At 43.5% G+C, this 124,539-nt stretch overlaps 1 protein-coding gene, 1 long non-coding RNA gene and 1 pseudogene across 5 annotated transcripts; 1 reads left to right on the top strand and 2 right to left on the bottom strand.

The window, feature by feature from the left end:
• The first annotated feature begins 11,915 nt into the window (after nt 1-11,915).
• LOC150014414 (small ribosomal subunit protein eS17 pseudogene) lies at nt 11,916-12,373 on the top strand (annotated as a pseudogene).
• Nucleotides 12,374-24,462: 12,089 nt separating this feature from the next.
• Nucleotides 24,463-72,656, bottom strand: LOC150014413 (uncharacterized). Of its 2 annotated transcripts, XR_016509929.1 has the most exons (7): nt 72,572-72,656; nt 70,607-70,678; nt 52,887-53,011; nt 42,727-42,819; nt 30,614-30,703; nt 30,173-30,231; nt 24,463-24,807 (listed from the first exon to the last, which is right to left on the bottom strand). It is a non-coding gene; the product is annotated as an uncharacterized LOC150014413 (long non-coding RNA). The 2 variants fall into 2 exon arrangements; XR_016509930.1 differs by lacking the exons at nt 52,887-53,011; nt 70,607-70,678; nt 72,572-72,656 and adding an exon at nt 48,734-49,473.
• A 15,061-nt stretch (nt 72,657-87,717) lies between these two features.
• RPS6KA1 (ribosomal protein S6 kinase A1) lies at nt 87,718-123,022 on the bottom strand. 3 transcript variants are annotated; one of them, XM_090268860.1, is made up of 22 exons: nt 122,793-123,022; nt 116,547-116,591; nt 107,635-107,751; nt 107,298-107,379; nt 104,998-105,078; nt 104,752-104,831; nt 103,039-103,145; nt 102,267-102,304; nt 101,785-101,927; nt 101,311-101,381; nt 100,944-101,032; nt 99,911-99,975; nt 99,561-99,663; nt 97,981-98,111; nt 96,547-96,672; nt 96,241-96,330; nt 95,731-95,889; nt 90,599-90,760; nt 90,332-90,408; nt 89,934-90,051; nt 89,046-89,183; nt 87,718-88,677 (listed from the first exon to the last, which is right to left on the bottom strand). In XM_090268860.1, exons 1-22 carry the CDS (start codon nt 122,853-122,855, stop codon nt 88,555-88,557), a joined length of 2,208 nt encoding a protein of 735 aa, XP_090124986.1. In that variant the 5' UTR covers nt 122,856-123,022; the 3' UTR covers nt 87,718-88,554. The 3 variants fall into 3 exon arrangements, with proteins under 3 accessions (XP_090124986.1, XP_090124987.1, XP_090124984.1); XM_090268861.1 differs by lacking the exons at nt 116,547-116,591; nt 122,793-123,022 and adding an exon at nt 110,479-110,591; XM_090268858.1 differs by lacking the exons at nt 116,547-116,591; nt 122,793-123,022 and adding an exon at nt 108,587-108,876.
• Between the last annotated feature and the right edge of the window lie 1,517 nt (nt 123,023-124,539).

Genomic DNA, 124,539 nt, shown 5'->3' with positions numbered 1-124,539 from the left:
GGTGGAGGCTCCGCTCCCCAGGGCCTGGCCCCGCTGTGACTCTCCGCTTTCTGCTGCCGGAGAAAGGAGGAGGGAGGGAGGGAGGGAAGGAGGGAGGGAGGGAGGCGAGGGGGAGGGGGCGGGGAGGGAGCGGGGGGAGGGGGACCCGGGACGGGCGGGCTGGAGGGCGCGCGGCTGCAGCCCGGGCGCCGAGAGGCAGAGTTGAAGTGCGAGCCGGGCGCCCTGCCTCCCCTCCCCGGCCGCGATGCTGGCCGAGGCTGCTGCGCAGCAGCGGGCGGGCGAGAGAGCGGGCGGGCGGCTGGACTGAGCGGCTAGAGCGCCCCACTCTCCTCCGAGTCCCCCTCACTCCGACACGAGGCTCTGCACTGCCATTTTACCCAGCGCCGTCGCGGCCGCCTGGCAAACCCGGAACGGAGCGCGGAGCGGGCGCAGGCCGTGGAACGGACTCGCTCCCTTCCCCTCACAAAGGAGGAGGGGAGAGAACCAGCCTTGGTGGCGGCAGGCCCTCTGCCGCTTTCGCTCGGCAGCCCCGGCGCCGAAGGCTTCGGGGAAAACCTGGCCCGGAGCTCGTGCCTCTTCGGAGCCTGTGCCGCCTCCCTCCTGGCGTTCCGATCCGGGTCGGTCCCCTCCAGGCCGCAGTGAGGGGAGCGGACGGCATGAACTTCACTCGCGGCTGCAGAATTGGCCTGATCCCGAGACCGCGGCCGTCTCGGCCCAGGCCTGACGCCCTGGCAGCGGGCCTGGTCTCTTAGCTGCTACTTAGCACCTCTACAGCACTTTTCTTCTTCAAAGCCTTTTACAAACCCACCCTAAAGACCCAGCTGAGAGAGGGGAGGGTGGGGTCGCCTTAATTTTTAACCCCCCCTTTACAAGCCAAGCCGAAAGAATGACAGATCATTGTTCAGGCTTACCGTTGTTCCCTCTCCCTGCCTTCAGTAGCCAGTCCTCACAAGGCTGTAGGGGCATGAGATCAGATTATCCCCATTTTACAGAATTGAAAGAGGAGAGGGGACTGTCCTTTTGCTTAAAGTTACAGAGCAGAGGACGGTGGCTTTAAAGCTGTCCCTGTCTACCTAGCCTTAAAAAAAGTGGTCAAGTTGTATCATATACAACAATGGGATCAGAATGGGTTTGAGGTCAAAGTTGATCATCTCTACCTGAGTTAAACAGTCACTGAAGCTACTCTTGGGGCATATGATAGCCTTCTAGCAGGATAACCCAAGACTCATCTTTGTGGCCTAAGAGAACTTAGCCCACAGTGACCAATAACCCCAGTCTCCAAAGACAGTACCTATAAGACTGTAAACAGACCACAGATGGGGCTCCAAGGACTGGAGGAACCACTGCAGAAAAGGGAAACCATATTCTCCTTAAAAAGAGAAAAGGGGCAGTCTAACAGTTCACTTAGAAAATAATGCAACTCAAAGTTTTCTATCTGCATTGAAAAGATTCTTCAAAGTTTTACTATTACATTCCAAGAGATACAAATTGAGCTGGAAGCTTACACAGAAAACTCCAGATCTATAGGCCCCACCAAATCCCAGAGCAGCCTTTTCTTTCCCTGGCAGAGTTGGAATGTTCTGACATGACAGTCTACAAAAGCCAAAGGGAATATTTCAGCTTCTCACCAGGCCCAAGGCTGCCTTAGGAGAAAGAAGCCCAGGCCTTGGTAGTCACTAAGCACCAGGGTCTCTTCTGGCCACAAATTTTTATAAATGGAGACTTCTTGGCCACAGAACCATTATCTTAGAACTTCCAAATTCTACAGGCCCCTGGAGTTATGACTGTGCTACTTGGTCACTGTGAATAAAAAATCTGAACTCATTCTTACACCCCGAAAATTTAAGAGCATCTTATATTAAGAAAGCAAAACTTACTGTTAATCTAGAAGTGTTTTTTTCCCCTAAGCCAAGAACCAAATCAGCCTACCAGGACCTGACTGACTGGAATGGGCCAGTGGCCTCTTTTCACGCACAGTCCTCCAGGGTAACAACTCTCCTGGTGCATTAGGTCCTAGAAACCAAATTATAGGCTGCCTCATAAATGGTGCTTGGCTATTTAATCAACTGCCTCTGAGCTGGCAAACAGTCCTGAGTCCTGCACACAAATGAGGAATTTTTTACATGCAATTACCCTGCTATTTTCCTCAGAGCTGGAGAGTAAAGGGAAACCTGGAGCCCATGAAAATCTGGAAGCCAGAATGGATTTGTCTCCAGAGGAAGCCCTCATCCCTTTTCTTCAATGGCTGTGAAATTCGGCAAGTGCCAAAATCCTTTTCCTACCAGTGGACAAGTTGTTCAGAAAACAGCCACCATTTTTATCTAGCAATAAAGTGCACAAAAAAAAATCTGTCCACCCGGCTTGGAGGGCGTAATATGGGATTTCTTTTTTCCCAGTATTTCTTTTCTAAATCTCAAAACCTTTAGGGTCCTCTTCCACCCCTACCTTCAGAGCCCCACACCACTATCCCAGGGACTGCCGAGTTGAAGGAAACTTTCCTAGAAACTGGCCCACCAGCTTTCCCTAGGGGCAATGGCAGCGGGAAAGGGGGAGGGGCGGAGCGGGGCACGTGGCTGGCCAGAGCTGCAAGCCCGGGTTTGGGGCTGTGGGTCTTTCCCCTCGGTGGAGTTTTCATCCCCCTGGCCCCTGCCTTTTAACCCCACACCCAGGCAGCTCAGGAATCCCGGTGCAGATTAGAGAACTAGGACTAGGACAGCGCGTACCCTCACGAAAGCGCCTCTGCCACCGACAGCCTGATGGCAAATATGGACTGAATCGTTGACATGGAAACCGGACTAAAGTCTTGCTTGCTCCCTCACTAGAGAGTTCTTATCACCATCCCCGTCCGCAGGGCATTTGGCAAACGTGGACTGGATTTCCGGCCCGGAGGATCAGCGGAATTTCTGCGCTCAGCATTAACTCCCGTGGCTGCGGCAGTCAAGGAAGGGGGCAGGGCTGCCAGGACAAACCGACTGAAAATGGCAGAAAATGTGCTCTCGTTTCATCCGGCTTCACAGTGTGCATGAATTGGGCCCAAGAACAAGGGAACAACCTATTAAAATCCACGCGGTCAACTGCAAAATGTGGAACCAAGGCCTGGAGAATTTGGCAAGAGAGGGAAACGTTTGCAGGGAGGACAGCCCTTCCTCTCTCGCAATGTGTTTTCCCTAAGCAGCAGAAATATAAAACTCAACAAACAAAAGATTGGGTTTGGCTGGCTCCTTCGTTTCCCCGCTCCTTTTGGGGCAAGAAGTTTTAAGCCCAGGGACCCAGTCAGGATTTGCCTCGATTCTAAACAAAGGAGCAGAGACTATGTGGAGCGTCGGGCTGTGGCCCCCACACGTGTCCCCACCTCGGCAAAGCAGCAAACACCCAGCGGAGCTCCCTCCAGTGAGAACTGGAGCTGCGAGTTTGAGCAAAAGGGCAACTATGTCAGTTGACGGAAACCAGAAGCCGAGTTCAAAGCCTGGCGTGGATTTCCGTCTGGAGCTGTCTGTTTCTTAAAGTTTGCAACTCCGTGTTCGGAAACAGCCCCAGCGGAGGCTTGGGAGCGGTGTGAAAGTCTAGCACTATCATCTGACAGCGAGCTGCAGAACTTTGGGCTGCACATTAAGCGAGGAAAGTGGATTGAAGTGAGAGTCTAGGCAATTCATTATATTACCGGCTCCCAGACGGAAGCTGTAAGATACGAACTGGATTACCACGGAGAAAACTGGAATGCAGTCTGAATGAAGCTCCACAGCTCCTCGCGTTAAAAGTGTGCCTGCCCAGCACCTAGAATCCCAAAAGAGTAACTCCAGAAGCATCAAGCTTAATGGGCGCTCAACAACCGCTTGTCTAGAAGATGCTTTGTTCACTCATCTCAAAGTTTTAAACAATTTGAAAGAATTTACATTTCAGAATAATAAGTAACACATTTTGAGAAAAAAGTTAATTTCTGAATGATGTTTTTTTTCATGAGTAGCTCTGCAAAAACACCCTTAGACATTTAAATCAACTTTCTTTTTCTTTTGTACCAATATAAAATAAGAATTACTCTCACCATCACCTCCCCCAAAAGCTAAAATCAAAAATTAAATAAAGATCCCAGGCTGATCTGGTTTGTGGTGAGTTTCAAATATAACAAACACACAGGTTCAATTTAACACAAGGAAAAAGGTACCAACTCTCTTATACTCAAATTTGTATATTTTTCTTATCTACCAATATCATTGGTGAGCTTCCTGGCAGAGTAAAACTACTAATAATATTTTAAAGCTAAATAAACCTAGACTGGAGCTGTATAAAATGACTGAGTAGATCAGAAATTTGAACGTTTCTGCTGAGCCTCATTGACGATTTATATTCACCAACCTATACAAAAAATAATATATGAAAAACCTACTTGCAAAGCTTGAAATCCACTCTATAGTCCATCAAAAGAGAAACTTAACACTTTTGTATTTGGTACTTATTACACTAAAATGTTTTTAGATTTGGAGAGCTTTATATTGCCAAGGAAAGATAAAGCCACCATTTTTTTCTTAAGATTTTATTTATTTTTAGAGAGAGAGGAAGAGAGGGAGAAAGAGAGGAAAAGAAACATCAATGTGTGGTTGCCTCTCACACACCCCCAACTGGGGACCTGGCCCACAACCCAGGCATGTGCCCTGACTGGGTATTGAACTGGTGACCCTTTGGTTCACAGGCTGGGGCTCAATCCACTGAGCCACACCAGCCAGGGCAAAGCCACGAATCTTAATACTGAAGGCTGTTGCTCAAAAACAGAAAAGTCTGTTATCTTTGACTTCACATATTAAACCAATGTAGGCTGCTTTTGTTTTGCTTTATTCTTTAAAATCGCTCTAGAAAAAATTTCACACATGTAAAATGATTGTAAGAAACATTTTTTGAAGTTGAGGGGTAGAGAAGAAAATCAGAGGAAAATCAAACATTCTAATGGGTATTTCTTTCAACCCTGATTGCATAAAGCTCTCTTACTGCCATTTTACTGAGATAGGAAAAAGAATCAGGAGTGCGTAAATTTCTCATAGCAACTCTGGAATGGATCTGGAATGGAGTCTTTTGCTCCAACACAAGTTCTATAGAAGAGAATTGGAAAGAGAAGGAAAAACAGTGGGAGCACTGGCAAAATGGAAGGAGGTGGTCATGCAATCCTGTGAAACAGGATATTGCCTGTTCTCTGCAAACACAGCCACTTCAAGAGAATACTCCAACATCATCATCCCAGGCTTTTTATGTAAGAATCAAAGAAAATCCAAAGAAACCTATTAGGCATAGGACAGGAAGTAAATGGTCCCTAAGGGAAAGCATTCTGACTGGCTTTAATAGAGTTTAAACCTACCTATCCCTACAGAAAATAATTTCTTCCAAAGATAAAAGAAAATTAGACCAAATTAAAAGGTGATCTGTGGGATATAGTAGTAGTGGTGGTGTGGCATTCCAGTGAAATGTAGAATTTACCAATGACACCAAAAGCTGCCAGGAAAAATTACAGTGGATTTTGGCACTTTTCCAAATTATTACTTTCTGCTCTGAAATTTAACAACATTGAAATGGAATTCAGAAGCCACCAGGCCTATTGGGTGCGGAACAGCAGGTTTGTTCTTACTGGGCTATCCCTCCAATAAGACTACTGGAGGTCTGTGTACAAGTGTTGTTCTTCCAGTCTTTCTGTGGAGGAAAAGAACAGGAGACAAAGGGGAAATAACCCACACACTTCCTCGAGTCTATACAACAGGCCTTTTAAAAACAGTGCTGCAACACACACACACTCTCCTCTCCTTTAATAGAGTCCATCCAATCTACAAACTACACTAAAACAAGAGTACATAGTGCCATACAACATTAGGCATTATTTTTACCCTAAACACCAAGGCCAGGATATAGATTACACATTTTTTAATGTGAAATCCCATTTGACCTCAGAATAAAGTCTAAGCTCATTTAAGTATTTTTTTCCCAATCACAGCTACCTAAAAATATGGACACAGCCCTGGCTGGTGTGGCTCAGTGGATTGAGCGCTGGCCTACAAACCAAAGGGTCGCCTGTTTGATTCCCAGTCAGGGCCCATGCCTAGGTTTCCAGCCAGATCCCCAGTTGGGGGCGTGCAAGAGGCAACCAAACACTGATGTTTCTATCCCTCTTTCTCCTTCCCTTCCCCTCTCTCTAAAAATAAATAAATAAAATCTTTAAAATAAAAGTAACAATAATAAAGATTTTTAAAAAACAGGGACACACTGTCCAGCAAAAACTGGTTTAAGGATGATTTTTTCCCCCCTTATGCCCAACTAAAGTTGAAAGTCCAGAGTATTCTAGAAAGAAGAATTTTAGTTGATTCCACACTTACTCTCTCTTTTTGTATGACTTAACAGCCAGTGTTTCAAAGATGGAATCATAGGTGAGTTCAGGTACTACATGGCTTTTCAAAAAGAAAGTATTCTCTAGGAAAAAGCTTAGAGGTAAGGAGTTTGTAACCTAATTGGCTACTGAAGATTTTTATTTTTATTTCTTTTTAAGATTTTATTTATTTATTTTTAGAGATAGGGGAAGGGAGGGAGAAAGAGAGGGAGAGAAACATCAATGTGTGGTTGCCACCTGGGGACCTGGCCCGCAACACTGGCATGTGCTCTGACTGGGAATCTAACAAGGCAACCCTTTGGTTTGTAGGCTGGCACTCAATCCACTGAGCCACATCAGCCAGGGATGAAGATTTTTAGTAATCCATCATTGGCACAATTTGTAACTGATTATGGAGAGGTTAGACAGAAACCATTTTATAAGCTTAACCAAATACTGCAGACCCAGGGCACATAGTCTCTACCTTAATACTTACCTTTCATGATGAAGCAACCATACCTGCCCTTCCTCAGCAATCATTGAGTTGCATGTGCTGTTCTGATCCAATTTTCACCAAAATGGATCTTCTATTAAGGTTTAGAAATCTTGTGAGCCTGCTATTCTTTCAACTAGAAATTAATAGTATGACTATTGCTAATAATAAGATCATTCCAAAGCCATATTTATAAACTTCATTAAGTACCTTGTTCCTTGCTTTAACTATCTCCTAGAATATTTATTAATGCTATCCTTGGTAGTAGACATTTCTAAAGTCCCAAAGTAAAATTCACAGGACAGCCTTGCAATAGTAATAGCACTAGGACTAAATGCAATAGAAAAACAGGAGCAGTCATGTTGAGCCATAAGCATTCACTGACATCACCTTTTGACTGTGAGTGATTCACATCCTTAGTAATCTGCTAATTGAAGATTAATTAATTTAGTAAGTTCTTCACCACTGCACACACTATGCTGTCTGACCTAGGCTCTGCCTTGCCTCTACCACTAACTCACACACACGTACACACACACCTCTGACATCATGTTTTGGTGTCTGATGCTAAAATATGAGGTATATTTAACAGGAATAAGAGGAGAAACATTTTTTAAACAACTAAAACTGTGGAGGAAACTTGGATAATAAGGGATATTTGTTTTCTTTTTTTCAACTTATTCACTTTTTATTGAATTTATTGGGGTGATATTGATTATTAAAATTATATCAGTTTCAGGGGTATAATTCTATAACACATCATCTTTATATTGTATTGTGTATTCATCAACTCAAGTCAAGTTTCCTTCCACCACCATTTATCCCCACTTTATCTTCTTCTACCCCCCCCACTTCCCTTTCCCTCTGTTTTCTATTTTATTTAAGATTTTTACTTCTGTACTTTCAACTCCAGAAAAACACACACACATGCCCTACGTATAAATTTATATAGATATATAGCTTTTTTTAAGGGATCACAAAGGCTGGCCAGGATTAGCATTATATCAAACATATTTTACACTACCATTTTCCAGATTGATGAAACAGAACAAAAACACGGAGAAGGAGTTTACAGGAATGGCGTTCTACAAAGACATAAAAACTCTGTTAGAGGTGTTCTTCTTGCAGGTGAGTGGGGGTGGGGAAAAATGAAAGGGAAGAAAAGAGTTAAAGGAGTATGACCTTCCTAATATTCAAGGCAAAGATTCTACACTTTGACAAGATGGGTGGGTGGGTGTGGGTGTTCAGGGTGGTATGGCCACATGTAAAGAGCCTACACTTTGAAAGCTGTCTCAGCATTTGAAGCAAATGCCCAGACTTTCATTTAAGTCAAATTTCCAAATGGCTGTATTTATTTATAAACTATAATGATCAAGATTTCACATAGACTTACAAAATCTAGTCATATGGATTATATATGCTCAGAAGCATCAAAAGTAGAGGTTCCCATGAGCCAAATAACTATTTCTTTACTGCGATGCTTTGAACCAGTCTAGAATTTCCCACTTTTTGATTTGGAATGTCAATCCTCTCATCCAGTTTCCGATAAATGGGAGGTTACCCTGCTGTGATGTACAACACTCTATATACACTATGTTGGTGCCTCCCATGAAGTATGTTGTAGGCTGACGTCTACCTAAGAGGAAAGACATACCTCCCAAATAGTATAGGCCTTTTTCATTCAAAATATATAAATTCCTAGCACTCAGGTCAATGTTCCTTATTTTCCAAGAAAGCTGATGAACGGAGAAAAGCAAAACAAGGAAAAATTTAAGACATGACAATTCCAATTCAGTGAGACCTTAAAGACATTTTGGCGAATACAAAGAAAATGGATGTTAAAAGTACTTTGAGATCACTGGCCCAATTATCTCTTTTTATTGTATGTTTATTTGGTTTTTTTTACTGACCTAATCATCAAATGTATTATTATTAATATTACTAATGCTCTTATATTCAGGTTATATTTTATTTATTTTTTCCTTCCTAGAGAAGAAAAGAATTAAAATAACTTCTCTCCGCCTGCTCCTCCCTCTTCTCTCTTTCTGTCTCAGTGTCACATAGGCTCTCACTGGGTAACATGTACTTGGACTAAATGGCACAACAATGTCTATAAGGTATAATTTAGGCCACACTGGCTGCTCCCAAAGCTCATGCTCCTGGGCATAACAGCACTCACGCCAGAGATTCCTGCATAGATTGGAACTCAGTGCTCCTAAGGCAGCTACGTAGAATTGTGAGTTATTTGTTCTACCTATTTGGCCAACTCTGGAGTTAGAATGCTCTTTGGTCTTTATAACAAGAAAAACAATTGTCCACCAAAATGAATGGCTAAGATGCACAAAATCAAATAATGTCCTTAACTAGACAGATGATAAAGGAAAGAACAAGCCCAACTTAGAGTCCATTTAATTGCACCACTCCCACAGAATTATGGTGCTAGATGAGGAAACAGAATACAGCTTTCTAACCTTTTGATCTTTGCCAATGAAGATCAGAATTGATCTTTAGATCAGTGTTGGGGGGTTTCAAAATTAGTGACCTGGGAAGTCCCCGACCAACAGCTAGCACTTCCTCACTCCATGGACCTGTGGCTGTCCCTTTCAAGGAGCTGGTGCCTCCAGTCAGCCTTTTTGAGCACCTCATGCAGCAGTGACACAAAGCAGAATTGTTAACAGAAGAAATCCTAAATATTCAAAGCTGCAGTGAACAGGCAGAATCCCTTTTCTTTTTCAAATTTGAAATTTTGAGTTCAACAGAATTCTCTATAAAACAGATTTTTTAAAATGGCATCTTCTAAAGGTTTTTTTATTAAGGTGTTTATAAAAGTTAGAATGTTTAGCTTAAAGATGATAGTGTTCAGCTTTAAGAAGAAAAACTTTGAAGTCTCCATACTGTTTAGGCCTTCATATAGGTAATGCTGAGTACGCAGTGATAAAAAGGTGTTGGCAAGAGGTTAAATTTATAAAAATGTAAAAAAAAAAAAAAAAAAAGAATGATTTTTTTAACAAAAAGAAACAAATTTCACTAACACTGTATGCCAGGAACTTGCCAGTGACGGTTAGTATTTGCCACATTTTCTTCCAGAAACCAGGAAAACTAAGGAGAGAAAATCATCCTAAAAGTAAAAAATATATAAAAACAAAAAGAAACAAACACATTGGTCAGCTTCTTGCATCTCTGTAACATTCAGAGAATAGCCCAAGTGTAATAGGGGAACAAGGCACCTGGTGCTCACCTATTGCTGCAGTCCATGGACTGCCAGGTCGAGTTTCCCCAGAAGGAAGAAACAGCAGTCCTCACTCTAGCCTAAGCTGTGTGCCTGTGATATCATGTAGTTTGCAGCAGGAATTCCTCTTCCACAGGGAGCTATTGAGGAGCAGCTCCATTCCAAAACCGGGTGTTTCAAATTGCTTCACTCCGTAGGCTTCCCAGACATACAGGCATTAGGAGAATTTGCCTGCTGTACCTGTAAAGGAAAAGGAAAATAGCAGAGTTCCTAAAACAAAATTAAGTAACTCAGTTGGAAAAAACTTTTTTTTAATTTTTAAATTTATTGTTTTGAGAGAGAGACACACACACAGAGGGAGAAAGACATCCATTTGTTGTTCCACTTATTTATTCATTCATTGGTTGCTTCTCGTATGTGCCCTGACCAAGCAAACCTGCAACCTTGTGAATCAGGACATTACTCTAACTAACTGAGCTACCTGTCTAAGATAGAAAATTTTCTTTTTATTTATTTACTTATTTTTAGAGAAAGGGTAGAGGAGGGAGAAAGAGAGGGAGAGAAACATCGATTGGTTGCCCCTGGCACACCACAACTGGGGACCTGGAATGCAACCCAGGCATGTACCCTGACTGGGAATCGAACTCGGCAACCTTTCGGTCCACAGGATGGCGCTCAATCCACTGAGCCACATCAGCTAGGGCTGAAAAAATTCTTAACAAAAATAAAAATTCACCCTGGCTGGTGTGGCTCAGTGGATTGAGTGTCGGCCTATGAACCAAAAGGGCACTGGTTCGATTCTCAGTCAGGACACATGCCTGGGTTGCAAATCTGGTCCTCAGTTGGGGGCATGCAAGAGGTAGGCAATTGATCAATGTTTTTCTTGTACAACAATGTTTCTCTCCCTCTCTTTCTCCCTCCCTTCTTCTTTCTCTAAAGATAAATAAATAAAATCTTTTAAAAAAAAAGGAAAATGGGCTAGATCTTATCTTACACAAATTTGACAACAATAATAGTAATTATCTCATGAGTGACTATTATATGTGTGTCATATAGTCTCTAGCACTTATAAAAAACCCACTGAGTATTATTATGTCCATTCTATAGATGGAGAAACTGAAGCTCAGATGAATGAATTAATCCAAGGCCATGACAATGGTAAATGATAGAGCCATGACAATGGTAAATGATAGAGCCAGGATTCAAACCCAGCTCTTACAAATTCCAAATCTTAAGCTTTTCAAGAAAATGAATAATAAATCCCATAATGTTAGTAATGTACTTTTCCAAGATACCAATATTAACTGTTATTAGCAAGTCTGAGAAAAATAAAAATATGTAGTTAGTATTTTAACTTCAGTACAGAGCTGACACAATACTGATCCGAAAGAAGAAATATAATTTTATTGGGTCTCTTAAAGCTTCTCTGGTCAAAGTGTGATTTCAGGAGTAGAAGCTTCAGGATCACTTAGGAACTTCTTAGAAATGCACAATCTCAGGCATTTTTAGTAACAGCTTTATTGATATATAATTACAATTTATTATTAAAGTGCACAATTCAATGGTTTTTAGTTTACTCAGAGTTGTGCGACTATCACCACAATCAATTTTAGAACATTTCATCACCCCCAAAAGAAACCCCATACCCTTTAGCAGTCACCGCCCCGCCCTCCCCAATTCTCCCCAGCCCCAAGCCGTAGGCAACCACTAATCTACTTTCTGTCTCTACAGATATGCCTATCCCGTACATTTCATATAAATGAAACTATACAATACATGGTATTTTGTGGTTGGCTTCTTTCACTTAGTATGTTTCAAGATTCCTGTAGCTCTTTCACCAGGGAACCGCCGACATGAGCCGTGTTTGCACCAAGACCGTGAAGAAGGCGGCCCGGGTCATCATTTAGAAGTACTACACGCGCCTGGGCAATGACTTCCACACCAACAAACGCCTGTGCGAGGAGATCGCCATTATCCCCAGCAAGAAGCTCCGAAACAAGATAGCGGGCTATGTCACGCATCTGATGAACCGGATTCAGAGAGGCCCCGTGAGAGGCATCTCCATCAAGCTGCAGGAAGAGGAGAGAGAGAGGAGAGATAATTACGTGCAGGAGGTCTCAGCTCTGGATCAGCGGATCATTGAAGTTGATCCTGACACTAAGGAGATGCTGAAGCTCTTGCACTTTGGCAGTCTGTCCAACCTGCAGGTCACTCAGCCTACGGTTGGGATGAATTTCAAAACACCACGTAGAGCTGTTTGAATCCTTCTGTTGTGCTGTAATATTATCAATAAACCATCGACGGCCAAAAAAAAAAAAAAAGGTTCATCTATATTGTTCATCAATTCATCTTAATCCTTCCTTATAAGTGGCTATTATTCTTTCAACAGATGTATGGGTGCCAGGCAATATGACCCCATCACCCACTCCTCTCTGTGGAGCTCCAGAGTGCCACCATTCCCCTAGAAGAAGACTTTCTCCTCCCATTACTAACTACCCTAAAAAGGACTTCTTTAACAGAGTTCCCTTTTTCCATCTTCTCCCTGGAATTTAGCAGCTTAAGTATAGCTGGCCCTTGGCCAAGTTTCTCTGCACAACACCTGCAGGCACTACCAGTGCTGCCACCTTATGCCCATTTCTTGAAGTAGTGGACACTGGGTCAGACACTGTCTTCCCACATAAGAGCCCTGCTCTTTGCCATTTCCACAGCAATCTAAGTTGTGACTCATGACAGTGTGACCAGGAGAGGTCGAGGGTGTGCTGTGTGGGAGAGCATGCCTGGCACTTCCAAACAACCAAGAGGCAGAGAAAGAAGCAAGTGCAAATGCTTGAAGCTAGCGTGATTTTGTAGTTTTCTTCCTGAGTCTTTTGGCTGTTTCTTCAGCTTCCATTTCTCTTCCTCTCCTCATTCAGTTTCATTTCCCTATGTTATTCTTCACAGAATAGGGAACCTCAACTTCTCTCTCCCTGTTCATTTCTACCTGGATTGTTTGCTCTTGCCACTCCCAGTAGCACAACAATTGTGTACCTAGACATTTGAGTATGCTAAGTTACTTCTATGAAAAAGAGAGTCAGTGTAAACATTCTTCCCTGCTGAACAACAAAACAAGGAAAAATTTTCTGTGCTCCAAAATCAGGATGCCTTCGTCAATAAATGAAGCTATCCAAAGCCAAAATTTTCTTATGCAACATAAATTGTTAGCCACCCCCTGCCCCCCAAAAAACTAGCATAGTAACAAAAGCACGTTCCCTAAATGCTCATGCCTGGATATGGAACCTTGCCTGAGATTGTTGTACATTACCTGGTACTCCCTGAGTAGCCCGGATATCCTCAGGTCATGCCTTTATTTCTGGGAAAGGTTTTCCAAATTAAGGTTTCAGATGCCTCAACCTCTCGCTGCTACTCTACCGTATTCATTCAAGCAATGTTTGGAGAGTATTACATGCCAGCCCTGTGCTGTACATAAGGCAGACAAGGTTCCAGTTCTCATGGGTGGGGGAGAATATGTAACAGTAGACAGTCACTGTAATAGACTGCCATGTACAGTAGTTGGCTAATTCCCTCAGTGTGTCTTTTTCTTAAGTATTTTTATTGATCATGTTGTTACAGTAGTCCCAATTTATTGTCCCTTTGCTCCCCTCTTCCCAGTATCCCCCTTCCCTCCAGCAATCCCACACCCCTTAGTTCATGTCCATAGGTCATGCATGTAAGTTCTTTCGCTTCACCCTTTCCTATATTATTCTTAATTTCCCCCTATTTTGTACCAACCAATTATGCTTCTTAGTCCCTACCCCATTTCCCCATTTTTCCCCTTCCCCCTCCCAGCTGATAACCCTCCAAATGATCTCCATACCTATGATTCTGTTCCTATTCTGGTTTGCTTAACTGGATTTTGTTATTTTTTAGGTTCAGTTGTTGATAATTGTGAGTTTATTGTCATTTAATGTTCATAGTGTTGACCTTCTTTTTCTTAAATAAGTCCCTTTAACATTTCATATAATAATGGCTTGGTGATGATGAACTCCTTTAGCTTTACCTTGTCTGTGAAGCACTTTATCTGCCCTTCCATTCTAAATGATAGCTTTGCTGGATAGAGAAGACTTGGTTGTAGGTCCTTGCTTTTTATCACATTGAATGCTTCTTGCCAGTCCCTTCTTGACTGCAAAGTTTCTTTTGAGAAGTCAGCTGATAGTTTTATAGGCACCCCTTTGTGAGTAACTCTCTGTTTTTCTCTTGCTGCTTTTAAGATTCTCTCTTTATCTTTCATCTTTGGCATTTTAATTATGATGCCTCTTGGTGTGGTCCTCTTTGGGTTTAGCTTCTTTGGGACTCTGTATGCTTCCTGGACTTGTATGTCTATTTCCTTTGCCAAATTTGGGAAGTTTTCCTTCATTATTTTTTCACACAAGCTTTCAATTTCTTGCTCTTCCTCTTCTCCTTCTGGCACCCCTATGATTTGGATGTTGGCATGTTTAAAGTTGTCCCAGAAGTTCCTAAGCCTCTCCTCATTTCTTTCAATTCTTGTTTCCTCATTTTGTACTGTTTTTTTCTTCCTTATATTCCAAATCATTGATTTGAACTCCGGTTTCCTTCTCTTCATCACTGGTTTTGTGTGGATTTTCCTTCGTTTCATTTACCATAGCCTTCACCTTTTCCCTTACGTGTTTGCCATACTTAAGCATATCTGTCAAGTATGCGAGCATCTTTATCACCAGTGTTTTGAACTCTATGTTTGTTAGGTTGGCTATCTCCTCACTGCTTAGTTCTCCCACTGGAACCTTGATTTGTCCCCTCTTTTGGGCCATACTTCCCTGTCTCCTCATCTTGACAGGCTCCTGTGTTTGTTTGCCTCTGTATCTTAGGTAGAGCTATTGCACCTGTTACATTGTAACGGGCAGAGCCTTAGGTATTTGTCAGTACAGGGCAACTGGTTTTACCACGTTGTGGCACTGCGGGGGGAGGGGAGGGGTTGATACGGAACAATGCCGCTTGCTCAGCACTCGCCCCTTTTCCAAGCACTTCTCCCACTTTCGTATGGGGCTGGCGCCTCTATAGCTGTTGCCCCAGCTGTTGTTTCTAGAGTGGGTGGGTCTGCAGACGTTCTAGGACCATGGAGGCCCTTTAAACAAGTGGACTCTGCTGAGAGACTGGCAGTTTCTGCCTCCGCCTCAACCCCCACTGGTTTGCACAGTCAGAAGCAATGAGGCTTTATTGTCCCTGGCGCTGGAACCATGAGCTGTGGGGTCTGGTCTGGTGCTGGGAGTGCTCCTCAGGTGTCCCTCTCTACTTTTTTAAATTTTTGACTGCGCTTTCTGCCAGCATGCTGCTGCTGCCGCTGCTGCCGCTGCTGCCACACTGCGTCCTCTCTGCCCCTCCTACCTGTCTGGATGAGTATTTCTTCTTTATATCTTTGTTTGTTGGACTTCCATGCAGCTCAGTTTTCTGGAACTTCTGGTTGTCTCTAGTTTTGAGATAGTTGTGTTCCTTCTTAGTTGTGGAGGGAAACACAGTGTGTCTGTCTAGGCCTCCACCTTGGCCGGAAGTCCCCCCTCAGTGTGTATTGATGAGTCTTGTTCTTCCTGAATGAGACAGGCAAAAAGTACTTTGATTTTTTATTTTATTTTATTTTTTAAGAGAGGGAGAGAAACGATGTGTGGTTGCCTCTCTCATGACCTCAACCAGGGACCTGGCCTGCAACCCAGGCATGTGCCCTGACTGGGAATCAAATCAGTGACCCTTTGGTTCGCAGGCCAGCACTCAATCCACTGAGCCACACCAGCAAGGGCAGACCTTGCTGTTTTAGACAGCAAGGAAAAAAAAGCAGATGGACTTGTGCAGCCCTGGCTGGTAGCCTTGCAGATCTTCTGCTTTCAACTTTTGGCCCTGGAATAACTCCCTGAGAACTGTAGACGTATCACAAAGGCTGAGAACCATAGCATTAATGGACTTTATGACATTATCAAATTCTTAAACAAAGCTTGTATGTATTAGGCATTGCTTAGAAATTGTTCTTATATATAATCTTTGTTAAGTTGTATAGTTTTATATTATTTAGCAGTATAAATAATTTACATTGTGGGTTTGTTTGTATGACCATCTTTTGAGCCTTGGGACCTCAGAACAAGGTGTTACATAACTTTCCTACTTTCTACTCTTTTTGTCTTTCACAGAGCTAGGCATACCAAGGGGAGCCTGTTAAACTTTTACAGTTAGTCAGCTTGTAGAGGAATACATTATTTATTCTCTAGCTTGGGGGTCAAAGCGATCAACCAGATCTAAAGACATATTTGGAAAAACTGTCAATGTAAACAGGTTTGTATTGATGTTTACTCTGACTTTGCTATTACAATTTAGAAAAGCTTCATTTATCTAACACCTTTGGACAATATGAGATATTTGACTTAAACTTCTAAATATTGAAACTAACCCCTTTAAATACAAAAGGTTTAAATAAAATAGACCCCTGCCTTTTTGAAAAGTATAGCAAATATAATTTAACCTGTAATTTTCTTGGCATTCATAACTAGAGTGCAAAGTAATGGATCTTTGGGGAATATTAAAATATAATATGCTCTTTGCTCTACCTAAAATGATCCATGCTGGTGTGTTTTTGTGTTCTTTTATGTCCTTCTAATAATTTTCTGTTCTTCCCCTTCTTTTGTTAAGTTATTAGATAGTACCTCTTGCTACTTCCTATGTGCCTGGCTTTGGCAGTTCTCTTTCTAATCTGTGTCCTAGGAAACCAGATAGTGAAGTTTATTAGCATTGTGTGTAAAGTAAGAACAAATAATTTTTGAATATGAGAGTCTTTCCTGGAAGTGAGTAGTATTGACTTTTTAAAAAATATTTTTTTAATTTATTTTTAGAGAGAGGGAAAGGGAGGGTGAGAAACATCCATGTGCAAGAAAGATTGATTGCCTCTTGCACATCCCCAACTGGGGACCTGGCCTGGCCCACAGCCCAGTCATGTACCCTGATGAGAACCGAACCAGTAGACCCTCTGGTTCTTAGGCCGGCACTCAATCCACTGAGCCACACCAGCCAGGGTTAGTGTTGACTTTTCAAAAGCAGTTCCATGTTCCTTTTCACTTGCTTCAGTTTTCTCAATTCCCCTACAGATGCCCTAGATTGTCGGGTAAATTACCTTCTGTAGGAAACTGAGATATCCTAATACTTTTCTGCTAACACAATTTAACCTAGTGTCTTCTGATTTCTGATTTCAAACCACTAGTCCTTGCAATGTGGGCATAAAAATATATATAAATAACTTAGAAACCTGGTAAGATTTAAAGATCTTCTAGATTTGGAAGCTAATAAGCTAATAGACATTAAGTGTCTTAACCAGGGACAAAGGAATAGTAAGTATAAAAGCTAAGATACAAATTCAGCCCTGAATCAAAAATCTTTATTCTCTTTTCTTTTTTTAAATTAGAAAACAGAAATGTATTTCTCAAATAATAATCTAGAAGATTACAGAGAGCAAACAGCTCTGCTCCATCCGATCAATCAGGGACTTAGGTTACTCTCATATTGTTGATTTGCTCTCCTTAAGGATTTCACCTCCATTGCATGGTGAAAGCTCCGTCTCCGAGACATCTGGTCCAGCTTGCTCTGGAGCCGCGGCGGCTAGACAAAAGAGTAGACAAGGAACCCTTCAAGTGCCTGTGTGTTGACCAAAAGGAGGATTAGGGGATCTGGGAGCCCCAGATGAATAAAGAGGGTTAAGGGCTGGGGATGCCCATCTCTCTGTCTCTACCAACCTTTGTCTCTCAGGCACCCAAACCTAGAAAGCTACTCTCCTTTCTATTAAATCAAGTTACCTTCCTTATATTTTGCTAAGAGGTAACAAGAGGGCATTCAGCATGTATTTTGGTAATGTGGCCAAACTGGTAATAAATGTTAACCAACCAGCTGTGTCTGTAATCAGCAATTGTTATTAAGTATAAAGTAAAAGTGGTTCTTCCCAGCTGCCAGAATCTCCCGCTGAGGGAGGGAGTTTGGGAGTGACTTGGACCAGTCCAGCTGGTTTGGCCCAGATTGGCCAAATGGTATAAAGGCCAGGATTGGGTTGCATAAAAGCAGATCTAAAGCCACATAATTAATGAAAGCCAAATGGCCATCAGGGATATGAACACCTCCATCCAGAGTGCAAAGGCAATTACTGGCTTGTAGAATATAGAATTGAGACTTTGCTGAGAATAATTAAAGGAGTACTTTAACAAGAAGAAATCTTAGGCAATTTCCTAAAACACCTGTGATTGCAAGATATATAAAGGGATCTACCTGGCTAAAAAGGGAAAGTGTCTTCTGTGAAGATATATGAGATAACTTGACTCATAGGAGCCATTCACAAGTTCTGTCAGCCAGTGGCATAGTCCCCTAATAAGTAAATGACAGTGAGAATTGTGCTTTTCTGAGTTCTCTTTTAATATTTAATGTCTATAGCAAATTTTTTAAGTCCTTACTTTTTTAGTTTTTCTTCCTTCAGTGTGACAAACACCAATTCTGATTTGCCTCAATTAATTCATGTTCTTTGTTCCATTTTCTGCTTCTGCTTTAGGTTAGTTTTAAGCTATAATTAATACATATTAAATATGTAATATTATATACAGTATCTATCTATAGGTAGGGCTGCCAGGAACAAAGTCCAGAAGACCGCCCGCCACTGTGCCAACACCTATTGGCTAAACCTGTGCAGAAGCATTCAGGAAGCCGCCGATATAGGCAACGCACGAGGAATGTATGAGGGTATCAAGAAGGCAACAGGCCCAATCCCCTCCAAGATCGCCCCCCTTAAGTCCAAGACAGGTGAGGTCATCACTGACCAGGAACAGCAAATGCGGCGGTGGACCGAGCACTACCTCGAGCTGTACGCGACGAAGAACACCGTAACAGACACTGCTCTTAACGCCATCCCAGACCTACCAGTCATGGAGGAGCTAGACACCCCACCTACTGCGGCAGAGCTCGGCAAAGCCATCGACCGCCTCGCTTGCGGGAAAGCACCAGGAAGCGACGGAATCCCTCCAGAAATCCTAAAGAGTGGGAAACCAGTCCTGCTACAGCCGCTCCACCATCTACTCTGTCTCTGCTGGAAGGAGGGTTACATCCCCCAGGATATGAGAGACGCCAACATTATCACCATGTACAAGAACAAAGGAGACCGCAGCGACTGCAACAACTACCGGGGCATCTCTCTCCTCAGCGTCGTCGGCAAAGTATTCGCCCGGGTCGCTCTTGCCCACCTGCAGACCCTTGCTTCCCGCGTCTACCCAGAGTCCCAGTGTGACTTCAGAGCTGGCCGATCAACAGTGGACATGATCTTCTCCCTACGCCAGCTGCAGGAGAAGTGTTACGAGCAGCATAAACCACTCTACCTCGCCTTTATCGACCTCACGAAGGCGTTTGATCTGGTCAGTCGAAGCGGACTCTTCAGCTTGCTACGGAAGATTGGCTGTCCACCACATCTGCTTGCTGTGGTCATGTCCTTTCACGACAACATGCACAGCACGGTGTCCTACAACGGCGCAACCTCTGAGGCCTTCCCAGTCAGCAGCGGAGTAAAGCAGGGCTGCGTCCTCGCGCCTACGCTGTTCGGAATCTTCTTCTCCATGCTCCTCCAATACGCCTTTAAGGACTGCAGCGAGGGTGTCTTCATTCACACCAGATCCGATGGCAAGCTCTACAACCTGGCCCGTCTACGAGCCAAGACCAAAGTCAAAGAGGTGCTCATCCGTGAGATGCTCTTCGCCGACGACGCAGCTTTGACATCACACTCCGAAGAGGGACTCCAGCAGCTAGTCACTTGCCTTTCCCACGCATGCAAGGAGTTCGGACTAGCCATCAGCCTGACGAAGACGAATGTTATGGCTCAAGGCACGGGGACTCCCCCATGCATCACCATCGACGGATACACCCTGGAGGTTGTCAACGACTTCACTTACCTCGGGTCCACCATCTCGAGCTCTCTGTCAGTCGACTTGGAGGTCAACCGGAGAATCGCCAGGGCAGCCACAGTTATGGCCAGACTGAACCGGCGAGCGTGGAACAATTCCAGCCTCACTGAGAAAACCAGACTGCGCATCTACCAAGCCTGCGTACTCAGCACTCTCCTCTATGGCAGCGAGATGTGGACCACCTACGCAAGGCACGAAAGGAAACTCAACAGCTTCCACATGAGGTGCCTGCGACGCGTCCTGCATGTCACCTGGCAGGATAAGGTCCCCAACACCGAGGTGCTGAAGCGAGCCAATATGAGCAGTTTGCATGCAGTTCTTAGCGAGAGACGCCTCAGGTGGCTCGGCCATGTCAAAAGAATGGATGCAGGCCGTATCCCCAAAGACCTCCTCTACGGCGAGCTAGCAGAAGGCAAGAGGATGACAGGGCGCCCAAAACTGCGGTTCAAAGACATCTGCAAAAAGGACATGACACAATGCTCCATCAATCTCAACACATGGGAAGTTCAAGCAGACGACCGCCTAGCCTGGAGGCTCTCGGTCAGGCAAGGTACGTCACGCGCAGAGGCTGCGAGCAACGAGGAGGCGGTCCAGAAAAGATCGAGGCAGAAGCAGCGTCAACAGCAGCAACAACAGCCATCTGCCTTCACCTGTAACAAGTGTGGCAGGGATTGTCACTCCCGAGTCGGACTGCACAGCCATTCTCGGCGGTGCAGATAGACTCTCAAGAAGCTACGCCATCGTCTCTCGAGACGGACGGCTGCCGACGACGACGACGACGACGACTACGACTGTATTAGAGTTTCTGCTCAAACTGCTTCTACGCAGTGAGCTATCTTATTCCATGATTCTCTGGCCAACTCCATCATTGGGTTTCTTTCTTTTTTTTTCGTGACTTTTTAAAAAATTGAATTCATTGGGTGACATTGGTTAATAAAAATTATATATGTTTCAGAGGTACAATTCTATACTACATCATCTGTATATTATATTGTGTTCATGACTTAATTTTAATTCATATTTTTCAGATTTACAGTTTTGTTTGTTAGTTGACCTTCTGTGCATGTATTACCTTTTTACCTAGAAGATGTGAAACATCTCATCTTCCTTGCGGTAAAACAAGGTTGGGATTCTAGGGGTTCTCCTTTCTTCAGACTCTCTACCACATTAAAGTTGGGGGCAAAACTCACTTGTAGTCAAAACTCAGTTTAACAGTTAAGAAAGGTCAACAATTCACCATTCAAGCTTTGCTTTGGATCTTTGTGTGAAGAGGAGAAGGAAGTAAGGATATGGGCCATGAGCTAAGACACCATCTTGATGTTATGTCTTAGGTTTTCCTATGACTTTCTTGTCCCTTTAGTTCCTATAGTTTTAAGCTGCAGTGATTGAGAATGGAGTTAACCTAGTGTAGTTTTGCTACAATAAAGGCTCCTCACCAATGTTGTATGACATGTCCCTTCATACCTTATCTCACGCTGTTACCTTCAGCAGAAGTACTTCTATGGCTCTCCCCAAGCCTCATGTCAAATATCACCTCTTTGGGAAGCAGTCTTTAATTCCTTTAACTTGGGGTTAGCAAACATTTTCTGTAAATAAGCAGATAGCCCTGGCGGGGTAACTCAGTTGGTTAGAGCATTGTCCTGGCACACCAACGTTGTGATTTGATCCCTGGTCATACAAGAAGCAACCAATGAATGCATTAATAAATGGAACAACAAATCAATCCCTCTCTCTCTCTCTCTCTCTCTCTCTCTCTCTCATTAATTTATTTTAAAAAGAAAAACAGGTTTATCTCTCCACACCATGCCCCTCTCCTTTCTTAGAGAGTGAATAAAATCTTTACTCCCTACAAAAAAAAAAAAAAAAAAAAAGTAAATATTTTAGGCTTTACAGGCCGGGAGCAATGGGAGAGCTACATAAGGTCTATGTCCCAATGATTCAGTTCTGTTGCACTGCAAAAGCAACCATAGACAACAGATAAATGGGAGTGGCTGCAGTGCAGCAAAACTTCATTTACAAAAATAGGCAGAAGACTAGATTTGCCACATGATCTTCAGTTTGTTAACTCCTTCTCTACTTAGATACTTCTGCATTGTTCATGCCTCCATAATTATATTTGTAATGTAAGTTTGCTTCTATCAGAACATGAGCACCTTGAGGGCAAGTATTCTGTCTTTACACCTTTCTGAACTAAACAAAACTGAACTCCTAATGATTATAGGTACTCTATAAACATTTCTGGGAGAAACTGGGGAAGAAAGATAGGAAGAGATGGTGTTCCTAATTAAACAGGAAGCTGGACCATGTAAATCCCCTACTAATATGCAATTGAATATGACCTTCGCTTAGTAACATGAACAGATGCTGTTTATAAATGGTGGCATTTAGCCCTGGCAGAGTGACTCAGTTGATTGGAGTGTCATCCCCATGCACCAAAAAGGTTACAGTTCAATCCGTGGTCAGGGCACATACCTAGGTGTGGGTTTGGTCCCCAGGCGGGGTGCACTTACTGCAGGCAACCAATCGATTTCTCTCTCTCTCTCTCCCTTCGGCTCTCTCTAAAATCAATAAATATATCCTTGAATAAGGATAAAAATAATAATAAAATTGTTGCACTGGGCTCTTCTGAACGGTTTCATTTCAGCAAGCTTGTTTGGAGATTCATATATGTGGTAGCCAGCCTCCAAGGCCCTCAGTGACCTTTACCTCCTGGTATTCCATGTACCCTCCCATGCTGAATAGGCACACTAGAATACTGTGGAAATAAAGATATATGACTTCTGAGGTAAGTCATAAAAGACATGTGGCTTCTGCTTTGCTACCTCTTGGATCACCCTCTGTGAAGGAAACTAGCTGCTATGTCTTGAAGACAAGCAACCCAATGGAATGGTTCATGGGGCAAAGAACTGATGCCTTCTGCCAATAGCCATAAGAGCAAGCCATCCTGGAATTGGATCATCCTTCCTCAGTTAAATTGTTGGCTGGCAATTTTATACAAAAGCTGGCTACTTTTTCACAATTAATATGAAAATGAAACAATCTAAATAAACTTCAATATACTTTATTTATACGTAATGTATTGAAATGAAACTTTGTACATATCTTCTATATAATTTTAATAACTTTTTTTTTGTTTGATAAACTGTATAGCAGTTTATCGTGCTTGAAAACACAAGTTTATTCATGACCAGTCAACAATGTGTTAAGGCTCAGAGGTGCAGTCCTGTCTGACATTTTGGCTATAAACTCATGAGACACTCTGAGCCACACAACTTAGACACTCCTGAACTCCTGACCCATAGAAACTATATGAGATAATAAATGTTTATTATTGTCTTAAGTTGCTAATTTTGGAAATTATTTGTTGTATAGCAATAAATAACATACAATATGCTAAGTGTCTTTCCTTCTTTCCTATAGTCTTTAAGAATACCTTGTTATTCTTAGCATTTAAAATATCTAATTCTATATTTGTTTAATGCCTGTATATCCTTTACTAGGACAGAGATGATGTCTAATTTTTCATCAAGCACAACTTCCAGAATTCAAAATATTTTTTTAGTAACAAACAAACAAAAGAATCTTAAACCCAAATGTGAATTGCTCCCAACCTTTTGTATTCCTAAAATATATTACAATGGTATGCTTCCCAAAATCATTCTTCACATAGGATTAAAACATTTATGTTCCTCTGTTGTAGCATTATCATGCCAAGTAATAGTTGGCAGTCTGTGAGCTCCATGAGGGCAAGGACCTTAGCATCACACTTGTATTTCCAGCATTTTCAAATGCCCACTACAAAGATATTCAATAAATGCTACTGAATGATAAATTAAGAGATGTAATCAATCAATTTGCAGTATGACAAAATGGACTTCCCGTGATACTATTCAAGACTTGAAGTTATGCCACTTCACTCACTATTGCAGTTTTGGGGATTCTTTGATTTGTTTTGGTATCAGTTATACTGAATTAAAAATAAAGCCCTCTGGCCCTGCCGGGGTAGCTCAGCTGATTAGAGCGTTGTCCCAACATGCCAAGGTTGCAGGTTTGATTTCCAGTCAGGGCACATACAAGAATCAAGGAATGAATGTTTAATAAATGGAACAACAAATGGATGTTTTTTTATCTCTCTCTCTCTCTTTCTTCCTCTCTCTCTCTCAAATCAATAAATTTTAAAAAGTAGCCTTGACTGGTGTGGCTCAGTTGCTGGGGTGATGTCCCACAAAGCAAAAGGTTGCTGGTTTGATCCCTGAACATGCCTGGGTTGCAGATTTGGTGTTTCTCTCTTACATCAATGTTTCTCTTCCTCTCTTTCTCCCTCCCTTCCCCTCTCTCTAAAAATAAATAAATAAATAAATAAATCCCTCTATTAAAGCTTCTTGACCAAACCAAGTTTAAATAACAGGTTCTACTGAGAGACTCAGTAAATCAGAAGAAGGATAGTAGTATTTTCTAGTATAAATGCTGTTCCAGTTTGGCAGGTGGAGCACAGAAAATACACATTCTGTAAGATATGTAGATCCATAGACTAATCTATCCCTGTTTATGCTACACCAGAAAATTCAAGTATACTAGGTACAGATTCTACAATTAGAAGGGCTCCCTTGAGAAGTGATGCCATTCAAAATATTAGAGCCCTGGCTGGTATGGCTCAGTTGGTTGGACTGTTGTCCACTAGACTGAAAAGTTGCAGGTGTGGTTCCCAGTCTGGATGCATACCCAGGTTGCAGGTTCCATCCCCAGGAGCACATATGAGAAGGCAACCCATCAATGTTCCTTTCTCTCTCTAAAAGCAATAAAAAAAAAAAAGTCCTTGGATGAAGAGAAAACAATAATAATAATAATATTTTTTAAAATATTAGAAAATCCAAGTAATAACAGGATTTGAATGATTTATGATACTGGAATATTTAAACCCAGAGTAAAATTCCTCAAGACTGTATAGTATTTACAATAATACTCATAAATGGTCCTGGGTATAAATACCATTATTGTGGTATCAAAAAGTCAACAAATACTTTTAAAATTAATTTTTACTTTATGTTACTGTGAAAATTTACAAGATAACTGTTAAAGTCAATCTCAATGGAAATAGTACATTTAAAGTATCATGTTATACTATTGCAGAACATATCAAACATGACCTGTCCTGACTTCAATTGACCAAAGCTGCTGATACAAAGTATATAATAAGTATATACTCTAAAATTAGCAAGAGTATCAGTTGACTTAGAGGTGACTGAGAGCTGACTCAGTTACATTTTTATTGTTACTTACAATTCGTAATGCAGTGGCTACTAGTATAATTTATATTATCAAAATAATTAGGTCATATCTTTCCCTGGTGGTCTCTCTGACTATTGATGACCTGTTCATATCATATACAAAGAATTGCCATAAAGCAATATCAAAAACAAATCTATCTAAAATTGCCAAACTACAATGATCAGCATAAAACACAGATCCTGGTTAAGAAACAAATATAATATTTAAGCTGACTCTTTGAAAATACTCCCATATTAAAACATTTTTGTTTAGATCATATCTAGCCAAAAAAAAAAAAAAAAGAGGCGGGGGGGAGCACAGTAATACCATCAGTGGACCACAAGGCTTTGAAGAAGTTCTAACAAAGTCAGAGGAGCCACCAATATATACATGATGTTTGAGTGGAAAATTCAGGCACAGTGCTCTAGGACTGGGCTCTGTTCACATGAAGTCGATATAAACAGCATCTCAGCTCCAATTGTGGCTTGCTCATCAAGAGTCTTTCATTGCAATGGTCATTAGGAAAGGAGCTCTGTTTACTGCTAAAGGCAACAAAGCTGGTAGTTAACAGTTCCTATACCTATGAAATAACCATGAGACTTGAATTCTACCCTTCACAGAAGTAGCCAACTTCATTACACCCCAACTTAATATATCCAATTGTATTATATATTCTCAAGCTACATTGGTAATCATTCATTCAACATATATATTTTAAAGGTCTGTGTTTTACCTGACACTATTTTAAGTGTTAAGGATACAGAGGTGAATAAAGTGAACAAAAGTCTCTAACCTTAAACACTTACATTTTAGTGGTGAGAGACAGACACTAAAATAATAAAATGTAAGTGAAATATATATAACTAAAACATAAATGAACTATATGTCAGATGCAGGAAAAGGAGAAAGAGAAAGCCAGGGTTAAGCAAGGTTGCAACTTTAAATAGGACAGTGACAAAATACCTCGGTAAGAAATGAAAATCTGAGCAAAAACCAGAAGAAAATGAGGGAGTATATTAACCAGTTCAGGCTGCCATAAGAAAATACCATAGACTGGGTCGTTTAAACAACAGATATTTATTTTCTCATAGTGCTAGAGACTAGAAATCTGAGATCAGGCTGTCAGCAAGCTCGGGTTCTAATGAGAACTCTCTTTCTGGCCTGTAGACCATAACCTTGTTGTGTGTTCACATGGCTTTTACTTGATGTATGAATAGAGAGAGAGATCTCCCCAATCTCTTCTTTTTTTCTTTTTTGTTTTTAAATTTATTTCAGAGAGAGAGGAAGGAAGAGGTAGAGAGAGTGAAACATCAATTTGTTGTCCCACTTATTTATGCATTCATTGGTTGCTTCTTGTATGTGCCCTGACGGGAGATAGAACCCACAACTTTGGTATATCGGGACAATGCTCTAACCAACTGAGTTACCTACCCAGCGAGGGTCCCCCAATTTCTTCTTATGTAGTCACTAATTCTATTATATCAAGGCCCCATCCTTATAACGCCACTCAACCTTAATTACCTTCATAAAAGCCCTGTGTCCAAATTGTTACATTGGGGTTTCAAACATGTAAATTTGAAAGAGGGGACACAATTCAGTCTATAGCAGGGAGTGAGTTATGTAGATATCTAGGGAAAGAACATTTTATTTATTTATTTTCTTTTGTAAAGATTTTATTTAGCCCTGGCTGGCGTAGTGCAGTGGATCGAGTGCCAGCCTACTAGCAGAAAGGTCACTGGTTCAATTACCAGTCAGGGCACATGTTTGGGTTGCAGGCAAGGTCACCAGTTGGGGGCGTGTGAGAGGCAACCAGTCATGTCTCTCACACACTGATGTTTCTCTCCCTTTCTTCCTCTCTTCCCTCTCTCTCTAAAAGTAAACAAGTAAAACATTTACTTTTAGAGAGAGGGAAAAGAGAGGGAGAGAGAGAAATATCAATGCAAGAGAAACACCAAATCCACAACCCAGGCGTGTGCCCTGACCGGGAACTGAACTGACCTTTTGCTTTGCAGGACAACAGTCAACCAACTGGGCCACACTGATCAGGGCTAGGGAAAGAATATTTTAGGCAGAGTTTGGGCCAAAAAGATAAGTTAGAGAGTTGCCAGAATATAATATCTAAAGCCATTTGGCTGGATAAAATCACCAATGGAGTGAATGTAGAGCAGAGAAAAAAATCCAAGGTCTAAATCCTGGTGTACTCCAAGGAGGAGGAAGCAGGAAAAGAAACTGAGGAGTAGCCAAGCCAGTGAATGAGTTACAAGGAAACCAGGAGAGTGTAGTGTCCTGGAAGCCTAGTGAATAAAGCATAGCATTTTGAGAAGGAGGGAGCGAGAGTTCTGTCAAATAAGAATGAAGGCTGAGCCTTGACCATTGGATAAACAACGTGGAGATCACTGGTGACCTTAGCAAGAGCAATTTTAGTGGAGTGGGAAGGGCAAAGCCTGGCTGGAGTATGTTCAGAACAGACTGAAAGGAGAAGAATTCAAAACATTGAGTAGACAAGCAACAACAGCAAAATAAACAAATTGGACTATATAAAAATTAAAAACGTTTTGCTGTAAATGATACCATCCAGAAAGTAAAAAGACAACCTACAATAGGGAATAAAATATTTACAAATCTGATAAGGAATTGGTATTCAGAAACATATTTTTAAAACTTACATTTTTCAACAGTAAAAAATAACTCAATTTTTTCAAATGGGCAAAGGACTTGAATAGATATTTCTCAGAAGATATGTAAATGGCCGATAAGTGCATGAAAAGATGCCCAACATCATTAGCCATTAGAGAAATATAAATCAAAACCACAATGAGAAATCACATCTACTAGAATGGCCTATAATCAAAAAGACAGATAATAAATAGAGTTGGTGAAGATGGAGATAAATTGGATTGGAATCCTTATATATTGCTGATGGGTAGATAAAATGGTACAGAATTTTGGAAAACAGTTTAACAGTTTCTCAAAAAAGTTAAACATAACATTTTTCTATTAGATCAGCGACTCCTCCATGACCTAGCAATTCCACTTCTAGGTGTATGAGTATATCCAAGATAAATAAAAATTTATGTCCATATAGAAACTTGTATGCAAAAAAGGTGTACATGAATGTTCACAGCAAGCAGCATTTTTTAAAGTATATTTATTGATATGCTGTTACAGTAATTCCAATTGTTTTCCCCTTTGCTCCCCTCTGCCCAGTACCCCCCTTCCCTCCAGCAATCCCACCCCCCTTAGTTCATGTCCATGGGTCGTGCATATAAGTTCTTTGGCTTCACCCTTTCCTATATTATTCTTAATATCCCCCTGTCTATTTTGTACCAACTGATTTTGCTTCTTAGTCCCTGCACCATTTCCCCATTTTTCCCCCTTCCCCCTCCCAGCTGATAACCCTCCAAATGATCCCCATGGCAGCATTTTTTATAAGAGCTAAAAAAAATGGGAACAATCCAAATGTTCATCAACTGATGAATGGATAAATAAAAGCAGTATATTCAAACAACAGAATAATTATTCAGTAATAGAAGAAATCAGGTACAGATATATGCTACAACATGGATGCACTTGAAAACATTATGCTAATTGACAGCATCCAGTCACTAAAGACCATGTATTGTATGATTTCATTATATTAAAAGTCCGGAATTGGCCAAAGCATAAAGACAAAAAGATTAGTGATTGTGTAGTGTTCTATAGAATGGGGAGTGATTAACGGGCAGGGGGTTTCATTTGGGGATGATGAAAATATTCTAAAATTGATTGTGATAGTAGTTGCACAACTCTGTGAATATATTTGAATTACTAAATTGTACACTTTAAATGAATGGATTTTATGGTATGTGAATTATATCCCAATGAAGGCTTTTTTAAAAATTGCATAGTGATGACATAAGGAACAGAGAAATAAAATTCTACTAGATACTTAACATTACCATTTGGAATTCAATTCTAAGTGTATCTGATTCCAAAGCCTCTGTGTTCTTAACCATTCTGCTATATTGCCTCCTTGGGATTATTTCCTTAGGTTAGATTCCCAGAAGTAAAATTAATTACTGAGACAAAGGATATGAAAATTTTACTGGAAGGGCTGAAGGAGTCTATACAGCCATCTAGGCTTCCCAGGTACATGGCGCCTTTTTAGGCAAAATAAACTGTTCTTTTCTGCTCAAGTGCTATGACTCATAACAACTTGTTTTGAATGAAACAAATCCTGCTATCGTAGCAGATTAACCAGCAGCTAAGAACGGGCTAAAGGTAACTAGGTACAGGCTAGCCAACCATTACTAGGGCAGTAGTGGTAGCTTAGTGTTCAAAAACAGCACTTAATAACAAGTAATGACAAATCAACCCAATCAAATTTCTTTACAGATATATAAATGCCACATGAACAAAGAGAAGGCAAGTTATTCAAGCCAAAATGGTTGAGTTTTAAGCAGCTGTGTGGTAAGTACAGAAAGCAAATTATTTGTGGAGAAGCTTTCGATTGTCATCTAAAGAGTGAACCCAACACCTCTTGAAGACAAGGTCACCCCACTAGGAACACATGCATAGCACATTGAAGCCAAGGCATTTATACTAATCTAATCATAATAAGCATTCTCCAAAGATAAAGGAGTTTTCAAAGGGAAATCAAATCATTCCATCAGATGGAATCACTGTATCAATAAAAACTTTAAATAAATTATCTTTTGTTCCAAGGTGGGGGTGGGAAGAGGAAGATAAATAGAAGTTAGAACATCTAATCTAATAAGGACTCCAAATCTTTTAAATCTTCATTTTTCCTCAAACCTTACCAACCCCCTCCTGCCCTGAACTCAGCCAATGAATTTGCCTTTCATGTCACTGGGAAAATACAGGTAATCAGATAGAAATTTTCTCACCCTCTCACCACCACATCCACCAACATCTGCATCAGCACCCATATTCTCTGTTTTCTTTCCTGTGACAAAGGGAAAAGTGTCCTTATTTCTATTAAAGGTCAATCATCTCTTTAGGCTCTGTAACACATCCTCTCCTAGCCCAGTTATGGACTTTGCTCCTGAAATTTTCCCTAATCTTTCTGAATCATCAATTCCTCCCTTTCTGTTGAAAACATGCAAGCATGCTCTAGTACCTCCTTCTTCATATTAAAAAAACTTTTCTGGGGTATTTTAAAAAATACTTTAGAGTGGCAAAGGTTGTAAAAGTATGACACAAAACTCACATAAATTCAACTATGTTTTAAAAAATTCTGCAAAGCCCTGACTGATGTGGCTTAGTTGGTTGGGCATTGTCCCACAAAGTAAAAGGTCACTGGGTTGATTCCCAGTCAGAGCACATACCTGGGTTATGGTTTCGGTGCCTTGTTGGGGCATGTACGAGTGGCAACTGATCAATGTTTCTCACATTGATGTTTCTCTCCCTCTCTTCCCCTTTTTATGAAAATAAATGAATATAATCTTTAAAAAATAAAATTAATTAAAATTCTGCAGAAAAAAAATCACTATAAACAAAGTGAAAAGACATGTTTGCAACTCATATCACAGAGAGAGGGCTAACTTTCCTGATATGTTAAGAGCTCCTAAAACTCAATAAAAAGATCAATACTCATTAGAAAAATGAGCAAAAGATGGGAAGAGACAATTGAAAGAAAAAATAAATACAAATAGCTTATAAACTTTTGAGAATATATTCAACCTCACTCAAAATTTTAAAAATGCAGAATAAAAGAGATCACTTTGGTGCAACACCAAAAGATCATTTTTCACTTACTAGATTGGCAAAGATAAAAATTTGATAACAAACTGTATGGGGAAATAGGCCTTCTCATCATTGCTGGTAGGACATACTGGTACAAATTATAGAAGCATTTCGGCACCACATCTATCAAACTTACAAATGTACTTACCCTTTGATTCAGCAATATTCTAATTAATTTTATCCTACAGATATATTGTCACACATGTGAAAAGACCTATGTACAAAATTATTCATTGCAGCTTTATAATAGCAAAAGATTGAAAACCACTTAAATATTTACTAGGGAATTGAATAAATAAATTAGGGTATAACAACACCATGAAACCATGAATAAAGAAGCAGAAGATCTTTTTGTATACCTACATGGAACAATTTCCAAGACATGATGATACAAAGGGCAGAAACAGAGTATACAGTGAGTTGCCACTTGTACATTTGTTTAAAAGAAGGGGGACTGGCCAGGTACTCAAATGTTTCTCTCTCTCAGAATATATTAAAAATAAAATAAAGAGATGAAAGGTGGAAGAATAACATAAATATTGGCTTGTATATACAGAGAATATTTCCAGAATGATTGATGAGATACTGGGAACATTGAAACGAGGGAGGAAAACACTGATTGGGAGAAAGACGTGGAAGTGAGATTTTCACTGTATACCCATTTGTACCTTTAAAACTTTGTACCATGTAATATAATGTATTTAAAAATTGGTTTTTATTAAAAATATTTTTAAAGTTTCCTTCCCAGCTATCATTCTATTTATTTACAAAACTATTCAAAGGGTATGTCTCTATGTGTTGTCTCTACTTTATCATCTCTATTCTCTCTTCAACCCATTCAGATCTTTTTGTCTCCACCATTCTACTGAAACTGCCTTGTCCAGGTCATTATAACCTTCGTCTTGCCAAACCCAATAGCCTTATCTCTACCTTTATCTTAGCCTCTCAGCAATATTCAACACTTTTTTAAAGTATATTTTATTGATTATGCTGTTACAGTTGTCCCAATTTTTCCCCCTTGGTCCCCCTCCCTCCGGTACCTCCTTCCCTCCAGAAACACCCCCCCACACACACACACACTTAGTTCATGTCCATGGGTCATGAATGTAAGTTCTTTGGCTTCTCCCTTTCCTATACTATTCTTTCTAAAAATATTTTTTAATTTATTGTTTGAGAGAGGAAAAGAGGGAGAAAGAAAGGAAGAGAAACATCGATGTTTGATAGATACATCAATAAGTTGCCTGTTGCAGGCCCCCAAGTGGGGACCTGGCCCACAACCTAGGCATGAGTTCTGACTGGGAATTGAACCAGTGACCCTTTGGTTCACAGGTCAGCGCTCACTCCACTGAGCCACACCAACCAGGGCCCTATTTGTACTTCTTCGTCGTCGGCAGCCGTCCGTCTCGAGAGACGATGGTGTAGCTTCTTAAGAGTCTATCTGCACCGCCGAGAATGGCTGTGCAGTCCGACTCGGGAGTGACACAGTATCTGTCTCCTCCCGTGTTGAATCGACATCACCCACTCCCCCACATCCCCTTTCCGGCTGGCAACCATTAAAATGCTCTCTGTATCCATGAATCTGTTTCTGTTCTTACTTTCTTAGTTTGTTTTTTAGATTCAATTGTTGATAGATGTGTATTTTTTGCCATTTTATTGTTCACAATTTTGATCTTTTTCTTAAATAAGTCTCTTTAACACTTCGTATAATAATGGTTTGGTAATGATGAACTCTTTTAGTTTTTGTTTTTTTTTTTTTCTGTCTGGGAAGCTCTTTACGTGTCCCTCAATTCTAGGTGATAGCTTTGCTGGGTAGAGCAATCTTGGTTATAGGCCCCTGCTTTTCATGGCTTTGAATATTTCTTGCCAATCCCTTCTGGCCTGAAAAGTTTCTTTAGAGAAATCAGCTGACAGTCTTATGGGAACTCCTCTGTAGGTAACTAACTTCTTTTCTCTTGCTGCTTTTAAGATTCTCTCTTTATCTTTAACCTTTGGCATTTTGATTATGATGCGTCTTGGAGTGGGCTTCTTTTGTATCCATCTTGTTTGGGACTCTCTGTGTTTCTTGGACTTAACATGTCTATGTCCTTCACCAAATTAGGGAAGTTTTCTTTCATTATTTTTTCAAATAGATTTCCAATTTCTTGCTCTTTCTCTTCTCCTTCTAGCACCCCTATGATGTGAATGTTGGACCTCTTGAAATTGTCCCAGAGGTTGCCTATATTATCTTAATTTGTTTGGATTCTTTTTTTCTTCATGTTTTTCTAACTGATTGTTCTTTTCTTCTTTATGTTCCAAATTATTGATTTGATTCTTGGCTTCATCCACTCTAGTGTTGTTTCCCTGAAAACTGTTATTTCAATTAGTGCATCCTTCATTTCTGACTGGATCCTTTTTGTGCTGCTGATATTCTAAGTTCCTTAAGCATCCTTATAACCAGCGTTTTGAACTCTGCATCTAATAGATTGCTTATCTCCATTTCGTTTAGCTCTTTTTCTGGAGTTTTGATCTGTTTGCTCATTTGGGTCATGTTTCTTTATCTCCTCATGTTGGCAGCCTCCCCGTGTTTGTTTCTATGTATTAGGTAGAGCTACTTTGACTCTGTGTCTTGGTAGTGTGGCTTAATGTAGTAGGTGTTCTGTAGAGTCTGGTGGCACAGCCTCTCCTATCACCCAAGCTGGGCACTCAAGGTGTGCTTTCCATGTGGGCTGAGTATACCCTCCTCCTGTAGTTGAGCCTTGGTTGCTATTGGCAATTCAATGGGAGGGATTTACCCAGGCCAGTCAGCTGCAAGGATTGGCTGTGACCACATATCACTAACCTCTGCCCTCTGTGGAGGATCAGCTGTGCAGGGGCAGGGTGGTGGTGCTTTGATGTGGTCTATAGCTGTCCACTGGGTACAGCGGCTCTGGGATTTCCTGGGTGGTGCAGGCCAAGGTTAGCCCCTACCTGTGTTTTCCTGGGGCACGCTATCTGAGCTATAAAGCAATCTGAGATGGCTGCTACTTGTGCTGGGCTTGGAAATTCCCAGGCAAAGCCAAGCTGTGAATCTAAGCTGGCTGCTGCTAGTGCCAGCCCTGGGGCTCACTCAGGCCAGCTGTTGATTGTTTGAGATGATTTAGGAAGTTGTTAAGCATGAGCCAAGATCAGCCATTCATATGGAAAAGCAGCTTGGGAGGGCCTAGTATCTGGGAATGTCCAAGGTGGGTCAAAGAGTGTTAGCCATGTTGATGGAGTCTCAGATATGGCACTAGCTTGTGAGCTCAATCTGGATGGATGTGGTTTCTTTATTTTATTTTATTTATTTATTTACTTATTTAGATTTATTGTTTTTCCATTACAGTTGTCCCACTTTTTCCCCCATTGCTTCCCCACCCACAGCCTACCCCTTCTCCCACAGTCAATCCTCACCTCGTTGTACATGTCATCCATGGGTTATTTATACTAGTTCCTTTACTAAACCCTTTCCCTACTTACCTGCCTTCTCTCCCTCCTCCCCTCCCCGCTGGTACCTTTTAGTCTGTTCCTTGTTTACATGCCTCTGGTTCAATTTTGCTCGTTCGTTTGTGCTTTTCATTAGATGGATGTGGTTTCTTTAATTCTGTTCTGGCTGATGGTTGTTCTATATTTTAGTTATAATTTTGATGTGGTTGTGCAAAGAGGCGAGCCATGTCTGCCTATTTCACCATCTTGACCAGAAGTCTATTATTTATGATTTAATATTTCCACCTCCTGAAATATACCATGAGCTTCTCAAAAGCAGTACCCATGTCTTAGTTATTTTTGTATTCTGTTATAATACAATGCTTGGTACATTATATTTTTAATTAATGTTTGTTAAATGAGTAAATTATTAGAGGAATTAATGAGTGAATCATGACTTAGTTTGCTAATAGCACCAATATATAGTGCCTCTGTTCATTTCCTTGTAGTTCTTTGCTGGAGAGGCCACATCTTTACAGAATTTTATTTAGTAGTTAGGTTTTCTGTTCAACATCCTATTTTTTTGTAAACTGATTCCTCTACCTCTCATCACACTAAATTCATCTGATAATGGTAGTGGGCCCTTGACAGCCATTTTCTGAAACTTTTGAATATCAAAAGACACCATAGACTAAATTAAATGGAAGAAAAAGCACTTGTAGACAAAGGGCTACTACTTTTAATGTAAAAGAAGCTTATATAACTTAATAACAAATTAATAAACAACCCAGCTAGGGGAAAATTGGGCAAAGGATAAGGGCAGGCAATTTATAAATGGTGAAATACAAATGTCCAACAAAAAAACAAACAAAACAAAACAGAGAGCAATGGGGGAGGGGGGAATGGGACAACTGTAATAGAACAACAATTAAAAGAAAAAAAGAAAAACAAAACAAAACAAAAAAACAAACAAACAAGGTGCTCAACTTCATTAGTAGTCAAGTATATATAGAGTTCTTTTAATTGTGATAAAATATATATAACATAAATTTTATCACTTTAACCACTTTTAAGTGTACAGTTCAATGGCATTAAGTACAGGTACATTGACATTGTGTAACCACCACCACTATCCACCTCCAGAACTATGTCATCATCCCAAATTGAAACTCTGAACCCATGAAGCAGCAACTCCCCATCCCCTCTACCCTCAGCCCTTGGTAGCCACTGTTGTACCATCTGCTCATGAATTTGACTATTCTAGGTACCTCATATCAGTGGAATCATATATTTGTGTTTTGCATCTGTCTTATGTTTCATAATTTTTAAAAAAATTGATATTAGGGAGAGAGAGGAGAGGGGAGAGAGACAGAGACAGAGAGAGATCAGTTTGCTGTTCCACCCATTTATGCATTCATTGGCTGATTCTTGTATGTACCCTGACCCAGGATCCAATCTAGAACATTGGCTATTGGGACAATGCTCTATAACCAATTGAGCTTCCCAGCCAGGGCAGCATAATGTTTTCAAGGTTCATCATGTTGTAGCATGTGTCAGTACTTTACGCCTTTATTTATTTATTTATTTACTTACTTACTTATTTTCAGAGAGGGGGGAGTGAGGGAGAAAGAGATTGAGAGAAACATTGATCAGCTGCCTCTCATGAAGGCACCCTGACTTGGGACTGAACCCACAACCCAGGCATGTGCCTTGACCAGAAATCAAACCATTGATCTTTCACTTTGTGGGAAAATGCCCAACCAATTGAGAGACACAGGTCAAGGCAGTACCTCACTCCTTCTTAAGGATGAATAATATTCCATTGCATGTATATACTACTACAGATTGTTTATTTATTCATCTGTCAGTGGACACTTGGGTGCTTCCATTTTGGGGCTATTGTGAGTGTTGCTGCTATGAACCCTGCTTACAATTCTTTTGTATAACAAAAGTGCAATTGCTGAGTCACATAGTAATTCTATGTATAATTTTTTGAGGAATGACTATACTGTTTTCTAAAATATTGCACCATTTTACATTCCCACCAACAATATATGAGGGTTCCAGTTTTTCCAAGTCTCACCAACACTTGTTAATCTCTGTCTTTTTATTATAGCCATTCTAGTGGATGTGAATTGATATCTCATTGTGATTTTGGTTTGTGTCTTCCTGCTGAAGAGTGATGTTGAACATTATTCATGTTCTTATTGGCCATTTTTATATTTTCTTTGGAGAAATTCTATTCAAGCCCTTTGCCCACTTTTATTTTTTAACTTTTTAAAGATTTTATTTATTTATTTTTAGAGAGAGAGAAAGGGAAGGAAAAAGAGAGGGAGAGAAACATCAATGTGTGGTTGCCTCTCACCAGCATGTGCCCTGACTAGGAATCAAACAAGTGACCCTTTGGTTCGCAGTCCGGCACTCAGTCCATTGAGCCACACTAGCCAGGGCCCTTTGCTCATTTTTAAATAGGTTGTTTCTTTTTTTTGTTTTGCCCTTGTTGAGTTGTAGGCATTCTTTATGAATTCTGGATATTAATCTCTTTTCTTTTAATTTTTATTTATTGATTTTAGAGAGAGAAAGGGAAAGAGACAGTCAAAGGAACACCACTTGTTTCACTTATTTATGCATTCCTTGGTTGATTCTTCTATGTCCCTTGACCAGGGATCGAACCTGCATATTTGGCATATGAGGATGACACTCTAACTAACTGAGCTACCTGGCCAGGACTGGATATTAATCTCTTATCAGATATATGATTTGAAAAATATTTTCTCCCATCTGTGGGTTGCCTTTTTATGCTGTTGATAGTATCCTTTGATGCACAAAAGTTTTTAATTTTGATGAAGTTCAATTTATCTATTTTTTCTTTTGTTGCCTGTGCTTTTGGTGTCATATCTATGAAATCATTGTTAAATCCAATGTCATGAACTTTTTCCACTATTATTTTCTTCTAAGAGCTTTATAGTTTTAGTTCTAACATTCGGGTCTTTAATCCATTTTGAGTTAGTTTCTGTAGATGGTAGGAGGTAAGAGACTTTGCATGTGGATATGCAGTTTCTCCAATACTATTTGTTGAAAAGAATATCCTTTCCTATTGAAATGGTTTTTGATATGCTTGCTGAAAATCATTTGACTACATATGCAAGGGTTTATTTCTAAATTTCTCTTTTATTCTATTGGTCATGCCCATTTTTATGCAAAATAGACTTTTTAAGATGCCATTTTTAACTCTCCAGATTGACAATATATCAAAACATCAATGACATTTAATAATGGAAACAATGTGGGGAGATGAGAACTCTCACACATTGGTAGGGGAAATAAGAATTGCTCCGAACTTTTTGGCAAGTAATGTGGTAGTACCTTTCACAATTTAAGACATCATTTTAATGTAGCATATGGGCTCTTTTCTATATAAATAAAAATACTAGTGCATAAGCATACATATACAAAGATGTTTATTGTGTCATCATTTGTAGTGGAAAGAGGATGAACTAAAAAATAGTTAGGTAGCTACTCTCTCTGCATTTTTCTCTCCCTGAAGATACATGCTCTCTCATCTCTGCTTCTGTCTTTATTTCTTTCTGGACTTGCAGAAAGATTAACAATGTCACCAGATTTGAGTCTAACTTACCTTACAAATTTCAGTGTTCACCACTGTCTCAGTCTAGAGTTTTCATTTCATTCATTTACAAATTGCTATATTGGTTTTGTTTTATGTCACTTTTTATAGTTTCTAGTTCTCTGTCAAAGTTTTCAAGTTTAAGAAGGAAATATGTGTGTGTATTTTAGATATATACACATATCCACACACACATATATAGTATATAAGGCAAATTATTAATGTTAACAATTGATAAATTTAGATAAAGTGTATATGGCATGATTGTTACTATTTCTTTCCAACTTTAGGTAGAATTAAAATTTGTAAAAAAACTAAAAGTTTTGAAAAAAGAATAAAAGAGTACTTTTCTAGCTTAAAAACATATTTACTGTCCAACTGAGGCTGTCAGTTATTAGAAGCAGGACAGTTGTTTCAGAAAGCTTCGTGGAAGTCCCAAACCAAAACCAGCAGGATCTGCTGCCTTATCTCTGACTCAGCCTTCAAGATGGAAGGGCTATGAAGAGTATCTAATGCTTCTGAGTGGCAGAGTTAAGCAGACTCTGTATTTTATGTAGAAATTGGGGTAGCAAGGAGGTGGTAGACTGGCCAGTTTAAATAAAGCCAGTAAAAAACTTAGAAGATAATTTCTGATTATTTCCTATTTCAGGTTCATGATCATTTGCATCACCAATAATTCCATATGCACATATACTGTATGTGCCTCCATAGCCCACCTTTATGGAGCTAAGTACAGAGACTAAGTTGAATGGTGCTAACATGATTAAAGCCCTCTGGAAACACAAACCCAAAGTAATTGTGTGTAGAAGTAATATAACTATTATAAGCAGTAATCAGACAAAACAAGTTCAGAACTCCAGTTAAATTCTTTGCTCTCAAAGTTGAAAATTAAGTGAAAACAAATTTTACAAGGAAATCAGGAAAATAAATACTGTGAAAGTGAGGAAATATGAACTAACAAGATTAATTCTGTAATTATATATGACCAAATGGTATTTGTTCATGTGACAAATCACAAACCAAACCGAAAGTGAAGAATAGCCCTGGCCAGGTAGTTCAGTTGATTAGAGCATCATACCCATATGCCAAGGTTGTAGGTTCAATCCCTGGTGAGGGCAATTATAGGAATCAACCAATAAATGCACAAGTAAGTGGAACAATAGCCCTGACCCGGTGGCTCAGTTGATTGGGTGTTTTACTGTTACCTAACAGCAAGTTGGGCTCCTGCTGTCTGCTGCCTCTCTCCAGGCAAAATTCCAGAGGCAAAGGTTTGGTGATAAAGGAAAGGGGTCTTTATTCAAAAGCTTCACAATGTTGGAATAATAGCTTTCCATACGAATTAGTCACTTAGGCCTATCAATTCAGGCTAAACTCTTTAACTCTAGTTACAGCTTTAATCACTTAAGCCTATTAATCAAGGCTAAACCCTTACACCTGGATTCTCCTATCATTCCCCCTGTTAGTTTTTAGTTATCTTATTTCTATATGATTGGTTTATAAACTAAAACAACATAAGATACAAAAGTTACGCAATTTTGGAATAATGGCAAGCTTCTGCCTCAGAGCTCATTCCCTCTAAAATACCCAAAGAATAAACCTGCCACCCTCTGCTAGGCCAGCCTGATCCTAGGTTGTACCTGGAGTTCCTTCTCATCCAAAATACCACCTGTTGGGAAACGCAGGCAGCACGATCATCCAGGCATCCTCAAAGAAGAGCCTGAGAGCCAGAGAGCCAGCCCTCTTTTTATTTCCATGTGCTCTGGAGGCTTTCAGCTTCTCAGCCAATCCCGTCCTAGACTGCTCACCATTTGTTGCCTCAGAAAACTACTCCTAAGGCGCCTCTCTACTTCTCTCCAGTGATCTGATCAGATCTCTCTGTATCAATACCACGAAGTAAAGGATCGCTGTTTTGATTCCTGGTCAGGGCAGCCTGGGTTGCTCAGAGTGCATATGAGATGTTTCTCTCCCTTTCTTTCTCCCTCCCCTCCCCTCTCTCTAAAAACAAATAAATAAAATCTTTTAAAAAAATAAGTGGAATAACAAATCAATATTTCTTTCTCACAATCAACAATTTTTTTTCTTTTTTGACTATAATTTAGACATTTTAGTTGCAAAGATGTTAATCTGCACTCATATGCATTGCTAATTTAAAAAGAGAATTAAGTAACTGTCTTTCCAGATCTTTATGGTAAAAATATAATCAATTCTTTCAATTTAATTTTCCATTCATTCATTCAAATATATTTTAAGCACCTGCTATGTGTAAGGCACTGGGAATGGAGAGAAGGGATTTGAAAATACAGAGATGAGAATGAGCCCCTAATTTCAAGGTGTACAAGTATTTTATATTTTTTTAATTGACATAATTTACATACCACACATTTTACTTTTAAAGTGTACAATTCAATTGTTTGAGTATATTCACAAAGTTGTGCAAGCATCACCACCACTAATTCTAGAACATTTTCATCATCTCCCCAAAGAAACCTTGTAGCTATTAGCAACCATGCCCCATTTCCCCTATCCCCCTAGCCCCTGGTGACCACTAATCTACTTTCTGTCTCTATGGATTTGCCTACTCTAGACTTTTCATATACATGGAATCATACAATATGTAGTCTTCTGTGATTGGATTCTTACAGTTAGCATAATGTTTTCAAGTTGTAGCAAATAACTGTACTTTATTACTTTTTATTTCTGAATAATATTTCATTATATTGATATACCACATTTTGTTTATCCACCATCAGTTCACAGACACTTGGATTATTTCCATGTTTTGGCTATTATGAATATTGATGTGACAAACATTTGTGTAAACAAAGTTAATTAACACAGAATGACTAATTAATGTACTAATTATGTATTAATTGATGTATCAATGTATTAATTAATACAGAAGTAATAGAATGGTTAGCATCATGTAGTAGATTTTTATTGGTTTTGGCTGCTCAGCATCTATTCATCCTTCTTCTTAGTAACAATACTCATATTCTCTTATATGTAATCACATAAGGAAGCTTCCAAGAAAGCTGACTTCACACCAAAATCTAGGGTAGACCCTAATTGGCTTAAGACCAGCACATCAGCCCTGGCTGGGTAACACAGTTGGTTAGAGTGTTGTCCTGATACATCAAGGTTGCATGTTTGATCACCTGTCAGGACACGTACAAGAATCAACTAATAAATGCATAAATAAGTGGAACAACATTTCTTCTCTCTCTCTCTCTCTCTCTCTCTCTCTCTCTCTCTCTCTCTCTCATCAATTTAAACTTAAAAAGATCAGCACATCCTACCTCCATGGACATTGACTGGTTTAATGATGGGCAAGTGACCTTAATTCAGAGGCCAATGAGATTATTACCTTTGCTGGGGCTTCTGAGAAACACGTCTCCTTGCTATTCTAAAGTAACTTCTTTGAGAGATGGTCTCCTTACTAGAGATGAGGGAAGCACATGTAGCTTTCCTATAAACTGTTACAGTTATCCTGAGATGAAAGAGCAAACTGTACAAAATCAAATATTTTAGAAGAAGAAACCAGCTCTTTGGTAACATCACTGAGCCTCAATACTGAAGACAAAACTTCATCTATGTTTTCAGTTGATGACTGAAATTGTTTAAACCAGTTTGAGGTTAAGTTTTTTGTTGCTTACTATCAAAAGAATACATCATAATGGTAACAAACACTATTTTTATAGTATTTTATAATATAACTCTGAGTTATGTGAATTGAGTGGTGGACACATTGTACACTGTCTGTGGAAATCATGCAAGGTTTCATGTAGAAAGTAACATTTGAACTACAACTTGTAATTTAGAAAGTATTTACTAAATACACTGGGCTAAACAAAATTAAGCAGATTTATTGGTGTTCTCGAGAGACTTTAATATTCACTCATAATATATTCATAACATGAATTATGAATATACCCAAGAGAGAAATATAATATACAGTACTTACCAAATGTGTTTCACCTTGAACACCTAGTAATATCTTAAGGAATCCAACTGGCTTCTGAAACACTAGTATATACAGTGTTAATGGATGGCTAGAAAAGAATAAGATCAACCTGGCCAACTTAGAAAATTTGTATGAAGACAAATTTTAAGCAACTGGTAAACCCTGAACAAGTAGAATAGATCTAGGTAGCTTCCTGACTAAGTCAAGTTTATCTGCTAAGTTCTTTAGTCAAGAAGAAGTCTAAAAGGGTAATCATTCTGGTGAATCACTCTTTAAACTTTATCAGTAAGTTCTGTCCCCTGCCTCTGCCTCCCTGCTGCAACCCCGAGTCCTGGAGCAAATTCAACAAGTAAAATAGAATAACTATCAGTAAAATAAGTTAAAGTGAAAAAATTTAAAACGTATTGCCTGCTGTATTTGTAGAAAATACCTGCAGAATAGAGGCATGAGTAATGAGCAACTGCTTCCTTTATATTTGATAAGGTAGCTGGTACGGCATTGATCACATCTCAGCTTCATATAATTGTGAATGTACCCTAAAATAAATACCACGTCTTTTCAGCTCTAGCTATCTAATAGGAACAATTGATAGCTGGGGGAAACTGCACATTTATAGTTGATAAAATTAGAGAATTAAGGCTTGTTACCTTATTAAGATTGAACCAGTAAGTCTCTTAACACCCATTTACAATAATTGATAGTAACTCATTTATTCCAGATGAAGAGGTCTTTCTCTTCTACGTTTCTCCAAATCAGGTCTATGAATAACACGGTGATTAAAGCTTGAAAAGGAGAAGAAACCAGAGATCACATACATATCCATCTTTTATTTTCTAAACATAATTATACAACTTTGCCATAAATTGCTTTCAACAAAAAGCAATAGTTTACACCTAAGAAGATGGTTGAGGAGATGAAAATGGGCGTTAGTTTGGGGTGGGAGTGGGAAATTAACTAATGAAAGAAACTCAATTACTATTTCTAGCAAAGTTACATTGCAGAAGGAAGAAAACACACACACTGGCCTTTTCTCTTTAAAAGTAAAGCCTCCTCCATTGATTCACATCCAGCAGCCGGTGCTTATCCAAACTCCAGGCTGAGGTAGCACCTTGCATAGAGCACAGCTACGGACATAAGGCCAATTTGTCCAAAAGCAGGAAAAGCACGCAAAACCAAATTCCTGGGCTGCAAAGATGAAAATGTTGACAAAATAATGGGTTTAGAGGGAACCTTTTATCAACAGTTAAGTCTTTAAAGGGAGGGAAAACCTGAGATGCTCCTCAAGGTCCCAGATTGGTCCACCATTCATTCCCAAGTTTTGCTATTTAGTGGCTGAGTATCTAGCTGAACTATGAAGTAGAAGATAGCAATTACCTCTGCTCTGTCCTTTACAAATAGTTACAATATTCTTAGGACCCAAAGACGTGTTCATTACCCTAAAATCTTTCACTTCCCCCATGCTAAATTCTTATCTTTTTCTTTTTAATTTTAAAAATTGATTTTAGACAGAGAGAGGGAGAGGGAAAAAGGGAGAGAGGAAGGGGAAAGGGGGGAAGAGCGGGGCGGGAGTTGGGGGGAGATATTTGTTGTTCTAATTATTCATGCATTCATTGGTTGCTTGTATGTGCCCTGACCAGGCATCGAATCACAAGCCTGGCCTTTTGGAAGGATGCTCTACCCAAATGAGCTACCTGGCCAGGGCTTTAAATATCTTTTTCTTGATATTTTACTCAGCTTCCCTGAACATGATTCCTAAAGGTCTTTTCAAATAAACAATTCAGTATTTTAGGAATAAAGATATGGCATATTGAGGGCAAAGGAAGTGGAAAGCGGGACATCTGTAATAATACTAACAATAAAAAAAAGGATATGGCATATTTTCAACAGAGTCAACAGGCAATTCAAGACTCCACTCTTTGAGGCTTAATAAAAGATCACTCATACACTAAAACAAACAAACAAACAAAAAAAACTCTAGTTCCTTTCAGTTGTTTCCATTGGGCTATGGAAATTTTTATTGTAAACACAAATATTATCAACCACTATTTTTTAAGTTGCTTTCAAAATATTCTGTAAGTATAAAACAATGTACAACAAGTATACAAATATACAAGGCTATCTTTCATTATCTTAAAATAAAATCATCCCAGCTACTCCCCCATTGTATCACCGCAGGAAGTAAAAATAGGGAATACAATTGTTTCTTCATGTTTTACCGATGGCATAGATGAAAAGAAATAGAATGTACAAATGAAGGCTTCTCTTGAGTAGAAAAAAAGAAAAAAAAATGAGGAAATAGGAAAGATACAGGTGGCTGAGTGAGAAGAAGTAAGAGCTAAAAAAGATAGGGGGAGAAAAGACAGACTGACAGATAGACCCAAGTCCTTACAATCAGACTGTTGAAAAATATAAGGTCCAGAAATGTGGGTGCTGAAATAGAAAGACCACTGTACTAAGAATCAGGATAATTGCATTCTTTTTTTAAAAAAGATTTTATTTATTTATTTTTTTAGAGAGTAGAGGGAGGGAGAAAGAGAGGGAGAGAAAGATACATTGACTGGTTGTCTCTTGCATGCCCCCCCCCTGAGGATCTGGCCCACAACTCAGGCATGTGCTCTAACTGGGAATCGAACCGGCGACCTCTGGGTTCGTAGGCCAGTGCTTGATACACTGAACCACACCAGCCAGGGGTGGATAATTGTCTTCTTGCCACACCTCTGAGATATCAGCTGTATGATGCTAGTCTCTATTTTCTCATCGGAAGTATAAGGAAATTGAACAAACTGTCTCTGATATTCCATTTCTAACTTCCTATGAATAGCTGAAAGGCTCCCAGGCGTTGGAAACTAATATAAGCCAACATGGAAATTTGGAGGACTCTGAAGCCTAGAAATAATCTCAAAAATTGTGTCAGGACAAAAGAACAGCCAGGATAGGAAAAGAAACTGAGAAGTTGAAGAGTCAAAAGCAGATACCATATGAACTATCTCCATTTTTCTACCATTGGTATAAGAATATGCTAATAATATGCTTGCTTCTATTAGGTTGAGCCACATGAAATTGTTGAAATTCAATTGTTACAAAAAATTACAATTTAATATGGTTCAATTAATATTTTCCATTATCTCATTTTAACATAAGGCATCCTCACACTGATAACAATTACCTGATTTACATAGAAAATTATAGATTTAATTTTATTTTTGTAAAGCTGATAGATTACTCAGTAACTAGTAAAACTATTAAATGGTCTCACCATCTATTATTGCAGTTAACCTCCGAATTTTAAGACTATGATTCTGAGATGCTGTGTTCCCTTATTTTAATTATATTATGCCTTCATTTTCCATCAGTTAAGGAACTGAGTTATAGAATCACAGAAATGAAAATGTAAAATTTTCTTCAGATAATATTGAAGAGACCTTGAAATGGAGTGGCCTATGGAAAGAAGTTTAAACAATAATAAATCATTACTCGTCTTGACGAGGTAGCACAGTTCGAAGGAGCATGGTCCCAATACACCAAGGCTGCGGGTTCAGTCCCTGGCCAGGGCACATATAAGAGTCAACGAATGAATGCATAAATAAGTGGAACCACAAATCTCTCTCACTGAGTCACTCTCTCTCCCTCCCTCTATTTCTAAAATCAATCAATAAAAAAAAAAATTTAAAATAATACACCATTACTCTGGGAGAGGTGATACAAATAATATTGTACCATATAAAAGAAGCCAAGGCTGGCAATAAGAAAAATGTTGAACCTCTAAGAGTAAAGGGATATCCCAACCTGATCCTTGCCTAATCATGAAGGAACTGAAAGAAGTGTTCAGTTGTTACTCTCGTTCTCTAGTAGAAGGAACTAGCTCTAAGGAACCAAGAAAACAAAAAGAGAAGTAAAAAGGGGTGGCTCAGCCTTTGCCATTCAAACACAAACACCAATGGATTCAGTTGAGGACCCATATCTGGAGATCTGAGTTTTGGCAGTAACTCTGTCTCTAACTTGTGTGACTTTGAACAAGTCTTCACCTTCCAAAACCTAAATTTAGATTTCAAACTTACAGAAAAATTTCAAGAACAATAGAAGGAACTCCCCTAAGTCCTTTTTCTGAATTCAAAATTATTTACACTTTTCTCCCTTTGCTTTATTATTTCCTTTTTACATGTTTATAAATACATGCATTTTTTTCTGAACCATTTGAGACTTGAAGACATCATATACTCTTTTTAAAATATATATATTTATTGATTCCAGAGAGAGAGGGTGGGGGGAAAGGAGAGAGAGAGAGAGAGAAACATCAATGTCAGAGAAATATCAATTGGTTGCCTCTCACACATGACCCATCCGGGACTGAACCTGCAACCTAGGCATGTGACCTGACTGGGAGTAAAACTCATGACCTTTCTATGCAAAAGATGATACTTCAACCAACTGAGCCACACCAACTGGGCTCATAAAGCTATTCTCTTATGTAACCACTTCATAGATATAAAAAATAGGACATTTAACACTGATACAACACTATTATGTAACTCACAGGCCATATTAAATTTTGTCAATTGTTTTAAAAGCACTATTTAGGGCTATTTTTTTTTCTGGTCCAGTATCAAATCTAAGGTCACATACTGCATTTAGTTGTCTTGTCCTTTTTGTCTCTTTTAATCTGCATCAGTTCCTCAGCCTCTTTTTGTTTCCTGACTGACATTTTTGAAGAGTATAGGGCAGTTATTTTGTAAAATAGCCCTCTGTTTGGGTTTGCTGGACATTTCTTCATAATTAAATTTAGTTTGTGCATTTTGGGCAGGATTGCCACTGAAGAGATGTTCTGTCCCCAGTGCTTTTTATTGAGGCACATAAAGTTGGTCTGTCCCAGTATCAGTGATGACTTGGTTAAAGTGGTGATTAACGAGGTTCCTCAACTATTTTTCCTTTGTAACTATTAAGCAATTTATGCAGAGACATTTCACCATGTAAATATCCTCCTGTTCATGAAACTTTCTTTCACCCACCAGTTTTAGCATTCACAAATGAGGGTTTTTTTAAATTGAATTTATTGGGGTAACATTGGTTAATAAAATTATATAGGTTTAGGGTGTACAATTCTATAACACATTATCTGTATATCGTATTGTGTGTTCACCACACCAGGTCAAGTCTTCCTCCATCACCATTTATCCCCCCATATCCTCTTCTACCTCGCCTCACCACAAATGAGTTTCTTACTCTATCATCACATCTATATTTATTAGTTATCATCCTATTAAAAGGAAAAGCTTTCACTTTTCCAACACTTGTATGATTCATCTACTTATTTATATCAGTGTATACTCATGGATTCTTATTTTATTCAATGGTTTATAACCCATTACTAATAGTATTTATTTTGATTAAAGCAGAGGTTCTTAATCCTTTTTTGTACCATGGTTCTGTTTAGCAGTATCGAGAAACCTATAGACCTCTTCTCAGAATAACGTTTTTAAATGCACAAAATAATTACGAGGCTATTACATAGGTTTATAAAGGAAATCTATTATACCAGAAGTTCCCAAAGTATTAAAAATTTATGACACAGTAATAAATGTGTTTACCAACACATTAAATAACAAGATCTAGAAATGAGTGCAAACTACATATCTCAATGCATCTGCAATAACTGCAATGTGATATGAAATTATCTGTGATTTCTACCTGACAGTTACAAGTAAGGTACTACTAACACTGCTGTGCTTTTGTTACTAGCATTTATATTAAAAGGAAAAGCTAAATTTCAATTATGAATTAGTGAAAATAAAGATGTAATTTCCCTCATCTACATTCATGGGTGCAGTGAATTATATTCTGGATGCCAGGTATGCCCCTACCCTCTCTAAGGCCCTACCTTAAGATTACATAATTTTCAAGCCCAAAATTTCAGTCCTTCAGTATAAAAGTTCTCTCATCAACATATAAAAACTAAATAAGACTAAAAAGGACACAGATTTGAGTAAAAGAAGAAACTACTTTAAGATTCCAGGGTCCCATAGCACTAAGGGAAATATGTAGCCCCATGAAGAATGGCCTAGAGTTGTTGTGGGTCCAGGAAGACCCAAGGTAGAGAAACCGAAGTCCAAATAAAAGGAATGACTTACCCAGGATCTGACAAAGAAGGGAGACAGAGGCAGTGGCCAGAAAAGTCATTTTAAGAAGGCTAGGTGATGAAAAGACTTAATGAGTATCTATTCAAACTGTCGATTCTAAAATGACTGAAGAAATAGAAGCCTTATGAGTTTCAGGTTGGGTACAAGACCAAGACCACCAATAAGGCTCTATTTAAGCTATTGACACAGAGATTGAAAATAAAGGGGAAAACAAGGGCTGAATTCCATTATAATGAAGCTGATGAGTTGTGTCAGTTTTTCCAGTTTTTACTACAATGTTGTTTTCCCTTAAGAAATCAGATAGCGCCACTGTTCTCCCAGTTCAGTGATAATAAACCATAGCTTCTTGACTATAATGTCTATGGGGCACTGTTGCAGGTCATGAATATGAATACATTCACATAGAAAAGTTCTGAAAATTACCCCTAGTTGTAATAATACATTTTCTCATGTAATTTTTTCATTTTACTTAAGAAAGACCACATTCTTGGGGTTCTTACAATTTAACTTCTGAATTTTAATGTCAGAAATAAAATAGAATTGAGCTGGAAAATCTACTTACATTATTTTATAGCACCAACTCCATGAGAGGCTTCAGTTTGCAGTCCAGGATTACATTGGTTGAAGTTGCAGTGAACTCTCCAAGTAGAAGCAAGAGCTCAGCAAAAACAGAGTAGCTGAATGAAGCTAAAGCTTTATGAAATCACTGTAGAAGGGTAAGTCTGGATAATCAAGTTCAAATGCAATGCTTTCTAAATTGGTCAAAGAATATTTAGATTTTAGTTACATGTTTAATCTCCTCACTGTAAGTGATTTTTCTTTGCAGGTGGGTGGTTAACAGTTCTGGGTCTAACCTAAACCAAAGGGTTCTCCCTTCCTACTACTTTAGGAAGTTGGAATTCTGCAGCCAACTAGATTTTACTTTTCTACCACTGGTCTTCCTTAAAACGCCTTCTTAAATCTATGTATGAAGGCAAGTGCTTAAATGCAAGACTATTTTATCCTTCCTGAAATAAAAGCTATGTTTGTGAACACTCATGCAAAGTTAAACAGTAGATAATTCCTAAGGCTTTCCCATTTTTCTTCAGTATTTAAAATCTGAAGACCTGGACATCCTTACACTTAAAGTTCTTTCTCCTGCTATTCCTACAATCTTATTTTTCAATATTAGACTGTATCATTATTTATATTGCCATTAAATCACTGCCTGTTTCTGCTCTTTTCTGTTGAGAGGCTTAACTATTAATTGCTCCTGTCTTTTGATCTACATGTTCAGAACCTGAGAACTATACATGAACAAGGAGGAAAGTTTTTGGAAACCTTAAATAATATACAACTTAAAGTATTTTTAAAATGAAATAATCTGGAAAATAATGAATGTTTACTGACCTGAGCCTGTGGTGGAGAGTTTTATCTACACTACTAGGTTATTTCTTAAAAATAGCTGTCTTGTCCAACTATATAGTCCACAAAAGAGGTAACACAGTGCTACGCACACAGAAGTCATTCATTTACTGAACAAACGTTCAGAAAGTGTTAGCACACAACCCTCTCAGTCTGTTTAACAAAAAAACCCAAAAACCTGTCTTGTAACAAACCTGGACTGGCTCTTCAGACTATCTATTCTTAGAAGATACCAGTCCAGTAAATAATTTAGAAATACTTGCAACGGAGGGAAGTCATGATAAAACTGTCATTTAAAACAAAACAAAACTTGCTCTGGTCAGGTAGCTCAGTTGGTTAGTGTCATCTTGATATGTCAAGTCAGTGGGTTTGATCCGTGGTCAAGGCACAGACAAAAAGCAGCCAAAGAAAGCATAAATAAGTGGAGTAACAAATCAATGTGTTTTTCTCTCTCCCTTCCTCCCTCTCTCTAAAATCAGTAAATATTTTTTAAAGGTAAAAAACAAAACAGATCTATATTTACGATGCTTGAGACTCTAGACATTTGAATCTGAAATAATGACTTTTAGATGTACATAAAATTACACAAATCTTCAGTTTCCTTTAATTCCCAAGTGAAGATTCAAAGTTTGTGGTAAGTAAAAAGTTCGGAGGTAGTGCTTTAAGATTCTGTATGACTTCTCTTGCAAGCCTCTCATGGACTCAAGCCAACTTTAAGCAGAGTTAAGCCTAGAGAAGAATTGACTTCGGGAGTTGGACGGGTGGGGTTCATGATAATAAAAATAACCATGCATCTTAACAACAAAGTTATCTTTTAAAATAAAATTTTTTTTTACATCGAGGACACAAATTCTGTCAAAATGTTTTCAAAACTGAAAGAATGACCTCGAACAAGAAAAGAAATAAGCAAAGTACGAGATCTGAAACATTACACATCATGTTAAAAAGTGACTTTACATTGAACAAATCACCTGCATTACCTCTAAAACCCTGCTAAGATCTCCAATTGGCCCTTCTTCTAACCTAATAATCTCTACGTAGTCTATTTGGAGTAAACTGTCTCTGAGGCTTTTGCTGACTGGACTGGTGTGGTTTGGCTTGAAGGATTGAGGCTTCCAATAGAAAGATTTGGGGACTGGCTCTGCAAGGGTGCTTAAATTGCAGGAGGTCGAGGATTAACCTTCCCAGTGATGGGGAGCTCGAAATTGGGAACAACCTGAGGAACCATTAGAGTCAACATGTTATAACTCTGGACCTTAACTTCCCCATCTGTAAAACGGAGCAGGTGATGGCTACTCGGAAGGAGGACGAATACAGGATTACAACCTGCGACCCCGCCAATTCGAAAGCAGCCATCTAGCTAGGGCATGTAGGAGGCGGCGCTAAGCGGAGCGAGAACTGAGCAATTTGCAGGAAGTGCTTTAGGGTTGGGAGGGGAGATAGAGGGCGGAGGCGGGAATGTGAAAGCCGAGCCCTAGCTGTGGAGTTTGTACCGAAGCTCCTGAGAGGCGGGGCGAAGCTGGGGTGAAGGGGTTAGTCAGTAGACGGGCAAGACGGGGTACCTCCCCCGAAAAGAGAGGACTGGAAGCGGGGGAGGAGCGGGGTTGGCGGCACAGAAACTTGCGAGGAGTGGGGGAAAGGGAACGCGCTCAGGAAAGGGGCGGGAAGCTCGCCCACCGCACGCATGCGCGCTCCCAGCTTCTGCAGCTCACAGGCCTGGGCTCCTGACCGCGCACCCAACGCCGACGGTGCGGACGTTAGAGGAGGAGGAGCCAGGCAGCCCCTCCCCACCCCGTTGGGACCTAAGTGCCACCGCGCGTCCCTAGCGGTTGCGGGTCGCCACTTGTTTCTCCAGTGCTGACTTAGGAAGCGGGGAACGGGAACAAGTTTTTCCCCCTCGCTGTTTTCGTTCCCTTCCCCCACGAAGAATGGGGTGGGAGGTCCTGGGCGTGTCAGGGAGAGTCCGCTCCGGGTTTTCCCGCCCACTTTAACTCTGTGAGCACTTCGACCGCGCGGCGCTTCACCGGGCGCGCCCGAGCCCTCCGCCGGAACTCGTTCCGCCCCCGCCACACATTTTTCCCTAGGAATGGGAAGCGGGAGTTTAGACCTCTTTCCCTGATTTCTTCAGGCCAGGCTGCCCCTCCCTGTCTTTTCGGGATTCCAACCTCGACAACTCTTGGCAACTAGAATTATCTAATAAGGTCACGCTGAGGGACTACTTGATGTCTCCGTGCGCTCGGTGGTGCGACGCTCTCTAAGCTCTTCCTGGAAACTCCCGCCTCGGGGAGCCAGGACAGCCCGGCCGGGGGGAGGGTAGCGAAGGGGACGCACACGCCCCTTGGTCCCGGGGGAAGGCTCTGCGCCCCCACCCTTCTCCCGGTGGGGAGGGGAGAGAAGGCGTGAGAGAAGGAGGGGAGGGAACAGTCTCGGAAACGGGAGAGGCGGCTTCCCGCCCCACCCCCCGCTTGGAGAACAACGGGTTCCCGCTGCTGCCCCCTGCCGCTCACAGCGCCGGGTACCCCCGCGCCCCAGCCAGGCCACGAGTGGGGCGTCAGGGGTGCCACAGCCGCTGGGGCCGTGGGAACCGGAGCCGAAACTTTTAAGGACTGACCGGCTTTCTGTCAGAAAACTTCCGCTTACGTTAGAGAAGCCCGTTGGGCCAACTTGGTCCCAACCAGAGTTGACTGCATTTCATTAAAACCTGGTATCTCCCTTCTTTCAAATAACGGGGAGTAAACTTGCGGGAAGTAGTCGCTTGATAAAAACCCAGAGTAATGCCACGTTGTACCGCCCTGATTCAAAGGAAATTAAAATACTGATTGTGAGGAATTTTAAAGGGCTGCTAATAGAAGGAGCTCGGGTTTCTGAAGTTAAGGCTTTTTTTCCTCCCCTATGTATACAGATTTAAGTCATGAGGGTTCATTACAGAAGTACATCTGCTAGTAAGCTAACGAGTTTGCGGCTTAAAAAAAACAACTGAACTTTTGAAAAGATAGGCGTTTGTTTCGGAATCCAACAGGAAAAAAACCAATACGAAAGAGTCTGAAAAAGTTCAATTAGAATAGCAGTCACATTTCAACATTTCCCAGATTTTGCAATATTAAACTGTGAGAGCTCGTGCCAAATTTTAAGACAAGAATTCTTACTGCCAAAATTACAAATTTCTCAAAATGAGGGGTGTTCAACGAAATTGCCGCCAGACCCCATAAACAGGCACTAACATCACTGCCAGATTTACACCTTATTATCTCCCTCGCAGCCTTATTTGATTCACTGCCGGAGCCTTTTTCGGGGACTAAACGATCACACACCTTCCATGCCTCAGGTCGTCCACCGCCTCTTCACCAAGCGCCCTCTATTCCAGCCTTGACAGTCGATCTCTTCCTAAAACGCAGCCCAATCAGTAAGGTCTTTTTCACCCCAGCTTCTATAGGGACTAAGAAATGAAGATGAAAACAAATTTATCAAAATTACAAGAATATTTTTCCTTTGAAGAAAAATTTAGGCCAAGAAACCAAATTTGTTGTTTAATTCGAGCCTCCTACAGGGATTTAGCATAGTGGATTGAATGTAATTAAACCAGCTTAATAATTTTCTTTGTTCTGGGCTCTTTGCATTTATTTAATGTGTTTTAACATGATTTGACACAACCTAATTTCTTCTGTTAGTGTAGAGCCTACACTGTAGACCATGCAACATAACCAAACATAAGTTTCTATGGAATCTTTGACATTTTGTGGAATTCTGTACTAAACTGCTCTATGACCAAGACTAAAAAAGTGGTTTTGTGCCCTGGCTGGGCTGGTCAGTTGGTTGAAGCATCACCCGAAGGTGCCAAGGTTGCCGATTCCATCCCTGGTCAGAGCATATATACAAGAATCAATGACTACATAAGTGGAACAACAAATTGATATCTCTCTCTCCCCACACTTCTTTCTCTTAAAGTCAATCAATAAAAAAATTTTTTAAGTGGGTTATGGAAGAAATCACTTTTCATTTTTTTTAAATACAGAGATTTTCAAAGATTGGCCATTGTAGACCACTTAATTCTTTTGGTAAGATCTGTAACTCCACAGCCCTCCCTAGGAGTCACATTTACTCATTTTTGTCTGGAAACTTTTTTTTCAATAGCGAGAAAAAGATCTCTTCCCCGATAGATTCTAATCTAACCTTTACTCTCCCTCTTAAGTAACAATTTTACCAAGCTTCTCACCAGCCCCAGATTGATGGGCATTCATTCACAAATGACTTGAGCTTCCTGAATGTTTGCTTCCTTATAAAGCCAAGACCTCAATACAGTGGCTCAATGAATTGAGGCTTGTAAAGATGCAGGCAGAAAACCTAAATTCCTGGGAGAAATAATCTATCTATAAATTCTCTTCCAACATTCAGGAATAATAATATCTATCCTTTACTGTGTTTGAGCCAGGCACTATTCTAAGTTCTTGTTATGAATAAACTCACGACAGGCCTAAAATGTGGGTACAATTGTTGCCATTATTTTACAGATAAGCAGCACAAGATAACTCAGGCTGGAACCTACAGAACTGGGATTTTGAACCCAGGCTGCTTCCATTATGCTTCTTATGATCCAAAGCTGGTTATCAGCTTAACTATCATAGAGTGAAGAGTCACCATTAATTCACCACCTTTTACATTTAGGATAACCTCTATATGACTAAGTCCTGTGCCATGTTTTTTCCTCTGGAACTCCAGTAAAGTGAAATTTGTTGAGATTTGCTTAGGAAAAGCATTCCCAAATCAGATTACTTTCTTGGAAGCCAGCCTCAAACTGTCAGCATATGCATTGTAAATGCTAACCAGGACAGACACATCCAGCCTCACCACATTCAGAACATGCCTACCTCACATTATGAAGAAGCAAGATGGTTAAAATGATTTGCATTCTCTGATATTGAACTAGGTAGAAACCAGGAGTTAAAGTGGGAAGAAATAAGGTGATGGAAGCCAAGAGAAAATAAATGTAACATATGTGCACATAGACAGTACTACTATGCAAAAAGAAGAAGAAGAAAAAAAGACAAGGTCATGCAGAAAAGCATTTGGGCTTGTTATGACAGAACTAGAAAAGGAACATACATGAACATGAAAACCAAGTACATGGCAAGGGGAGGTGGTGGGGAATCAGGTTGGTTCCCCGCCTCCCCCATATAGAGCATTAGATAAATTAAATACCAATTTAGGCCGGATTAATAGAAATACAGCATCTGGAACAAAGAAGGAAAGAGGTCCACTTCATTCAGTTAAATCACATACAAGTAACATGTTCACTTTTAGAGGGATGTCCTTAAGAACAACCAACTAAGACCATGAGGAAACTTGAAACTCTGGCTTATAAGAAAGAATTAAAGAAGTTATGAGTGATCGAAGGGCCATCCTGAAATATCTGAAGGGCTATTGTGTAAAAATATAATTAGATTTGTCCTGAGGGGCTGATGGTGAGGAGTTTCAGAGATGTACATTTTAACTTAGAATATGGAAGAAGTCATGTGGATATGAAATATGTCTTAAACATTACAAGCTCCACACCTATTGCTAGAAGCATTCAAAATGCACATGGTGGATGGACTAAAGTTTAAGGTACCTATCACCCTTGTTCTGTCATTCACTTGGACACTGTAAAAAGGGGGGAAAATATAACCTCCCACATTAGGTTGTTGAAAAGCACTTTCTACTCACTAAAAGTCAGGTGATAATAACATTCTGAAGTTCTAAGATTTGGTATTTCTAAATTTATGAGGGGAGCAATTATTTGAATCTTATGTTTATAGATAACTGTTTTAGCATTATCAGTATTATCCTGAATGGTGGTTTGGGTATCACTTGGCACCCTTAGGATATCCTAGTGTAACTAAAGCTTATTTAGTAGTGTCCAGAGAGCAATATTGTAAATTCTATACCAGTAGGATGTTTTTTAGGGTATATTTTATTGATCATGCTGTTACAGTTGTCCCAATTTCTTTTCCCTTTGTTCCCCTCGGCACAGCACCCCCCTCTCCCTCAAGCAATCCCATCCCTCTTAGTTCATGTCCATGGGTTGTGCATATAAGTTCTTTGGCTTCACCCTTTCCTGTACTGTTCTTAACATCCCCATCTATTCTGCACCCTCCTAGTAGATTTTAAAAATTGAATTGTACCACCGTATTGCAATTCCAAAGACAAACAACATGGTAAGATAATGTGGGGTGACTATAGAAAGGGTGAAGAAAATAAACTTAATAAAATCTGGCAGACTGAGAGAACTCAAGCAGTACAGCTTTGTGTTGAAGTTTGAAAAACAATAGCAGCCTTATATTTCACATACGATATTCAGATGAGATAGCTCATCTTAAGCAGAGGTTGTCATGAAGCCCATGGAATCAACTGGGTAAAGCTCGGTATAAAGACAAAGACAAGCCAACTGGTGAGATAGCTAACTGCTCACCCTAGGAAACTAGTTCTGTAAAGATTTTGGTATTTCATAGAGATAAGGCTGACCTCAGCAACATCTTTAAACAAAACTGTAAAAAGGACAGTAAAATTGTCTTAACAACCTTGCTTGGTTCTTTCAACCCAAAAGGGAAAATGGAGAGAAGGCAGCATGGTTATAAAATAGAACAAATCTGGGACTAGAATCTCAGCTCTGCCTCTTCTAACCAAAGTTTTCTCATCTGTGGAATGGAAACGATAACATCAATCTCATAGCATTGTTGTGAGGATTATATGATATATTACATGTAAAATATACTTAGGACAGTGCCTAATATCAGAATTAAGTTTTTTATTGGGGAAGGGGGAAGAAAGTGTGGCCATATTAGTATTTGTAATATAGATTCTGCTATATATAGTGACATTATGTAAAGGGAATGGAGAGCCATGAGTATCACACAACCCTCCTATCTTTGGTCACTAAAGAGCTTAAAGCTTAGCACTTCCATGACTTATAAGAGAAAGCCAGTTGAAATGGAATTGCAAGTGTCCTTGCTCCAAATGTAAGGTAAATTTCCCTTCTCTCTCCTTTGGTCCTGTTTTTCCCTTCATGCTTTAATCATTTTGACACCAAGCTGTACAAAACTAATTTAAAATTAACATGTCTGACACTTGGTAGCTAGCAGAACCTGATTCTGAACCCTGCCCCCTCTCCAGGGCAGCTAAAAGTCTTCTTTGATTGGCTATTGGTCCTGCAGCAGCTGATGAAGGGCCCAGGAAAATACATCCAACAATTAATTTGCTAATTTAGTTTTCTGTTTAATTTGAAACCAGAAAATCCTCAATCACCCAGGAGCTTGGCTTCCTGGCTCACACATTGGTTTCTTAAAACTTCTTGTTCAGTAGTGAGCAAAGAAACAGAAGAGAGAGAAAGCCTACCTACCTATCTATCCTCAAAATGGTTTTTTATATGATCACAAATAACAAGGTCTTCTTTAAAAAGATTTTATTTACTTATTTTTAGAGAGAAGAAAGTGGAGGAGAGGAACATTGATTGGTTGTCTCTCGCATGAGCCCTAAGTGGGGACCAGGCCCACAACCCAAGCATGTGCCCTGACAGGGAATTGAACCAGTGACCTTCGCTCTGCACTTTGCAGGTTGACGCCTAACCAACTGAACCACGCCAGCAAGGGCCACAAGTTTTTTTTACTAGGAAAATTTGGAGCAACACGTTTATACTCTATGTAGGTAAACTGGTTCCTGAGTTATGAGGAATTTATAGGCCAATATGTGTTCAGGATTTAGAAAACTACCTTAGGGTAACAGACAGAGCTATATGAGTTTCTAGCATTAGAAGTAAGCATTGCTCTAAATTGTGAAGCAGCTTTCAGGTTCCCTGGGAACTTTTCTGCTGATTTCAAAAGGAAGAGGCAAAGAGAATTTGTATCAGAAATGGAAAAGATTTGTATTAAGAGAGCTGGATGTAAAGAACACAGGTATCTTCCCAGAGTTCCCTCTGCTAGTTTTCCCTTGCTGGAAAGAATCTCCGAATTAAGAGGAGGAAGGGGGTAGGCTTAACCTTCAAGTGTGCACCAGAACCCATACCTTTCTGCCTGACTCCCAAGACCATGTATAATCTGGCCCAACCCTACCTATCAATCCCTAATTCTTATATTTCATCAAAGCGTACAAGTGAGTATATTCTTTTTTATTTTTTAAGATTTTATTTATTTATTTTTAGAGAGAAAGGAAGGAAGGGAGAGAGGGAGAGAAACATCAATATAAGAAAGAAGCATTGATTGGTTGCTTCTCCTACACACCAGCGGGGTACCAAACCCACAACCCAGGCATGTGCCCTGATCTGGGATTATATCAGCGACCTTTGGCTTCACGGGATGATGCTCAACCAATTGAGCCACACCAGCCAGGGCCAGGTCCTTGTTTTAAAACACAGACTATCAGGTTATACCCTCCCTGAGACTCTGTTTTGTTAGATCTAAGATGGGGCACAGGGAGCTATATTTTTTTGCTTCAGGTGTAGTCAGTTCCCTGACAAAAGTTGGAGAATCACTGCTCATAGCTCCTGGCATAAGAGTCACTCAACTTGAGTGTAAACATTTGGGTATAAACTACAATATATTTTACATGATGACCTAATCAATGGGCACTCCCACTGCCAAATCTACACCTCAGGGCACATATTGGGAGGCAGAGAGCATGGCTTACTTTCTGTGATACCAGTTTGGAATGTTAGGAATCCAGATCTCTTCCTCCTTAAGATCTCTTTGAAATTATAAGTGCAGAGATCAGTTAATAGAATTGATGGAACTGTAGCTTGTTAGAAACACAGATCTTCCTCGATCAGTTGCAATCCGTAGTATTTGTGGAGTGTTATTTAAGGGCAAAGGGAATTTGGTGTGTGAAAAAGCTAGTCATATTCTCCCTCAGGCACAACTATAAAATTAGTAAAATGTGTCTTCCTGCCCAGTCCTTACCCCTTACCCTAAATCCAACTCAAGTGTTAAATGGTGAAGGACTAAGCTGTGATCTCTTTCTGGGGTACTTGTGTTTCAGAGGGAATCCTCTGGAAATGAGAGGAGAGAATTAGTTTAATGACTCCCAACCTTTCTTGACAGGCAACTGCCAAAGCCCAAGATTTGGGATAGCATTCTCTTAAGGAAATGACCTCCTGGGTATCCCTCTGCTTCTTCCTGTACTCTACTATCCTCAATAAACAGTGGTGATAACAGTTTCCAACCATTATCTCAGAGTTGAGAGAATAGGACCTTTTCAGTTTAAATGTGGACATGTTGGTCTGCTTCCCTGGTGTAAGAAGAAACATCTGGGTACCGAGAGTCCCATCACTGTTTTGTTGAAATGCCATATTCTAGATTTTTCATATTCTTATACTATTCAACTTAAAGAAAAAACCCATGACATTTAAAAAATTTGTTTCACAGATATTTACCGGGTGTCTATTATGTCCCAAGTACTGTTTTATTTCTAGAGATACAACAATGAACAGATAAAATTCATGGAGGTTACATTTTAGTGGTTCCAGATATAAACAAACTAAATAATTACATATTAAATAAGAAATGCTTTGGAGAAAATAATAAGCATAAAATAGAAATGAGAAATGTTGGGAAACGTTTAAACTGGATGGGTTCTGACTGGTGTGGATAGGTTGGGTGTCATCTTGCAAAAAGAAAAGTGGCTGGTTCAATTCCCAGTCAGGGAGCATGCCTGGGTTGCAGGTTCTGCCCAGTCAGGGGTGAGTGAACAGATAGATGTTTCTGTCTCGAATTGATGCTTCTCTCCCTCTTTTTCTCCCTCCCTTCCCTTCTCTGTAAAGATAAATAAATAAGATCTTTTTTAAAAATGTGAAAAAACTGAATAGGCAGGGAAGCTCTCAGTAAGAAGGTATCACTAGAGTAAAGACCTGAAGGAGTGAGGAAACAAGTCATGTAGGTAGGTACCTGAGAAAAGGAAATTTCTGATAATCTCTCAGATAATTGGTTAAGAGTTAGAACTTGCAAATTTTAACCTAACTCTAGTGTCTTTGCTAAATGCTCAATAACCTCCCCTTTGAAAGTTACTCAGTCCTGAAAATGATAGTTTTATAAAGCTTAGTTGAAAATTTTGTATCAAAAAGTACATTTTATTTATTTTTTCCTGAAAGCCAAATAGTACTAACGTAGTTACTTAGAGGTATGGAAGTCTACCCCCAAAACAAACAGAATTTCTTTCTATTTTCAGCTAAAAGATTCTCATTTATTTTAATTAATAACTTTAACTAATTTGTATTCACAGAAATAGACACTGGATTTTATTTTGTTTTATTTTTAATTAATTTTATTTGGGTGACATTGGTCAATAAGGTTATATAGGTTTCAAGTGTACATTTCTATGATACATGATCTGCATATTGCATTGTGTGCCTACCACCCAAAGTCAAATCATCCTCTGTCACCATATATTTGGCCCCATGGATTTTAAATGAATTATTTGTTTTTAAAAAAGAAAAAAATAGTTTCTTTCATTTGGTTCTCAAAACAAACTGGTACTATGCTCACTTTACACATAAGGCTAAAGCTCAGGAGATTAAGTGACTTGCTGTAGGTCACACAGGTAATAAGTCATTGAGCCAGCATTGAAACTCAGGTCTCTTGAATCTAAATCCCATTTCTTCCCTCTATTAGCACTGCTATTTCAATTCCCAAATTAGGAAAACAGCTCCACCACAGTATTTACTTACAGAATTTAAGCAACCTCTAGATGCCCTGTGAAACCACATCTGTCATATAGAAGAGAAATATCAAGAGTATATTGTAAAAGCTAGTGGTGAAGTTAAACTTATAATTGAAAGGACAGGCAGCTGGCACTAGTTCCTAAAGCCTGAGTCTTGAAGGCTAGAAGTCTAAATTATGCAGAAATATTATACCTTTCTACCACTGGGCGCTGGTACAAGGAATGCTTTCCACCTTGGGCAGAGTAGAAGCTGAGAAGCAGCACAATGTTCTATTAAGTACTAAAATTTATCAATACATACCCTAGTTCAGGCAAAAGAAGATATAGATAAAGAAGTGGTTATATTTCTGGAATTTGTTTCTTTTTCTATTTCCAGTAGCACTCTAGTCAGGACCCTTGTTACTTACTCCTCGTGTTTCTGTAAAAGCCTACTATCTGCTTCTCCCACCTCTGTTTCTCCCCTTCCCTGACCTCTTTCCCAAACCAAATTAACCTTCCTGAAGTGCTGTCACTGCTTTACATAAAAACCTTTAATGACCCAAAAATATAGTTCATTTCAAGAAAATATGATTCAGTCTAACATGCAAAACCTTATCTAATACAACTTACTAAAACCGCCACCAGATGCCATAGAAAATCTGAACTGTCCTGTATCTATTAAATAAATTGAGTTTGTTATAAACAATCCCTAAAGAAAGCTCTAGGCCAAAATGGTTTCAATGGTAAGTTCTTTTAAGGAAAAGTAACACCAATCTTACACAAATTCTTTCAGAAAATAGAGAGGGAACATTTCCAACTCTTTAGACCTTAGGTAACCAACCTGACCTTTGTCGCTTCTGCCCCAACCACCAAAAACTATGGGTGTTTCCTAAATATTCCACACATATCATGGTACCTGCCATTGCTGACACTTTTTCCCTTTCTTGGAATGCCCTCCCTTTGCCTCTGCAAGTAATTTAGGTAGATAAGGGTGAGGATTCTTAAATACATTGAAGCTTAGGTCTTATTTTTTTGTTTTCTGCCTCTAAAAGCAAGTACAGGTTTGACAAGTGAACACAAAAAAAACCAGAACAAATCAGTGTTAGTACTATACATAAAGTCCCACATAGTGTACACGAAAGAAGAGTCAAGGGCTTTTCTGATTCAACAGAAAGAAGTGTTTCCCCTTAGCAATGAAATGCAATAGAACTGCGCAAAATGTAGAGAAAAGAAGATTTAAAAAGAAAAAGAAAGAATAACAGCAAAATACTGTTAAGAACCTTACAGATCACCCAACCTTTCAACAAATATTTGAGAGCCGACTATGAGCCAGGCACTGTGTCAGGCATTTCATATACACTTTGGTGGTCCCTGCCTTCATGAAACTTACAGTCCAGTGGAGGAGACAGACAATAAATGCGTAAACAGAATTATAAATTGTGATAGATTTTTCTGAATGAAAAGAACAAACCCTGAAAGAGAAAGAATAATGGTGGGAAACAATTTCAAAACATATGGTCAGGAAAGGCTACTCTGAGAAAATAAAGTTTCTTGCAGTATGAGAAGGTACCAGCCACTGGTATCCAAATTCAACGGACACATTAAGTGTCTCTGTACCAAGTACTCTTCTAAGCATTTTCACGTCCCATTTAATTCTGACCATAGACCTGTGAGAGTGGTATTAATTAATATCCTCATTATCACTTTCTTACTGATGAAGAAACTAATGCTCAGAGAGCTTCAGTGACTTGCCCAAGATTACACAACCCTGAAGCTATGCATTTGAGATATAGTTTGACCTCTGATTCGGGGCCTCTGTTCATTTCACTACATTATCTAATAGATGCCCAGATCCAAACGTCCACAATATCCTTGACTCCTCTCTATTTCTCATTTACCCTCCTCCATGCCCAGCAGCAAGTTCTGGGACCTTTACCTTCAGGATTTAACCACTGTCACCACCTCTACGGCTGCCACCCCGACCTAAGCTACCATTGTTTCTTCATAAATTCCTGCAATTGCCCCCTAACTAGTCTCCCTGCTTTTGTCCTTGTACTTCTATCTTCTGTTTTCCACACATCAGCCAGAATAAACCTTTTAAAACATAAATCATAACATAAAACACGTCATTCCTCCAGTGGCTTCCCATCTCACTCAGAATCAAAGCTTACAATGCCTTACAAGGCTGTATAAAGCCTGCCCCCTGCACTCGCACTTCCCTGACCTATCTCTTACATCTCTCTTTCTCGGCTCACTCTATTCAACTACACTGGTCTTCTTCAACAAGTAAACTTCTGTCTCAGGGCTTTTGCATTTGCTATATCCTGTATCTGGAATGTTCCTCTCCATCATATTTGTATGGCTTGCTCCCTAGCTTCTTTGATCTCAGCTCGGGGAGTCCTTTGACCACCTTTCACAAACTGAAAAACTCTGTTCCAACCATAATTCCTATCTCCCTTAACGATGCTCTCTGATTCTCCATAACCCTTACTACCATTTGGTATTCCATATGCTTACTTATATGTTTATTTTTGCTCCCCCCATCCTTTAAAAATGTAAATTCCAAGAGGACAGGAACTTTATTTTATTTTCTGTTCTTAGGATACAGTTTTCAGCTCCTAGAACACTGACTGGCACATAGTAACTATTCAATGAATAGAGGCAGGTGACTAAAGAACAGACCCTATTTTTTCAATGACTGAATGAACAGAAAGACAAAGTCATTCTGAGGATGGGAAAGTACTGAATAAAATAGGAAGTGGTATAGATGTTTACTTCTTCCAGTTGGTTCTTTGGTTTCTAAGCCTGAGAACCAGTTAGGCCACTAACTACATAACTGGAAACTCAATCTTGCTCTCCTTGTCTTCTCCAGTTTACTGACAAAGCCAATAAGGACCCCTTCTCTTTTCTAAGGCACCCTTGCATGCATTTGGCTTTTTAGAGTTTTTATTCTGGGCAGTGGGAGAGATGGTTGGTACCCTATCTGTGGTTGGGATTCTATACAGTGCAAGTCATTCATTCAATTAAATCAAGCAGTATTGAATTCTTAATTGACACAAATGAGACAGACAGACAGCTGGAGGAGTGGGGGAGGAACAGGGAGCAGGTGCTCTGCATAATGGAGAAAAAAGGGGGCAGAATATAAATTCAAAGTGATGTTGTAGAAGCTCACTGGTGAGTCCAGATCTTGTGCCACATAAAAGGTAAATTTTGCCACAACTTACTTTACATACAGCAGAAAGGACGCAGTGGTGTCTTTGCCAACTGTAAGGCAACAGGTTCCAAATATTTGTGCCATTTTTTTCTGGCCTGATGGCCAAGACTGCTTCTTTTCAGGTACTGTCATTACTGAAAATCACTCTTAGTAAAGCCAGGTTTTTGTTGTTGTTTTTAAGATAACCTTATGAGATAATGTTGGAATAAAAAAACTACTTTTTAAATTCCTTTTCTAAAAAAAGGGGGGGGGGGAATGTTCCTCAACACATGAGTAGGAAAGGAAAGGAATGAAACGGAAAGGAAAAGAAAGAAAAGGAAAGGATGTTTCCGTATCTTCAAATGTCAGTTATAAGGGTATTCCTGCAGAAAAGGCAGGTCCCTTGACAACTCTGGAATTGCCTCTGAGAATGTTGGGGGGCATTTTTCTTCTCAGTCCCTTCTTGGTCAGAGCTTTGACTTCCCAGCCCAGACAATTCTTCTCTGTCTTGGGAATTGGTCCCATAATTAGCAGTGTCTCCTGCCTGGAACACAGACAAGTAAATGTTCAAACCTGGCAGCTGATCCTGGGAAGGAGAGCTGATTAAATCTTTCCTGTTGAGAGGCACCTCTTTGATTTGAATATGACACCTACATCCTCTGCCTCAGGTTTGTCTGAGAGAAGCAGTTCCACCCATACCTTCATAAACGGAGATCCTAATATTTAAAGACTCATTTAATCTTAAAAGGAGCCCACTGGTTTCCTAAGTGACGTGACTTAGGAAAGAGCATAGGCTTTCCCTTCCTCCCTCCTGGAATCCTCTCCACTAAACACCATCCTGTATTTGGTATGATGATGGCTCCTGCTACACAGGTATCATCAAATGTCAGGGGCCCTGAGGAATAAAAGGAATTCAGAACACCACTAAATACACACAGTATTAACTACAAATGAAAGAGTGAAAGAGTGGGCAAACTATTTAGAAGTTTTAAAAAGACAACCTAGAATCATCAAACTCCAAAGTGAATACTCTTGGTGATATTACAATCTAGGAAAGCTTTAATGTGTTCAGGAGAGACAATATCCATTTTCTTCTGACATCAAGGCAAGCCTTTTAAGTTTATACAGATTTATTTTGGTCAGTGCAATAAAAAAGCCAGGTTGTAGGATTATGTCTAACAAAATAAAGCCACTGAAAGCTTAAAGTTGTCCCTCTGAAAGCCTTCTTTTAAAGCAGTTTGCTGCTCCACAGCTCCAGTCACCCCGCAACACTTGCATTTAGGCAGGTTGGCTATGAACAAAGCAAATTTGCTTCACACACAACAGCCCTAAACCTACACTGTCAGGACAAAAGTTTTTCTTAGCAATGTTTTCTACATGGGTCTGGTTAAGGGCCATTCATTTATCTCCAACCTCTTTCTCCTGGGAGACAAAGGCACCTTTGGGCTGCAGTGACACGGGAGAGTTAGAATCAGATTTGTTATCGACATTGCAGCCTTCAATTTCAGTAAGAGGCTAAATCTGTCTATTCCAGCTACAGGAAGGTAGTCTTTATAACCCCTGGAGCACTCGGCCAATTATGCACCTGCAAATATACCATACAGGACATTTCAGGTTCCTAAGCACTTTGAAAACTGATACTTAAACAGTCTCAAGGGATCCTATCACCCACCTCGAATAATAGCTGCTTTGGAATCTGTTGTTGGCACCAGGAAAAGAAAGAATCCTCTGAAGTCATTCTAAAGCCATTTTTATTGTGCATTTTCAAACAAAGGACCTCACCAAAAGAACTTCTGTTTCAAAATCAGGGTAGAAAGTCAAACTCATCTCATCTAAGAGTCAATTACCCTGGCAATTTTGTGAAGGGATGGGAAATGAGTGCTAGGGGAGAGGGTTGTGGGGAGGGGGTGGGATTGGCTTTTAAAATCCCCTGGGTGAGAAGGGTGTTCCCACTGACTCTAAACTCTAACAATTAAAACAGAAGGGCCTCTGTGACTTTCTGGCTATAAACTTTTTATGATTATTAACTGGGGAAATCTAGAATATGTGGAATTTTAACAATCAGCTTTCAACCTCCATTTGCTTCTTTCTGAGAAAATTGTTTTGCACAGACGTAATAACTAAAGCTCAGAATCTATGTTGGCTACCGTCGTATTCCTTGCTGAAAATCTACTGCCTTACATATTTTACTTTCAATGAAGAGGTGGATACCCTGCATACTGTTTATCTCAAGAAAGAAATACATGTGGGAAAAGAAGCAATTTCATTTCATTGCAATTAAATTATGTCATGACCACGTGTTGTGAGATTATCCTGCCATCTGCTGTTCAAAAGAGAAACAACAGCAGAACAGCAGAGAAATGGGATGACTGAGGTAAGAGTTTTGGTACAGTTAAAATCTTCCTTCTTTTAAGGGTACCACTCTCTATTTTTAGTATTGTGAGGGAGAAAGAATGTGATTAACAGAAAGAGTTGGTGATGGCCCTGACCAGTGTGTCTCGGTTGGGTGTTGTCCTGCAAAGCCAAAGGTTGTGTTGGTTTGATTCCCGGTTAGGGCACATGCCTGGGTTGTGGGTTCAGTCCCTGGTTGGGGTGTTTAGAAGAGGCAACTGATCGATGTTTCTCTCTCAGATCTACGATTCTCTCTCTGTCTTTCTTCCTCCATTCTCCTCTCTCTAAAAACAAATAAAGTCTTAAAAAAAGAGGTTCTGAAAAAATGTGGGTATAATCCTTTTTGAAAACACTTGACAATATTGTGTCAAGAGTGGTAGAATGTTCTTTGCTTTGGCCTAGTCACTCTATTTAACCATTTAACAAATGGTTAAAACTTGGTGAAATATTCTGAAGCTATTTAAAAATATTAAAAATGTGAGATTACATTATGGAGTATGTATTTTATAATGCAACATAAAAATAAAACAGATTAAAAGAGCAGACTAAAACCTAAGCATAGAAAATAAATATTTTTTAGGAAAAAAGAAACACATACCAAAATACTTTTTCCTAATTTTTTAGTGTTTTCCAAATTGTCTTTAATGACACATTAATTTATGCAATAGAGGAAAACTCATTTCCCCTAAAAGATACCTGGGTTCTAATTTCATATTTTATTAAACTACATCAAAGAAACAAATCCCACGTGACTATGGGCAACAAACTTTGCCTCTCTGTGACTCAAGCCTTTCATCTGTCAGTTGCTTCCCTCTCTCCCAGGGTTGTTCTAGGATCAACCCAATAAGGGCTATGAAAGTACTGTACCTCGAAGAGTGTTATATTCAATATGATTCATTATTAATAATTAATTTTGTCTACAGTTTCTCTTATATCCCTGGTTTCCTTCCTGAGATCAATTCCTCACCCTTAGCAAAATAATAATGTCTTATCTTGGTTAAAAAGCACCACTCTCCATGCAGGAATCTAAATTGTGTGGGTGCCTTCCTTGAACTCTTGATTTGGCCACTTTAATTGTCTCCCCTCTGATCTCCCTGTCTGGTTTCTCTTCCTCCACTGCGTTGCCTGCCTAGTGATCATTCTAAAATGTGAAGTTGGTCAAGCCATTCCCCAGCTCAGAATCCTTCAATGGCTGCCACTGCCTTCTGGGATTAAGCTCAAACTCCTGGGCCTGGTATTCAAGGCCTCTGTGTTGAACTTCTAAGTCTCTTGATATATCAGGCTGTTTCATACCTCTTTGATTTTGTTTGTGCTAGTCCCTCTGCCAGGAATGCCCTTTTTGGCTGTCTGCCTGACAAACCCTTCCCCATCTTTTAGGCATCAGCTCCACCTAAAACCTTTCCTGACACCCTGCCCTGTACCACTGGCTCCCTTTCCCCACCGTATTTTAATAACATCACTTATACAGAGTCGGGTAATTTTCTATTTCCTTATGACTCCCCTACTAGATTGAAAGCTTCTTAATAATGTACAAATCCTGTATTAAGGCATATATATATATATAATCTTCCAGCAATTAGTACTGTGTCTGGTTTATAGTAGAAGTTCAGTAGATGCTTGTTGAATTAAAAAAAAAAAAAAAAAGAATTCACCTAATATTTTAAGTTCCGGAAGGCTTTCATTATATTGTTTCACTTGATCCTAGTAACTAGCAAAGCAAGGATTTGAGCCCTGTTTTTCTAAAAGAAGGAAAAAACCCAAATCCTGTAGCAGATACTATTCTTGCTCAATCCATATCCTCTCAGATCTCTTACTAGTTTCTCCCACCCTTCCCTTGGCTGCTGCTCACGTTGGCTTCCAATAACCACTGTCTGAGGCTGCTCTGAGAAGGATGTTCCTCAGGCTACTAGAATGACTTTGATCCTTTCTTCCCTCTTCCCTCATTTCCAGCAAATGACTATTTGGATGTGGGAGTTAGAAAGTCCAGTTTACTTGTCTCCAATGGAATTTATACTCCTCAGTTCCCTGAGGAATTAAGCTACCCTCACTGGGACTGCCTGAAGTCTCATTTTGCTTGACTTCTTCCCCTGAGCTGCTTCCCCTATGCCCTTACTGACTTCTTAGAGCACTTCCTTAATCTCTTACCCAGGAATCTTTGTTTTGGAGTCTTCTTCTGAGGTTTCCTAGGCACCCACTAAGCATGTCCTTAATTCCTACTATATGTTAGAACCCATTAGGGAAACAAACGTACACACACACACACACACACACACACACACACACACATAAGAACCTGTTAGGTGCTTTTACTAAAGCTAGTTTATTTACCTCTCACAGATGCTCTATAAGTAAAGTATATATATTCAAATTCTACTACACCTGAATAAACAGGCTCAGAGAGTCTGGGTAATTTATCCAAGGCCACACAGCAGTTGGAAGAATCAACAATTTGAATCTAGTCATTTTTCTCCAAGGTATATCCTTCCCACTATGTCTTGATGACTCTTCTAACTCTAAATTCAGTGTTTTTCTCTTTGTGAAGACTGTATGAGAGGCTGGTCAAGGTAAAAATCATTTGGTAGGAACTCTTATTTTTGATGTTTATCTTCATATCTGGTTAACTCATTTGCCAGTTTGTAAACTTTTAGTAATGTCAGATTGAATGGCATAAGCAGGTAAGGGACAAAAAGACCTTTATCACAATAGGCTCTTTTTTATTTTTCTCTTCTACTACAGGATTTCCCTAGTTTAGCCATAAATCACTCTAATGACATGAACTTTGGCAAGTTTCCTAGCCTCTCTGTGCCTCAATTTTCTTATCTTTTAAAAAACATTTATTTGTTTGCTTATTTATTTATTTATTTATTTTTAGAGAGAGGGGAAAGGAGAAAGAGAGGGAAAGAAACATCACTGTGTGGTTGTCTCTCACTTGCACCCCCAACTGGGGACCTGACGTGCAACCTAGTTATGTGCCCTGACTGGGAATCGAACCAGCAACACTTGGCTCGCAGGCCGACACTCAATCCACTGAGCCACACCAGCCAGGGTTAATTTTCTTATCTTTAAAGTGGAAAAATAAGATAATAAGAACACCTACCTTGTAAGATAGGTTAATAAAAAACACTTAGAATAGTGTGCACTAAATAAATGTTGGCTATTATTATTATTTTTGCTACTTATTAAACATGTTATTCTCCAAAAGGCTGTTTGTTAGTCCTTTTGTTCATATGTGCACTATAGTGCTCAATCACAGAGACTCAGGATGAACAAAACACTTAACACTGAGCTACTCACATAAGCCCTGGATGTAACATACTAAGAAAGAGCTGGTTGCTCAGATATTACTATTGTTATTTTCAAGAAGATAGATAAAAAAAAAACACTACTGAATTGCTTTCACAGTCCACAAGAGCACATTCCTATTCCCTTTTGTGGTAACTCCTAAAATTACTATTACCACTTAAATAAATCACAGCTCTTATAAGACTGAGTTTGGAAGAGTTCTTAGAGATTGCTGAAAGGCCACATTTAGTTCAAAGGTTACTAAGCTGAAGCCCCAAAACCTCTACATGTCCGAGAAGGTGTTAAGGAATATTTCAAAATTTGAAGAATTCTAGCTAAGAATTGTTCAATTACCTGTGACAGAGAAAAAAATGTTTTCAAGCATATTAACCCTTTTAATCCTCATAACAATCCTTTGAGGTAGGTACCACCACATCATCATTTCCATTACAGATGGAGAAGTTGATTCACAGAGATGCTGAAGAATTTGCCTAAGGAAGCAAATAGCAGATAGGGGTTTGAACCCAGGCAGTTGGCTCCAGGGCCTGTATACTCAATTGCCCTGCTGTACACTTGCAGTAATACTAGCTCTATTTCCTCAGCACCTTCTAAGTGCCAGACCCCAAGCTCAGTTCACACCACACATCCTTACAACTGAGCTGCATTTTGCAGATGAAAAAGCTCAGACTCAAGGGGGCACAAGAAGTTTTTGTGGGTGAAGGATATATTTATTATCTATTTGTGAAGATAGCTTCACTGGTGTACACAAATGTCAAAACTCATCAAATTGTAGCCTGTGCATTTTAGTGAATATCAGTCTTATTTCAATCAAGCTCTTTTATTTATTTTTTATAGTTTATTTTTATTGTACTTTTTTTCTGTTACCATTCATCCCCCTTATACCCCTTTCCACCTCCACCCTGCTCCCTGCCTTGCAATCACCACACTGTTGTCCATGTCCACGTGATCTCAATAACACTCCTTTTAACAACAGCATGGAGCCCTGGCTGCTGTGGCTCAGTGGATTGAGTGCTAGTCTGCGACCCCCAAAGGCTGCCAGTTCGGTTCTCAGTCAGGGCACATGCCTGGGTTGCGGGCTGGGTCTCCGGTTAGGGGCATGCGAGAGGCAGCCACAGGTTGATGTTTCTCTCTCTCTCTTTCTCCCTCCCTTCCCTTCTCTCTAAAAATAAATAAATAAAATATTTAAAAACAGCATGGAGATGTCAGATTATAACATTAGACTGGCAAAAAATTAGCAAGCTGGGTGATGTTATATGTTAGCCAAAATGAGGGAATATTGGGACTCAAGGGCAGCTTTTCTGGAGAGCAATTTGCCAGTATATAATGAAATTAATTTTGGCTATGTCCTGTGTTCCTGTAATTCTGCTCCTAGGTCACTATTTAAAAAAGAAGAATCCCATCATAGTCAAACTACACAAAATCAAGGAAGAGAAAATACAAAAATATATGATAGGAAGACTTAAACTTTTTGACATCAAGACTTACTATAATGCCATGGCTGGGTAGCTCAGTTGGTTAGAGAGCATCATCTGGATACACCAAGGTTGCAGGTTCGATCTCCATTTGGGGCACAGGCAGGAATCAGCCGATGAACCAATACATAAATAAGTGGAACAACAAAAATCTATGTTTCTATCTCTCTCTCTGAGATCAATACATAAAAAAAATTTGTTAAGACACTATAAATACTATTAAGCTATATAGTCAAAACAGTATGGTATTATAAAGGCATACAATCAATAGAATAGAGCATCCAGAAACAGAGCCACACAACTGATTTTCAACAAAACTGATAAGAAAAAAGGATAGTCTTTTTTCTTAAAAATGGTGCAGAAACAACTGGATATTCATAAGGATAAAACAAATATCGATCCTTGTCTCATACCACGCAAAAAAAATTACTTTGAAATGGATCAAAGACCTAATCATAAAACTTTCACAAGAAAACAGGAAAATATCTTTGAGACTTTAGGATATAAAAAGCGCTTTTTAGAACAAAAAAAGAAAATTAACGGTAAAAACTTGATAAATTGGACTTCATCGGTATTACAATCTTCTGCCCTTCTAAGATAACATTAAAAAATGAAAAGGCAAGCCCTAATTGATGTGTCCTGCAGACCCAGGGGTTGCCGGTTTGATTCCTGGTCAGGGCACAGGCCTGGGTTTCAGGCCAGGTCCCTGGTTGGGGGCGTGTGAAAGGCAATCAACTGATGTTTCTCTCATATATCTATGTTTCTCTCCTTCTCTTACTCCCTTCCTTCCCCTCTCTCTGAAAGTAAATAAATGAAATCTAAAAAAAGAATTCATCAACTTAAGTGAAAGAAAACCCAATGAGAAACAGGCAAAAGATTTGTACAGACTTTTCCAAAGAAGACGTATGACCAACTAATAAGCTCATGAAGAGATGCTAAACATCATTGGCCATCAGGGAAATGCAAATTACACGACAATGAGATATCTGTACACATCCACCTGAATAGCTATAATTTAAACAGACTGATAATAGCAAGTGTTGGTGAGGATGCTGAGCAACTAAAATCCTCGTATGCCACTTGTGGGACTGTAAAATGGTATGTACAATAATTTTGGTAGTTTGGTAGTTTCTTATAAAATTAAACATATACTTAACTTATGATCCACTGATCGAACATTTGCTTTGTGTCAAACATGGTGCTGAATAATTTACTTAATTATCTCAATCATCCGAAACACTTCTGTAAAGTAGGTACATCACACAGAAGATGATAGAGGAAAAAACTGAGGTTCAGAAAGGTTGGATAATTTGTCCAAAGCCATATAGCTAGTAGGTGGTGGAGCTAAGGTTTCAAACCTGAATTGGTCTGATTCTAGAGTCCAATCTAGCTGTGAGAATTCCTATGTATCTGGGGGTTCTTATTTCTTTGTACCTGATCTCCTTTCTATAAGTCACTACAGAGCAACAAATTATTCGTTTATGTATCTTCCCAGTGACTCCTAGTATATGCTATGCACATAATTGTTGTTCAATAATGGTTTTTGATTGAATAGTACTATATGTGCAAAGTGCTTTAAAAGTATACAATATTTATTTAAAAACTTAAAGTTAAACAAACAAAAGTAAAGCTCAGAGTTGTTCAGTGGCTTGCCCAAAATTACACTGTAAAAACAAAATTTCATCACAGGCCCTCTACAGCCAAGTTCAGTGCTAGTACTTTACCATTTTCTGACAAGATGGCCTCGGGTAGGTAATTTAACCTCAAACTCATAAGTAAAATGAATATAATCAAAGCTTCACTCCATGGGTAAGTAAGTAAAGGCAATAATACTTACAAAGCACTTGGTACAGTGGTTGGTAACAGATAAGCACTCAAAAAACATGAGCTATTGCCCTGACTAGTACGGCTCAGTTGGTTGGGGTTTTGTTCCACAAAGCAAAACGTTGTCACTTTAATTCCTGATGAGGTCACATACCTGGATTGTGGGTTTGGTCCCAGGTAGGGGCGCATATGAAAGGCAATTGATTGCTGTTTCTCACATCAATGTTTTTCTCCCTCTCTTCCCCTTCCTCTAAAAATAAATAAAATCTTTTTTAAAAAACGTGAACTATTGATTAAGGAATTTAAGTTCTTTAATATTCTATATAAGTTTTCTGAGGTTCAATTTTTTTCATGTGTAAATGGAAATAATATCTCCTTTGCTGGAGATTTTGATAATTAAATAAGCTGAAGCAGTTAAAGCCCCTAATAAAGTGCTGAGTGTGTAGTAAATGGGAGGAAGGAACAGAGATTGTCTTTTAATAAATATCAAACCAAAGTCATACTTTTTTCCTCCAAAAAATTAGGTGCTCGGTTGGTGCCCAGAAAATATTTATTGATTGACAAATGAGCAGATGCCAACATCACTGCAATGTATAGTGTAATAAATAAATTTCAACTTTCTAAAACATGTTTTTTAGACAATCAAAATACTCACCTATTCCTATGCAGGCTTTCTAGCTTCTTGGGTTGGAGATCAGTAAATCATTTTCTTTTTGCCATAGTGTCCCTACAAAGCATCTGGAGATTAATTAAGGTTTTCCTTCGAGATCCTAAAGGCAGGAAGGTGGCTCTGTGGTCAAGGGTATAGCCAGCTATTTCTGAATCTCCCAACCTCTTCAATTCTTAGGACAAATGCTTGGGGCAGGACTGGCCTGTGGAAACATGTGTACACACATTTTAAAAAACAAAAATATGCATTTGTGGCTTTATTTTTCTGAATTCTTACCTTCATTTTAGAAAGTTAGTCATGTATTGAAAAAACACAAAGAAAAGAATCATTGTGAATATTTTGTTTCTGTCATTTTGTTTTTTTTTTCTATACATATAGCATTTAAAAAATAAAATGATCTTGCCCTGACTGGTGTGTCTCAGTTGGTTGGGCATCATCCCGCAAAGCAAAAGGTTGCTGGTTCAATTACCGTCAGAGCACATGCCTGGGTTGAGGGTTTGGTCCCAGGTCAGGGTGTGTAGGAGAGGCAGCCGATTGATATTTCTCTCTCACATCAATGTTTCTGTCCCTCCCCTTCCCTCTTCCTAAAAATAAGTAAAATCTTTAAATGTTAATCTCATCAAAAAGCGCAAACACACACACATATAATACAAAATAAATTGATCTTATATTGTACTTAAACACTTGCTTTTAAAAAGATATTATATCGGCCCTGGCCAGGTAGCTCAGTTGGTTAGAGCATCATCCCAATATACCAAAGTTGTGGGTTTATTCCCCAGTCAGGGAACACACGAGAATCAACCAATGAATGCAAGGTAGGTGGAACAACAAGTCAATGTTTCTCTCTGTCTGTCTCCCTTCCTCTCTCTCTCTAAATCAATACATAAAAAAATTAAAATCATTATATCAAGAATACTTCTCCATGTTCTTAATAATTTTCTCATAGTTACATATTATAGTATAATATATAATATATTACTATACCATATTATACCATCATATATTGTACTCTATGCATTTGTGACTTCATTGGTATAATTTAAGTTTGACCAATTTCCCACAAATAAAAGTACTGTGGGAAAAACTTAGCTAAAGAACATACATGCACAGCCCATGGACACAGACAATAGTGTGGTGAAGGCCAGAAAAGGGGAGGCAATGCTTGGGAAATGGAGGACATTTGTAAGAGTGTCAACAGTAAAAAATTTAAAAAACCCACAAAGCACTGTGGAGTATACTTGTATATAATTTTTATATACATTTCTAATTCTCTCTTTAACATAAATCCAGTGGTATGCTGAAGTCTGTTTGTATTGGCTCATGAGAGCCAATTGTGAGCATCCATTCCCAATTAAACATTCTTGTTAGTAGCTTGAAATTGGCCATTGTGGAAAAAATTACATCACAAAATCAGTAAAGACCACAAATCAGGGGCCCCTCTCCCTGCCCCTGTCAGTTGTTAAACATTTTCTAGCATACCACTGTATAAGTTCCTCAAAGTAGTATTTCAGAAGTATAGAGTATGTGTATTTCACGCACATTTTAAATATTTTGTTATTACCACATTGCTCTCCAGGCAATTCTACTAGCAATTTATGAGAATGAGGCCTGGCAAAGTTGTTATTTTTGCCAGCTTCCCATGCAGGAGCCAGGATAATCCTTGCAGATTTTAAGAGTACAAATCAGTGAAATAGATAACAGAAAAAAAATACAAAAAATTAATTAAGACAAAAGCTATTCTCTGATAATATCAATAGAACTGATAAATGTCTAGGCAGACTGATCAGAAAAAAAGAAAAAGACACAAATTACTATCTGGAGGGAGGGAGGGGATGTTACTAAAAATACCAAACATTAAAATAATAATTAGAAGCTACTATGTGAACTTTATGCCAATAAATTAGATGCCCACAACTTAGATGAAATTTCTTGAAAAATACAAATGACCAAAGTTAATTCAGGAATAAATAGATAACCCGAACAGCTGTATAGCTCTGGAACACAATGTTGGTTGAACATCTGAAATCAATCTTTGTAATCTACCACATTAACAGATGAAAACAACAAAATCATATGATCGCTTCAAGAGGTACAGAAAAAGCATCTGACAAAATCTAACATCCATTCATGATAAAAGCTCTCAGCAACCTAGGAAGAGAAGGGAACTTCTTCAGCCTGAAAGGACATCTAGGAAAACCCAACAGATAACATCAAATGTAATGGTAAAGACTGAATGCTTCCCCTCAAAGACTGAGAAAAAGGCAAGGGTGTTTCAAATTTTAATATTGTACCAGAAATTCTAGCCAACGCAATAAGCAAGAAAAAGAAATAAAAGTCATACAAATCAGAAAGGAATAGGTAAGACTACCTCTGTTTGCAGAGGATAAGATTATCTATGTAGAAAATTCTAAAAAATTTACAAAAATAGGTGTTAGAACCAATAAGGTAAGCAAAATAGCGGAGTACACAATGTACAAAAATCAATTATATCCCTAGCAACACACAATTGAAATTGAAATTTAAGAAACAATGCCATTGACAATACTTAAAAAAATCAAATTCATAAGGATAAAGTCGATAAAAGATATGTAAGATCTGAACCCTAAAGTCTACAAAATGTTGCAAAGAGAAATTTAAAGAAAGCCTAAAGATGTACTGTGTCCATAAACTGGAAGACTCAATCTTGTTAAAATGTCAATTCTTCAAATTAAGCTATAGATCTAATGCAATTCCAATAAAACTTCCCAGATATTCAAAATTCCCAGAGTAACCATCACTGGGGCTTAAAATTATGGAGGGAGTAAAGCAGTAAAGGTGGAGCAGGGAGTTCCAGGTTACATAGACAGACGTGAATTTAATCCCAAATTCTGTCCCTTACTAGCTGTGTGCCCTTAGGCTATTTAACTTTTCACTGTTTAAGGTTTCTTATCTTTCAAGTGGAGATAATAATTTACCCCATGGTGGGGCTTGGTCCCAAGGACTCAGTTGTTAGTAGTATAATTTTCATTAAAATTATGGATTTCCCTTGAATGAAAATCTTGTGATCATTAGATAGGTTAAAAAAAAATAATAACTTTTTGGATAAGAAAAAATAAAAACAAAATTAAAATTTGAGAAATAATTTGTATTTTAGAAAGAATTAAAACTGCTCTTCAAATAAAATGATGAGTCACAGATTGGAAGAAAATATTCACAATACATATATCTAACAAAGATCTTGTATCCAGAATTTACAAAGAATTCTTTACAATCTATAACATGAATAACCCAGTTTTTAAGTGGGGCTAAAGGTTTGAACATACAAAAGAATATATGGGAATAGTCAATAAGTATATGAAATGATATTCAGCATCATTAGTCATTAAAGAAATGTAAATTAAAACCACAAAGGGAAACCACTTCACACTCACTGGAATGACTAGAAAGACTAATACCAAAGATTGGCAAGAGTAGGAAGCAACTGGACCTCTCCTGTATTTCAAGTCTGAGTGTAAAATGTACTTTGGAAAACAGTTTAGTAATTTAAAATTTTTTATTGATTTTTTTTAATTTTTAAAGATTTTATTTATTTTTAGAGAGAGGGGAAGGGAGGAGGAAAGAGAGGGAGACAAAAACATCAATGTGAGAGAGAAACATCCATAGGCTGGTTGCCTCTGGTAGGCCCCCTGACTGAGACCCAACCCACAACCCAGCCATATGCCCTGACCAGGAACTGAACCAGCTTTGTAGAACGATGCCCAACCAACTGAGCCACATGGCCTAAATTAATTGATCTTTGAGAGAGAGAGAGAGAGAGAGAGAGAGAGAGAGAGAGAGAGAGAGAGAGAAATTTTTGTTGTTCCGCTTATTTATGCATTCATTGGTTGACTCTTGTATGTGCCCTGACCGGGGATTGAACCTGAAATCTTGGTGTATTGGGATGACGCTCTAACCAACTGCACTACCAGGCCAGAACTATTTAGTAATTTTTTATATAGTTAAACATACACCTATCCTGTGATGTGGCTATGCCACTTCTATGTATTTACTCAAGAAAATAAAAACATATGTCCACACAAATATCCCACATGAATATTCGTATTAGCCAAAAACAAGAAAAAAATGCCCATTAACAGAAATATAGATTAAAGAAATTGTGGCATATTCATCCAATAAATACTACTCAATAACAAAATGGGATGAATATGCAACAGCATGGATTAAGCATCACAGACATTACGTTGAACAAAAGTCAGAGAATAGAGCACACTGTATGATTGCATTTATACAATAGTTCTAAAACAGGCAACACTAATTTATAGTGATAAAAATCGGAATAGTGAATAGTGGCTTCCTCTGACATCGGGGGAGATTGAGAAAGGGACATGAGGGAATTCTGAGTAATGAAAATGTTCTATATCTTGAGAGTAGTATGGGTTTCACAGGTGTATGTGTTTGTCAAAACTCATTTAATCATACTTAAAAACCTATGCTTTTTATTGTATGTAAATTAAACCTCAATATAGTTGATATAAATATACATGTGGAATTCCCTCATGGTCTGTGGCTTGTGTTAGAGTTTAGGAAGGGGAAACCCCTCCCTAAGTCAGCTCAGAATAGGACTAGTCACAGAAAACGACCTGCCACCTGCAGGCAATTCATCAGCATACCCAGGTGTTGTGCTGACAGCTTGAATCTGGCTTCCTCAGTGTGACCTCGGGGCCTTTCTTATGGAATGCTCACCCTGTTGGTCTTGGCCAACCAGAGGGAACTTGGGCAAGCCATGGACCTTTGAGAGCCCCTCTGCTGCGATACAAAGTGGCCAGCTTTGCAGTCAGAGATCTGGGGTTCCAATTCCAGCATTCGGCTTCCTTCAGAAGTGTGTGACCTTGGCTATATAAATCACTTAACTTCTCTGAAGCTCAGCGCTCCAGAAGGGCAAGGAGTGTTCATCTTTTTATTTCCAGTGCCTGGAACATACATGTTTACTAAATGAACAACACAGTGCTGGGACAGAAAGGCTGTTCTACATACTTGTAAAGTAAAAGTTTTAGTTATCCGGTTTCCTGGAGATAATGGTTCTTAACATTTTGGGTGATCACAAACCCCACTAAGAATCTGATGGACCTGAGCGGTGTGCCTGAGTTGGTTGGGTGTCATCTTGCAAAGCAACAAATTGTGGGTTCGATTCCAGGCCAGGGCACATACCTGGGTTGCAGGTTTGGCCCCTGGTCAGGATGTATATCAAAGGCAACTGATCGATGTTTCTCTCTCACATTGACGTTTCTCTCCCTCTTTTTCTCCCTCCTTTCCTCTCTCTCTAAAAATGAATAAAATATTTTTTAAAAACATAAAAGAATCTGATGAAAACCCTGTATTCACCCTGGCTGGTGTGGCTTAGTGGACTGAGCACCAGCCTGAGAACTAGAGTGTCACCGGTTTAATTCCCAGTCAGGGCACATGCCTGGGTTGCGGGCCAGGTCCCTGGTTGGGGGACCACACATTGATGTTTCTCTCCCTCTATTTCTCCCTCCCTTCCTCATTCTCTGAAAACAATAAATGAAATCTTTTTAAAAAAACTAAACCCATATTCTCTTTTCCCAGAAAAATACACATACATATACCATTTTACATATCATTTTTACATTCCTGGGAAGCCCATGGACCCCATGTTAAGATCCTCTGGTTCTGCAGGGTCTCACTCTGCTCTGAAGGTTCTATCAAGAATTCTTTTTTTTAAATTGATTTTTTAGTGTGTGTGTGTGTGTGGGGGGGAAACATCAATTTTTTTCCTCCACTTATTTACATATTCATCAGTTGATTCTTGTATGTGCCTGGACTGGGGATCAAGCACACAGCCTTGGTGTATCAGGATGACACTCTAAACAACTGAGCTCCCTGGCCAGGGCTATCAAGCATTCTTGCAACTCAGCTACCATTGTACTGCACCTAATCTCTGCCAAAACATTTACTCTCAAAACCCTCTTAAGATGGTTTACAGATGAGGAAAATAAGGCTCAGGAAGGCCAAGTGACTGGCCCAAGGTCATACAGCTAGTCATAGCTAGTATTGAGATTTGATTTCAATTTCATGCCTTCTGATTCCAATCCTCTACTTATTCATCCAGGTGAGAATATAGCTCCCTTCAGGTGCTTTTGGAATCCTATGCAATGGAGCTGGTAACTATAAAGCTCTGTAGTGTCCAAATCCAGCCTGGTAAGAACATTCTGCAATGGGTGATTCCAGACTCATCCCAGGTACACACCACATGCCCAGCTCAAACACCTGCCCCTCCATTTCTCAATTCAGCCCACAGCCTGGGGAGTGGGTGTGGAGTGGAAGAGAAAAGAGAAACAGAGGAAATTACATATAAAAAGAAGTTTCAGATTGAGTCATAAACATAAGTTATAATTCAAAGAAAGACTCTGAAGTAGGAGGGGAAAAAATAGAGAAGATTCTATGAGAGTACTCCCTCTTCTCCCCATGGTGTGAAGATACTCAGATGAGTTGACCTCTCTCCAAGCTCTGGATGTGGTTCCCTGTATTAAAACAGGAGAGGGAGAGAGAGAGAGAGAGAGAGAGAGACAGACAGACAGACAGACAGACAGACAGACAGAGACAGACAAAGAGAGAGAGAGAGAGATTGGAATCTATGCTTTGGGAGGAGTGGATAGTAACCAACACGTAGAAAGCACTTCCCATGTGAGGCCCTATGCTATGTGCTTCTGATGTATTACCTTGTTTCACCTTTGCCACGGAGTAGATAATACTATTAAACCCATTTTAAAGGTGGGGCAGAGAGGTTAAATGACTTGCACAAGGTCACAGAGACAAGTTGTCAAAACTGAATTCTAACCCAGGACTGCTTATACTTCAAGAAAAAAGTTAAACAACAAAACCAGGACAGCCTAACCCCAGACTCTGCACTTAACCACAAAACAGCTTTCTGCATCCTGGTTGCTGTTTGCTTATAACTGAGCAGCTCTATAGAAGCTTTACACACCCTCTTCTCTATTTTTAATTTTTAAATAGATTTTAGAGAGAAAGGGAGAGAAAAATATTGACTTGATTTTTTTTTTTTTTTGAGAAAATTATTTATTTAGCTGTTCTTTGGTTAAGAGACATTTGGGCCAATTACAGTTTTTTGCTATTCTGAGAACTGCTGCAATGAATACTCAAAGATACCTCCTTGCTCATGGTGGTAAAATTTTCCTAAGGACAAAATGTGACGAAGGGTGGACTAACTACATCATGAACTATGTACACCTGACATTTGTCCAACAAGCCTGTGTCCTAGCACAGGGCTGCTTCTCCTTATCTGACTGACATCAAGTTACCTTGGAGAGTAGCACTGGCCATAAGCAAATCCCATGACCTTGAGGCCGGTGTTTGAGTCAGAGATGGGCATGTATCCCACTAGGTCCAAACAGGTGAATCCTGAGAATCTGCAGGTACGACCAGAAGAAAAAGGTCTTTCCTCCAGGTTGCCACTCAGGCAGGTGGCCTCTCCAAAGAGCAGCACTGCAAAGCTGGGAGATACTGCCTAGAGTCCCTGGATCCAGCCCTACCTGAGGCCCTCCTTCTTTGCATAAGTCCATTGGAGCAGAGTTTTTTTCACTGACAACTACTGGATCCTTGTCAGATCCTGGAGGTGGGAAATGACACCCCGCAGGGCAGCTATGTTGTTAAAGGAAACCTGCCCTTGTAAAGCACTTTGTCATTTTTGTTTGTTTTCTTTCCCATTTTTTTATTGTTGTTCCATTACAGTTGTCCCATCTTGACCCCGTTGCTCTCCCCTTCCCCTTCCACCTCCCTCCACTCCCACAGTCAATCCCCACCCTGCTGTCCATGTCCATGGGTCATTTACACTAGTTCCTTGATTAGACCCTTCCCCTTCTTTCCCCCTTTTCTCCCTGCCCCCTCCCCTCTGGTCACTGTCAGTCTGTTCCTTGTTTCCATGCCTCTGGTTCTACTTTGTTCATTTGTGTTTTTCATTAGTTTCTTGTATTAGGTGATTTCATATGGTATTTTTCTTTTGCTTCCTGGCTTATTTCACTAAGCATAATACTCTCCAGTCCATCCATGTTGTTGCCAAAGGTAGGAGTTCCTTCTTTCTTTCTGCTGCGTAGTACTCCATTGTGTAAATGTACCACAGTTTTTGGATCCACTCATCTACAGATGGGCACTTAGACTGTTCCAGCATTTGGCTATTGTAAATAGCGTTGCTATGAACATAGGGGTGCGTAGGTTCTTCTGAATTGGTATTTCAGGATTCTTCAGGTATAATCCTAGCAATGGAATTGCAAGATCAAAAGGCAGATCCTTTTTTAGTTTTTTGAGGACATTCCGTACTGCTTTCCACAGTGGCTGCACCAGGCTGCATTCCCACAAACAGTGGACTAGGGTTCCCTTTTCTCCACATCCTTACCAACACCATTGGTTGATTCTTGTATGTGCCCTGATGGGAATTGAACCTGTAATGTTGGAGCATCCAGACAATGCTCTAACCAACTTAACTACCCAGCCAGGGCCACATACCCTCTTCTTTAAGGTTCACAATAGCTCTGCTTGACAGTTGAGAAAACCGCAAAGCAGTGAAATGACTTGCCTAAGGTCACACAGAAGGTCAGCGTTGGAGTTGGGATGTAACCCCTGGTCTGTCTGACTACATTTCCAGTGCTGTTCCTACTACCCACTCCCTGCTGCCTTCACAGATGAGCTGGGCTGGAGTTGAGGCTGGAGGGAATAGGTGAGGGGACACACTGCACATCCCTGGGGAAAAGGGGATGATGGCCCAGGAGGCCCTCCCACTCACCTTGAAAGGTCTTTCTCTCTTGTCAGTATATAGTCTTAGCACTTGGGCCTGCCACTGCAGCTACCTCCACTGGGAGTGGGAGTGCGAGTGGGAGTGCTCATTTAGGTTTCCCTCCTGCCACTGTTGAGTCATTTCTCTGAGTTCTTTGGAGTTAGTGGGAACCCCCCCAAGAAACAGAAGCTACTCAGAAGACCTCAGTTCAAAGTGGAGGAACTTTCCAACCATGTGGGGGACTGCTTTGTGATGTGGTGGAGTCTCCATTGCAGGTGGTACTTGAGCAGAAACCGGATAACCATCTATGGGAGATTTCTGTACTGGGAGATCAGCTTTCAGGGCCCTTTTGATTTTTATGAGTCACTGTGGGATAAAATTTAGCCCAAGCATTAGGGTGGTATAGCACGAAGTTTGGGGCCAGATAGACTTGTGTTCAAAACTTAGCTCAGCCACCTCATTGCTGGAAGACTGTGGTCAAGTTTCCTCTTGTAGCCTCAGTTTCCTTGTGATAAGATGGGAATTATAATACCACCCTCATGAGATTGCTTTGAGTATTGGGGATAATGTAAATAATATGTAAAGCATGAACTCAATAAATCATGCCTACTGTTATAGCCATTACATGAATAGTGGCCTTTTATTACAAGTTTGGGTGAGAAATTAAGCCCACGTGTTAACCAAAGTACCAAATGTTTGGATACTTAATATATATAGGAAACCAACTTTTCCTCTGAAAGTGCCTGTCTCAGAAATAATCATGGAAAACATGATATATAAGTAGGTAAAATGCAAGAAATGCTGAGAATTGGATACGTGGACTCAGAGGGGTCATGCAAGGTCATCTAAACAGTCCCAGACTGGGCATAGGAATCTTCTCCAAGATTGTAACAAGTCTCATTAGTTTTCTGTGTGCAGCCCAGGCAATGGGGAACTCACCTTATGAGACTGTCCATAGGAAACCCCCCAAACTTCCCAGCTTGTTTTCTACTGTTTGCCAGCTGGAAAATGTAACTTTCTAAAAACGTCAACGCCTAAATGAGACCAGACCCCGGTATTATAATCACCTTTATGACCACATGGTTGGCTGAGGAGAAGTGTGATAACCCGACAGGTCTGTGAAACATTGAAGTAGACCTTGGGCATTACCAGAAGCAGAGGTGACGCAGAACACTGGTTAAGAGTGAGTTTCAGAATCACACAGATGTCGTTCTGAGTTCCGCTCTTACCATTTAGCTATGTCCTAGGGCAAATCACTTAATCTTCAAGCCTCAATTTTCTCATGTATGGAATGGAATGAATTATATCTCCTTCATATAAGGATTAAGTGAAATAAAGCATGGAAAACAGTTGGTGTTCAGCACTTCCACATAATATTTAATAGATTGGAGCCAATATTCCTTAGAAACACTATAAGGTCAGAGTTCAGGGATTATTATTTGAGCATTAAAGGGAACAGTGACTCTGGAATTTATATCTGGATTGGTGATTTGTTTCCTCAAGCTAGTTATTCTTTTCTTTTTAAAAGACTTTCATTTTTTTTTTTTTTTTTTTAGAGGGAGGGGAAGGGAGAGAAAAAGAAAGGGAGAAACATAAATGTATGAAAGACATTTCAATCTGTTGCCTCTCACACACCCCCAGTTGGGGACCTGGCCAGCAACCCAGACATGTACCCTGACTGGGAATTGAACCAGTAACCTTGTTGTTTGCAGGCCAGCACTCAACCCACTGAGCCACATCAGCCAGGGCAAGATGGTTACTTCTATTAGTTGATTTTTGTCCAGGAAGTCATCCCTCAGAGGGAAGTTTCTGTCTGAGATGCTAGTGGCTGGGAACTGTGTTTCTGGAGTCTGTTGAATTCTTTGGAGGACTGTCCTAACCTTGTAAAACTTAGAATAAGCTTAGGCCTTAGCCACATAGCTCAGTTGGTTGGAGCATTGTCCTGATATGCCAAGGTTGTAGGTTCCATCCCCAACCAGGGTACATAAGAATTAACCAATGAATGCATAAATAAATGTAACAATAAATCAATCTCTATCTCTCAAATCAACAGATTTAAAGAAATTTTTTAAATTAGGTCCTAGCTGGTGTAGCTCTGTGGATTGTGTGCTAGCCTGCAAACTGAAAGGTCACTGGATCAATTTCTAGTCAGGGCACATGCCTGGGTTGTGGGCCAGGTCCCGTCTCTCTAAAAATAAAATGTTAAAAAAAAATTAGAACAAGCTTGACTTTACAAGCAGCACTTACCATCTTCAACTTGTTCATATTTACTTGTTCATTTGATCTTCAGGTGATGCTGTGAGATGGGTGTGAATTATTATCCCATTCAGCAAATGAGGAAACTGAAGCTGAGAGGTAAAGTATTTGAAGTTTTTTAAAAAGTTTTTTTAGACTTTATTTATTTTTTAGGGAAGGTAAGGGAGGCAGAAAGAGGGGGAGAGAAACATTGATGTGCTAGAGATAAATCTATTGACTGACTCTTGCGTGCCCCCACCTGGGGACCGGGCCTGCAACCCAGGCATGTGCCCTGACCAGGAATCGAACTGGTGACCCTTTGGTTCACAGGCAGGTGTTTAACCCATTGAACCACACCAGCCAGGGTGAAGTATTTGGGCTTTGAGGTTTAGTTGCCAACAACGCACCAACACCGCACCTGTGGACTCCTACTTCACTTGTCACCATTTCCTGGTTCTTGGTGCCTGGGGCAAGACACTAACTGCTCTGTATCTCAGAGCACCAGCTTCTCTTCCTAACTCCTCAGATGCTTTTCCAGGCTCCTGCAACTCTGAGATGTACTTTCTATCACTTCCTCCAGCACCATCAAGTCCACAGGTCCATTCTCTCTTACTTGCCCATTCAACACTAACTGAGGACCGGAATATTGTGCCAGGTCTGGTGCTAGGTGCTGGGGGTCCAGGAGTGAACAAAACACAGCCCACGCCCTTGAGTTCACAGACTGGTGGGACATGGAGAATGAGAGAGGCTGGGGATCCCAAAGGAGGGCTACCAAACCCTGTCCGGGCTGTCCTGGTTTGCTTCCTGAAGGTGTCATTTGAGTTTTTCTAAAGGATGAGTACAAGTTAACCAGGACATGCAGCAGCAGAATCCAGTGGAGGGAGGAGCATGGCAAGTTCAAGTCTGAGAGCTGATCCTGGGGCTCAGCGGGGGCCAGTTCACCAGGACATTGATTGTTAGGCTAGGATACCTGGGCTCTAGCTTGTGAACAATGAGGAGCCAGTACAGGGAGATATTGGGTCAGACTTGTGATTCTAAATGGAGGATGCTGGGAACACAAAAGACTGGAGGGAATCAGTAGACTAGCAAAAAACACAAACATGAGGACAGAGAGGAAGAAGAGGAGGGAATGGATGCTGAAAATATTTAGGAGACAGAATTGATGGGGCCAGGATGCGGACTGAATGTGGGAAGTGAGGGAAGGAGTCAGGGATGATGCTCAGGATTCCAGCTGTGGTGATGGGGTCCAGAGTGTAAAATCTTCAGTGGTGGGTGGGACAGGAAATGTTGGTTTCACTGCACAGATGGGGAAACTAAGTCTCAGAGAAGTAGAACACACCAAGTCGGGGGCTCAGTGCTGTGTGGCAGCGTGTTCAGCCCTTGGGGATACAACAGGCCGCTAACTCAGAATCTTCACGCGTAGGCCAGCTCTGAAGCTGAGTTGCTGGCGTCAGAATCTCCTTCCCTTATAACAGGACTTACTCACCTCTTAGGCTCTGGCTTTCTAATCTGTAAAGTAGGAAGGTTGAGAAATAACTGGAGCAAAAGGACCTGGCTCTTAAGGCTTTGAATCTTCCAAGGTTGTCAGGTCCCCACTATCATGTCACAGTCTCCTGCTGGCTCTCCCTCCAGAGGTGCTGTCTTTAAATGCTAGTATGAGCCAGGACTCAATCATAAGCCCCCTTTCTTCTCTGTTCTCAGTCCCTGCAATAGCAATTCTTAAACTATAATGTACACACAAATCACATGCAGATTTTGTTAAAACATAGATTCTGACTAAGCAGATCTAGGGATAGGCCTGAGATTCTGCATTTCTAATAAGCTCCCAGATGATAGCAATGCTTCTGGCCCACTGACCACTTTGACAAGCCCAGTCTCTCGGCTCTCCAAACTTTCTGCAAACTAATGACTCCCAAATTTATCCTTGTAATCCAGACCTCTCTCCAGCTTCTAATTACAACTCCTACTTGACAGCTCTTTGGATATTTCAAGGTATCTCCCACAGAGTTCTCAAACCTGCTCCTCACCAACTTCTCCCTCAGTGCTCACCTGCTGAAGTCAAAAATCTAGATCTCCACGAATCTCCTTTTTCTCTTAGCCTCTACACCCAAACTGCCAGCAAGTGCGATCTGCTTCACCTCCAAAGCATATCCTGGCTTTGTCCACTCTCATCTCCATTCCCACCACTCAAGTCCAGGCCACCTCATCTCCTCTGAGCTACTGCAGTAGCCATGGACCTGGTCTCCCTGCTTCCTGCCCACCCCTTCCTCCCCACCAATTCTCTACCTATTAAAGTGATCTTTTAAAAATGTAAATCAAATCATGTCACTCTCCTGCTTAAGTTCTTTTAGAACTGCATCTCATTTAGAATTAAACCTGAACTCCCTAACATGGCCTACAAAGCCCAGCAAGACTAGCCACTGCCCTCCTTTCCAACTTTATCTTGTGCTAACCCCTGACCCTGACATCACAGCTACATCAGCTTCTTTTTGGGTCCTGACCATGCCCAGCTTGTTTCCTCTCTGGGGCCTTTGTTCCGGCTCTGTCCTCTGCTTCCTGGTCTTGGCTGGTCTCCTCTTCTCATCATTTAGATCTTAGCTTCTGAGTCACGTCCCCTGAGAGGTCTTCCCTGCTCACCCTATCTCTCACCCCAATTTAACTCTGCATATCTTACCAGTAGTTGAACTTGGTTTAGTAAATGTCCATTTCCCCACTAGGAGGTAAGACCTACAAAAACAATGACCTTGTTTCCTACTTGGTTCATCAGTGTCTGAAGCAGGGCCAGAATAGGTACTCAGAAAATGTTTATTATGTGAAGCAATGTCATTTCTTCTCTGAGTCTCAGTTTTTCCATCTATAAAACAGGAATAATAATAGCATCTACCTCACAGGGTTAAGATTAAATGAGATATACATGGAAGGCCCAGGTACAGTGCCTGGCACTTGCTCACTGGTGGCTAATAATTCCATTACTATTATCAACAGCATAATGGAATCCCCCAGAGAAGGAAAACTCTGACTCCAAAAAACCTCCGCTGCCTTGCGGCATACCTCTTCAGGGGAAAGGCTAGGGGAGTAAACCCCGACAGAAAATCTGGAGCCGGAGTCCCTAAGGCGGTTTGACGTTGTAGTCAACACCGGCAACTCCTGCGGCGCACCTGAAGCCAAGCTGTATTGACTCCGTCTTTCCCTTGGACCCTTCAGCTGCGAAGAGAGGGGGGGTCTGCTGCATGGGCAACAGCAGACCCTCCATATCACCCTGCCCAGGCTCTGTAGCTTCAGCGTCATCGCAAGATGTCGATTCAACACGGGAGGAGACAGATACCGTGTCACTCCCGAGTCGGACTGCACAGCCATTCTCGGCGGTGCAGATAGACTGTTAAGAAGCTACACCATCGTCTCTCGAGACGGACGGCTGCCGACGAATGGAATCCCCTGGCAGGAATGTTAGGGCAGAGCTGGTGGGACTCTCACATGCTCCCCAAAGGACCTGAGCTGCAAGCAGCTGGGCCAGTCGACCCTGGTCCATTCCTTGTCTGTCACTGCCAAAGTCCGTACCACCTGATAGCAGAGAGAGGGCCAATTCAGGGATGAAAAGTGGAGGCGAGTATGCTTCAACTCAACTGTAAGTTTATTAGAAAGGCCATGAATAGATGAACCCTGAGTTACCAGCTGAGGAAAAAATGAAAAAGAGCCCCTGCCTCTCGTGGACCACCCCACAGGCCTCCTTTCAACTCTCTCCTGTGGTAGACTCCAACAGAAGTCAGTCAAAAAGTGCATTCTGGATCCTTCTCTGGGAGCAGCCCACCTTAACTGCAGGGGACCCACTGGAGGGGTGGATGTGGATGCTGGTGCCTGGAGCTGGGAGCCACGGGGCCTTGGTCCTCTCCGCTAGCAGGAAGTGGTTCCAGACCCCGCAGCAGAACAGTACGGAAAAGGAGCTGATGGGGATAGAGCAAGTTCTGCTAAACAGCCAAGGGCTCTGGAAGTTGATGCTGGACTGCCTCGGACGTGGGTGCAGATGGCTACAGATAGCCAATCATAGGGTTCCCAGGTTAGGACCCCCAGACTGCTCTAAGGAGTCTCAGCCACAGAGAGCCCTAGTGTACTCAGTATCCCTCCTGGGGTTGCACTGGCTACTTCTCCTCCCAGAAAGGCAAATGGATCTTGTAGAAATCCATGATGGTTGATGTCATTTTTCCTTAAAAAAGGTAAGAGTTTATACAGTGAATCGATTTCAACCAGCAAAGCCTGAGCTGAGAAGAGTCTGTTCTTGGGACTAAGAAGGCACTTCTCACACCCTCACTGGGGTGATCTGGGCTGGCTGCTTCCTGGGCCCCTTGGGGCTCTGCTCCCTCTGGCCCTGGGACTCAGGCCTACCCTCTCTCTGAGAAGTATGCACCTCCGCTGAGCTAGCACTGCCCTGCGGCCTGGATGCCTTGGCCTCTCACAGGGTGGTGGACGGCAGCTTCCTCACCCGCCGCTGTGCCAGGATAGATGACTCGATGGGCTTCAGCTGAGGGGTGGGCTTGGAGCTGTTGAGTGCAGAGTATGTAGCTGCCATGGCTCCCTAGGAGAGAAGGTAAGAGGTCAGTTCATGATGATGGAGGTACAGGTGGGACTGGGGATATTGTGTTCTAGGCCAGACCAGCTCATCCAGTGTTCCACAGCCCCCCCAGCCCCCTATTAATGCAACCTTGGTGGTCCTTCATGGTCATTCATCCTGTCTCCTACATCAGACTGAAAGCTTCAGAGGTTAGGGGCTGTGTCCCCAGAGGACTGGAGGCCTGTGAATATACTGTTGACATCCACACTCAATTCTGTATGTTAGACTGGGGCCCTAAGACAGACAGCCATGGCATCTCCTGGCTCTGCCACCCCAAGTCCTTGACCATGGAACCTTGGCCCTGGATGCTCAGCAGCCTGGGGTGGCCGTACCTTCACAAGCTGTAAGTCTTGGTGGGAGAGCTGGCTCTGGGGAAGCTTGTCTTTCTGGGTGATCCATGGGTGCTGCAGGACCTGCTTAGCTGTGAGGCGCTGGTGAGGATCCACATGTAGCATCTTGGACACCAGGTCCTGGGGACATAGAAGGCAAGGGGGTTGGTAGGAGGGGACTGCAGGGGAGCAAACAGCTGTATCCTACTGATGAGGAGTGGGCAAGGCAACTATTTTCCACCATCTCCTGCTGCCTGAATACTGGCAGCAGCCCCTCCCTGCGATCCATTCCCCACACTGCTCCAGGGCCTCCCTGAGCACAGGCCCTTCTTTGGGAGTCCTTCCTAGAACACCCGTTCCTTTCTCCTTCACCTTCTAGAAGCCATGCAGGAAGGTGAGAAGAACCTCAGGTTCAAAACCTTCCTCTTCTGCTCATCAACTGAGTATCCTGGGCCATTCACTTCAATACTTTGAGCCTCAGTTTCCCCTCTAAGAAACAGAAATAACAACAATACCTGCCTCATAAGGCTGATGTAAGGTGGTACTATTCATTAAAGGCTTGACCCAGTGCCTAGCACAGAGGTTCCTATAACTGGAAACTTGCTAACACTGAAAGCACAAATGTTCCTTCCCTCCTTGGAAAAGGCCTCTCTGCTTGGCATGGTCAGCAGCTCTGCTCCGTGTCTCCACTGCTTGTGCCCGTGGCCAGGAACACCCACTTCTCTCTGCTGCCTGGCATCTCTGTTCCCTGTATGCAAGCCTGTATCTCCCCCCACACTAAGTTCCCATAAGGCATAACCACAGCCCTCTGTTCCCTGCGGGGGGAAAGCCTAGGGATGGTACCCTGCCTTCCCACCCCAAGTGATCTGCGTCCAGGCCTCACAGACTAACCTTGGCTGTCTCTGAAACTGTGTTCCAATTTCCCCCACTGAGGGTAAACTTCCCACTGCCGATCCGGGTCAGGATTTCCTCTGGTGTGTCACTGGGTCCATTGGCAAATGGAGTGTATCTGGAGAAAAGTCCACCCAGTCTGGGTATAGCCTCTGGCCACCATCTTGGGGCTAGAGGTAGGGCGCCATGTCTCCCCGCTCAGACTAGGGTACTCCCAAGGGCAGCATCTTGTCCTCAAGATGAAGCTCCAAAGATAGGGCCATGTCCCTATCTTTAGAACTTCCTGAGACAGGGCTGAGTCTTCCCTATCAGACACAAGCACCACCCCAGCCTGTACATTAGGGCTGGAGGAAGGGGTAAGTGTATTGGGGGGAGGCTCAGACCAATGGGACACTCACCCTGCCAGCATGGTGTACAGCAGAATGCCCAGGCTCCAGATGTCACAGCCTTCATCGTAGCCCTGGCGCTTTAGCACCTGGCAGGAAGGAACGCAGGGGAGTGTGGTCAGTCTGAGAGACAGTGGCAAGTGGCCCCACATGCTTGCCTGCTGTTCCCCAAAGGATAAGACATGGGTCCCAGCCATGAGCTGGATCCTGCCTTGGTATCTGGGTCAATGCCATACAGACTGTATCCTCACTCACAGCTGAGGAGGCCAGGCCACCCACCTCGGGTGCCACAAAGTTGGCGGTGTAGCAGGGTGTCATGAGGAGCCCGTTCTCAGCCCTCAGCTGCTTGGCGAAGCCGAAGTCACAAATGCGCAGGCACTCAGGGTTCCCGGACTCGTCCACGTATAGGATGTTGCTCGGCTTGAGGTCCCTGTGCACAACCTTGGGGCCAGAAAGCTGGTCAGTTCTCAATGTAGGCAGACTGCTATGACTCCGATCAACTGCCTGGGATGGGAGACTTATGAAGATGGGCCCAGGGAGAGGAAGAGAAGGAAGCAGAATTTGAAAGGACGGAAAGGGCCTGTAATGGGGCCTTTAATGCTGCTGGTACCGCCCACTTGAACTCTCTATGTCAGTCTATGGGGCAGCTCTAACTTCATTTATCCACACTCAGCTTCTCATTTCTTCCCTCAAATCTGTTCATTACACAACCTTACCTAATGGCAATTCCATCCTTCCAATTGCTTGGGTCAAAATCTTAAAGAGGCATTCTTGTTTTCTCTTCTTCAATCAATCCATCAGCTCTACTATTAAAATAGACCCAGAGTCCAACCACTTCTCTGCCTCTCTACTGGCAGCACTCTGAGCCCCAGCCACTAACATCCTACTCCTGGATTACAGCCAACAGCCCATAACTGGTCTCCTGCTCCACCCTTGCCTCCTATAGTCTGTTCTAAACACAGCAGCCAGAGTGATCCTGTTAAATGAAAGTCAGATCTTGTCTTCCCAGCTAGAAACCCTTTAAGGCTTCTCCTCTTAAGAGGAAAAGTACTTACAATAGCCTAAGGGGCCCCACCTGGCCCTGACCCTCACCCACATCTCTTGCACTCTCTGGTCTAGCCACACCAGCTGCTTTGCTCTTCCTTCCAAATGCCAAGCACACTTCCACCTCTGGGTCTCTTTCTGGAAGACTATTTCCTCAGGCATACCTGGCTCATTCTCTGTTTCTTTTAGGTCTTAGCTTGCATGTCACCTTATCAGTGAGGTCTGGACCATTCCATATAAAATAGCAATCACCAAGCAGTGCTCCTTGATTTCCTTCCCCTGCTTTACTTTCATCCAAAGCATTTACCACCATTTGACATAATATTTACTTGTTTTCTGACTCTGCCTGCTGGAATGTAAGTTCCATGAGTGTTTTGCTCACTGCTATATCCCAGCCTTAAAAAGTTCCTAGCACCTAGTAGGTATTCAGTAAATATCTGTTGAATGAATGGATGAATGACACTATTGAGACCTTAAGCAAATGGTTTTTCTCTGGCTCCCATTTGCTTATCTGTAACCCCCTCTCTCTGTACGGTTGTATTCAGCCACTCCTGTATCACCTAATTAGGACAACTCAGATCTCTGACCCTTGCCTGAACATAATGATAATACCTGCTTCATAGGTTCGTTGGAACAATTAAATGAGTTTGTATGTAAGTGCTTAGAACTCTGTCTGGCCTGTGGAAAGTGCTATGTAGTGCCAGTTGTCACTAGCAGCAACATCATCTCTGCCATCACCAGTATCATTGGAGGATGTACATTCAGGTGCCCGTGACCAGCCAGAAAATAAAAAGATGATCTTCTTTTATGTAAATCATTTGTTAAACAGAAAAATCAAGGTGTGACATCCTATTAAGTTCTCAAACAGGCTGTTCCTGACATGCTGGGGCCCTTACAGAAACAATATGAAGGAAACTAGAAACTTAAAAGGGATCCATGTATTAAACAAAGAACTCTTGCAAAAGAGGATGAAAAAGGCAGACAACCCAATTTTTAAAGATGAACAAAGGACTTAAAACAGATATTCCATAAAAGAGGCTATCCAAAAGGCAATAAACACACGAAGAGGTGCTCAACTTCATTAGTCATCAGGGAAATGCAAGTAAAAACCACTGAGATACCACCCCACATCTACTAGGATGGCTATGATTTAAAAAGATGGAAAATAACAAGTGTTGGTGAGTACCAGAACTCACATGCTTCTGGTAGAAGTATAAATTGATAAAACGTTGGAAACTGTTTGACACCATCTACTGAAGGGGATCATACACATACACTATGACCCAGCCAATTCCACTGCTGGATGTACACCCAACATTAAAATGTACATCCGTTCACCAAAAGGCAAGTACTAGAATGTCACAACAGCATTATTTGTCAGAGTCAAAGACTGGTAGGTAACAATTAAATCTGTTCGTACAGTAGCAACTACACAACATTGAGAATGAGTAAACTTCGGCTACGTAACAACGTAGATGAAATCTCAGCGAGAATGTTGAGAGGCAAAAGCCAGAGAGATATAAACGAGCATGTTTGTATAAAGTTCAAAGATAGGCAAAACTAATCTAAGCTATGAGTAGTAAACTTAGAATGCTTATTTGGAGAGGGGGCAGGGACAGGGAGGGCACAGGAAAATTTGGGGAAACTAGAAATATTTTATGCCTTGATATGGATGCTGGTTACATGGGTGTATTCATTTTTTGAAAATTTATTGAATGTATATAATGATTGTGTTTACTTGATACTTCAATAAAAGATACAGGAGATCCCAGTAGACCCTGCTCCCGGTAACCCACTTCCCGTCCCTTGGTTCGTGTGGGATTCCCAACTTCTAGAACATGATACCGCCAACGTGTGATCAGCCCAGAGAATCTCCCTCCATATTTGGACTCAACAAGAGCTTCCCATTTCTTCATCATCTGCCCCTGGTTTTTGGAAAGGGTCAGAAGTTTTGGAGACCCATAGACTCCTGGCTTTGGGAAAGAGACAATTTTCTCCCATAACACCCCCACCAAGTGGTGGTCTGTACTTGGAGCTAGTGGGGGCTCACTACTTTGGAAGCAGCTCCCACTCTAGAAAGTCCTTCCTTGTTCAGACCCACTAAAACTCACTGCTTCAGCCCTGTCTTCTAAATCTTCTTGGGGGTAACTTTAGTACCCACCTGAGAACAAAACAGGAAAAGGAAACACATTTACTGTCTGACTTGACATGTTTAAATATTAGTTTGTTGAAACTGGTCATTTCAAAAAAACAAAACTACTTCAAACATGACCATAACAGTACATGTGGTAACCAAAATGAAGTTCTGGTTATGAGGTAAAGTTCTTTTTTATAAAAGAATCCCCCTAATAAATTAGACAGAATCAGACACTGCCATTTTTTGCGAACCCTACTAATTGATTCAGGCCAAGACCCTGAGGGGATGAAACCATTCTGTGAGATGCGGTTGAGGATGTCCCACACACCATCAGTCACCTGGTCATCTGCCCCTAGACTGTTAACCACCTGACATGATCAATGACTAATGGGGGCAACGCAACACAGCGCTCAAGGATGTGACGTCGTATGAGGTACACCACACCACACATTCCGTGAAGTAGTTTTTAGCTCCTCACTCTCAAAAAGAAGCTGAAGCTGAATCTAAGTGAGATGTTAGAGCACTTTAAGTTTACAGAAAATACTGGCAATAGAGAAACAATTAAAATGATGCCATGAGGAAGCAAACACATTCCACATAAGAACTGATCTCTTCCACAAGACAGTGGCATAAGGAAGATTTGCCCTGGCTGGTGTGGCTCAGTTGGTTGAAGCATCATCCTATAAACCAAAAGGTTATGGGTTCAATTCCTGGTTGGGGCACACGTCTAGGTTGTGGGTTCAGTCTCTGGTTGGGGTGCATGCCAGAACTAACTGATGTTTCTCTCCCTCTCTACCTCCCTCCTCCTCTCTCTAGAGTCAATAAACATATCTTCTGGTGAGGATAAAAGATAAAATAAATTTAAAAGAAAAGAAAGGGAGGTTTTACTCTAGAGGTTACATGGATGGCCACATTTAACAAAACCGTGTGCGAATTGTACTGCAATTTTAAAAAAGAGGCTTAAGGGATATAATAAGTGAATAAAAGGTGTGAACCTTGCAGAGACTGATTCCAATAAATCAACAGCAAAAAGATATTTTTGAAAGGATAATCAATAGGGGAAATGTGTCTACTGATGGGATACTATATGAAAACAAGTAACCATCAATTTTGTTAGCTGTTATAAAAGAAAATATTTGTCTTTTTTAGAGTTACAGATATATAGCAAAGATGATATGAGGTCTGAGATAGGCTTTAAAATACTTTATACGTATTTATAGGTCAAGTGTCAGAAAGTTTGCAACTTCGAGACAAAAAGAAATAAAGCAAATGTGGGGTCGAGGTCTTGTTATTGGAAGTTTGTAGATGAGAGGTGAGAGAGTATCGGAGAAATGAGACTTTCCCAACCTCACACACAGGATTTGGACACAGCCAGCTGGATTCCAGAGCCTACATTTGTATCCTGTAGCTCATGCATTCTGCTGATGGTATGACTCTCCCATTCAGTGCCTCCAACATTAGACTTACCCCCTAGGAGTACAGATACCCCTCAGTCTTGCTGATGGTGTGCAGGACAAAACACTAACCCTTAACCCCTACAACATCTGACTGGATGCTGCTAAAATATCAGCTCCAGAAACTCATACTAACTCTGTTTTGGTTTCAATACACTGTAAGGAACTTTTCTACCTTGTGCAATGAAAAAGCCCAAGTTCTACCATTTGGACATCCACTTCTGTAGCACCTGTTGTGTTTCCAGCAGCATTTCCTCCTGTATCCACTTCCTCCGTCCTTTCAGCTGAACTCACAGCCGGATTCACCTCCCTGAAGCACTGAGTGCCCCACAGGGACCCTGCTGCTTCCTAACTCAAAAACCCACTTTCCATCTGCAGCATCCCATCCAAATTCCTCAGACATCCTGGCTCCATTTTCCCTGGCTGTGTGACTTTGGGCAAGTAACCTCACATCTCTGAGCCTCAGTCTTACCTGTAAAGTGGACCAATAACAGCACCACAGGGTTTTGTGAAAATCAATTGAGATAATATAAGGGAAGAACGTAGCAGGTGCCTGGCACATAGTAGATACTGAGTAAATGTTCCTTTTCACAATGTGGCCTTGTCTTTTCTTCCCTCCCTCCCTTCTATCCATCCACTCACCACCATCCATCCTTAGCCTCCCCTCTGTCTGGTTGTTGAAGATTACTGCCTGGGCCAGTCCACAGCTCAAGCATTCTGCTGATGGTATGATACCCCCCACCCCCCCAATTCAATGCCTCCTACACCAGACTTACTCCCTGGGAGTGCAGATACTCCACAGTCTTGCTGATGGTGTGCAGGACAAAACTGGCCTCCCGCTCCGAGAAGAATTTCTGCCGTAGGATCTTGTCTAGCAGCTCCCCGCCCCGCATCAGCTCTGTCACCAGGTACACGTGTTTGCCATCATCGTATACCTGCCAAAGACCTTGCCATCAGGCCCCTCCCCTCAATGCCAGGCCTGAGCCCCTCGGTCACCAGTTCACCAGGCCAGGAAAGAACGATGTGAGCTGGGGCATGTGTTCTACTCTGTGCTTCAGTGGCCCCGGTAGGGCCTTTGCATGTTTGGGCCCTTATCCTCCCTTGATAGGAGGATGCTGGTACCTGTCCCCTTATAGGGGCCTCCCAGGGTACAGCCAGACCAGAGGCACCAGGGTCCTCCCCCTCCTATGAGCTGAGGAGGGTAAGTCAAAGGAATGGCAGCCCTGAGAAAAATGCTAGAGTTGAGTGCCTTAGTTCCTACCCCAGTTTTCCCCACTACCACTCACATCTTTTAGAGTGATGATATTGGGGTGCTGCCCGTACCGCAGAAGAATCTCAATCTCTTCTGAGGGATCCCGCTTGCTCTTGTCGATGACCTGAGAAAAATGGGTGCACGTGACAGTGTCAGGGAAACAGTCTCCAGAGTCCCTCCCTGCCACTGAGCCCACACTGAACGTGAGGCCTAGGGTCCAGCCACACACCTTCACCTGTCCACAGAGCCTCAGGCATCAACCCTCCTTGCCAAAGAGCAAAGGCTACATTGGCTTCCCACCAGCCCAGCAGCCATGGCAGACACATGGGAGGAGGCCCACCTTGACAGCATACTCCGTATTCGTGGCCTTGTGGACACAGCGCTTGCACACGGAGTAGGAGCCCACACCGATCGTCTCCTTTACCACATAGCCATCACTGAAAACCAGGTTCTTCCCATGTAGTTGCTGCAGGAGACCAAGAGGTGGGGCCGACCCTCTGCTTTAGAATGCAGGGGAAGTTACCCAGCACCCAAGGCCTTGGCTCTATGGAGATGGCACCAGGCAGGAGCCAGGAGGCCTGGTGTAGAACGTTGGCCCTGTGACCCTGGGTAAGAATCTGCCCCTCTATGGACCTATATGATAGGCACCAGTGCTGGCTCCCGCCCTGCAGTCAGAAAGCAGTGAAGTGAGCAGGCGTGTGAGGGCCACAGGAGCCCTGAGCTGGGTCCCAGCTCTGCCACTTACTGCGGCCTTGGGCGAGCTGCCTTCCCTTTCTCACAGCTCACCTCATAAGGTGTCTCAGGGTTCTGAGACATAACAGTAGCAACCGCTTCTATAATGCTTAGTGTGTGGCAGGCACTATTCTAAGCCCTTTCTATCAGGGGACCACACGTCCCACGGACTGTCCTGATTTATGCCTGTTGCTCTCATTCAGTTTGGTCTAACATTTGTCTTGAACAAAGATAGGCAAGTTGGGCCCTGGCCGGGCGGCTCCGTCGGTTGGAGCGTCGTCCCATACACCAAAAGCTTGCAGGGTCAATCCCCGGTCAGGGCACAGACCTAGGTTACAGGTTTGATCCCTGGTCAGGACATGTCAGGGGGGGCAACTGATCTATGTTTCTTTCACATCGATGTTTCTGTTTCTTTCTCTCTCTCTCAGATCAATGGAAATATCATTGGGTAAGGATTAAAAAAAAAAAAAGACACCCCAGTTGGATAATAAATTACAGAGTCATGTTAACTTTATATATATTAACTTATATAATCCCTACACCACTATGGAGAGTTTTTATCATCACCCTCATTTACAGATGAGGAAACTGAGGCACTAGGAAGGTAACTGTCTTAATTAAAGCCCCTCACCTTAGAGGCAATAAGCTTGAGTCTACATTCCTGCCTCTCAATTCTAAATTTTGCACAGACCCAGTGTGCAAATGGGGAAAAGTGTGAGGAGACACCAGACCCTGCTACCCACCCCTGTTGGGAACTTGACAGCCACCTCCCAGCACCACCAACCTGGGCAAACTCTTACACTTATCCAGGCTCTACAGTGTTCCTGGCTGTGCCAGAAAATTTATATCCATGTTGTCATCCCTGTTTTACAAATGGGGAAACTGAGGCCCAAGGAGGTTTGGAGGCTCAATGGGCTACATGGTGGCAATCAGGGTTTGAACTCAGGCCTGTCTAGCTCTGGAGCCTATGTTCTCAGTTGTTCTTCCTGTAGCTTCTAGGTGGAAAAGGACAACTGGGGCAGCAATCTCCAGGCCCCCTCACCTGTACCACTGAGTGCAGTGGTGCCTGTATGGTCCGAGGCTTGCTGTCGTCCTCCATCATACCAGTGGCCACGAAGCTGAAGCCACGGAACAGCTGATGGGCACCAGCACTGGGGGGGATGCCTGGGGAATCTACAGGGGTAGGAAGGGGATGTAAGCCTGAGGTAGCCCAGCAAAGGGTGACTACAGGGCTTCCAGGCTGCCTTAGCAGCTGGCCATGGTGAGAGCTTGGGCAGGACCCCTCATCCCAGCCCTTAGCTAACCCACCTGTTCATGTGTTTAGACCAGCCCAGCTGTGATACACAAGAATAAAAGACCCCCACATCTGGTGTCTGGCCCAGGCCAAGACACTTCATCCCTTCCTGGGTGCCTCCTCCTGGCCTCCCTTGCCTCAGGTCTGCTCCTTTAGATCCCTATTCTGTGCAGCCACCAAAGAGATGGTTCCAACTGCAAATCTATCCCTGTATCTTTTAAATGTTCCCTTCTGCCCACAGGAAAAAGTCCAACTTCTCAGTCTGATGATTGAGGTGCTTGTGATCTTAGCCTCCTCTTCCCCAGACTTCTCAGATCCTCAAAGGAGACTCTGAGCCATTGCACATGCTGTTCCCTCTCACTAGATAACTCACTGCTTGTCTGTCCTTTGAGGCTCAGTTCACCCACCCACTGCCTCCTCTGAGAAGCCTTGAGGTTGCTCCTCCAGCCCCTCGCCCCTGTTAAGTGGCACCTGTCACACTGCCCAGTTGCTGTTTTCATGTCTCTTCCTCCGCTATAGCCTGAGCCATGTGAAGGCAGGGCCTGAGTCTGTCCTGTTCACCATCAAAGCCCCCATGGTTGGCACACAGTAGGGACTGGGTACATATTTGTCAAATAAATGAAGAAAGATGGAACAAAATGCTTGGAGAAGTGCTAAACGCCCTGTCATCAGAGATGTGCAAGCCACAGTGAGACAAGCACCCCTTCTGCTAAAACCTGCCCCTCCAGGAGGTCTTCCAGAACTAACACCCACCCCCCAACACACAAAACTGGCCAAAATATTAAGATTTACCAAGCTTCTTCCCAGAAGCCCCTTCTGTGGCTTCTCACAAGGAAAGAAGGGACTGAGTGAGTCTACGGCTGAACCCATATTCCAGATGAGCACACTGAGGCCTGGCAGTCAGAGTAGGCAACGGAGTTTCCCACACTTGCCCCTGACCTGTGGGTGCTGTCACCTCTGCTCTGCCACATCATCTCCACCTCATTTTTGCTGGGTCAGATTCTTTACCCCTGACGTGAACGTGAATCTGATGTGTTTGTTCTTTCCAGTGGGCTGGAAGATGCCTGGGGCAGTGGTCCTGACTTTTCTATTGTGACTTTAACCACCCGCTAACCCCCACCCCCTCACTGAGACACAAAGAGCCCATAGAGCCCCAAAGTGGGAGAATCAGGCAGAACAAGATGGGGACAAAGAGTCAGAGACCCACCCATCTGTCTGCCTATATACCGTGGCCCGCCAGAGTCCTAGCAGCCCCTGCAATCCAAGGTGCCCCCAATTCCTTGCTTCCTTTCTATACCAGCCCAAGACAAATCAGACAAGGGACTCACCTTTTGGTGTACGGGATGTGAACTCAGTGTCGAAGTAGAAGGTGTCATCAGGTTGTGCCACGGCTGGTTTGAAGGGTGGCTTGATCTCACGACGGTACAGTTTCTGCAAAGTTGGGTGGGCATTCCGTTCACCACAGCACCCCACAGCCTCCCAAAAGCCCCATGAAGGAGGAGGTGATAGGCCTAGAGCACAGTCTATGCAGACAGGGGCATAATTGTTTGCCCTTGGAAGGCCAGGCCTTGCCTCCCAGGCCATGCTGCCACTCTGTCTGTTTCATACCTAAGGACTTCATCAGTAGAAGTCCCTCCCACCATAGCTGAAACCCTGACGGGGTGACAGACACACTTACATTCCAGTCAATGGTGGAGTAGAAAACATGCCGCTTGATTTCCTCTGCCCCATCAGGGCCGGAGCCTGAAAGAGCCCAGATGAGGGGTCTGCAGATGGTTCAACCTCCAGACATCACCAAGCAACTGCCCTGGTCTGAGACCAGCAGCTGGAGCAGTCCGCTGGAAGCATGGGGGAGGAGAGGCTCACCCTGCCCCAAGTCCACCCAGCCATCACTCCAAGATCTTTTGCCCACTTAGCATTTTCCACTTTCTGGGGCCTCTTATGATCAAGCTCCAACATACTGACGAAAGAAGGAAGGCTCAGAGAGGTTAAGAAACTTGTTCAAGGCCACACAGGACAGAGCCTGAACTTGTTCCAAGATATGCTGAGGGCCTCTACCTCCCTCCCACACCGCGCCTCATCTCTGTTGTTCTTATCCCACTGCCCTTGTCAGTTACCAGATGGCTCTCATTCCATTCCACCCCAAGGACCTGGTTCATGGCTCAGGTGAACCCAGGAGCCAAGAGCAACCAGTACACACCAGACACATTCATGTGACTTCATTAATCAACAAAGCTTAAGATCATCCTATCCCATAAAAATTAGGAACTGGGGCACTGGGAGGTGAAATCAACTGCCTTGGGTCACTTAGCTTATAAATGGTACTCATTCATTCAACAAATATTTATGGAGGGGCCACTGCATGCCAGGCAGTGGGGGTGAGGGGACCTGACTCAAGGCCGGGATTGGGACCTGAGCCTTCTGACGCCTGAGCTCATGCTCTTCCTCTTGTGCCAGCAGCCTTGGCAAAGGATCTATGTGGGGGCCTCTGTCCTTGTCCCCAGGGGAAGTGGGGATGACTCAGTTCCTGCCTTCCCTCTACACACAGGTCACCCCACTGTCCCAAACATCACACATGGAGCCAGAAAGCAGGGTGGCCAGCAGCATTGTCTGCCCACACAAAGGACAACGGTCCCTTTCAGCCCCAGATGTGGTCCCGTGGTCTAGTCTGCAGCTGTATCCCGCTCCCCTCCCGAGCTGGGGTTGCTTACCGAGCCGGTTTGCAGGATTCCGCTTGAACAGGGCCCGCAGGAGGCTCTGGGCTTCTGTGCTCAGAAACTGGGGCATGCCTAGCTTTGCCCTGAAACAGCCCCCAGGTCTCATCAGGGCCAAGCCCTGACCCTGAGACCCCGTCTCCCCACCCACTTCTGTCCAGGTCTATAGTTTCCAGCTCAGTCCAGACAAGCCATCCACTAACTCACCTCCCAAAGACTTCTGGGATTCCCCTCCCACAGGCCCTGCTTCACCCAGAGGAGTCTCTTATTAATGGGGGAATCTGATATAGGGTATTATTCTGGCCTCCAAACTAGGGCTAGGCGTGAGGGGACCCTGAGGTGTCAGGGAGGAGCTGATGCTTACTTAAGAATCAGTGTCATGGTCTCCTTTCGGTCCTTCCCCTGGAAGGGCAGGGAGCCCGTCAGCATCTCAAACTGCAGAAGACAAGGATCTATTCAGGCTCTGGTCCCCATCTTCCATGGCCCCACCTCCTCCCACCCAGGCCATTCAGCTCCATTCCCAGAACTCTTGATGGTCTGTTGGAGGTTCACCTGGATCAAGAATTATGTCTCTCCCTCTCCCCTCTGTTAGAACACCAGGACCAGTAATAAGTGCCCAAAGCTGGGGAGAGGCCCAGTCTCAGCCTGGGGGCACCCGAGATGGATATAAGCCTAGAATTCTTCTAAGGAAGGAAGCTGAAGCTGGGTGGAGGATGATGCGAGTTTGGCTATGTGAAGCCAGGAGAGCCTTAGAGACCATCAGTCCCCTGACTATACAGATGAGGAAACTGAGGCCTGAGGCCTGCGCTGGATACCTTACCTCTGCCTAGGCACTCACCATCAATACCCCATAGGACCACCAATCTGCACTGTGGGTATGGCCCTGGCGGTTGACGACCTCAGGGGCCATGTACTCCACTGTCCCACAGAAGGAATAGGCCTTCTTCTCATGGTCAATGGCTTCCTTGCTCAGGCCAAAGTCTGGCAAAGAGGGAAAGAGGACACATCTTCAGGACCCCTGTCTTCTCTGCCACCACTCCCTGCACAGCCAACCTCCTTGCCCAGAGGCCTGAGGGAATCACCTTCAGGACATTCAGGAGTAAGCTGAGGCCCAGAGGCTAGGTGACTTGCACAAGGTTACACAATGAAGTGGGGTTCAAACCCAGGCTATTCCAAGTCTCGGGCCTGGGCTTTTGACCACTTCTGAGTGCCTGGCACAGCCTCTCAGGAAGAACAGATCCCTTAGCACTCAGCCCAGGCCCATCAAGAGCCCATCCTGCCCTCTCCTGGGACCTGAGGGAGCAGGTGCCCTCCACTCACCGGTGAGTTTGATGTGGCCCTCCTCATCCAGAAGGATGCTGTAATGGAGAGAGGGGAGTCAGAGCCCCTCAGCTGATGGGTTCTAGTGACACCATGGGGGTCGTGGGGGTCGGCCCAGCCCAGAGAATGTGATCCACCCGATGCATCTAATGAATGGGTGGGTGTAGCAGGGTGGTGGCCATGGTATGCAAGTGTATTGCCTACCTTCTTTGCTAATCCTTGAGACACTGTGTAAGGTACGTACTATTATGGCCCTATTTTAACAATAGGGAAACTAAGGCTCAAGGAAATTAAGGAACTCCAATTGGTCACAGAGCTAGTAGGTAGTGGAGACAGGGTTTGATTTCAAGTCTATGTAACTCTAAAGCGAGATCTCATTCCAACTTAGCACCTGCCCCTGGCTCCCAAGTTACCATTTAAGGAGATTTAGATGTTAGGGAAAATTCTAGAGAGGCCATATCAAAGAATGGCCTTTAATGGTAGGTAGCATCTAAGATATCATACTGGATTAGCAAAAAGGTAGGCAACACACCTTCATGGAGGTACCTGGCCCTTGATAATGGTTAACGCTAGTGATTAGGCAGCCCCCTGAGGTGAGCCTGCCACCACCACTCCTCTGTACCTACCCATTCATGGGGTTGCCCAAGGGAGAGAGATTTTCTTGGGTAGAGTCACAACCACCCTCACTGGGGTGACCCTGTCCTAGAAGAGGCCCCATGGCCTGCCTCTGTACTCCTCAGGGAGGCCAGGGTAAGGCTGGAGCTTCACTCACTTCTCAGGCTTGAGATCTCTGTAAATGATGCCCAGACTATGCAGGTGGTCCAGGCCCAAAGCCAGCTCAGCCAGGTAAAACTTCACGTCCTCCTCCGTGAACATAACCTGCAACAGTGGGGAGGAGGCTTCAGCTGCGATTGCTTCTTCTTCAGGAGCTAGGGCCCTGGGCAGTCAGTAGCATCCTAGTCCTAAGGGTCCAACTTGAGGAGGAACTTTAGAGATCCCAGTGCCATCGATCCTACTCTTTATAAAAGGGTTTGAGGCGTGAAATAACTAATATACATGTTACTCATTATGGCATTGCTTGGAAATAGCAAAAGGTTGGAAACAGTCCAGGGGTCAAGAACTAGATGAGAATAACTGCTTCTCCCTGCATGATGGAGTGCCAGGCAGCCATAACCTACAGAAAGGAGTCTCCCTATGTTCTGGTATGGACCAATCTCTCAGATATCGTCGGCAGCCGTCCGTCTCGAGAGACGATGGTGTAGCTTCTTAAGAGTCTATCTGCACCGCCGAGAATGGCTGTGCAGTCCGACTCGGGAGTGACACGGTATCTGTCTCCTCCCGTGTTGAATCGACATCTTGCGATGACGCTGGAGTGTCCTCTCCAGTGGAGCTGAAGCTACAGAGCCTGGGCAGGGTGATATGGAGGGTCTGCTGTTGCCCATGCAGCAGACCCCCCCTCTCTTCACAGCTGAAGGGTCCAAGGGAAAGACGGAGTCAATACAGCTTGGCTTCAGGTGCGCCGCAGGAGTTGCCGGTGTTGACTACAACGTCAAACCGCCTTAGGGACTCCGGCTCCGGATTTTCTGTCGGGGTTTACTCCCTTAGCCTTTCCCCTGAAGAGGTATGCCGCAAGGCAGCGGAGGTTTTTTGGAGTCAGAGTTTTCCTTCTCTGATGTGCCCTGACTGGAAGATCGAACCAGCGACACTTAGCTCGCAGGCCGACGCTCAATCCACTGAGCCAAACCAGATATATTGTCTTGAAAAAAAGCAAGGTACAGAATAGTATCACAGAATAGTACTTTTTATGTAAAAATGTAGGGGTTGGGATTCAGAACATATATCAGAATGGTGTGTATTTCCCAATTGACACAAGAAGCTTAAATAAGAAACCAATAAAAATGTTTACTTATGTGGGGGTAGAGGGGACTGGGGTGGGCTGAAGACATCTCAATGATCTTTTTCAATCATATAAATCTATTACCTATTAACACATTAAAACATTAAAAAATTTTTTTTTTGAGTTTAGTTCTCTCTAAAGTTTGAATTGTATTAATGGTTTCATTTTTATATCTGCCTCAAATTCTTTTAGGTCAGTTAAAAATCCTTTTGAGTAACACATGGGATATAATGTTAAAGTATCTAGCTCTCTGGGTGGATTTGGGCTTCTCCTCATTGTCACAGCCCTGCCCACGGCAGCCCTGGAAGAATGGAGGTGGAGAAGTGATAGCCACCCTCAGCTCCAGCATCAAGTGGTATCAGATCCGAGGCCTGATCCTCTTCAACCCATCCTGGGGGGAAACTCTCAGAGGGTTTGAGCATGTGAACTCTGTCCCTGGGTGGGTTCCTGGGTCAGGATGCTACACAGGCCTGGGTGGTTCCAGATTCAGGGCACAGTGGACATGTCTTTCACAGGGCCCTGGGATGGGAGGACCTGTTGCCCCTCCAACTCTATTCTGGGCTCTATGGTAGTAGGGTGCCAACTCACCTCTTTGGAGAGCCGTGTGAAGAGGTCTCCACCACGTAGAAAGTCCAGAATAAGATAGAGCTTGCCCTCGGTCTGGAAGGCTAGGGAGAGGGGAAAAGGCAACGGTGGAGCCAGCTGGTCTCTAACCCTCTGCCCCCAGCTCCTTTGGCCTGCCAGGTGGGCAATGTCCAGGGAAGGCAGCAGCCCATAGGCAAGGGCAGAGGTTAGCAGGTAGGGTAGGGATGCAGGTAGGGTCTGCAGTCTCACCATAGTGTAGCTTCACCACAAATGGGTGGTTTACATCTGCCAGGATGTCTCTCTCCATCTTGGTCCGAACGCGGTCACGCACTGGCCAGGGAAGAAAAGTGGTCATCAAGTCGAGTCACTCACAAGCCCTGGCTAAGAGGGCTCTCTTTTCCACATGCTCCTCACACTTCCTGGCAGTGCCCAGTGCTGGGCCCTTGGTGCCCTGCTCATCCCTCTGGCCTCATCTCCCACCATGTCCCCTCAAGGGCCATTCAGCCCAGTCAGTCTAAGCAACCTGTTCTTCTATGTGCCCTCAGCCTTTGCCCCTAGGGATCCCCTGGAATGCCTTCACCTGCCCTCTCTCCATCTGGCATAAAAATCGCCAGTCTAGAGGCTGGTGAGAGCAGTCACTTAGGGAGCTACTTATAAAGGGCTTCAAATTCAGACGCATGGGTCTGAGCAGATACGCCCCCACATACTTTTTTTTAAAGAATAAAAGTCCCGCCCTGGCTGGTATGGCTCCGTGAATTGAGCGCCGGCTATGAATCGAAAGGTTGTTGATTCGATCCCAGTCAGGGCACGTGCCTGGGTTGCTAGTTCAGTCCCTGGTCAGGGCGTGTAAGAGAGGCAACCAAATGATGTTTCTCTCTCACGTTGATGTTTCTCTCCCTCTTTTCCTCCCTGCCTTCCCCTCTCTCTAAAATAAATAAATAAAATCTTTAAAAAAAATGAAAAAAAGAATAAAAGTCCCGCCATGACTGGTGTGGCTCAGTGGACTGAGCCCCAGTTTGCGAACTGAAAGGTCACTGATTCAATTCCCACTCAGGTCACATGCCTCGGTTGTAGGTTCAGTCCTTGGTCAGGGCATGTAAGAGAGGCAACTGAACGATGTTTCTCTCTAACATTGATGTTTCTCTTCCTCTGTTTCACCCTCCCTTCCCCTCTCTCTATAAATAAATAAATAAATAAATAAATAAATAAATAAATAATTTTAAAAAGAATAAAAGTCCCTAGGCAATTCTGATCATCAGCAGTCCCTTCTTTAATTCAGTTTACGCCTCAGCTCCTTCAGGAAATCTTCCTTAACTCTGCCCAGCTGAGGTAGGGGGCCTCTCCCCTACAGTGCTCTGCTTCCTTCTCTATTGCAAAGTTTTTGTTTTCCTCACCGGTCATGGCAGGGACCATGCTGGACTTAACTGTTCCAATCATTATTTCCCAAATACTGTACGCCTTACATTTTCAAACTGCCCCTATGATTTTGCTCAGGCAAACAGTTGCTCCTTCCGGGGTATCCTTCCTTTCTCATTTTTAGTCTGGAGAACTCCCAACTCACCCTGCAAGGCATGGTCCAAATGACTACTCCTTATGTGAGCCTACTCCCCAGGAGTCTGTGCCCTCCCTTCCCCTGGGCTCCCCAGTCATAGCACCGACTGCACAGCGCTGCAGGGGCCGCTCAGCCTCTCCAGTCCCAGCCTGGGAGCCCTTCAAAGCAGGGACCAAGTCTTTTCATCTTTCTCTTCTCCTGTGGCTCCCAACATTCCTCCCGGGGAATGACTCCCATCCCTAGCAGGCTGGCCTTGGGGCATCAAAGCTACACCACCCCACAGACAGCACTTCGTGGGCCTGTTCTCAGCGACCCCTTCCCCTTCACCCCACCTTATTGCAAAGACAGGGTCCATTCAGAAGAATGGACCTGTAACATCCACAAGGCCAACATTTCTAATTTTTCCCACCTCACCCTAGCCGGGTCCACTCCACCTGGTCAGTGGCTACACTGGCTCCCAGGCCGGTCAAGTCACTGCCCAGCCAAAAGCCCATTGCCAGCTACCCTCATGCCCTTCCTAAGTCCTGGAATTCTAGACCTGGGCTTGGTCTTCGCTGAAAGTCTCTGCCATCCACCTCTGTGGCCCTGCTTTGAGTCACCCTCTCCTACCTGTCCAGCTGCCTCACATTCTTCTCTACCCTGAGAGGTCTCCCTCACTCTTCTAACATCAGGAAGCACTATGCTGACAGCAGGCCTCTGCCTAAGCAACCTGACATCTGATGGCCCCCACCACAAACACACTGCTCTCCCCACCTGCCTTCTTCCAGGTATTCATCTTCAGCTAGATCTTTTCTTCTGAATGGACCCTGTCTTCACGGTAAGGTCAGGTGCAGGGTAAGGGGTGGCCGAGAACAGGCCTGTTTCTCCACCTTCTGACCAGGAGCTCCTGCAGATAGCTATCTCCTTCAGACACAAGGCCCTGGAGAGCAGGGCTGTCTACCTTGATCCTGTGCCCAGCCTGGGCTCTGCATATGATATGAAAGTGCCCTCCACTCACCTTTCAGTGTTGCCTTTTTCAGTACCTTCATGGCATATAGGTGCCCACTGTCAGGCCGGGTGACTTTCCGTACCAGGAAGACCTGAGAAGGCAGTTGGGGGAAAAACAGAGGAGAAGCTAGGGAGGGGGCTGAGCCCATCAACTCCCATCCTGCCAGGATGAGCTCTAACTTCCATGAGCCCCACCTTTAGTCCTCCCTGGGTACTAATGTGACCTCTTGTCCTACCCTTAGACCCACCAACCTTTGCCCCCTGATCATTAGATACCCAGGGTGACCCCTCACCCCAACCCCTGACATGACTGGTGCTGACCTCCCAGCTGTGGGCTCAGGACTCACTTTGCCAAAGGATCCCTGGCCCAGAACCTTGAGCAGCTCAAAATGGGATGGATCAGCCTTCTCAGAGCCAGCCTTGACGTGATGTGTGATGGAGATTTCCTTGAGGACACCCTCATCCTGATGGAGGGATAGAGCTGGTGAGCATGGTGAGCCCCATCCAGCATGGGGCATGTCCCCCTTCCAAGTCCACTCCCACCAGATATCAGCAGACAAGGCCCTGCGGGCCCAATCAGACAGCTGTCCTGACAGGGACAGCCTCCAAGTTCATCAATACCAAAGGGCTTCAAAGGCCAAGTAGGGTCAAACTTATCAAGGTGCCAGGTCAGGTGAGGCACTGCTCCTATTGCTCCTAAGGCTCCAGCCTGTTCTGGCCCAAGGGGATGTGCAGGCACAGACAGGCTGGCCAGGCTGAGCCAACCCCAGGCTCTGGCTGAGGCCCAGAGACCTGCCTCAGGTCCTCCCCTCCCCCTTGCTGTAAAGGTTTTGGTTTTGCCACAATAGGAAGTAGGGCTTGTTCTCATATTGGTGAGGCAGAGCCGGGTTTTTGTTCCTGGACAGGATGGATGACAGGACCTCCATGGCCGAAAGGACACGGCTGAGATGTACAGAGACCCACAAGTCACCCAGTAAGTGCCAGTCTGGGGTGGGCAGGAGCTAAGGCCAAAGACTCAATGACCCACCCTCTAAAAGTTCCTTCATCAAATTTACTAGAAACCCCTCACCAGGTCGAAGTTGTTCTAGAACCCCTCTACGCTCCCTCCGATCTATTGGTGTTACCCTGGAGTCCTGAATTGCCTCCTCACTTCCCCAGGAAGCAAGTCTGGGCAGAGTCCAGTCACCCAACAGTGCCAGGCCTGGGATAGGAGAGCCCGAAGCCAGCTGAGGCCAAACTGGCTGCCCAGGCACCTGCTCCAAGGGCCACAGCCAGGCCAACTCATCTGGGCACACTCACCGAGTCCCGCCTGGGGCCAGAGCCAGGACCAGGGGCAGGCAGAGAGATCTGGCTGATCCTGGGCCGCTGCTTCCTGGGCAGCCAGGGGAGCAGGGCCCAGAGCCGCAGACGGGGCAGCTTGGGATCCTGCTCCATCCGCCTGGCAGGGCCAAGGCACCATGGCAGGAGCAGGCAGCGTCCGGGGCTGCCTCGGAGGTGGCCAGGCCCAAGGCGGATGTGCAGGTTGAGGGCGGGGGCTGGGACGAGGCCACCAATCACTCAGGGCCTGTGGTTTCCTAGCTCTAGGCTTTCACCCTCACCGCCTTCCCTTACTCTCTCTTCCCCCCTTCCCCAATGCCTGAGGGCTGCCCTCCAGCCCTGCCCCCCCCATTCTCCCTGTGGGCCTCCAAAGGGAAAGCCCCATGCCAACCCAGCTGCTGAGGAGCAGATAGGCACCCAATATGTAGAAGCAGATAAAGAGGGACACCCAACATGTAGTGGCAGATAAAGTGGGACATCCAACATGTAGAGGTAGGCACCCAACAAGTGAAGACTGATGAATGTGGGCATCCAACAGGCATCGATGGATATAGACACGGACCCAACAGGCAGAAGTAAGAACACATATCGAACAAGCAAAGGCAGGAGGGGACTCCTGCCTAACAGGCAAAGGTGGAGAGACTCATTCTTAACATGCGGAGGCAGATGGGGACTCATCGAACAGGCAAAGATAGATGGGGACATGTATCGAACTGGCAGAAACAGAAGGAGACATGAACCCAAAAACAGAGGCAGATGGGGACCCAACAGGCTGAGGCAGATGGGGACTTACATCCAACAGGTGGAGACAGGTGAGGACATGTACTCAACAGGTGGAAACAGAAGGGGACATGAACCAACAGACATCTAAAATGAAATGTGACATGTACCCAACAGGTGAAGACAAGCCCTCATCAAGCAGTGACAGAGACAGAAGCCCAACAACAGAAGCAGGTGAGCAGCAGACAGAGACAGCGAGTCAGTGAGGCCCAAACAGACGGACAGGTACCCAGGGCAGACATACAACCAGGAAAGACACCCAGACACCCAGAAGTCAGACTCTGGACTCAAAGGAAGAGTTCTGGTTCTTGCTGGTCTGCCTGGGGGTGGGAGAAAAGGTGAGAAGATGTCACCTACAAACCCCTAGTACTTGGGAAAAAAGTCCAATATTTGTGGCAGACCCATCTTTGAGGTCCTCCACTTCTAAGGGTGGCGGGGAGCTGGGGGCCAGGAATAAGACAGCGGGCGAGAGGGACATCTAAATTCAACCTGATAACTTTGACTCTGATCTAAATACGCCAAAGACTGTTATGCACATTTCAGGAATAGAAAACTGAGGCCTAGAGGACAGTGACTCACCCAGGCGCAAAGTGAAGTGGTAGCAGAACCCAAGTCCTTCCCGTGGGTATTGCCGGGCCTGTGGTTGGCAGGCCTCAAGTACCAGGAAAGGGTGGGTAGGTAAGTCACCCAGAGCAATGTCCTGCCCATCCAAGCCTGCCCCCTCCCTCAGTACTAGGGTCAGTCCAGAGACTTCCCATGCCAGGTCTTGACCCTCAGAGACACAGCCCCACCTTCAGGGTACCCTGAACAGCCACAAAAAGCTGCAAGCTAATCAGGCCGGAGTGTAACACAGAGTCACAGGTAATAAGGTGCCAGCACACTCGTGGGACAGATAGAAAGCCACACAGCAACCCCTTCCAACCCCACCCTGAGGTCTGAGCCTCCATTTGCCCATCTGTCTGTGACTGAGAATACTCCCTAGAGACAGATGCAGTCACCCGGAAACCCCAGGGGACAGAGCTACCCCCAAAGCCATTCCTTGCGCAGAGTCATGGTGACAGACACTGCTGCAGGCAAACCAACCCTCTGCTCACCTTTCTAGGACAGGAGAGTGAGTCTTTTTCAACTTTAGGGAAATCTGCCGGGGTCTGCATGGTGGGGCTCAACTCTGTCACCAGAGTGCCCCATTACTCCCCTTACTTCTGCTTTTTCAGCCGTCCCAGCCCAGGAGGCAGGGTCCCTGACCCCCTCCTTCTCACTTCCCCCTCTGCAGGGAGGAGGGACAGAAGATGGGTCAGGCTCCCTTGCTGAGGAGAGGACATTATAGACCCCAAGTCCATGACTATGGGGTAGGGGAGGGATATATCCCTCCTGCCTTCTCTGATCCTAAGGAGGAAAGACGCACACAGAGTCACAGGTGCTGAGGCGCTGACACAGTGGGCACCCAGCACCTGCAAACACTCCTGAGAATGAGCAGCCAAAGTCAGCAAGCCATGGGCTCTGACTACCCTGGCCCAGAGAGCAGACACCCCTTACCCCATAGTGACTGTTCCATGGCGAGGCCCACCCAAAGTGACAGCCCACAGAGCAGGCGCCACCACATCCAGCCCTGCCCTGAAAAGCCTGACAGTCCAGGGTCCTGGGATGGGCAAGGGGACCGAAGGCGCTGGCAAGGAGCCACAGAGGTCTGAGATGAGGAGCCAGTAGCCTTGGGCAGGGGTTGACCAGGCCCAGCCCCCTTCCATGTGACCCTGCGGCATCACTCACACCAGAACACCCACAGGAACTAACACACACACAAATACACCAGGCTAGTGATCGGAAATCATTTCCACACACATCCCCTATGTGGAAACACACGCCCCCACGTATACACGGACTTCCCCTTCAAGTCCTCAGAGGGCCTCCAATAACAGTCTGATGATGCCCTGCCAGGGTTATAAAAGATGCCTCCTTAAACTGAGGCTTCTCATTGTACCCCAGCTTCTTCAGGAAGGAGTTTGGAGGCTGGGATAGCCCTGGACTCCCCAACCCTCAAGTCCCTGAGAAGCAAAGAAAGACTCTCCATGGCTAGTAGGGCACAGGAAGGGGCAATAGGAAGGAAACAGTCTCAGAACTGCCTTTGCTGAAGGGTATGTGCAGAGCCCGTGAGGCCTCTGGGTGGCAGAAGGGTGAGGACAAGCACCAGACCACATCCCCTGGTCCCTGCCCCATTCTCCCTTATAGATACTTCCTCTTACTTACTTCCTCCCACAAGGCAGCTGGGAGAGAAGACCAGAGGCCCCTGCCTGATCCCTGGTCCCTAGAGTTCTCACCCTAGGCCTCTCTCCACCAGCTATAGCCCAAGTCCACCTGCCAATCCCTGGCCCTAATGAATACCAACAGCTCCTTCCCCAGCTGGCAGCGCCTGCAGAGACTCCCAGGTGCAGCCCTTCTGGTAGGACAGATGTCTACAGACCTGTCTCCCAGCATGCCCCTGGGCAGGTGAGGAGAGGTCCACGGTTCCCAGGCATTCTTGATGGGGGAGCTAGCCTCGGGTACTGGGCCAGGACTGGCCTGGAGTGACAATGAGAATTGTGCCCTCTATAAATTGAACATTTATTGCATGAAGCCATTCTTTCCTTCAACTGTTGCTGGTATGGGTTCTGCTAGGCCTTGCGTCTTAGTCCCAATTCAGAGATGAGGAAACTAGACTCAGAGAGAAAATGACTTGCCCAAGGCTACATGGCTAGAAAGTAGGAGAGCTGAGAGCAAAATCAAAGTCTATTTGCTTCCAAGGCCTACACCTCTAAGCATTTCATTACTGCCCTGCCTGCAAGGCCAGCCAAACGGCATCCCATTTGGACATCACTCATAGCTACTGGCCCCCACTCTGTCCCCCAAGCCAGGAGCCAGACATTAGGAAGCACACACGTTAAGGCAGATGCCGGTCCTGACCTCAGGTAGCTCCAAAAAATAAATACATGATAACAAAACACAACTGTCCAGTGACAGAGCTATAGTCAGGTGCTATAGGTGCCCAGAGGCTACAACTACCTGCCTAGGGTGAGGTTCAAGTAGCTTCCAGAGCAGGGGCAGTCCAGCTGGACCTTGAGGAGGAACAGGAGTTGGCCAAAGAAAGAAGCAGTAAAAAGACACTTCATGTAGAAAGACCAATGTGAACAAGAGGCTTGAGGCCAGAAGTGCAGGCTGGGAAGTTAAAAGCTCTCCACTCACTAGCTGAGTGCACCCAGGAAAACTCTCTCCCTATCTAAGCCTCAGTTTCCTCTTCTGTAAAACAGAGGTTAAAATGAGATGTTGTTTATAGAAGCAAAAAGGGCCACAGGGGCAAAGGGACATAATGAACAGAACTTTTTCATGGATGAGTGGGCAGTCTTACTTGTGCAGTGTCTCCTCTGGGCAGGTGAAAGGGACAGAGCCCAGCCTCAGGGTCCCAGGTGCTGGGAGGGTGGGCTAGCCTGCCCTAGCCAGTCCAAGGGAAGTTCCCTACAACACCTGAGGCTCCCAAGGCTCCTCGAAGCCCACAGTCACATCCTGCCTGAGCTCCAGCCAGGGGAGCAAGAGGGATCCGGGAGGGATCAGGGTTTCATAAACAGGAAGAGAGGAGGGGAGGTGGGAGAAGCTCAGCTCTCAAAATAGACCTACAGGCACTTCAAAGGGGTCCAGCTCCGGAGATAGCCAGGGGAGGGGGCCTGGGGTGCCCAGTCTACTCCCAGGAAGGAAGGGAGGGTAAATGGAATCCCAATGTGCCTGAGGACACCAGGTACTGAAAAGACCCAGGGAGCCCTCCCCCGAGACTGCTTGTCCACACTATGGCTGCTAATCCCAAATCCCCGTTTCTACTAGAAACAAATAAAATAAACAATTGTTGAACACCGACACGGTACTTCACACCTTGTTAGATTCTTTAATTTATATGCATCCCATGCCCTCCTCCATGCCTTCCTCTGGGTAGCCCTGAAGGATGGACTTAATTCTCTTACAGGAAAAGCATCTGAGCTTCAGAGGAGTAAACCACTCACTCAAGGTTATGAAGCAAACAGGAAAGAAGGGAAGGATTCTGAACTCAGAACGCTTGACTCTCAAGTCCCCCTCCCACCTCTTCTCTAGCTGGAATATCCACCTTTCGCTCCAGCTGCCCAAATCCTGCTTTTCAAGGTCCAGCCAAATGCCAGCTTTATAGGGAAGATGGCCTGGTGCCCCATAGCCTATCCCAATGTTTCTTCCTCTGCCACACACAGCAGTAACCGTCCATCTGGTCCACCTTAGCTCAGTCCTAAGCTCAGATGCTACTGGCAGGGTTCCCTGGGACATGCTCACATCATCACACCATGGAGAGAAATGTGGGTACCTGGAAGGTGTTGTATTTCTCTGTCCATATGGGGCCTGATGCAGAATGGAAGTTCTATGTGCCACAGTCATATTCTTCCCCATCACAGTACCCACCACATAGCTTTTCTGTCTCCACCTGCTGCCTTGGGAGCTCCCTAAGGGTGGGGATATTGATTTCATTTTGTGGTTCCCAGTGCCACAGCAGCGTGCACTGAAAGTCTGCAGCAAAAGACAAACCAGCCCTCTGCCAGCTCATTCCACTGTACAAAGTGATGAGGTCCTGACCACAGGTTGAGCGCCCCCTGGTGTGTTGGGCCCAGAAGTGAGCACTGGGGATACTGTATGGTTCTGGGGCAACAGAGAAAATGGATGAGTAAGTTTCTAGGAATGGTGGAACTTGTGGGTCACAGGGACCCAGTGTTCCTCCTCTTCAACACCGAGCGTGCTCTGGGCTGGGAGAAGCGTGGGCTCTGGTCAAACAAGATCTGACTCCACTGCCCAGCCACTAGGTGACCTTGGGCCTCAATTTTCTCATCTGTAAAATGGGAATAATAGCAGTTTCTACCTCTAAGGGTATTGTGAGAACTAAAGGGAAAGCTCCTGGTGTGGTGCCAGGTGTGTTTAGCTCTTTCTCTTTCTTAATGTGGCATTTGAGGCTCTCACCACCCCATCCATTCCCAGTCTCATCTCCCCTCTGCCCCAGGATGTTCTGCTCTAGAGCAGGAGTCGTAGGCTTGGGAGATCAAGTGTAGGTTACCGACTGGGTAATCTCCTGTCCTCTTTCAACCAGCCTCTCTAGCTCTTGAGATGAGAAGCTGCACTTACCACCAGCTCCCCTCAAAGCTGCAACCCCCAGAACGTCAGTTCAAGTTATATACATCCTGGTTCTTCACTGGGGACCTAGAGCCCCTTCATTTTGTTACTAGGCAAGTAGGGGCATACACTTTGTGGGAGGAGATTCTGCAGACTTTGGGCGGAACAAACCAAGGGGCTCAGTTCTCACTACTTGCCTGGCTTCTGGTGGCCCAAGGTTGCCATAATAACCAACAGAAAAGAGGATAGGAGCCTACTTCTCTAACCCAGCCCTAACCCAGGCAGCTCAGCAACCTTATCTTAGGAGGCTGAGTCAAGACAAACATGGGGACCAGCCCTGGGTCTATCTCAAAGGTCGAGCTTATGGCAGGTCTAGTACCCAGGCAAAAGATGCAAATTGGAATCTGGCCTGTGCCAGGCCTGGCCAAGTCAGTGAGCAGGCATGGGGTCTGGGCATCGTCTGAACTGCTCTCCAGGGCAGGTCTTATAACCCCAGGAAGTACTGGGAAGTTCACCCTATCCATCCCCTGCCTCTGAGGTGCCACCAGACCAGGAGGCCTCACCTGCTTTCCTGTTCTGCCTCTGGATTAATAGTTGTCAACGCTTATTGATTTACTAAGTGCCTACTACATGCCAACTGGCTGGTTTGGCTCAGTGGATTGAGCGTCGGCCTGCGAGCTAAGTGTCGCTGGTTCGATCTTCCAGTCAGGGCACATCAGAGAAGGAAAACTCTGACTCCAAAAAACCTCCGCTGCCTTGCGGCATACCTCTTCAGGGGAAAGGCTAAGGGAGTAAACCCCGACAGAAAATCCGGAGCCGGAGTCCCTAAGGCGGTTTGACGTTGTAGTCAACACCGGCAACTCCTGCGGCGCACCTGAAGCCAAGCTGTATTGACTCCATCTTTCCCTTGGACCCTTCAGCTGCGAAGAGAGGGGGGGTCTGCTGCATGGGCAACAGCAGACCCTCCATATCACCCTGCCCAGGCTCTGTAGCTTCAGCTTCACTGGAGAGGACACTCCAGCATCATCGCAAGATGTCGATTTAACACAGGAGGAGACAGATACCGTGTCACTCCCAAGTCGGACTGCACAGCCATTCTCGGCGGTGCAGATAGACTCTTAAGAAGCTACACCATCGTCTCTCTAGATGGACGGCTGCCGACGACGAGTACCCAGGCAGACAGGCCCAGGCCAGGAGGATGTGGTCACTGGTAGGAAGTGGAGTTGAACAAGACACTGGGGTATTCATGCTGCTGGTTCTGAAGTCACTGTGTGCTAGGCAGTTACTGTCTCATATGTCCTTCACATCACTCCTATGGAGTAGGCACTATTATCATCCCCAACTTACAGATGAGAAAACTGAGACTCAAAAGGCAGAAGAGCTTCTGGTGAAATGGTGAGAGTAGAGGCAGGACTTGAATCAGGTCTACTTTACCCACTCTGCCTGCCTAGGTGACTTCCAAAGCCTCTTCACAACCAGCAATTCTGTGACCTCACACAATTGGGTGTGGGGGGAACCCAGGGGAAGCAGAGACAGCAGCGGTGAGGGAATAGCCTCATGTTAGGAACTGGGAGCCCTGAGAAATGGCACGTGTGCCCACCAGGTCCCCTCCAGCATCACATGCCCAGAGGATTCCAGGCCCTTGTCAGGCCAATTGACCTGAGGCTCTCCCATCACTCCTGTAGCCCAGCTGCCAAGAGTAAATAAACTAAGGAAGTGTCCTAGCCTGGGCTATGGGTAACCATAGCTAACATGGATTCTGCTTCTGACCCTGTCTGGGCTGCAGTCCTCTCATCTAAGAAACGGTAAGGTGTGAGCAAGTGATCTCCACGCACACAGTTGCCTTGAGGACTAGCTGGGACCAGAGAAGGAAGGCTGAGCTGGGAAAGGGGCAAGGGACCAGCGCCCTCACACCCAGGTGCGATGAGGACAGGCCTCCTTCCCCCTCCGTGGCCATGTAAACAGTGCCCACCCCTCCCCACAGTCCCTAGCCCAGGGTGCTAGCCCTGGTCCTCACCTTGGACGGCTGAAGTCCAGCTTCTTCCCCTGAGGCCTGTCCATTCTGGAAAAGAGAAGACATTAGAGAACATTGTCAGAGTTTACCAGCGTGGGACAGAACAGACAGATCCTGTGAGGCACCCCATCCTTGGCTGCTCCCAATAACTAGGGAGGACATGGAAGCGGGACAGTTCAGGGTGGGTCTCCCACCCCCACTTGCACAGTGGGGGCGCAGGTATCAAGCCCTCATGCAACAGCCTCTCACCACCCAGGCAGTGCATTTCCCGATACTCCCTCCCTCAGCTCTCTGCCTGGCAAATACCTATCTCTGAAGACTCAGTTCAAATGTCACCTCCTCCCAATAAGGAAAGGGTATGTGTGGCTCCCAGCTCTGCCAGAGACAAACTGTGTGACTTTGTGCCAACTAGTCAACTATAAGCAGCCTCAGTTACCTGACCTGTAACATGGGGGTAATTAACAGCCACTTCCCAGAGGTGTTGCAAAGGTAGAAAAAGACAAAGTCTGGGTAAGTGTCCAGTCCAGAGACAGTGGCTCCCCTGGCCTTGTCTCCTCTGGGACCCCTGCCCTGCCAGGTAGAATGGCTGCTGGTCCACTATGCCTCTGCACTCCTTCACCATATCACTTGTCACATTGCAGGAACTATTTACACACACAGGCTTGCCCTTCCAAATAAATGGAGTCCTGGGAGGGTAAAGATTAGGGCTCTGTGCTAACAGCTGCTCTCTTCCGAGCCCCTGTCACACACCAGGCACTAGGCTCAGTGCCTCACACCTGTGGCATCATTAAATCCTCATGACCTGGAAGGGAGGACCTAGCCCCATGAGAGAGGAAAAAACTGAGGCTGATGGGCCTAGTAATGACAAAGGTCACACAACTGATAAGTGGGGATTCAAATTCTGGTCTCTGACACCCGGAGGTGCTTTTAAAAAGTCTGCTGAAGAGCAGCCCACACCTCAGGCAGGGGAACTACCTGCAGAGGGCTGGGTACTGGAGCCCATCTCTGGGCCGTCTTGCTTTTTCCAATCCCCAGACTTCACATTCAGGTGGACATTATTCACCCTGGGGTACACCAAACCCAGTCCATCCCTTTCCCATGTGATACAAGGAGACTAACTTATCTGGGCCTTGGGGAGCTGAAAGGAGCTGTCTACCCCTCCTGGCACAGAAAGAGCGTGGTGAGGCAGACAGAGGCTTCTAACAGCTAGAAGACCCAGCCTACGGCAGGTCAGGACTTTGGAGGCAGGGGCTGGGTCCACAGGGCAGCTGTGGCTTTGCTTGGCAGCAGCAGGCACAGCTGTGTTCTGCCCATTACATAATCTCCCTGTCCCTGGAACAGCTACCCCCTGCTGCTCCCAGGACATCCTGCCCCCCTCCCCCAGACTCTTTAATGCCCCCAATCCTCCCCAGGGTCAGTGTTCTGCAGGCCCCACCACACACATAAATATATACACTGTCACATCTCAGCAGCCTCGGGAGAAGGGCCAGGTTGATCAGAGCCTGGGAGGAGGCAGGGTACATTTGTAGTTTGAGCTCCACTTCACCCAACATTCTACTCTTGATAGAATTCCCACAGATGGTCTTAACAGCCTACACACCAGCCCCCGACCCCAGCCTTCCCCTATTCCAAACCCTCATCCTTCCCAAAACTCAACTGTGATCACTGAACTTGAGTCACTCACTACTTATTGAGAACTGATATGTATCAGGCACCAAAACCTTCCACGGCTTCCCACTGCAGGCAGAGTACAATCCTAGCTCCTCGGCACAGCATTCAAGGCCACCATCTTCAACTACCCAACAACAGTGACTAAGAATGTGTGTTCTGCCTTGGCTGGTGTGGGTCAGTGGGTTGACCACTGGCCGGAGAACCAAAAGGTCACTGGTTTGATTCCTGGTCAGGGCACACGCCTGGATTGTGGGCCAGGTCCGTAGTTGGGTGAAAGGCAACCAGTTGATGTTTCTCTTCCTCTCTTTCCGTCTCTCTAAAAATAAATAAAACCTTTAATAAAAAATTTTTAAAAATGTGGGTTCTGGCCCTGGCTGGTGTGGCTCGGTTAGAGTGTCATCCTGTGAACCAAAAGATTGTGGGTTTGGTCCATGGTCTAGGCACATACGAGAGGCAAGCAATAGACGTTTTTCTCTCTCCCTCCCTTCCTCTCTCTCTAAAATCAATAAGTATATTCTCAGGTGCAGATTTTTTTTTTTAATGGGTTCTGGAACCTAACCCAGTGGGTTCAAATTCTGGCTTCTACCATCTGCATGACCCTGAGGTTACTTTGTTTCACAGGGCTTCAGTCCTCATCTGTGAAAAGGGGGTAAAAGTAATGTACCTCATCAGGTGGCTATAAGAAGCAAACAAAATAGTCTACAAACACATACACCTGGCACGTACTAGGCCCACAAACAATAGCCATTATTATTATTGGGCCTTATTCTTAAGCTAAACTGAATGACCCGAGACCCTGAACAGACGAGCTTATTTTAGCATTTGCATAATGGTTCATTCCTTCTACCAAGAAAACCCTTCCTGCCTTGTCCCGTTGGCAAACTCCTGGTCTTTTCCAAATGTCATCTCTTCTGTCTACACAGCCTCAAGTCCTTTCCTCCCTCCTCTGGGTACCACAGCGCTGAGGAAGCTGCAGGCCAACTCAGGAAGGAGCCCTGGCTTGTCTGTCATTATCTCCTTGAGAAGAGACATAGGGCCACAACCCAAAGTCATGTGTTGTAAGCCTAAATATCTGATGAGGGAGAAGAGGGGGCAGTGGGTGTACCCAGAGGTGTAGGCTTACTGAGCAGTATCCTGGATGATTCAGGGGACCCCACAGGCCCTGTTTGGCTGCCTCTACTCTCTGCCTTGGGTGCCATGTTCATGGAACCCCACACCTGTAAGAGCTGATGCATAATGTCTCTAGCATGGGGGAATGATAACCCTGGAGAAAAGACTGGTAGTACAAAAAATGACCACAGATGAGCTTCCCCTCACAGCCAGGGTCCTGGGAAGACAGGGTTCATTTGTCCTTCTGACCTGACTGCTGCTTGGATGGAGGAAAGAACACAGCTCTGCAGCCATAAAGACACAGCCGCTAATCCTAGCTCTGCAAACCACTCACTTTGACCTTGGGTCTGTCATATCATGTCTCTGAGCCTCAGTTTCCTCATCTATACCATGAAGGCAAGTCTGTTTTGTACACAGCTGCATCCTGTTGCTTGGAATAGTACTTGTCACATGATAAGTGCTCAATAAATTTTTGCTGAATGAATCAATGAATGGACGGGGACAATGATGCTGACTTTGCATAATACTGAATGAAGGACCTTGTCTAAGAGTCTAGTATAGGAAGGGCCCTTCAGCCTCTTAGAAGGTGGAGACCCACTCTCCTCCCTCTTTATCAAAGAGCACTGTTCATGGGGAAGTCAGAGGTAAGTTCCAACAGGCATCCTTCCTTCCCACCCAGGCGGCTCTGTTTTGGGAAGAGAGGCAGGCCCAGGGCAGCGTCTGGAGAAGCCAGGCAACAGATGGACAAAGACAGCACGTGCCCCACAGGCAGGAAGCAGCCCCAGGAGCTGGGTTCAGAGCCCAGCATTGGCAGTCCCGCACGCTGCTGGAGGCCAGATGCCAGGGCTGGCTGGCACCACCCATCCTCGGCAAAGGGCCTTTTGGGACGAGGAGAGTCTGCCAACATCCGGAGCCTCTCTTGGAGTACCTTCCACTAGGCCAGTTTGATCCCAACCCTTCCCCATCTTTGAACCTCCCCCAACTTGAGAGACTTGGGTTCCGATACTGACACTCTGACATTACTCCATAGACCAGTTCTCTGAGTTCAGTTGTCTCATATGAAAATGGGAATAATAATCCCTACCTTGAGAAGTTATCCAAATTATTTTATTTACATAAGGTGACACAGGTGAAGCAGGGTGGGTGGCACATAGTAAAGCTCTGTATATGGTAGGGCTGGGTTTGGGGACAAGGTTACAACTTTCAGCAAGGCCAGGGAAGGCCCAGGCAGAACCCTCACCCATACTTCCAATGCCTTTGCTCCACCTGGACCACACCCTGAGCCAGGCCCTGCCTCCCAGCAGCCAATTTTCAGCAGCGTCATGGGGAGGGGAGGGCAGGGCAGGGCATTCCAGATCCCAGGCCTCTGCCAAATGCCCCCACCAGCCCCTTGTCTGCCTTCTTCCCGCCCAGGAGCCAGCAGCAGTGCCTATACCTGCAGGTCAGGCTGCTGTATCACTTACATGTCACCTGGGCTAAGAACAGTGAGGCCCTGTTCTTCAGTGAGAACAGCCCAACCTGTGCCCTGGCTGCCCCATGGCTCCTGTTACCCAAACAATAACACCCAGTTGCCTGGTGGCTCCATGGAGCAGAACCAGGGGAGAACTGGCAGCAGTAACCAGGGCTCTGTACCCTCTAAAGCTCAGGAAGCAGAGGCTAGAACCCAAACCTGGCCACTGAAGAAACAGAAGCCCAGAGAGGCTAAGGACTGAGTAAGGGTCCCACAGCATTTCCAAGGTGAAGCTCCTGGAGGAATCATGCCCACCCCGCCCCACCAATCCTAGGAATTAAGGAAATCTTCTCCTCTCCACATAGTTTAAGTACAGTAGTACTCAAAACTGAGTTGAGTTTCCTATTTAAACCTGGCCTCCTGATTAAGCTGGCCCCTGCCCCAGGATTCCCTAAATGGAAGCAGGAAATAGTTCCTAGGACTGGGAATCAGGCTCCAGGCTGTCTGCCCTCCCTATCTCCAAGGTAAGTCCTTGGGTTAAGTTCCTCCCTGGCCTCTCCCAATCTACCTACCTCTAGAGAGGCCTATGTTGCAGGGGCAGGCCAGGGCAAAGTAATCCACCTCAAGAGCTTCCCCTACTCCAGGCCCTGGTGACCAAGTCCTGGGGGCAGAGGGGAAGCAGGGATAGGGGCTGCAGAGGGCAGTGTTCCTCACCTCAGAGGACGGTGAGTCAGCGAGAGAGAACCTCCAAGAGCACGCAGGGCCTGTAAAAACCCCATGGCAGGGATCCCAGAGCAATTTACTCCAAATTGCGCCTTCAGGTTGGTTACCTAATCCTGCCTCGCCCACCCTCCAATAGCCAGTGTCAGCCATGACCATCCCTTTAAAGGGGCAGCACACCTTGGATGCCAGGGACCAAGGGTCCTCACTCTGATCTCAACCTGTGACCCTGAAAGACAATGGCCCTTGGTGGTTGCCCCAGGTAAGAGGGGGCAGAAAAGGGGACCTGAGAAGAGAAGGAGACCTAGGCAGGGGCTAGGGGCCCCAGCCAGGAGAAAATCGCCTTGGCTCCCAGGCTCACTGAGGTTTCCACATCCGCCCTGCATATACCCCACATCCCCTTTGGAAAGGGAGTATCACCTGCCTCCTTCCCAGCATGAGGCTGAGAGGAAAGTTTGCTTGACCTGCTGGTTCAGGGGCTTGACTTTGACCGTGGGGGTCAAAGGACACAGGAATAGCTGGCCTTCTGCATGCTTAGCGCCTGGCACCATAGACTTCTCCGACAGGGCAGGAGCTACTTCTGGGAGAGGCTAGGCTGGCAGAGACCAAACTACCCAGGGTCCCAGCCCTTCTTATGGGAGGGGGCACCAGAAAGTAGCAGGCACCAGGGTCCTGCCACTCTCCAGAAATAATCTTCACAAGGTCGAAGGGCTTGTTCCCACTCTCTTCTCCACAGTCTGGGGCAAACACATGGTGTCCTCTGGCCCTAGCCTCGGGGTAAAGAAAACCAAGAGTTTCAGTCCCAGACCAGCAGTGGCACCCCACATTCCACAACTGCCAAGGGTCAAGAGGAACAATTCTTCTAGGGTCAGCAGAGGAGAAGAGAGGAGCTTTTGAGGCAGTGCGCTGGGAGACATCAAGGAGAAGTGGGGGTCCTATGACCCTAGTCTCTTGCAGAATTCCAGACATCAGGCACCCCGGCCCCGCCCGTCTGCGCTAATGGAGGAAGCCCCAACAGTTCCCGGCATGGGTCCTAGGGGTGTGGGGTGAGGGAAGCCAGAGCTTAGCGCCCCACGGGATCCCCTCCCCGGACTCAGCGGGCTCTCGGCGCTTGGCGGAACTGTCCCTCGCACACCCGGGGCAGAGGGGGGTGGAGCCCAAGAAAGGGCAAGAGATCGGTGGGCACTCGCGCCCTCCCGGGCGCCCGCCAGACAGCAGCGGCGCAGCGAGTCGCCACGCCCCGGTGGGGATCCAGGATCACCGGCTGCCGGCGCCGGTCCCCCACCCCGCTCACTCACCTCCGGGTCCAGCGGCACCAGCTCCATGAGCGGCCAGGGCTCCTTGAGCTGAGCGAGCGGCATCGCGCCGCCCCCGGGCTGCTCGCGCTCCTCCGGCGGGCGGGCGGGGCCAGGCCACACCGCCTCCGGGGTCCCGGGGCCCCGGTTCTGCGCCCCCGCGTCCCCCCGGCGGAGACCCTCGCGCTGCAGCTGGACTGACCGCGCTGCCGCCACCGCCGCCGCTGCCGCGGCACTCGCACTTCGGCTCCTTCCGTCATCCGGCGCCGCCGCGCCCATTGGCTACCTGCGTGAGGGGCAGGGCCGCAGAAGCCCCGCCCCAGCCCCCGCGGCGCGGCATTCCCAACACCGACCCCGGCCCCCACCGTTCCGGATGCTCTGATTGCTCCTTCACCGCAAGCCGCTGGCCCGCGTTCTGCTCCGCCTAGAATCCCGCCTAGAATCCCGCCTGGCTCCTCTCGCCCAAATTTTGTTCCCCCACCTCACCTCACCACCCCCAGCGTTGGCTACGCCAGGTCCGCCGCCGTTTCCCCTACTCAAGTCATTTGGAATCGCTCTCTAGATGTTCCTTCTTCCTACAGCGGGAGGGAATCCCCGGTAACCCCCACCCCACCCCCACACCGGAAGTCCCGGGCCTGACCCTGGCAGAGGCTTGAAAGGAGCCTGGGACCCGGTCCCCTGAGGCCGCTCCTCATGAGTCCTTAGGGATCCTCACTTTGGAAGTCAACACTGGGATCCCGTGGGGATCTCAGCGATCCAGGCCCAGGTAAGCTCCAACACGGTCACCACCATCAGAACCCACAGTGCCCCCAGAATGATTTCTTAATACGCATATTTTGCAACCTGTGCTTAAGGGGAGCTCATTTCACGCCAAGTCTCCCCAGAATCTCTCCAGCTGCAGGCCCAGATCTGGGCTGATTTGGACTGAGCCCCCTCTGAGTAGGGCAGGGACCAAGCTCCCAGGATGGACGACACTTGGGCTCAATTGGAGTAAAAGGCCAGGGAGGGGGATTCCCCCTGGAGAGATTCCGCCTCTACCTAAAGAGGTGTTAGGGATCTAGTTGTGGTGAGATTTATTCACACAGGGGCGAATGGAGGGATGAGCTTGCAGGTTCATGGGTGGGGAAGAACGGACATTTGCAAAGCTGTTCAGAGGGATGGAAAGGATTGTTTATCAAAAGCCTTCTGTGACCCAGCCTCCACCAACATGTGATTTCCTTGAATCCTCACCACCATCTAGTTGACAAATCATAAAACACCTGAGAAAGATGAGATGACTTACCCAAGGTCACACAGCAGGTCAAGAACAGATTAGGACTTTAAACCTGTTTCTTTATCTATAAAAGGGGAATTATAATCCCAAACTTTCAGGTGCTGAGGATTAAATTTATTTTAGTTCAATAAATATTAATGGCTACATATTACATGCCAGGCCCTCTTCCTGAGCATGTATTGTAACCAGGCCTGCTTCTAGATGCTGAGGAATAAAACAAGGCCTCTGCTCTCATGGAGTCTACATTCAGTCTGGTATGATTAAGTAATCGCAGCTAACACTAACATAACACTATGGAGTAGGCACTGTTCTAAGCACTTTACCTGTATAACCTCATTTAATCGTCACAACATTATGAGCTCAGCACTGTACAGAAAAAGAAACTGAGGTAGAGAAATCAATCATCTCATTCTCTGGGGCCCTCTAAGATTACACAGCTGGAAAATGGCAGAGCTGAGAGACAGCCCTGCAGTCTGG

Source organism: Furipterus horrens, unplaced genomic scaffold (assembly GCF_987537825.1).
Source record: "Furipterus horrens unplaced genomic scaffold, mFurHor1.1.pri manual_scaffold_3, whole genome shotgun sequence".
NCBI classification, from domain to species: domain Eukaryota; kingdom Metazoa; phylum Chordata; class Mammalia; order Chiroptera; family Furipteridae; genus Furipterus; species Furipterus horrens.
The sequence above is the reverse complement of the archived record's forward strand: the minus strand, read 5'-3'. Positions and strand labels throughout refer to the sequence as shown.

What these genes read in the sequence shown, in the direction of transcription:
- RPS6KA1 (XM_090268858.1), bottom strand. Translation starts at nt 108,721, where the DNA reads ATGGAGCAGGATCCCAAGCTGCCCCGTCTGCGGCTCTGGGCCCTGCTC. An exon ending in TCACACGGCTCTCCAAAGAG is followed by an intron (nt 103,146 to 104,751) that starts GTGAGTTGGCAC and finishes CCACTGTTGCAG; the next exon opens with GTTATGTTCACGGAGGAGGA. An exon ending in AGAGATCTCAAGCCTGAGAA is followed by an intron (nt 102,305 to 103,038) that starts GTGAGTGAAGCT and finishes TCTCCATTACAG; the next exon opens with CATCCTTCTGGATGAGGAGG.